The sequence below is a fragment of the Sesamum indicum genome, linkage group LG8 (assembly GCF_026168435.1).
Source record: "Sesamum indicum cultivar Baizhima isolate 11 linkage group LG8, ASM2616843v1, whole genome shotgun sequence".
Taxonomy (NCBI): Eukaryota; Viridiplantae; Streptophyta; class Magnoliopsida; order Lamiales; family Pedaliaceae; genus Sesamum; species Sesamum indicum.
The window spans coordinates 26,014,726-26,156,728 of NC_142664.1; the positions used below are offsets into that span (position 1 = coordinate 26,014,726).

At 35.8% G+C, this 142,003-nt stretch overlaps 15 protein-coding genes and 1 non-coding gene across 30 annotated transcripts in view; 6 read left to right on the forward strand and 10 right to left on the reverse strand.

The window, feature by feature from the left end:
- Nucleotides 1-14,846: 14,846 nt before the first annotated feature.
- Nucleotides 14,847-23,177, forward strand: LOC105168888 (uncharacterized). Of its 2 annotated transcripts, none has more exons than XM_011089081.3 (10): nt 14,847-15,925; nt 16,268-16,639; nt 16,938-17,309; nt 17,397-17,465; nt 18,137-18,628; nt 18,793-18,849; nt 20,853-21,017; nt 21,322-21,538; nt 21,755-22,087; nt 22,564-23,177. In XM_011089081.3, exons 1-10 carry the CDS (start codon nt 15,080-15,082, stop codon nt 22,674-22,676), a joined length of 3,036 nt encoding a protein of 1,011 aa, XP_011087383.1. In that variant the 5' UTR covers nt 14,847-15,079; the 3' UTR covers nt 22,677-23,177. The 2 variants fall into 2 exon arrangements, with proteins under 2 accessions (XP_011087383.1, XP_011087384.1); XM_011089082.3 differs by having other exon boundaries at nt 20,865-21,017.
- A 2,231-nt stretch (nt 23,178-25,408) lies between these two features.
- On the reverse strand, nt 25,409-26,790 carry PRA1.E (prenylated RAB acceptor 1.E). Its single transcript, XM_011089084.3, has one exon. The coding sequence runs from the start codon at nt 26,592-26,594 to the stop codon at nt 26,055-26,057; it is 540 nt and encodes a 179-aa protein (XP_011087386.1). The 5' UTR covers nt 26,595-26,790; the 3' UTR covers nt 25,409-26,054.
- A 1,023-nt stretch (nt 26,791-27,813) lies between these two features.
- On the reverse strand, nt 27,814-39,879 carry TPR10 (ankyrin repeat family protein). 2 transcript variants are annotated; one of them, XM_020696388.2, is made up of 13 exons: nt 39,707-39,879; nt 39,547-39,609; nt 39,228-39,398; nt 38,950-39,081; nt 36,361-36,500; nt 35,380-35,466; nt 34,682-34,807; nt 33,487-33,639; nt 33,103-33,174; nt 31,368-31,469; nt 29,058-29,228; nt 28,853-28,932; nt 27,814-28,044 (listed from the first exon to the last, which is right to left on the reverse strand). In XM_020696388.2, exons 1-13 carry the CDS (start codon nt 39,735-39,737, stop codon nt 27,990-27,992), a joined length of 1,383 nt encoding a protein of 460 aa, XP_020552047.1. In that variant the 5' UTR covers nt 39,738-39,879; the 3' UTR covers nt 27,814-27,989. The 2 variants fall into 2 exon arrangements, with proteins under 2 accessions (XP_020552047.1, XP_020552046.1); XM_020696387.2 differs by having other exon boundaries at nt 31,368-31,475; nt 39,707-39,877.
- Nucleotides 39,880-41,073: 1,194 nt separating this feature from the next.
- LOC110012476 (uncharacterized) lies at nt 41,074-46,971 on the reverse strand (the record flags this gene model as incomplete). The annotated part of the gene is made up of 4 exons (XM_020696389.2): nt 41,074-41,467; nt 42,289-42,850; nt 43,111-43,210; nt 46,250-46,971. Coding segments are annotated over 4 exons (1,506 nt in total), but the record flags the coding sequence as incomplete, so codon positions are not given.
- A 1,676-nt stretch (nt 46,972-48,647) lies between these two features.
- On the reverse strand, nt 48,648-52,173 carry LOC105168891 (uncharacterized). The gene is given in 8 exon segments (XM_011089085.3): nt 48,648-48,914; nt 48,916-49,037; nt 49,258-49,368; nt 49,518-49,589; nt 49,698-49,791; nt 49,916-50,004; nt 50,553-51,030; nt 51,988-52,173. Coding segments are annotated over 7 exon segments (1,005 nt in total). The 5' UTR covers nt 51,027-51,030; nt 51,988-52,173; the 3' UTR covers nt 48,648-48,871.
- Nucleotides 52,174-53,689: 1,516 nt separating this feature from the next.
- LOC105168892 (fanconi anemia group D2 protein) lies at nt 53,690-75,165 on the forward strand. The gene is made up of 31 exons (XM_020695662.2): nt 53,690-54,124; nt 54,367-54,829; nt 54,961-55,215; nt 55,379-55,591; nt 55,695-55,826; nt 55,931-56,060; nt 56,158-56,204; nt 56,298-56,399; nt 56,523-56,630; nt 57,873-58,015; nt 59,987-60,081; nt 60,184-60,262; nt 64,648-64,699; nt 64,772-64,852; nt 65,781-65,876; nt 65,964-66,067; nt 68,346-68,817; nt 71,205-71,243; nt 71,418-71,622; nt 71,699-71,838; nt 71,980-72,160; nt 72,243-72,475; nt 72,585-72,680; nt 72,933-73,025; nt 73,108-73,140; nt 73,235-73,369; nt 73,451-73,511; nt 74,395-74,450; nt 74,529-74,585; nt 74,666-74,786; nt 74,898-75,165. Exons 1-31 carry the CDS (start codon nt 53,763-53,765, stop codon nt 75,038-75,040), a joined length of 4,527 nt encoding a protein of 1,508 aa, XP_020551321.1. The 5' UTR covers nt 53,690-53,762; the 3' UTR covers nt 75,041-75,165.
- Nucleotides 75,166-76,022: 857 nt separating this feature from the next.
- On the reverse strand, nt 76,023-76,096 carry TRNAI-AAU (transfer RNA isoleucine (anticodon AAU)). The gene has a single exon. It is a non-coding gene; the product is annotated as a tRNA-Ile (tRNA).
- Nucleotides 76,097-76,542: 446 nt separating this feature from the next.
- On the forward strand, nt 76,543-78,170 carry LOC105168893 (uncharacterized protein At2g34160). The gene is made up of 5 exons (XM_011089087.3): nt 76,543-76,668; nt 77,037-77,085; nt 77,264-77,326; nt 77,445-77,509; nt 77,801-78,170. The coding sequence occupies exons 1-5, from the start codon at nt 76,543-76,545 to the stop codon at nt 77,879-77,881; spliced, it is 384 nt and encodes a 127-aa protein (XP_011087389.1). The 3' UTR covers nt 77,882-78,170.
- A 1,504-nt stretch (nt 78,171-79,674) lies between these two features.
- Nucleotides 79,675-87,828, reverse strand: LOC105168894 (putative myosin-binding protein 4). 4 transcript variants are annotated; one of them, XM_088884092.1, is made up of 6 exons: nt 87,656-87,828; nt 87,212-87,253; nt 86,871-86,926; nt 85,556-86,737; nt 83,465-85,069; nt 79,675-80,064 (listed from the first exon to the last, which is right to left on the reverse strand). In XM_088884092.1, the coding sequence occupies exons 4-5, from the start codon at nt 86,649-86,651 to the stop codon at nt 83,490-83,492; spliced, it is 2,676 nt and encodes an 891-aa protein (XP_088740218.1). In that variant the 5' UTR covers nt 86,652-86,737; nt 86,871-86,926; nt 87,212-87,253; nt 87,656-87,828; the 3' UTR covers nt 79,675-80,064; nt 83,465-83,489. The 4 variants fall into 4 exon arrangements, with proteins under 4 accessions (XP_088740218.1, XP_011087390.1, XP_088740220.1 ...); XM_011089088.3 differs by lacking the exon at nt 86,871-86,926; XM_088884094.1 differs by lacking the exon at nt 87,656-87,828 and having other exon boundaries at nt 87,212-87,622.
- A 2,090-nt stretch (nt 87,829-89,918) lies between these two features.
- Nucleotides 89,919-93,253, forward strand: LOC105168895 (uncharacterized). The gene is made up of 2 exons (XM_011089090.3): nt 89,919-90,288; nt 90,833-93,253. The coding sequence occupies exon 2, from the start codon at nt 90,845-90,847 to the stop codon at nt 93,038-93,040; it is 2,196 nt and encodes a 731-aa protein (XP_011087392.1). The 5' UTR covers nt 89,919-90,288; nt 90,833-90,844; the 3' UTR covers nt 93,041-93,253.
- Nucleotides 93,254-95,227: 1,974 nt separating this feature from the next.
- On the reverse strand, nt 95,228-104,206 carry FLK (RNA-binding KH domain-containing protein). 2 transcript variants are annotated; one of them, XM_011089091.3, is made up of 7 exons: nt 104,048-104,206; nt 102,821-103,241; nt 99,970-100,222; nt 97,538-97,686; nt 97,163-97,441; nt 96,347-96,541; nt 95,228-95,718 (listed from the first exon to the last, which is right to left on the reverse strand). In XM_011089091.3, exons 2-7 carry the CDS (start codon nt 103,229-103,231, stop codon nt 95,542-95,544), a joined length of 1,464 nt encoding a protein of 487 aa, XP_011087393.1. In that variant the 5' UTR covers nt 103,232-103,241; nt 104,048-104,206; the 3' UTR covers nt 95,228-95,541. The 2 variants fall into 2 exon arrangements, with proteins under 2 accessions (XP_011087393.1, XP_011087394.1); XM_011089092.3 differs by having other exon boundaries at nt 102,821-103,236; nt 104,048-104,193.
- Nucleotides 104,207-105,892: 1,686 nt separating this feature from the next.
- On the reverse strand, nt 105,893-112,534 carry LOC105168898 (uncharacterized). Of its 5 annotated transcripts, none has more exons than XM_020696208.2 (11): nt 112,010-112,534; nt 110,278-110,482; nt 109,753-109,843; nt 109,464-109,609; nt 109,071-109,314; nt 108,642-108,746; nt 108,341-108,523; nt 107,951-108,155; nt 107,098-107,581; nt 106,585-106,667; nt 105,893-106,029 (listed from the first exon to the last, which is right to left on the reverse strand). In XM_020696208.2, exons 1-11 carry the CDS (start codon nt 112,242-112,244, stop codon nt 105,905-105,907), a joined length of 2,106 nt encoding a protein of 701 aa, XP_020551867.1. In that variant the 5' UTR covers nt 112,245-112,534; the 3' UTR covers nt 105,893-105,904. The 5 variants fall into 5 exon arrangements, with proteins under 5 accessions (XP_020551867.1, XP_011087395.1, XP_020551868.1 ...); XM_011089093.3 differs by having other exon boundaries at nt 106,585-106,664; nt 112,010-112,533; XM_020696209.2 differs by lacking the exon at nt 105,893-106,029 and having other exon boundaries at nt 106,424-106,667; nt 112,010-112,531.
- A 1,672-nt stretch (nt 112,535-114,206) lies between these two features.
- On the forward strand, nt 114,207-116,432 carry LOC105168899 (uncharacterized). Of its 2 annotated transcripts, none has more exons than XM_020695659.2 (3): nt 114,207-114,428; nt 114,961-115,293; nt 115,917-116,432. In XM_020695659.2, the coding sequence occupies exons 1-3, from the start codon at nt 114,347-114,349 to the stop codon at nt 116,210-116,212; spliced, it is 711 nt and encodes a 236-aa protein (XP_020551318.1). In that variant the 5' UTR covers nt 114,207-114,346; the 3' UTR covers nt 116,213-116,432. The 2 variants fall into 2 exon arrangements, with proteins under 2 accessions (XP_020551318.1, XP_011087397.2); XM_011089095.3 differs by having other exon boundaries at nt 114,964-115,293.
- A 212-nt stretch (nt 116,433-116,644) lies between these two features.
- On the reverse strand, nt 116,645-125,856 carry LOC105168900 (Mitochondrial inner membrane translocase complex, subunit Tim44-related protein). Of its 4 annotated transcripts, XR_016066986.1 has the most exons (13): nt 125,680-125,856; nt 125,505-125,591; nt 124,867-124,944; nt 123,087-123,169; nt 121,627-121,678; nt 120,647-120,736; nt 120,490-120,558; nt 120,219-120,320; nt 119,471-119,539; nt 118,480-118,658; nt 118,313-118,410; nt 117,659-117,715; nt 116,938-117,019 (listed from the first exon to the last, which is right to left on the reverse strand). XR_016066986.1 is itself a non-coding variant. In XM_011089096.3 (11 exons), the coding sequence occupies exons 1-11, from the start codon at nt 125,698-125,700 to the stop codon at nt 116,933-116,935; spliced, it is 795 nt and encodes a 264-aa protein (XP_011087398.1). In that variant the 5' UTR covers nt 125,701-125,852; the 3' UTR covers nt 116,645-116,932. The 4 variants fall into 4 exon arrangements, 2 of the variants coding, with proteins under 2 accessions (XP_011087398.1, XP_088740326.1); XR_848360.3 differs by lacking the exon at nt 118,480-118,658 and having other exon boundaries at nt 116,947-117,019; nt 125,680-125,854; XM_011089096.3 differs by lacking the exons at nt 118,313-118,410; nt 118,480-118,658 and having other exon boundaries at nt 116,645-117,019; nt 125,680-125,852.
- Nucleotides 125,857-128,665: 2,809 nt separating this feature from the next.
- On the reverse strand, nt 128,666-133,310 carry LOC105168901 (P-loop containing nucleoside triphosphate hydrolases superfamily protein). Its single transcript, XM_011089097.3, has 13 exons — nt 133,153-133,310; nt 132,990-133,055; nt 132,839-132,880; nt 132,418-132,539; nt 132,237-132,336; nt 131,851-132,135; nt 131,470-131,749; nt 130,937-131,098; nt 130,584-130,799; nt 130,452-130,489; nt 130,018-130,181; nt 129,793-129,906; nt 128,666-129,611 (listed from the first exon to the last, which is right to left on the reverse strand). The coding sequence occupies exons 1-13, from the start codon at nt 133,157-133,159 to the stop codon at nt 128,865-128,867; spliced, it is 2,343 nt and encodes a 780-aa protein (XP_011087399.1). The 5' UTR covers nt 133,160-133,310; the 3' UTR covers nt 128,666-128,864.
- Nucleotides 133,311-135,716: 2,406 nt separating this feature from the next.
- The window catches only part of LOC105168903 (DUF1995 domain protein, putative (DUF1995)), a 7,048-nt gene continuing 761 nt past the window's right edge, over nt 135,717-142,003 (forward strand). Inside the window, exons 1-7 of the mRNA XM_011089099.3 lie at nt 135,717-136,027; nt 138,023-138,110; nt 138,588-138,701; nt 139,105-139,187; nt 139,846-139,960; nt 140,939-141,030; nt 141,467-141,532. Coding sequence (XP_011087401.1) covers nt 135,783-136,027; nt 138,023-138,110; nt 138,588-138,701; nt 139,105-139,187; nt 139,846-139,960; nt 140,939-141,030; nt 141,467-141,532 — 803 coding nt within the window. The 5' untranslated portion in view covers nt 135,717-135,782. The remainder of the gene's footprint in view (nt 136,028-138,022; nt 138,111-138,587; nt 138,702-139,104; nt 139,188-139,845; nt 139,961-140,938; nt 141,031-141,466; nt 141,533-142,003) is intronic.

Consider the following 142,003-nt stretch of genomic DNA (forward strand, 5'->3'; position numbering starts at 1 on the left):
ACAATAAACACACACACCCACACAAACACACACAATAAACACACAAACCCACCACACACGTGCACACACACACACCCCACACACACTCATACACACCCACAATAAAGACACACACACCCACCGCACACGCACACACACAATAAATACACACACCCACCGCACACGTACACACACCCCCCCCCCCCCCACATATATATTCCCTACACACATATAATAAACACACACACACCCACCGCACACGCACACACACACCCACACACACGTACACACACACACACCCACACACACGTACACACACACACACACCCCACACACAATAAACACACACACCCACCGCACACACACAAACACACACACACACCCACCGTACACACACAAACACATACACACACCCACACACACACACAATAAATACACACACACCCCACACACATTCATATACACACACACACAATAAACACACAGACCCACCACACACGCACGCACACACACACGCCCCACACACACTCATACACACACACAATAAACACACACATCCACCGCACACGTACACACACAAACACACACACACACACACCCCACATATACATTCCCTACACACACATAATAAACACACACACACCCACACACACGTACACACACACAAAAAAAACGACGTATAGATGAGGAAATGGAAAAGTCGGAATAAGGAGAGTGCATCATTCAACAAAACTTCTCAAGTTTCTGGTCGATAAAATTGAAAAAGAAATGCAGTAGCTAATTAGAACATATAAAAATATATTTCTTGACATCATGATCTCAATAGAAACCTGCTACACCACATCATGATTTTCAGAGACCGCTAATAGCAGGAAGGGAATTAAAATGGCTAAACACACCAAACTCAGGTTTCAAAACTACAATATTTTGTACTGGTCGCTGCGAATCAATTTAAGAATTGGTTAGCAAATCATAACCACCCAAGACATTTATCAGATTATATCAATCATCCACACATATTCTATCTCCTCTAGTAAAGTAAAATAATCCAAGATCACTCTTGCTAGTGAGATATATTGAAAGAGAAAAAGAAGAGGAACAATGCACTCGCTCCTCTCTTATTATTGCTCTTCATTTCAATAAATCTCTTTCATATCAGGTTAACAAAAATGAGAATACACATCTATGCAAGCACACAAAAATGTTGTAAAATACATAAATAGACCACAAAGACACACAATACCCGTAATGAGCATAAAATATTGCGAAACTATGGTGACATCCTGCACGAGAAAAAAGGGTTGTATAGATAGTAAATGAAGACTTAAAAATTAAAGGAGAATGGAAAATGAAACAATATGCAAATGGCATTCGGTGGCGCAGAAGTTAAAAGCAACATCTAACTTCTTCTATGTTTAAAATGGAAGTAAAACATGTTCTACCGTAATACAAACATACACACACGCACACCCGCCCACACATACCCCACACACACACATAATAAACACACACACCCACCGCACACGCACACACACAAACATACACACACCCACACACGCACACCCCACACACACCCCACACACACACCCGCTACGCACACACCCACACACACACACACACACACACACCCCCGCTATGCACACACCCCACACACACAATAAACACACACACCCACACACACACACACAATAAACACACAAACCCACCACACAACCGCACACACACACACACCCCACACACACTCATACACACCCACAATAAAGACACACACACCCACCGCACACGCACACACACAATAAACACACACACCCACCGCACACGTACACACACCCCCCCCCCACATATACATTCCCTACACACATATAATAAACACACACACACCCACCGCACACGCACACACACACCCACACACACGTACACACATACACACCCGCACACACACACCCAGACACACACACACCCACACCCACACACACGTACACACACACACCCACTACGCACACACCCACACACACACACACCCACTACGCACACACCCACACACACACACACACACACCCGCTAAGCACACACTCACACACACACACACACACACACCCCACACACAATAAACACACACACCCACCGCACACACACAAACACACACACACACCCACCGTACACACACAAACACATACACACACAATAAATACACACACACACCCCACACACACTCATATACACACACACACAATAAACACACAGACCCACACACACACACACGCACACACACACGCCCCACACACACTCATACACACCCACAATAAACACACACACCCACCGCACACGCACACACACAATAAACACACACATCCACCGCACACGTACACACACAAACACACACACACACCCCACAGATACATTCCCTATACACACATAATAAACACACACACACCCACACACACGTACACACACAAAAAAAAACGACGTATAGATAAGAAAATGGAAAAGTCGGAATAAGGAGAGGGCATCAATCAACAAAACTTCTCAAGTTTATGGTCGATAAAATTGAAAAAGAAATGCAGTAGCTGATTAGAACATATAAAAATATATTTATTGACATCATGATCTCAATTGAAACCTGCTACACCAGATCATGATTTTCAGAGACCGCTAATAGCAGGAAGGGAATTAAAATGGCTAAACACACCAAACTCAGGTTTCAAAACTACAACATTTTGTACTAGTCGCTGCGAATCAATTTAAGAATTGGTTAGCAAATCATAACCACCCAAGACATTTATCAGATTATATCAATCATCCACACATATTCTATCTCCTCTAGTAAAGTAAAATAATCCAAGATCACTCTTGCTAATGAGATATATTGAAAGGGAAAAAGAAGAGGAACAATGCACTCGCTCCTCTCCTATTATTGCTCTTCATTTCAATAAATCTCTTTCATATCAGGTTAACAAAAATGAGAATACACATCTATGCAAGCACACAAAAATGTTGTAAAGGACATAAATAGACCACAAAGACAAACAATACCCGTAATGAGCACAAAATGTTGCGAAACTATGGTGACATCCTGCACGAGAAAAAGGGTTGTATAGATAGAAATGAAGACTTAAAAATTAAAGGAGAATGGAAAATGGAACAATATGCAGATGGCATTCGGTGGCGCAGAAGATAAAAGCAACATCTCACTTCTTCTATGTTCAAAATGGAAGTAAAACATGTTCTACCATAATACACACATACACACACGCACACCACCCCACACATACCCCACACACACACAATAAACACACACACCCACCGCACACGCATACACACAAACATACACACACCCACACATGCACACACCCACACACACACACACATACACACACACACACACCCACACATACACACACCCACACACACACAATAAACACATACACCCATACACACACAATAAACACACACACCCACCGCACACACACAGCCACCGCACACACACACACACACACCCACACACCCACTACGCACACACCCCCACACACACACACACACACCCGCTAAGCACACACACTCACACACACACACACACACACACACACCCCACACACAATAAACACACACACCCACCGCACACACACAAACACACACACACACCCACCGTACACACACAAACACATACACACACCCACATACACACACAATAAATACACACACACACCCCACACACACTCATATACACACACACACAATAAACACACAGACCCACACACACACGCACGCACACACACACACACAATAAACACAGAGATCCACCGCACACGTACACACACAAACACACACACACCCCACATATACATTCCCTACAGACACATAATAAACACACACACACCCACACACACATACACACACACAAAAAAAACGACGTATAGATAAGAAAATGGAAAAGTCGGAATAAGGAGAGGGCATCAATCAACAAAACTTATCAAGTTTATGGTCGATAAAATTGAAAAAGAAATGCAGTAGCTGATTAGAACATATAAAAATATATTTATTGACATCATGATCTCAATTGAAACCTGCTACACCAGATCATGATTTTCAGAGACCGCTAATAGCAGGAAGGGAATTAAAATCGCTAAACACACCAAACTCAGGTTTCAAAACTACAATATTTTGTACTGGTCGCTGCGAATCAATTTAAGAATTGGTTAGCAAATCATAACCACCCAAGACATTTATCAGATTATATCAATCATCCACACATATTCTATCTCCTCTAGTAAAGTAAAATAATCTAAGATCACTCTTGCTAATGAGATATATTGAAAGGGAAAAAGAAGAATACAATACACTCGCTCCTCTCCTATTATTGCTCTTCATTTCAATAAATATTCTTTCATATCAGGTTAACAAAAATGAGAATACACATCTATGCAAGCACACAAAAATGTTGTAAAGGACATAAATAGACCACAAAGACAAACAATACCCGTAATGAGCACAAAATGTTGCGAAACTATGGTGACATCCTGCACGAGAAAAAGGGTTGTATAGATAGAAATGGAGACTTAAAAATTAAAGGAGAATGGAAAATGGAACAATATGCAGATGGCATTCGGTGGCGCAGAAGATAAAAGCAACATCTCACTTCTTCTATGTTCAAAATGGAAGTAGAACATGTTCTACCGTAATACACACATACACACACGCACACCCCCCCACACATACCCCACACACACACAATAAACACACACACCCACCGCACACGCATAGACACAAACATACACACACCCACACATGCACACACCCATACACACACACACACACACACACACCCACACATACACACACCCGCTATGCACACACACACAATAAACACACACACCCATACACACACAATAAACACACACACCCACCGCACACACACAGCTACCGCACACACACACACACACCCACACCCACACACACGTACACACACACCCCTACTACGCACACACCCATACACACACACACACACACCCGCTAAGCACACACTCACACACACACACACACACACACCCCACACACAATAAACACACACACCCACCGCACACACATAAACACACACACACACCCACCGTACACACACAAACACATACACACACAATAAATACACACACACACACCCCACACACTCATATACACACACACACAATAAACACACAGACCCACACACACACGCACGCACACACACACTCCCCACACACACTCATACACACCCACAATAAACACACACACCCACCGCACACGCACACACACAATAAACACACACATCTACCGCACACGTACACACACAAACACACACACACACCCCACATATACATTCCCTACACACACATAATAAACACACACACACCCACACACACGTACACACACACAAAAAAAAACGACGTATAGATAAGAAAATGGAAAAGTCGGAATAAGGAGAGGGCATCAATCAACAAAACTTATCAAGTTTATGGTCGATAAAATTGAAAAAGAAATGCAGTAGCTGATTAGAACATATAAAAATATATTTATTGACATCATGATCTCAATTGAAACCTGCTACACCAGATCATGATTTTCAGAGACCGCTAATAGCAGGAAGGGAATTAAAATCGCTAAACACACCAAACTCAGGTTTCAAAACTACAACATTTTGTACTGGTCGCTGCGAATCAATTTAAGAATTGGTTAGCAAATCATAACCACCCAAGACATTTATCAGATTATATCAATCATCCACACATATTCTATCTCCTCTAGTAAAGTAAAATAATCCAAGATCACTCTTGCTAATGAGATATATTGAAAGGGAAAAAGAAGAAGAACAATACACTCGCTCCTCTCCTATTATTGCTCTTCATTTCAATAAATATTCTTTCATATCAGGTTAACAAAAATGAGAATACACATCTATGCAAGCACACAAAAATGTTGTAAAGGACATAAATAGACCACAAAGACAAACAATACCCGTAATGAGCACAAAATGTTGCGAAACTATGGTGACATCCTGCACGAGAAAAAGGGTTGTATAGATAGAAATGAAGACTTAAAAATTAAAGGAGAATGGAAAATGGAACAATATGCAGATGGCATTCGGTGGCGCAGAAGATAAAAGCAACATCTCACTTCTTCTATGTTCAAAATTGAAGTAAAACATGTTCTACCGTAATACACACATACACACACACACACACACACACCCCCCCACACATACCCCACACACACACAATAAACACACACACCCACCGCACACGCATACACACAAACATACACACACCCACACATGCACACACCCACACACACACACACACACCCACACACACACACACCCGCTATGCACACACCCACACACACACACCCACCGCACACACACAATAAACACACACAGCCACCGCACACACACACCCACACATACACATAATAAACACACACACACACACACCCCACACACACTCATATACACACACATACACAATAAACACACAAACCCACCACACACGCGCACACACACACACCCCACACACACTCATACACACCCACAATAAACACACACACCCACCGCACACGCACACACATAATAAACACACACACACCCACACACACGTACACACACACAAAAAAAACGACGTATAGATAAGAAAATGGAAAAGTCGGAATAAGGAGAGGGCATCAATCAACAAAACTTCTCAAGTTTATGGTCGATAAAATTGAAAAAGAAATGCAGTAGCTGATTAGAACATATAAAAATATATTTATTGACATCATGATCTCAATTGAAACCTGCTACACCAGATCATGATTTTCAGAGACCGCTAATAGCAGGAAGGGAATTAAAATCGCTAAACACACCAAACTCAGGTTTCAAAACTACAACATTTTGTACTGGTCGTTGCGAATCAATTTAAGAATTGGTTAGCAAATCATAACCACCCAAAACATTTATCAGATTATATCAATCATCCACACATATTCTATCTCCTCTAGTAAAGTAAAATAATCTAAGATCACTCTTGCTAATGAGATATATTGAAAGGGAAAAAGAAGAAGAACAATACACTCGCTCCTCTCCTATTATTGCTCTTCATTTCAATAAATATTCTTTCATATCAGGTTAACAAAAATGAGAATACACATCTATGCAAGCACACAAAAATATTGTAAAGGACATAAATAGACCACAAAGACACACAATACCCGTAATGAGCATAAAATATTGCGAAACTATGGGGACATCGTGCACGAGAAAAAAGGGTTGTTTAGATAGAAATTAAGACTTAAAAATTAAAGGAGAATGGAAAATGGAACAATATGCAGATGGCATTCGGTGGCGCAGAAGATAAAAGCAACATCTCACTTCTTCTATTTTCAAAATTGAAGTAAAACATGTTCTACCGTAATACACACATACACACACGCACACCCCCCCCCCACACATTCCCCACACACACACAATAAACACACACACCCGCTATGCACACACCCACACACACCCACACACACACCCCACACACACAATAAACACACATACACTCATATATACACACACACACACAATAAACACACAAACCCACCACACACGTGCACACACACACACACCCCACACACACTCATACATACCCACAATAAACACACACACACCCACCGCACACGCACACACACAATAAACACACACACCCACCGCACACGTACACACCCCCCCCCCCACATATACATTCCCTACACACATATAATAAACACACACACACCCACCGCACACGCGCACACACAAACACACACACACACCCACACACACACACCCGCTATGCACACACACACACACACACACCCGCTATGCACACACCCACACACACACACACACACACCCCACACACACAATAAACATACACACCCACAATAAACACACACACACCCACACACACAATAAACACACACCCACCGCACACGTACACACACACACACACACCCCCCCCCCACATATACATTCCCTACATACATATAATAAACACACCCACACACACGTACACACGTACACACAGACACACACACGCTACGCACACACCCACACACACACACACACATAATAAACACACACACAAACACACATACACACCCACACACACACACAATAAACACACACACACACACAATAAACACACAAACCCACCACACACGCACACACACACACACACCCCACACACACTCATACACACCCACAATAAACACACACACACACACCGCACACGCACACACACAATAAACACACACACCCACCGCACATGCACACACACAATAAACACACACACGCCCGCACACGCACACACACAAACATATGCACACCCCACACACACACACCCCACACACACTCATACACATACACCCACCGCACACTCACAAACACACACACACCTACACACACACACCCACCGCACACACACAAACACACACACACACACACACTCATATACACACACACACAATAAACACACAGACCCACCGCACACACACACACACATACACACACACACACACCCCACACACTCATACACACACACACAATAAACACACACACCCACCGCACACGTACACACACAAACACACACTCACCCCCCCCCCACATATACATTCCCTACACGCATGCAATAATCACACACACACCCACTGCACATGCACACAGACAAACACACACACACACACCCACACACACACATAAACACACACACTCACCCCACACACACACACACACCCACACACACATACACACACAAAAAAAAAATGACGTATTAGATAAGGAAATGAAAAAGTCGGAATAAGGAGGGAGCATCATTCAACAAAACTTCTCAAGTTTGTGGTATATAAAATTGAAAAAATAATGCAGTAGCTAATTAGAACATATAAAAATATATTTCTTGATATCATGATCTCAATAGAAATCTGCTACACCATATCATGATATTCAGACACCGCTTATAGCAGGAAGGGAATCAAAATGGCTAAACACACCAAACTCAGGTTTCAAAACTACAACATTTTGTAGTGGTCGCTGCCAATCAATTTAAGAATTGGTTAGCAGATCATAACCCCCCAAGACATTTATCAGATTATAGGAATCATCCACACATATTCTATCTCCTCTAGTAAAGTAAATCAATCCAAGACCACTCTTGCTAATGAGATATATTGAATGGGAAAAAGAAGAGGGACAATGCACTCTCTCGTGTCATGTTATTGCTCTTCATTTCAATAAATACTCTTTCATATCAAGTTAACAAAAATGAGAATACACATCTATGCAAGCACACAAAAATATTGTAAAGTACATAAATAGACCACAAAGACATACAATACCCGTAATGAGCATAAAATGTTGCGAAACTATGGTGACATACTGCACGAGAAAATGGGTTGTGTAGATAGAAATGAAGACTTAAAAATTAAAGGAGAATGGAAAATGTAACAAGATGCAGATGGCATTCGGTGGCACAGAAGATAAAAGCAACATCTCACTTCTTTTATGTTCAAAATGGAAGTAAAACATATTCTACCTTGACACACACATACACACACGCACACTCCCCCCCCCCCCACACACACTCATATACACAAACACACACCCACCGCACACGCACACACACACAACCCTACATGCACACACACAAACACACACACAACCCCACACGCACACACACAAACACACACACAACCCAACACGCACACCACACACACACACCCGCTACGCACACCCCCACACACACACATAATAAACACACACACACACCGCACACGCACACACACAAACACACCCCCCCACACACACACATTCCCTACACACACATAATAAACACACACACCCACCGCACACGCACACACACAAACACCCCCCCCACACACACACACACATACCCCCTACGCGCTCACACACCCACACACATATACACACAAAAAAAAAACAACATACAGACACAGAAATGGAAAAGACGGAATAAGGAGGGGGCATTATTCAGCAAAACTTCTCAAGTTTGTGGTCGATAAAATTGAAAAAGAAATGCAGTAGCTGATTAGAACATATAAAAATATATTTCTTGACATCATGATCTCAATAGAAACCTGTTACACCAGATCTTGATTTTCAGAGGTTGATCCAGAAACTAGATAATATTAATCATAAAATCATTGCCCTAATACAATTACATATATAAAACACACAGGAAAATGTTGCACCCTTCTCTGTTCCAATAATAGCACTAGGTTCAAAAGAGTAGCAGTAGTTAAGCTCTTCTTGATGCCCACAGACAGGCTTCCCCCAAAGCATCGAACAACAACCAATAAGTAAAACAGGTTTAAACTCAATAAAATTCAAAGCATTACTGCAATATTTCAACTAACAGGACCAATCACATGTCGGAATCACACATAGAATACTTAGTAAATATCAGAATTTTTACAACCAAAAGAATATAGCAATTACAATGATAAATCACATCAAACTGAAAAACAACGGAAAAATTGCATAAAACCCCTCTATGTTTTAAAAATTTAGCTAAAAACCCCCTGTATTAAAAGAATAGGCAAAAAAGTCCCTATGTTTTCCAAATTGTTGCATACTCTCCCATTCCATTAGATGAACCCTAACGGCGTTAAATTTTTGATAAATTGACCGTTATACCCTTCTTATAACAACCATTGATATTTGAATATAAAAAATAAAAGGTCCAGATCTAAAGTAATTTAAATATATTTTTATTTATATTATTTATATATAAATTATACATATCGTATATATTATACAAACTATTTCTTTTCAATCTTCTCTCTATGATTCCATCGTCGTCGGAAAAGAATTTTCGATCATGGATTATACCATTGGAATCCTCTTCTCAAGACGAACATATCCATACCATCAATTTTAACTTTCATTGATTGGAAAGACTGGGCTTCGAGCACGACCATCAAAGCTTCTTGGCTTTAATTCGTCGTCATCCGACGAATTCCGGCCTGGGATCACCACCAATAGACTCGCCTTGATGTGAAGATTCGAACGAGACCAACCTTGCTCATTTTCATCAAGTTTTTGCTAAAATCCAAAACTTTTAAATTTATTTCTACCGTGATGTTTGTTGCATCGATTTGCCACCGTCTTGACAAATCACGGCCTGAGACTACCACCGTTAGACTCCTCTCGTCGAGACAATTCCAACGAGACCAAGATTGTTAATTTTAATCACCGTCAGCGACTCGTCGGCATTGGAGAAGACGACGGAGAAGAATTAATAAATAAAAATTAATTAATATTCTTTAATTTAACAAAATTTAAAAATAATAAAAAATATTAAATATTTAATTTAAATATATAATAATAATTTAAATATAATATTTTATATACGTTAAAAAAATTGATATAATTTTTAAGTATTTATGTATTTATTTAGTATATTTTATCAACAAATATTAAAATATATTTAAATTAAATAATAATTTAGTAAAGTATCTAATTTAACAAAATTTTAAAATAATAAAAAAAACTAAATGCTTAATTTAAATATATATTAATAGTTTTAATATAATATTTTATATAAGTTAAAAATTGATATAAATTTTAGGTATTTTTATATTTATTTAGTATATTTTATAAATAAATATTAAAATACATTTAAATTAAATAATAGTTTAATTTGAATAATAATATAACATTTTATAAAAGTTTGAAAATCTTATATAATTGTAGGATTGTTATATTGATTTCGTATATCTTATAAATAAATATGAAAAAATATTAAATTAAATTATAATTTAATTTAATTTATAATATATAATTTTTATTTATATTCAAACAAAAGGGACAAATTGAAAATTTGCTCACTTAAAATTCTATTTTTGTAGTATGTTTGTGAGGGGATGTTAAGTTGTATATATAATGAAGGAGAAGGGTATTTTGGACAATTGCACTACCAAAAAAGCTGAAATAGGATAAAAAAAAAAAGTTGTACTCTCATTTCCACCGCGTGTACAGCACCTTCCATCAGTTTTGGACGGAGGGGGTCTTTTTTGCAGGGTTTCAAAATTCACAAGGTCTTTTATGACTATTTATTTAACACAGATAAGTTTTGTGCAATTTTAACATAACACAGGGCGGTATTATGTAATTTTCCCTTTTAAAATTATATTTTTTTCCTCTTAACCCACTACTCTATTTTCTCTCCTATGTTCTCCATATTTTTTGCCCTCACAAACTTCCATAATTTTATATAAACCCTATTATAATTAATTTTTTCTCAATTTATTTTTTCTTACAAACTTTCATACTTTTAATAAATCAACAATTATAATTTTTCTTTCTTCCTTACTTTACCTTGCATTTCTTTTTCCTTAGATTTTTCTTTCTTTTTCATCACCTCACTACGTTTTGTACCTTTTTATAATATATTTTATTTTCATCTCACACTAAAATTTTTTATATGCTTGCGAAAATCACGTACAACAACTAGCATGATTAAATATAAAAAAGTCTTTTTTAAGTTATTTTTACTTTAATATTTTAACTTCTAAATAATTAGACAATATAAGAAAACTTCTCAAGAGAGAGAGAGAAGCATTAATTTTTAAAATATATATATATAAATATGACAAAAAGATCTATATTTTGAAATTTAATAAGTGATCAAAACTCAAAATATTTTTCAAAAATTCCAAAAAAGAAAAACTTATCAAATTATTATAACTTAAAGTACATTCTTTTATACATACATATATTTCATAAGGAAAAAATTAAAGTGCAAAAATTAATTTTCATGAAAAAGTGAAAAATAATTAATCGACTTAATAATTAGTGAATATATGGATCACAAAAATTATGTCAACTTCAAGTAGAAGGCATATAAGGAAATATCATATCATAGATTAATCAATGGGATAATGTACCCCACCTCTACATTATTCCATAATTTGAGATAGTAAAATCAGTAGTATATTAATACCGTGCTTTAATTGATAATGCGAACCAAATTTATAATTATGCATGATAAGCAATCATATCATGTCTAGCGATCATATGAACCAAATGAGGCCTATAATATAACTGAAGTGCACCCTATTAATGTACGTCTTCAATTTTATGGTCTGTCAATATTTTATCTTTTTTTTTCTTTTCTCAAATTTTCATTTCTCTCTTCTCAACTTCCGCATCCCTTTTCCTTCCCTCGTTGTTATTTCAGTATTTTCTCATAAATTCTTTTATATTTTTAACATTTTATTATCTAATTCATATATTTTTAAAATAATAATAATTGTTAAAATTTTAAATTAATTTTGTATACACATTTAAGTGTGCCATATATACTAATACTGTATATTATTGGAGAACATCATTTTAATGTCCTATTTATTTTGGTCTATCATTAATTTATTTTTTAAAAAATTAATTAATTAATTATGCAACTACTCCACTTACCATGTCTTCTATAATTTTTTTCTTATATATATCATATCATATTCTATTATATTGTACTGATAATTGTGATGTTTTTTTATGTACGTGCATAATTTAAAAGTTATGTAATATAAAATGTTTATGTAAATTATAATGTTTAGTTTCCGTAGAGTATTTATAAAAGAAGAAAACACATAAATTGGAGAGATAAAAGAATATTTGTTCTTCTGGTTGTAAAAATTCTGATATTTACTGCGTATTCTATGTGTGATTCCGACATGTGATTGGTTCTGTTAGTTAAAATATTGCAGCAATGCTTTGAATTTTATTGAGTTTAAAGTTGTTTTACTTGTTGGTTGTTATTCGATGCTTTGGGGGAAGCCTGCTTGTGGGCATCAAGAAGAGCTTAACTATTGTTGCTCTTTTGAACCTAGTGCTATTATTGGAGCAAAGAAGGTTGCAGCATTTTCCCAGTGTGTTTTATGTATGTAATTATATTAGGGCAATGATTTAGTGATTAATATTATCTAGTTTCTGGATCAACCTCTCTGAAAATCATGATCTGGTGGCAGATTTCTATTGAGATCATGATGTCAAGGAATATATTTTTATATGTTCTAATCAGCTACTGTATTTCATTTTTAATTTTATCGACCACAAACTTGAGAAGTTTTGCTGAATGATGACCCTCCTTATTCCGGCTTTTCCATTTTCTTGTCTGTGCGTCTTTTTTTTTTAGTGTGTGTGTATGTGTGTGTGGGAGGTGTGTGACAATGGCACCTCAGCCGCAGGACTAAACTCTTCAACCCATTCGCGGATTTGTTCTCTCGTCAATCTTAACCATGCAACCTTCCTTTCTACTCGATTACTAGTGAATAGTTTTTTGTTCCTACGGTACGGATTGTCCGGGGGAGAAACTATCTATGACAATTAAAGTAGCACGCCTTCCTACCATTCTGTAGATAGAATGCACGTGTGTCTTCCATATAAATTGGAATCACACAAGTGGAACTCCATCCAAACATCATTTCATAAGCAGGTAGGTTGTTCACAGTCCACATCAACGTGGCGCGCATTGAGAATGTGTCTTCTTCGCATTGTCGTGCGTTAGTATACCCACATACCACAAATTCTGCAACTCTTTGATCAACTTTTAAAAAATTGAATTATTTGAAATTACTTTTTCGAATTCTTGCTCCTTGGTTGTAGTGTGTAACAATATGATTACGTGTATGCAAATATGTAAAAAAGTAATAACTGAGACGATAATAATAATAAAATATTTTAATAAAAATACATATTTTTGCTCATTATCACAGTTTCAAAAATTGAAAATTGACAATGAATGAAAATCAAACCAAACAAGGTATTAGAATCGAAAAGGGGTTGCTATTATTTTATGAGAAAAAGGACAGCATAGGCATTTGGGTTTGGGGCATGTTGGTGTTGGTGTTATTTACCCTAACAGAATAATGTACACAGTAATGGCGGGTGGATCCTTACGTAGTACTCAAGTGTATCTAACTTCATGGTGGGTGGATCCTTAAGTCCTCCATTGGCCATAGATCCATTTATCGACTGAATGTCCACAATACAGACCTGCTGCTCATAGCATTTTTCCCCGACCCAAGAGACATCTCTCTCCGCGTCCTTCTCCATATGGCGGAGGACGACGACGCTGAGACGTTCGGAGAGTTCGCTTTCGCTTCCTTTCAATCGAATTCTCAATCCAACGCCCCGGATTCGTTGCCCCACGAAGAAGAAGATGATGATGATGAATGGGGCGATTTCGTCAAATCTCCGCAGCAGTCGGAACCCTCCCACCCTTCTCTCAAGGGACATCACCCATCAGAATCACCGCCTTCGTGGGTGAAGCCCAGCGGCGCTTTGCCGCTATCAATTTTTGGGGAAGCTGAGGAGGAGGAAGACAATAGCGCTGTTGCTGGGGATTTTAATCAAGGAAAAAGCAGTGTAGTTGCTGGGCATTTCACTTCCACTTTAGCTGTTAAAGATGTATCGAATTCGCAGAAGTTTAGGTTTGATGATCTGTATAATGGATTTTCACAGATCAAACCCGAAAAGGCCCCTGGTGCCAATGCCACTGGCTGGGTTGATTCAGTTGCGAATGGAGTTTATTCTATCTCAAATCAAGATGCGGCTAGATCAGCCGTTGTTGAGTCGAAAAATGTAGATTTGGATACTATTGTAGGTATTAGTGATCACAGTCAGCTCACAAACCAGAGCGACAATGACGAGTTTAGTTTTAAGTCCTATGTGCCCAATCAAAGTAAGAACATTGATCTTTTTCGTGGCTGGAGTCCGGAACTTAATGGATTTAGCTATAATTTGAACACGATGGCTCCAAATGTTCAAATCTCAAGTTCAGAGTTAGATACGAATGGACAGTTAGATGCTTCTGCTACTGCTGTTGATGATGATGGGGATGATGGGTGGGAATTTAAGGATGCATATTCAGAATCGAGGGCTGAAGAAGTGAATACTAATGTAAGAAAAGATTCTGGTAGTTTCACTGCTATATTAGATTTCAGTTGTAAGGAAGTACTTGTTTAGTTGCCTTGTCATTTGTAGTGGGTTTTGAAATGTCCAAGGTGTCAATGGCTGGAACTCCAGGAGTTGCATGACATGCCAATCTATGGATTTGATCTAAATTCTGAATTGGACTCTAGGCATTAATTGACTGTAGGCTATGTGGAGTTACATTCTAGCTTATTTCAAATTAGAGTATATGATTGCTTGCTCCAGCCCGAAACAAGATTGATACATCTTTAAAGTAATCTGCTTAGTCTTTTCTGTTTTCTTTGCTGAATGTATGAATTTTATCTGAAGGTTGATGTCACGGTGCGTGAAGCTTCTGAAAGAAGTGCATACTCATCTGGGAGTGTAAGTGGCCCAAATGAATCACTTGACTTGTTTGGGACTGCAGATGGTGATTTCAATTCCCTCGCGAAGTCAAATGCATCAGTTGATTATTTGGCTACATCAAGTGGTATTTTGAGCACTTCCCAGGAAGTGGATCTGTTCGGTGTTCAGCCAAGTACAACAACTCTACATGGTTTTACTTCAGAAACAAACTCAAATATCAACCAAAATGACATCAGAGGTCCATCAGACCATAGTCCAGATGTTGGAAACACAGAATTAGGTGAAGGTTTTGGAGGGTTTCCTGGTGCTTCTGCAGAAACTGGACACAAGCATGGGGTAAGTTTCTGTCTGGATATGTTTGGTCCTATTCTCATATAACAAGTTTGTCTCTGGAAAAGTTTCTGTACTGTTTGGAAAAGTATCTAGCAATTATGTACTTTTTCCCTCTGAAGATTGAGATGAAGAGACAAAGCCAAATGAGCATATGTGAAGGAGAGGGAGATTTTGATGGTTTGTGTTGGGAAGGGGAAAGTCTGTCAAAATTGACTTTAAAACACAAGGAGCAGTTTTTCTTTTACAAATCCATCATTCCTTTTTCTTGTGTTTTTGTTGATGTGATGAATTTTATCTGAAGGTTGAAAACGGGGCACATGAAGTTTCTCAAAGAAGCGCATATTCATCAGGGGCTGTAAGTGGCTTAAACAATTCACTTAATTTGTTTGGGACTTCAAACGGATCAATCAATTTCTTTACAATGTCAACTGAATCAGTTGATCATTTTGCTGCGTCAAGTGGTACTTCTAGCTCTTCGCCTGAAGTGGATTTGTTTGGTATTCAGCCAAGTATAGCAACTCTAAATGGTTTTACTCCAAATACAAACTCAAATATCAAACAAAATAATATTAAAGGTCTGCTAGACCATAGTCCAGATGCGGGAATTGCAGAACTTGATGAAGACTTTGGAGAGTTTACTGCTGCTTCTGCAGAAATGGGATCAGAGCCTTTGGTAAGTTGATCTTTTATCCACTTATTTATTGTTACTAAATGTTCACATCACAAGATTGTTTCTGGTAAAGTTTAGTACTTGTTTCAGGAAGTACCCCCTAATGATGTTCTTTCTCCCTCTAAAGATGCAGTATCAGCACCATTCGGTGAACAACAGGTGAAGTAATTCTTGTATAGCACTTGATAAACCTTTCTATTGAATAACTGTTATACTTGGTTGATTAATCAATATCTGAAAGAATGTGCATGCCTGCTTCAAGATATTTAGTTATGTACATTAAAATTTAAGGGTGCATGTGATAAGTATCTCAAAAATGCTCCGTGTTTATATTTTCTTGCTCCTTTACAAAGTGACGTGCTTTTTGTTTTTGCGTTATTGTCTGCATATTCAGTAGGGCCTCCGATTTTCTTCTTTGTGAATATAACCTACTAATTGTTAAAAGAACAACTATATGTGTGTGTATATATATATTTACCTGAGTCTGTATTACTTCTTCCTACCCATCCATCATCTTCACCCAGCATTCTCCTTGGAATTTAATCATGTTTTGTTGGCTATCTTACTTCAATGTCTACTTTTCTGTGTAATTTTCAAAATTTTCCACGTGTATATTTATATATATATATATATATATTTAATTTGGCTCTCCTTGCTTGATGCCTGCTTTATTTGATTTTTTAACTTTGACTTAAGGAAAAAAGTTATCTTTATCCGCCTAGGGAGTTTTGAATTGCATGCTCAAAAATGTTGTGCTCCTTTATTTTGGCTGCCAAACTTTATTTTCTTTCGTGTTGTTATCTTACTGGGTTTCATTTTTTACTTTATAGGGGAAAGATAGAGTGTTAAATTATCACAAAGGCGCAATCCCACTCTCTATTTTTGGAAATGAAGAGCCAGAAAGTGATGGTTCTTCAGATGTTCAAGATGTGTGTACATACCAGTCGACTTCTGAACAAAGGAATAATCATACTTCTACCACAGTTATATCTATCAGTGATCTTATCTCAAACTTATACAGCCAAACTGAGCAGATTTCTTCGATAAGCACTGTCCAAACACCAAGTAAAACTCGGTTGAGCCTCTCCAATGCAGTTTCCAGTCCCAATCGAGTAAATGATGATGATCATCTCGATCATGACTCATGGGATTTTAAGGATGCCTCCCAAACAAGATATGACTCTGAGGTATCTCTGTATAGTGTTGGAAATACACATCTGAGTGTTTCTTCCAGGCGGAAGCTGAACAACCATTTGGATTTCTATTCTAAATTAAAGGAAGAGTTGTGCTTTGTCACTAAATGCCAAATTGAAAGCCTAAAGGTATGTATTTGCAAAGGCAGTTTCTTGCTCTTCTGATTATTATCAAGTTGCTCAAAAGTGTTCTTACCAACGCTTAGTAGCAAAATTTTTACTCACTTGCATTTCATTCTCAGCAATCTATCTGCATCAGTGGTAATTTACTATAATCTGCTCTTTTTTATTAGCAAGCTCGAGGTAATGCTGCTCTTTCTGGTGAAGATGCAGGGAATAGTGAATTCCAGGTGAATCATCTGCTTGTCCGTTTCCATGGATGGTTCTAAGTTTTAGATTTGTTCCCGGGAATTTAAGTTACAAAGAATATCATTTACCTTTATGATTCTAGTTTTATAAATTGTGATCATCACACCTGAAATATCCTTTCTTTTAGTTGGTAAAAAAAATGATTGTACTGTTTCCTTTATTTTGGACAATGATCAGATCTGCTCCAACTTTGTGATTGCTAAACAACTAGTTCCCCTGAAATCTTTTTTAATTTCATAAGTGCTTAATAACTTTTCCTATATTTTATTATCTGAAGTCATCTTGTCAAGTGTGTGCTTAATGCTGCTACCATGTGTGTGTGTGTTTAAAAAAGAAAAAAGGCTGCTACCATGAGGTAATAATTTTGGAAGTACATCCAAAAATTTCTACCTAGTCTTTGTAGATTTGTTTTGAGAAAATGATTGAAGCTTTTAGATCATGGGGTTATGTGTCTGCATAAGATGGAATGTTAGAGGAAAATTTTTGATTGAAAAATCAATGTCATACAGTAACGTTGACCATGCATCATAATTTGACGGTCAATAAGCATCTAATGAAGTACCTTCATGTTGCTGAATAATCCTCAGAAAGATACTGACTGGAGCCCTGCAGTTTATCTCTCCTTCACGAAAGGAAGAAACATCCCTCTGAAATATTTAAAATCATCTTCACCATGGACTTGCTAAACTTGCTTTGGTCTCTTGGTAATTGAAAAATAAAAAACTTCAAATTGAACTTTGTTCTGTTTTCTGTAACTAAAAAGTGAGTATTTGAATTTGGGGTTGGATCTACTGCCATTTCTTTTCTTTAATCTCTTTATTGTTTTGCAGCATGAGGATTGTATTGTAGTAATTTACTTAAAAATGGCATAAAATTAAGCATTTATTATGGTATCAATACCATTGCAAGTGACCATTCCTTGGTGAAGAAGAGAAAAGAAATAGAAAGAGGACAAAGAATTGATGGGTGTTGTTAACTGTTGCCAAAAGACTTTGTTGGAAGCAGGCACAAATTAGAGATGGAAGAATATAGGAAAGAAGAAATTATCCCAACGGTTCCCTATAGATCAAAGAGCTGGATTTGGACCATTTCTTGTTGTTTTGCGTCAAACACTAGAGTTGGAAAACAGGCACTCTCTGGCACTAGCTTTGCTGAACAAGAAATGAATTGACTTAGAAGGTGATCTGGGAATCCATAAAACACTGCGGGGTGTAATTTGGCAAAAAATCATTTTGCAATTGCAGCAAAAATATGCTGTGATGATCATATAAGAGTCTGACGTGTAGAACTGAATGGCTCAAAAGGGGAAAGATAATAGAAACTGGACAGGTGATCTGGAAATGCACCTGCTGAGTATAAACATTTGCTGAAAATTATTTCACATTTGTGAAACAAAATATACTGTGGTGACCAGAATAGGCATCTAAAATATACTCCTGCAGAGCACCAATGTACCTCTTGTTTTCACTTTCAAGTTAAAACCAAAATGTTTTTGGAACATAATTTATTGCTAGTGTGCCCGATTTTTAGCAGAAGAAAACTTAAAGGGTAGAAAGATTCTTTTCAGGTAATACTGCTTAGAAACATCTTTTGCCAGGGAAACTGGGAAAGTAAAATCAATATGAATGATGAATACTGAAGAACTGTCATTTTCATTGCGAAAGCCAAATAATGTTGTTCAATTATGATCTTTCGATTTGAGGCTAATGGTATTGTTGTATTATGTAGTATCGAATGCACTCTATTTGCTTTTACCATTTCTTTTGGATCTTGTATGCTATTAGTTAAAAAAAAAATTGTTAGTCAGCGAGTTGATGATGATCTGTGCATTTCTTGGTGTACAGTTTTGATCTCTTGGTTTAGTATTTAATTAGTGTCTCTTCAAGCTTGCACTTTGCATGAAAAACTTTTATTAGATTGCTTGGTTATGCTCTTGTCCAGTGGGTATGGAACATAATGTCATGATGTCCTCAATCTTTTGTAGTTGGTCTCTCAGGAACTTGAACAAATGGACGTCTTTCTTGAAGAAAGCAATTCAGGGGATGACCCTTCACGAGATAGTTATCTGAAGGAATTTGTTGATGTTTTGCTGGAACCACAGTTTCAAGTACTTGAGTCAGAGTATCACTTATCACAGAAGTTGTTATTGGTACATCTTCTGCCCCTTGATCTGTCACCTAATAGTTATATGCTTTATAGTATTTAAAACTTTAACTGATTCAAATTGATTTATGGATATTACTCCAGGATTTTATTTTGCATATAATACCAGATTATAATTTGCAGTAGAATTTTTTGTTGATATTCAATTTAATGTTTTTTTATGGAACAACTGACTGGAATCTTTCTTTTAATCGTTTTCATTTGATTCTTGCTGGAAATTAGCTCTTGCTTTCTGTGTTGGCATGCTGGTCGTTTTACCGCTTATGATGTTGTATCTTGATGTCCAATAGGCGGAGAAGGATTTGACATCAGCTATGGAACTTTTAAGACATACAACTGCAATGCTTAAGATTTTAAACATAGGAACATTGGAGGAACAAAGGATGTATGTTTCCATGTGGTCTAAGATGATTTCTGTCTGCACACAAGAGTTAAAGCATGGTGCCTCGATTTGGAATCAAGCAGCGGAGAAGCATGTCCAAACTCAGTTTCTATCTGATCCTCAAGGTACTCTATATTAAAGTATTATGTGATCTTGTTGAGAAGAACCACTCCATAATAACATTATCCTCCGTGACAGATATTTAAGGTGAAGAATAGTGGATTGTTATTGGCTATAAATAATTGAACATTAGATGATGAATAGAACACATTTCTTTTTCTCGATATGGCTACCCTGCATTCCATTTTAAATCCTCTCTAAAATCAGAATAATGACAACAGGAAGGAAGTTTGTTTTAGCCCTTGGAGAGATATACAGGGTGGTGGTGATTCTTGGAGCTTCAGCCAAACTTTTCAAGCCTTGGGTTTTATCATGTTCAGTGGACTCACCAACCGTCTGTGCTCTTCCAGAGGAATGCCATGCTTTGTGGTCAACTTCAGGGCTTGAAGAAGCATTTTTAAGTGTATCAGGGCCAACTGCTTCGAATAATACATCATTATTGAGTTCCATCAAACACATCCTTGGTCTTGATGCACTTGTACTTCAAAACCATGTTTTCATGGGAAAGAAATCTTTGTGTCGGCTGTCGATGCTGACTGCAGAAGTGGCACCAGGTAGACAAACCCGAATAATTCAGAACTTCTATTCTCCTTGTTCCATGATCTCTTATTAGTCCATAAAATGCGACTCTGTACTTTGCTACCACATATGGATGAATTCCACTAGTTGACCTGTGTGACTAAATTCTGAAAGTATAGATGTCCTAATTGCAAAATGCATGATATGTGTCATCTTCTGGACATTTTAAGACCAAAAAATTGTCAGTTCCCATATAAGTGGCTGTTGTTAAGTATTGGGAGAAGACACCAAGTCTTAAAAGTTCTATTAGAACTCAAGCTGTCACTTAGATAATACTCAACAGGTGTTAAAAGAGAAGTTATAGGAAGACTATGGCCGTGTTACATTTTTCATCGCAGCTAAACATTAAACTAAGTTGGCTGTATTAGATTATCTACCTTAGATCTTACAAATGTCTTTCAATGATGTTCTCCTCATGGTTTTTCCTCTCCTTTTGACATTTCTGAACCAGGCATGACGATGGTAATGTGGGGAAACAAGGAGTATTTCGTGACTCTTGCAAATCTGTGGGCAAACTTGATAAGCCATAATCCTCCAGAGTTACCACAGTTGAACCTTGTTTAATAAGGAGAAGTAAGTGGAAATCCCATGTCACTAATCTCTTTCTAGAGTGTCTTATTAGATGTGTGCTCGAGCTCTGCCGATCCATACAGGGAACGCCAAGGGAAACTTTACCGGGCTTCCCTTTAATAGCTTCCCTGTGATTACTTTTTCATGATAAGACATGTCACGTTATTGGAGCCAATATGTGCTTTTCTGCCGCATTCACATTGCACCGGGTCAACAAACTGCAGAATGAAGATATGAGTTTCTGAGATGGTTTTGTCCAGAAAAAGAGATTATTTTGTTTCATTACTTTTCTCTTCTGTTTGGTATTCTTTTCCGTAGGTTTTAGAGTATTGTGAATGTAGTGATTTTGTTGTATAAGTGTGTAGTTTCTGTACAAGTTGACTACGGGTGCCATTCGCGCACAATTTTTTCATTATTAGACCTGTCAAGGTTATACCACTAAAGTAGACTACAACATTCATCTTTCTTTTCAATATATATATTTTCAGACTGTCATGCATTAGCATGCCACTAGAACAAAGAAATTTAGGTTACCTTTCGTCTCCAAGCCTCTGTTTCTCTTTCCCACGACTTCTAATCCATCTTTGATGTGAAGAATCTACAAGAATTACCTCTAATGCACCAGCCTTTGGCATAAAATTTACAGGGAATTACCATAAAATGCACAATAGGGAAATGATGAGTTATAAAATCTTTCTTGAAGTAGTTTTTTCTTGAAATAGTTGGGGGAGTGAAGATAAGCGAAGCATTTATTTTCCAAGCCCAAGGATAACATCCAACCTAAAACATTCTATGGAGTTAGGCCCAAATTACGTAACATCTCACTATTAGTTGACTGAAGAATTACCAGCCTAACCTTTGTCCCATTGGTACCGGGGTATCCAAGCTTAATATCAGCAAGTTTAAGATTCATCCAACACGTCAACTTTATTGTACACATCAAATTCCACCTTACCTTGAAAGGGAGCCAGCACGTACACACACGCAAGTGGATCTAGCTGGATGAAGACCACATGTAATCAATTCCTTGATTTTAGTTTATTTTGTTGTTGATCTGACAAGATTTCTTCTTATTGGCGTGGGGGCCAAATGACATGGTCAACAGGGGGATAACCATTATTCCATAAACTAGACATCCCAAGAGATATCTTAACATCCCTGGATTGATCCTTAGATCTCTCACAACCCACTTTTATAAATAGCGGTCCAAATAGGTCAACAAGATAACTAAGCTCGTTTAACAAAGTCCAGTTGAATTCTCTCTATTTTTCTACACTCTTCACACAAATTTCAAAGCTATTCTTCATATTTTCAACATTTCACACTCATATTTACATATTGAACTTACTGAATTTCATGTTTTATCTTGATTTCTTTATTTATTCTATCTTAAATACTTTATAAACTTAAGCATTCGTGTGTTAATTCATGTGAAAACCTACCGCAAATATTTTTCCAATCTTAATGACCAAATTAGGTCCAAGTCCAAGCCGAGAAGCGACGCCCCTCACTCGCTTAGCCTAGCACACCCAAACCTTGCTAGCATAAGCACACTTGACAGACAACAAAGATATCAGACCAACTAGCCAGTTCTCCCACCTTGCTGACTGGGCAATGCCCAAAAATAGGGCCCATAGCAGTAGGCCAATACCGAACAACAGGGCCATCACATCAACGTATTCTACACATCTGAGCCACATAACTTTACACGTCTGATGAGTAGCAAATTATAGTGATAATTAGCTGATATGCGTCTCTAATTTTAAGTGTTTTGACCCCTGTTATTAGTCCTTCGTTACACTTCTCAAGTTTCGAGTTCTATTCCATGCCAACTAAGAATAAGAACTCTGGGCATGATTGCTTGGCATTTTATCTCATCTCAGTTAAAATAAATGAGATGAATTGCATTTAATTGAAACAAAGTTTTTTCTTCTTAATATGCAATTGGATGTAAGATAAAATGTAATGATAATCGTTAATATGATGTATAGAAAGAGTTTAGTAAAAGAATTATGATGATTATATTTAATGAATTATGTTTGAAAAATATTTTGGAAAATTCTCACAAGCAATTACATATCCGATCACAAAATATTTGACGAGATCATTTTTGACACCTTATTTTTATTTTTATTTTTTCATCGAATTAAAAGCATAGAGTGTAGACAAATAGTCAGTTTATTCCTTCATTCATTGTCTAAGAATCATATATGGTCAGAAGGGAGTTGGGAAAGTCATATTTAGAGCTTCTCCAAGTGTAGTTGAAGCCAATGAATTTTTTCACTGCACCTTCAGCCCATTCAAACTGACTTTAATTTCATCATTTTGTGGGCCTGTCTTCAACTTCCACAAGACATTTGCTTCCTGTTTCCGGGGGTTAAGACATCCCACGATGCAGCTGCAGCTGCTACTTGCAAATCTTATTGCCCAAGCACAAACACAAGATCTCAAAGACTGAATGGAGCAAGCATATAAACTCACTGATAAGTACACCGGAATGGATGAGTGAGTTCTGGAGTGCCACAAGCCAACCAAAAGGAAAAGAAAATAAAGAACAAGGCAGATCCCTTCTGAAGTCAATGCAACAATTCACCGTAAAAACGTTCACGTTGTTGCATCATTTCTGTTTTTGAATTCCCCGTGAGCGGAGCTAATCACAAGCAGCTATTTCATGATGATGCAAAAAGAGATAGACCGCAAAATATATACTCGACCATACAACAAGATTCTGGAAAACCAATGTCAGCAAATCGGCATAACAATAAGTCCAATCAAGCCAAGAATTACTACAAAAACCACCAAGTTCGTGACAATCAGGTAACAAGCACCATACATCAAACAACATGGGATCTTAACACAACTTAAGTTGGCCCCAATTAAACAAAAAGCACTATAACATTTTCTGCAAATCAGTGTAAACGAACTTGTCCGTTGGATAGAAGAATCAAAGAAGAAATACAACAAATACACCTTCCAAGTTCGACAGCAAGCATTCTCCTATATAATCCGCTCTGATCTTCCCAAACACTGCAGTAATCTTCACGACAGACTTCACATAAGGTTATCAGAAGATCCAATCATTTTACTAAGGATAAACAAATGCATTCCCCTTTTTACCATCGGAACTGCGATGACTCATCATTTTTTAGCAAACTCGGAAGAAAAGTTTAGATCTTTTTGAACTTACAATAAACCCACAACAAAACCTTCAAAGTCAATGCCAGTTTACTAAATTCATAAATTTCAAAAGGGGAAAGTACCTCAAATTTCAAAAGAATTGTTGAATTATACCTAAAATTCACACATAGATTAGCATCACAATGGACTTAATCCCACTCCAGATCTAGAAACACAAACCCAAAGATCCAATTCTCAACGCACAACCGAGAGCAACCCGCCTTCGGCCGCCTCACTCTCGTCCAAGAACAAATCCTCTGTACCCCTAAACGCAGCGTGAACACCAATCAGAACTACCCCAACAATCAATGCCACAAGGACATTCAATCCAACGTGAGTAAACACCAATGCTACCACAGTAACCAAGCTCAAGACCAGCAAAACAACACGGTCATCGACGATTCTCCCAAAAAGGAGAAGTGGGTCCTCGCGGCTGAAGTAGAGGGAAATCCAGGCGATAGAAACGACCAGGAAAACAATCATGGAGATGGGGTGGTAAACGAGGCTGCAGAAGAGGATGGTGAGCACGATGAGAGCGTAATTGACGCGGAAATGGTTGAAGTTTTGGCGGATTCGTGACATTGCCTCGGCGTAGCTGAAGGGAAGCGAGAAAGCAGAGATGTCGAAGAACAGCCGCCACGGACGGCGGGCGGCGTACAGGGATCGAGCCCGGGAGACTAGCTGCGGCTTCGCGGAGGGCAAGGCGCCGTAAGGGGAGGCTGAGTTCAGAGGCATTGTTTCTGGGGACTCGGAAGCAAAGGGATAGAGAAGTGCAGAAGGGAATTGTAACAACCCCCGGAATGCTAATCAAGAACAGGGCCGCTCATCTCCGATCGTAGCTCAGCCGCTGCGGCGGAGATTTACAACTGAAATGTCAGTGTCTTTAGGTGTTTTGTATATTATTGCAAGATGGGTTTTTCAGACTTGCCTTGAAAATTAAAAATATTACCTCAAAATAAAAATAATTATATAACTTCTGGACGGTGTCATTAAAAACTTTGCTGTTTTTTCTTATGAAAAATATTATAAAAGAATTGAAAAGTGACAAAATAAATAATTCATAAAATATATTAATCTAAAAAAATATTTTAAACAATTTAAAATATATATAAAATTACAATTTATAATTCAAATGATATTTTGACGAATTTTCACTATAAACATTAAATGAAAGTCTATTTGAGACTAACTGAAGTGCACACGGTGAGTTTTAGTAATTTTTCAAAATATCTAACTATTATATATTAAGAAAAAGTATTTTTTTGGTGTATTTTCGACTCCATCTCTTACGCTATGCACATTGATTAATGTTTTTAAATTTCAAATATCATATATTGATAAGGTATTTATTTAATTTTAAAAAAATCAAAACATATATATATGTATATAAATAACTTCCAAAATGACCAAGAGCCTACGACAGAATAAAAGATAATATTTATAGCACCATAAATACAATATGAAATTAAAAATGTTAAAAAAATAGAATATTGTATATAAATATGAAAGTTTATGGGTGCAAAATTTTAGAAAACATAAAAGTTTGGATAAACTTCTAAAAAGTTATATGTAAAGTCTAAAAGCTTTTTTAACTTTTAGAAAGAGTTTTTGAAAGCTTGTCTCCTCACCATTACGATCATCTTTACCATCCATTTGCAGCACCAAATGTATAAATATTGAATTGGAGTTCAATTTTAATAATCAAGTTCAAAAATTAATATTTTCATCAAAATTTTCTCATTACAATCTTTTATTTATTTACGTATAAAAAAATCAATATTGAAAAATTAAAATTATGGATCATGTGCAACACTCATTTATTTTACTAGTAGTTTAAAAAAACCACATTTATCTCAAATTTTCATCAATGCTCACTTGAAGATACACATTCGTTTAGTTGCACAATTGATACAAATACGACATAAAGCTATGCCGAATACTTGAAAATCTCAAGGAAACCAAACAATTCTAATCATGTCCACTGATAAAACTGTGTCCCTGCAACATACTAGATTGAACAATATGAGGAAAAAATAAAATTAAAAGGATTGATTCAGTAACAAAATTAAATGGCAATTGCCCAATGCAATTAGCACGATAATACTACATTGTTCCTGATGTTATTATATATCAAGATTTTGGCTGTTGTGTACCATGAAACTTTCTTCCCGCTTCTACAGCTTCCCTGCAATGATGCAATTGGAGTAATCAGCATCCTATCAATCACATAGATATGGTTGATAGAATAAACCAAGAATTGCATTTATTCTTGACCCCAAGTCGAAGAATTGCAACATTGAACACCATACAAGTCATAAACTGAAAGCTCAATGCATATATTTAAATAGCTTTGCACCAGAACACCCAACTCTTGGTGTTATCTGTTTGACACCGATTTTAAAAAGTTACTTTCTGTCTGATGATTAACCTGAAAGCATTACATTATCAATTGTGCACTCCAGGAAAATATATAGGTGATTGATAGACAATTATATTCTTGTTCTAAAAAAGTGGCCTTTTGATGAGCATTCTATCAATGATGTATGATCTTTTGCATTTCAGTGTTCAAAGGATACATGACGCAAAGATGTGACGTCATTTACCTTAACATAGTTCTAGTTACTCTAATACCATTTTTAACTTATTATTTCAAGGGAGACTTCGTTGTACTCCTCTCAACATCGAAAAGCCTTTGTCTCTCACTAAATCACTCTCCTAAAACTTAACGCATACACCCTGGGATCCAACAGTTTTTTCCTTTCTAGTGAGTCAGAATTCCATAAGTAGTACTGCACATAATTGTTGTAGCCTATAAATGCATTAAGAAACAACAGATGCAATTGTGTCGTTGCCAACTATGCTCTTCGAAAAGAAGTTGAACTAGCAAGTTCTTGTTTGGTTATTTTTCAGGTTCAACTTTAAGAAAACCTTATATATACTATAAAGATTTAGAAAGACAACAAATCTAGATATGAAAAATATGCGACTATAACCTGAAAGCAGTTACAAGCTCCATATTCTCAGGGCTAAGCCTGACACCCTCATAAAAGGCATTGGCTGCCTCCTCGAACTTCTGCAAAATGAAGTATAATAGTTGTTAAAACAAATATGCTGATTCAAACACTCAAAAGAAGAAAAAAAGAGAGAAATCCCAAGATCAGATATTTCATAAGTTGCGTTTAAAGGATGATATATCACCTGCAATAGTCGAAGAGCAGCACCCTCACGATACCAAGCTTTGGGCCAATCTGGCCTAAGAGCCTTACATGCCTTTGCATCAGCTAAAGCATGATCAGCTTGTCCAAGACGAATCCAGCAAAGACTTCTATTAGAAAGCAAAGTAGCATCACTTGGGTCAAAATCAATAGCCTGCAGATTCATCAAAAGAACAAAACCAAGTCAATAACCTAAACCAAAATTTCTACGCAATCCAGCTCAAGGATAAATCTAGAATTATCACATTTTGTTGTTAGGTCCAAAATTCCTTCTGAGATAAACATAATCACAGTACTCTTATTGTTTACCATACAAAATAAATACAACTATGCGAACAAATTAGGAAATATGGACATGAGTAAATAAATACAACTTTGGAAACAAATTTATGAAATGTGGAATAAGTAAATAACCAGACTAACTATAATCAATTAAATTAATGTACAAGAAACCATGAAAAAATTGATGGGTTCTTAAAAATTATATGACTAAATAAACATGGGGAAATGCTTCATCCTACCTTGAATTTTCCATATTCAAGTGAGGTGAAATTTTTAACCCAGCCCAAAATAACAATGAACATGCACACTACAAAAACTTTAAGTGAGTCTAGCAAAGTTGGAATCATATATATTTTTAGTCCCAGACTAGCATAACAATTTGCATGCACATTAGCAATGATATGTTCCTGAAAGTTTCTGCTTTAAAACGCAAGTGTAGCGAATCAACAACACGCTGGACGCAGGGTCAAAATTGTTTCATGTGAATACAGACACAATTGCAGAATTTCCTCTTCGCATTCCATGCATTTAGGTTTTCTAGAGAGAGAGAGATACAATAAATTAACAATCCAACAATGACCCAAATTCCAATTTTAGACCGATAATAAGATGCAATATTATCGAAACCGCTTCTGATAGGCACTTATCTAAGATCTAATGCTAATTATCAATATTATAAATTCAATTTTAGGATTTGACCAATAATGTTCAAGCTGCTGAAATCATATGAACCTTCCCCAACATCATGAATTGTAGGTTTTGAGGTAAGTGGTTCCTTTCACTTCCCTACTTTTACTTTCCTCTTAGAGAATATCTAATTATGCATTTACGAATTTCTAAAGCATTTTTCTTCATAACCAATTTAAGGAGACTTTGTTTATTTTCAGGGAGATGAGCTTTTTCCAAGAAAGAGATAAAAAGCACAACCATCTTACTGATCATATAGTACAACCTCAAGGTTAACTAATTGGTTACTTAGACATCAATTAGTTATATTCCTCTATTCAGCTCTCAGAATTTGACTATGAACTATTGCACAGCTATTGGGGATTCAGTTCAGGCTTTCAATTTTCCTTAGTTGATTTTCTACACAAGCTAGCAGATACAAACCATTGGAGAAAGTTTGTTTGAACATGCCTATCCATTTAGCCGGACTCCTGCCGAACAAGCTGCATTGATCACAGTATCCATTGTTAAGATTAAAAATTTTTCTTTCACATTCTGATTTCAATAAAGTTCTATAAATCATTTGCGAAGTAACTTCTTGATTTGAATTTGTCTCATTTCCATGTATTAATAAGTTTGGACCTGCACTTGATCCATATGGATGGTGTTGGCAATTGCTGATTATGTATAGCAACTTATTTCTTGTTTAATGTTATTTTCTTAATACACTTAATTGACTTTGAAATTGAAGATGTTTGTTCAAATAATTAATCGCAGATAGCCATATGATAGCATGACTTTTTCTAATTCTTCAATTGTCCTAAATATAACTATATATATTTGGTGATTCTGTGGCTCAGGGTCATCATTGTCTCATTCTGCAATATAAATCATACTATATTTCATTAAGGTGAGTGGAATTGACTGCTGGTAGTACAGACCAACACATTTCCACAAACCAAGTACTACACAAAGACAATATGCTATCAGTATGGGGGCATCCTCTTCAACCATAGGACAAAGTGTAGGACCCAATATGAAGGGAAAACAAAGCATGGCAACTTAACCATTTGTACTAATCAGATACCAGTCTTTGCACAGGGTTCACAGCCCAATTTCATGTTCAACTTGGTAGAGAAGCAGTTCACAGTTTGAAAAGGAACTGAGGACTCCATTCAAAACTCCATTAAGAGCCCATAGGAACAATGGCTAAAGAAAGCGAGATGTGGGACCCTTAATACAATAATTTATATACTAAGCCACTTTTAGTAAAGGAAATTAAAAGCATCCAGTGGGGGAAGCAACATAATTATATGCATAACTAGCAAATGGACAAAATATGAACCTGCGTATAAGCATCAACTGCAGCCATAAAATCTTTCCTCCTAAAAGCATCATCTCCCCTTGCCTTTGCTTCAGCTGCTTTCTTCTTGGCTTCAACAGACACCTGGAACTGGAAGGTTCAAATCAATGAATACATCCAGAATGAAAACAGAGTTAGAATATCTGCAGATAAAAACAAGTATCAACAGCTGAAAAACAATCATTTGCATTGCAAGATGATGCCATGAGAATGGTTTACTGATGTAATTTGGTCATTAGGCCCGCATTTAAGATACCAATATTTACATAAAACTTTTCAAAGAATTTTCAGCCACTGAATTTTAGGTGTATATGTAAAAGCTGAGAATCTGTCACATAAGACATACATGTGAAGCATGAAGGCTGTTCTAGTAGTGGCAATAGTGAAGTCAAACCTACAGGAAATGCTAGTACATCATTTTTTGGATCTCAGATGTAACAAGGACACAATATGTTGAACTTCGGAACACATTGACATTAAGTAGGACGAAAAAGACACATGTTGGACATGCCACACCACATGCAAGGATACTTTGGCACAACATACAATTTGATAAAAGGGCAAAAGAAGTTCAACGAATATTAGAAAAAGTTGGTTCTCAGGGAGGAGAAAAAGGGAACAAAATATAAACTGAAAAATAGTAGGAAAGTAATTGCCCAAGGTTCATAGTAGATTTGACAACTTCCATCACCTATAATCAGGTCTCTATTGTACTGAATGAATTTTCTTTTAACACCACTTTTTATTTTCTCATTTTCCATTTAAACATTTCTATGAACATGTATGACCTGCTTACATCTTTTTCCAATAACAAGAATGTGTCTTTCACAAACAGAAAGCACAAAAGTATTGCATTAATATATTTAAAATAGGAACCTTTTTATTGCATATGCCTACATGTTGACGCATCTGTTCCCATAAAATTGGTTCCATCTGTTCTACTGGTATTCACTGACCATGCTGATGCACCCAATTGTGAAATTAGAAACAAGGATTAAAATGTTCCTTCTTCTTCCTAACTGATAATATACATGCCCAAATAACAGAAATTTGGTGCCACTTAAGGAGTCACTAATTAACCCACTGTAAGGATCTTCTGTACTATCCTAATTTACATTTTCGGTAGTGCAGATTCTTGAATTCCATAGAGTTTTCGGTTACATAATGGCCTAAACCATTCAATCATGCAAAAAGCTCTCGGAAAAATAATGGAACTGACATGAATGAGATTGTTACAAAGGAGCTAAGGGCTTTGAAAACTCAAGAAAGAATGATGGGGGCGCGTCTATAATTTGAGCATTATTCTCATGAAATGGGGGAAGGAACATGCAAAAAGAAGCTTAACCTTCCAACGCTAAAAGAAGGTATCTCTTCTTTATTTACTTTTCTTAGAAACTTTATCATCTTCCTCTTGTTCTTGTAGTTCTGCACAATGCTCAATAAAGAATTGAATCCACAAGAGTGGTCAAGTTGAAGGCCCTACCAATTATCTCCCCCCCGCCCCAACCCAAAAAAAAAGACACACAATAATCCATCAATGAGGATGTAAATACAGAGACTAATAGGACTTCAGACAGAAAAGATCACAAGAAAAATGTGCAATTAATACATGAGATAAATCATATGTAGATCAAAGAAATTGCAATAGCAATTTAAAGGACGACACAAAAAAAAAGCATCTTGATCAACAACAGAGATGAGTGCATTCAAGAAAGACCTCAGGCACATCTTGCTTTGGGGATGCAATATCCTTCAGTTGATTCGAGTCCTTTGGTACTTCATTTTCTTCCTGCATTTGTTACATAGCAACCGCATAAAATGTAATGAACACTAACACAAGTAAAACACACAACTAATTGACTCTAGGGCAATTTGTATGGTATACTCTAGACCATGAAACAAAATCAATATCTGTTGATAGAAAAAAATAAAGTAAAGCTCTTTTCGCCAGAAAAGAAAATATCTTACCTTTTGGAATAATTAGTATATATTAGAATAGCCAACGCCTAGAAAGTCGAGCATTTCAACTATGACTTCCCCATAATATATATAACAAAAAATATCACCTCTTCCAAACATAGTAGAGTAATGAACTAGCTACCTCTTTTCTTCCTGTTTCATGTTGCATGTATTGAAGGATTCCATGAACACTCCATTCGGGTATGTCAGCATGTGGCGATGTTACAGGGAAAAGAATCTCAACAGCCACCCTGTTTCCTCTTGCAGCTGCAACCTGTATTGGCTTGAATCCATCCTGCAGAATGAAGAAACTTCTATATAAGATGTACTTCAAAGATTTCAATGGTAACATAGTTCAAGATACCTCATTCTTCCCAAGTGAACTCCTTAAAAAAACGTAAGAACTGGTAAAAATGTACTTGTTGCAGCACTTCTCACCTTATTTCATGTGGCCAAATTCAACTAGACTAAGAAAAATTGCTTTAGTATATATGATAATCTCAGACAATGTAAGAACACTAATTTAGACCTTTAACCAAGTTTTGGAATTTTGATAAAGGTAAACACCATTAATCCAATAGTTTATTTACCTTGACATCTAGAAATATGAATAAGGTCTTAATGTTTCATGGTTGAACAGCTTGAATAGATTTTCTATGAAACTGAAGCCAACTTACAGTAAATATAAGTCCGTCGTACGTGCAAATAAACAATGTGGTACAACTGGTTGTGAATTTCCATTGAGATGCATGCAGCGCCGTTCTACTTCTACATGCCTAGGTTCACTTCTGTGCCTAGATATGTTTTTCAGCCAGAACAGAATAAAACAAACTCATCAAGTAAAAATTTTATGATACCTTCTGTCAGAAATCTGTAAACTTATCCTCTGTACAGCAACTATATAGTGTATAGTTCTTATGATTCATCTTCTCACTTCTCACCTTTTAGATTAGGTGATTCATGACCTAAAGAGATCTGATCCCAGATTCTTGGGAGAGTTCAAACTTTCCAGTTAGGCACACAGTTGTTCATGAATACTAATGATTTACTGCTCATTATGATACATAGAAACAGAATCCTTTTTCTCTACACCTTCTTCATTCACTCTCTATATAGGGAATATGAGATTAGATTAACTACAGATGTGTCCTTTCTATCAACATATGAATCTTGAACGAGCATATACATAAGAGAACCATAAATTGAAGCATGACAGCATTATCTCTTTACATAATCTTCTAAAGGTTAATATTAAAAGAGAACAGATATTTCTATCCACTAATTCATAGCAACAATCAAATGGAAAAACTTAGGCATGTGAAATTTGACAGCTTTACCTCATCGGTGGCATTAGGATCAGCACCAGCTTGTAATAAGCAGTTTATGATTTCTGGGCTGCCACCATCAGCAGCAATGTGTAAAGGTGTCGCTCCACCTGCCGTAACATTCACCGTTGCACCTGCCTATATGAAACGAAAAGGTAGAGCTTACAAATGGAGTTTGATATTATAGAGAATAGATAAAGGGCGAACAATATAAATTTATGACTTCTTGAGTGATATCAAAAGGAAATTTTAATTCATGACCGAAGAGTGCAGGCAAAAAAATATAACAGTACTTCCATGAATAGGAAATTTCTCAGTTCTCAACAGCTTGCACAACTCCTTAACACGGGCCTATTTGTCAATCCCTATTTTCAGAGGGGTTCAAATCTAAAGCAGTATTTCCATCTTAATTGTTATAAGAGAGAGAGATTAACAAGTCAATAATAACTGTTTTCGCAACACTCAACTGCTTGCACTCTAAACTTGATTTCGAGGAAGCAAAAAGAAGAATCAGTTGCAATTGGGCTCATCTGAAAATCTCTTGCAGATATATCACAAACAGATTTTAGCTTATATTAACTGAATTCAAGGCCAAAAGAACCAGCTTGATTATTTCACCAAACACAACCTAACACTCACCCATTTCTGAAATTTGATCTTAATATTTGAAATAGTTTAATAGCCTACAGACAACTGGAAACACAAGTTACCTTAATTAACAACTCCAGACATGCTAATGAACCTGCTGCAACAGCTGATAACAGAGGAGTAATATCATCTTCAGTTTTAACATTTGGCTGCAACAAAAGCAGATAAAAGATCAAAATCCAAACCTATTTTCGGTTAGATAAAAGATAACATCTTGCATGATCAGATAAACTCAAAGTGAAAGAAGGAAAAAATGAAACATTTTATTCCTTGATTTCATATGATAGTCTTAGAAAGGGAAATGAGGAAGTTTACAATGTCTCTAATAGAGTTAGTAATAGAGAACTAAAATCGATGGTCAGAATTATCCATTCATGTTATAACATAGTGAGAGATTCCAGATCATTATGTCTGTCCGGGGAAGTTTTCCGTCATTTTTACAGTAAGGCTTACATATTCAGCAAGCACCAGAGTTTGAGAAAGGCCAGATCATTAAAAGATTTGGTAAAGCATGTCTGGCTGCATTTACTTGGGTGGAAACACATAATGGTAGATTGGTCCTTTCAAGCACATGGAACAGTACCCTGCCTGCCAGTTTCCACGACTATCATGCACTTTTGATCAGAATTAAAAAATTCAAACATTTCAAACTAATGGAGACATTATGCAACTTGTTTTAGGTACGCGATACACTGTTCACAGCAGGTCCATCATACCTAGAAAGACATGTTTGACGTGGAGGTAGATCATGCTATATGAAGTCATACTTGACATGAAATCTTACTTTACATATCAATAACAAGCAGTTTAAAGGACACAAAGTACAAAATTTCATCTTAACTTCACCTTTATTTGTGTCATACAAATCCAGTTAAGACATCTTATCATCTGTCTCTAAGGTGTTACCTTTAAGATACATTTGTGGTAGACACACAGGCTCCTCCTATGATCTTTAAGAAACATGATAGAATAATTAATACACAAAAATACTGAATTCTTTCCCTTCGGGAAACCTTTTCAAGTTAATGCAGCATTTAGCTTACGTCGGCATTATGTTCGAGCAGCACTTTGACAGAATCCTTCTGTGCATGACCAGCAGCCCATATAAGTGGAGTACCGGCATCACTTTGTAAATCAACATTAACACCCTTGGCAAGTAAGACTTTTAGCAACTCAATGTCTCCTGCAAGGGTGAAAAAACCATCAAATTTCTAAGGTTTGACTTAATGAAAAAGAACAATAAAATAAAAGGCAGAGTAAGATCGGTGGTATCGTTGATGAAAATGCCCCCAAGATAAATTCAGACACTTCAACAATAACTATATTAAATACAGCATCTCAGAATAATCGGTCTTCTACATGAACACATTCAAAACTAACAAGGTTGCTAGCTTCTCTGTAAGCATTATAAATCTAATAATTTGGTCTTTGAAACAACTAAATAACATAGGAGAAACAAACTTCACGCAATCTAATCCAAGATTGTAAATGTTACAATCTTTCTGGTGGTAACATTAGCTTTAAAGTGATCTTCCAGCACAGTTTTCTGTTACAACACGGCTGATATGACATTCTGATCTTTTCCCCAACTACTACTGCAAGAGTAATCATTAGAGTGAGAAACTGGAGATTAGCTACTCGACGAAGTGCTTAGACACTAATTACTTGGTTAGACCATGATTAGTTAGGTTGTCTATAATTCAGCTAATTCTGTGTACTTAAAGTTCAATTACCATTAATGAAGCTAATCAACCTCGGTAGTCAAGAATTTCCTGGTAAGCCTAAGTACATTTATCGTATCAATCAGAAAACTACAGTTTGGTAGAAGTTTAGGATGCCAAAATTGGGTGACACTAGGCCCAAAAATGTAAAAAGCCACTTCAGAGGACAAGAGCACAAACTTTGTGGACAGATAATAAAACAGGAAACAAGGAGCAACATAAAACAAAAAGGCTGAAGAAACAGGAAGGAAAGCAATAATTGGAAAAGGTGAAAAGTAAGACGAGAAGACACCGTAGGTTAGAGTGGAAGCCTTCTCAAGGTAGGGATTCTTATTTGTGTTTCTGGTTAAGTTGTTAAACTATGTATACAAATGAACTAGACAGAGAGCTGCCCCTTTTTTTTCAGTCATGACTTCGGCGGTCTCTTTAGCATTTTGCATATTTAATAAGTAGGGAATGTACTCATACGCCAGTAAGATAGTCTTTGTAGTCCTTCACTTATCATCCTTAATTTTTTTCTTTTCATTTCACAATAGATATCGAGTTCATGACCTGCGTGCCGTGACTTGACTGGTCTGAAAAGCATGACCAGCAACAGGAAGTAATGGAGTATTACACCACACCTTTGCAAGTTTTGCTCGAGTATGCTAATGTGAAATTAATTGGTTTGAGTAAAATGTCTTAGCATATTAAAATTTCTGGACATGCACAAGTTTTTGTACTCTCTTACTAGGATTGTAACTCATCCTGTTTCTTATAAGTTCAGAGTTATGAAGTAATGGAGAAAGAACAGGAACAGCTCATGTTCTGAAACTTTTGATATCCCATTTTTGGTTTTTGATATGGAGAAAAAACTACAACTTTTTCACTGTAAAAAGAATAGCAGGCAAACAGTTCTGATTTTCTGGCATCGTCAGTACTGTAGGAGAGAGTATTCAAACAAGATATACTTTGACCATCAATTTTTTACATCTGGGAATAGGCCATATTATACTATATTTTCACCAAACACATCCTAAGTAATGGAGTTCTACAATTATCTGAGATAAAATATGCTATGTATGATGCGGTTCTTGTCATGGGTTCAGTAAAAGGTTTAATTTAGGATTTCTGGAGTAGAATAAATTAAAAGGCTAAAAAGTACCTAAACACTTTATTACATAGAATCTCTAAAATCTTAATGGTCAAAAAGTTGGCAAGCAAATGATGAATAAAAAGATTGTATATGATAAACTTGGGATAAAAGCCATTGAAGTAAAATGGATCCCCCCCCCCCCCCTATAGAAGTAAGACATTTCCTCTTGCCGGAACGCCCCACAGTTCTTCAAAACTTGATTTAACTTGGTCTTACTATACAGCGTCATTCATATACTCAAAAAAGGAATAGATAGGAAGTTTCTTCTCTAGATTCAATGAACCATTTGCTTAATTCTTGAAATAAACGTGAAAATGAATTGCCATAAAAACAGGCAATCTTTCTACAAAATAAGAAACACAAAAAAGATCAAGCAACAAGATTCCAGCATACACAGTAGAATAAAACAATCCACTTATTATGCATTCCTCCTGCTAAGAATAGACCAAAAGTTTCATCTTTTACAATGGTAGACCCCAAATTATCACAAGAAAAATTGTAAAGAAGGATTGTGGACTAAACATAAGAAAACCGCTTTGGACATGAGGGAAATTTTAACTAGGCAAGCAAGTTACTATTGTCCAACCAACCATACATAGACAGACAAAACACAGCAGGAATAAAGAGAGTGACCCAGACAGTCGTAAAGAGGCTGATTATGCAGATTGGGTTTGTAAATGAAAACAAGGAAACACCAAAAGAAAAATAAACACCCATAATTGACAGAGTAGGAATTGAACCCACACAACTTTGCTTCAGAATGGATAACATTTTACCTATTCCAGCCGAATGATGCAGTGCAGTGGTCCCTAATTCACTTGGTATGGAAGGATCAGCACCACGATCTACAAGGTATTTGGCAGTGCCAGTATGTCCTTGCCGAGCAGCATGGGTAAGAGGAGTGTCTCCTGAATATTAACAAAAATTTTGCATTACAAACACTAAGCAGGATATGAAGTATGAAACCACTCAACCTTAACCAAGTGATAGCCTAGTTCTATATATGCCATTTGAACTTTTAGGATGTGCTGTATAGGCCCATAATTCAGTTTACCATCTTCATCCTTTATATTAACATCCATCTTCAACTCCTCCAACAAGTACTTGCAGACCTCAGTCTGACCCTCCCTAGCAGCAAAATGCAGAGCACCTCTCTTGTTAGCATCCTTAATATCTGCTACCGTTTGGGCCAACCCTTTTCCATCATCGAGCAGCTGGGCCAATTCTATTTTTTCGCCAAGGAAAAAGAAAAGATCCAACAACCATAAGAAAAGCAGAAACAAAAACAAAAAAGCTAGAAGTAGAACTCCCTATTAAACAAGAAAATAAACAAAGAATGAAGCAAGTACTAGTTAGAAATTGGCGCTACTTACTCTTGAGGATGTCTAAATTTCCGGTCCGCGCAGCATTTAAGAAATTTTGAACTTTTTCCCTCACTGCAACCAAAAAAAAAGCATCAGAAGAAGGCCAAATTCCATATGGGCGTCGGCCTACTTTTTCAACTAAGAACGAGAAGTAGAACAAATCATAAACCTGCAAGGGCATCAGAAGCATCAGGAGCCATAAGTTATTTATTCTTCCTTTGATGTTTTGATTCTCTGGAAAAGTTATAGGGAGAATAATTGAAGTTTCAGTAGAACAAGGAAGAAGAACTCCTTTGTGTTTGCTAGTAAGAAGAGCAGGGGCTTTGCAGGGTTTTGTACTTCCAGCAAATTCTGGTTGAATTGGAATTCCTCTTCACCCCAAATGTTTTACTTAATTGCAAATCTCATCCCATGATTTTAAATTTTGTAAAAATTGGGCAGCTTTTAATCCGGAATTTCTATTCCAAATTCTGTGTCATATTACATTATAGGTAAATCACGACGAGTTTTCTAAATAATTGTTATAATTATAAATATTTTTTATTTATTTAAAATTATAAATATTCCTAAAATTATGAATATCATAACAAATATTCTATGAATATTAGTATTTTTTATTTTAAAGGGATATTTATATTTTTTAAAAAAATAACAGGTATATATAATTATCGCAAATCTCAAAAAAGACTCTTGTAACTCACCTTTATATTCTATTTACCATATACACAACACGTGTACAAAAATTATTTCTTTTATTATATTTAAGGAAATATTTTATATATATAATACGTACATATTATTTGAAATAAAAAATGCAACATGATTTAGAAGTTTAACCAAATTATTATGTGAAGATGTTGTACAAAATTCAATTTTGAGATTTTGATATTTTTGTTTACTCCATTCAATTTAAATTTCTACTGTATTTTTTTAAATTATTGAAAGGAATATCTTTCTCTGGAATTTTTATTCACGTAATTGACATTGATTTGAAATTTTTAAATCATGATCTTTAACGTAATGAAATTAATATTTGAGAAAATCTTTTTTTAATATATGTGACTTCTTCCATCAATTTTTTTAAGAAGTTGGTAAAATGATTGAAAGTGATCATTTTTTTAAATTATGAGTCGATTTTCAAGAATTCTGTAAATAAAATTAAAAGTATATAGAACCCAAATTATGGAACAAAGAAACACAAAGCTTCCCTATGCAATTCCAACACCAAGCTAGGTACCAACCATCTACCTCCTATCTCCAATTATGTAAAACATGTTCATTTATTATAGAAAAGTTTGAGAGGTATTTTTTAATAAATTCATTAAAAATATTAAAATCAAATTTTTATTGGAAGAATATATACAATGAATTAAAAGCAATAGGGTTCTATTTTATAGATTCATGCACATTGAACCAAGAACCAATCGCATGCTAACTATATTATCTAAGACATCACAAAAGGTCTCATCGGTAGAATCATCATCATCATCAAGCCATGCATGCACGGCTGTCCAAACCGATCGTCATAGAGATGAAGAAACAAATTTAGCACAAAGCCGATCATTTATAATTTTAAAAAAGTCGTATGTGAAAAGAAAGAAAAAACAAACTATCTAACAGCCCGACAACGTTGTCCGGCCTCTATTAGTGAGAGAAGCTCTCATGCAACCTAGAAAAGCAATTTTCTCATCCCTCGCCTTCAAAATTGCCGTACTGAAAGCTGTCGACGGCCTACGCCGTCCCTCACCGCAGAACATGTACATTTTCAAGCCTAATCAAGCAATTTTTTTTTTTCTTTTTCCTAGTTTTCATGTCTCCCTCTCCTTCTCTGTTAAATCCATCTCACCCCTTAAAGCGGATTGCCTCACAGAACATGCAACTGCTTGCGCCCAATGCCTTAGCTTTTTCTTCGCATGTTGAGGGTCATCACCTGCACATTATACAATTAGTTGTGGCAATACTAATTAGTATAGATAATCTTTTATAAGTGATTAATTGACACTAATCATGTGACTTTTTTATGTTAAAATACCAACAAAATCTATGAAATGATTAAAAAGTGAGTTTTTTTTTAAAAAATAATTATGGTATCAGTAATGAGAATTAATGGAACGAAACATGTACCGACCCTGAGCAAAAATACAACTACCACAGTATGTGAATAAGATTCAATAAAATGGTGTAAGAATTTCATGGTAAAAGAGAAATAAGGAACCCGAGTGATTGAGTGATTTATGTGATTCTAACATTCAGACCAGGGTGTAGCTCTTCAAATGAACCACCAACTGAACTACTGTCGGTTTTTGTAAATAGGTCCCATGATAATAAAATATTATAGTATTCTTATTGAAAGAGTTCAAAATATCATTTTGTTTGTTGATTTTCAACATTTGTAGTGTTGTTAGCACTCATGTCGATATTATTTAAAATAAAGAATCCAAGTCTTGCCCCGACTTACATTTGCATATCTTTTTAACAATTAGTGAGGGACAATATTGCTTTAAAGATAAAGAATTCAATTGTTGCCTCACTTTACATTATACACAACTATCGTATATTTTTTCCCAAAAAAGAATACATGGTATGTGCCCATCATTTGAGCTACATAAATTAAGAAATCTCAATCTTCAATTTTCATTAAAAATTATCAAATTAAAAGGGATGAATTCACATGAAATCAGGATACGTAGAGGTAATAGAAAGTGGGAAGCAATAACAATAGGTGAAAGTAATATGGATCTGTATATATACCTGGGCTGACAATCTTCCAAGAATCAGGATCGCTCGTGGGGCTCGGGCTCCCGCTTGAATAGCGGCCTCCGGGACTGAACGCTGAGGAGGCAGCCGGCGATCGTGCAGGGCCAGTACTGGCGGGGCTGGCAATCGGGCTGGTCAAAAACTGTCGGTTCACCGCAAAATAAAGGTCGAGGGCTGGAAGCGTTGGGCATAGCCGTCGTCCCTCCTCTTCATTGAAGCCAAAACCCAGCTCTATGCAGCCCTTAAGCTCTTTCAGATCCTCGTCTGTGAGTGTCAGATGATCATCATCCGCGGCCTCCTGCTGGATGGCAATGCTGTTCTTCCTCCTCTCCTGCTGGAGAATCTGGCGACGGCGCCTCTCCCAAGCTATGTTGCGGGGGACTTCGTTTATGGACAGCTGCTTGGATAGTTTCCTCTTAGTTTTGGGGTTACTCCACCAGCTTTCGTCAAGAATGCATGCACGTGAAAGAGACGTCGATGGTGGTGATGGTTGGATTAATGTTGTGGTTTCTGGTTCTCCCATCTCAACATATATATGTATATGTATACACACTAGCTATGGAATTGAATCAATATTTACACGTTGGGTAATCTGTGAATCAGCCAAGTCACGGGTTTGATGCCGTTTTCTGATGAAAGTAATAAGCAGCAGCCGCGGCGGAGGACAGTGGGAAAACCGCCACGGGCCGCCGTAGAGGTGGTGTTGCTTTAATTTGGCTTTCTTGTTTCTTGCTTTTGTTGGGTGTTTTGTTCAATGGTGTGGAGGCAAACACCGCCACCAGTTTAGCAGTTTTTGCTTTGGAAAACTTAAAAAACAAGTCCCATTAATGGGAGGGGAAGTCCTTGGATTCCGCCCTTTTCTTTCTCAACTCCACCCTTTCTTCCCAACTGTAACAAACTTTTATTTGGCCTATATCTGTTCCATGTCAAATCAACAAATCACATTTTTCTTCTATTTAATTTTTAATTTAATTACTAATAGTGACAGCACGATGCATATATAATCAATAATATTTTATATTTTAAAATATCATATAAATAAAAACAAAAAATTCAGCATTACAGTATTACAAATCGTCCTTCATAAACGGAAAATACATTTCTTTCTTGTATTAATATAGATTACATTTTCATAGTTACAAATTTTATGGCAATGCGAGCTTAGTGGCCTTTTGGAGTGTCAAAAGATGACATGATAGTCGGAAAAAAAGAAAATGGTATTGTGTCGAAATTATACGAGGATCAAACTCAAACTCAAATTCTAAATCAGAGCTTCTTGGATGCAATCAAATAATCTTTTCTTTAGTTTGTATGCCTAGTGAAAAATCAAAAGGTGAAATTCCACATTGAAGAGTTGGGAATTAGACATAAGAATAAACACGAAAGCAGGTTGGTTCTTTGGTGGGTTTGCATAAATTGTCATAGATCTTAAAAGGGCAATTATTGTAATCTGTATGAGAATAGGTAGGTTAATTGATTAAACCAACTTTTTCATATACTGAAAAAGGGTACAAATTCCATTATGATAATTCCCTTCTAATTAAATACACAAATTAAGAGAGAGGGTTTGATAAAAAAAAATACTAGTCAACCGTTGTGGATACATTTTTTCCTTTTTTCTAGACATTCATCATTTATCGTTTTTCTATGAACTATTTACTGTTTTTTTGTTAGTTTAGTTATGTTCCCAACACTTGTCTAATTTAGACCGGCTTAACTAATTAAAGTCGCAAGAATCTAATAATCATATTAGTCTCTGTGGGATTGACATCTCAAGTGCTACACGAGAGACGCCGTGTGCTTGCAGTCCTAACACATCACTCCATACATCTAGGGAGCCTGTCGACATGATCACTCAACCCCTGCATTTCATTTCTGCGGATGCATCAGGTGGAGGCATATGGCTTGCCACCTTTTCCAATTCAGCCCGTGCGACCTTTTCAGGTCCCATCTTGGGGTTTTGTTCAACTCTAGCATCTGGGATAGTCCCCTCTGAATTCATGGAGGTTGGGGCGAAGGGTTAGGTACACTTGGGCGCCCAACGCTTGTCTCCTCATCCTAGGCGCACCTATTGGCTATTATCCAGCAACTGCCTTCCCCATTCCATGGATACTTTTTGCAATTCAATTAATGTCCATCACCTCCTCCTGGGGGTGAGTCAACTGTTGTGGGATCTGGTTTCGTGAGGGTCCTGCCTCAGTTCTTTATTTTTCTGGGTTTTCAGTCATTTCGTTTTTGGACAGTAGTATTGGGTTTTCCATAAACGACGTGAAATGATCTGAGTTTCAACTTTCAACTTTACGTGTGTGTAGGCGTCTCCTAGCTCCAGTTTTAGTTCCAAAATCCCTCAGGTGCACCTGCACTCATAAGCTTGTTGAAAACAACACAAGGAAAGCCCTGGTAAGCTCGGTAAGAACAACACAATAACCCCCCAATGTTGAAGTTAGTAAAATCATTTAGATTTGTGCCCCCCAATGTTGAAGTTAGTAAAATTATTTAGAAGTGAAACCTTGGCGCTTATAAACCTGGCAAGCTCCTTGCCTGCAATTGATGTGCAAAGCTTGCGAGGATCAGTTGCATTTTTCCATTCATTTGTCATCTACATCCCACTAATTTTATTGTCACAACATCTTAAATCAAAGTAATGAAAACAAAGGAGATTGGTTCTTTCCTCTCATCTTTTAGACCTCAAGAGGTTCAATTCAGAAGCATCTTCTTCATTCATTCATATTACAGAAATATATAATATTTTTCTCCATACGCAGTAAAGCAAATTGAATTGTCTTTTCTTGTACATGTCAATCCAATCTATACTTGGCAGCTATTGATCTGCACATTCTTTGCCAAGCAATTAATATGGCCTGATTCCGACCCAAAACAAGAGTATTCCCTGCAAACTCCTATAACTTTGATGAACTTCTAAACAACATTAAAGTCCATGGACCATGATTTTCTCTAGATAGCATACGGAATCAGGCTGGTAGAACACCAAGACATAGAACAAAGAAAAAGTTGCCAAATAGAGAGAGCAATTTCTATACTAGTTAGCTAAACTGGAGCTATTTCAGTTTGGCCGCAAATACAACTTCTGCATATATTCCAGAATGTTTCATCATTAGTGCTTATCAGCACAAAAGATATTGCTCAAGACCGCATAATATTCATTCAATCTATTCAAATTCACCATCTATCTTTCATAGTAACAAGGTGTCGCGATTAGGCCACATGATCCTCCGCAATATTCATTCAATCTATTCGAAAATTCACCATCTATCTTTCATAGTAACAAGGTGCCGCTATTAGGCCACATGATCCTCCCTAATATTCATTCAATCTTTTCGAATTCACCATCTATCTTTCAACAAGGTGTGGCTCTTAGGCCACATGATTCTCCCGACTTCATTCAATTGCTAGACCATGGATATCAGGTGAAATCATCTACCAAACTACCAAGCACATTTTCATACTAACCGTCGAAAGCACGAGAAAAGAAGAAAGAGAAAACATACCTTTATAGCACTTCAAATCTAAAAGTTTTAAGCCTGCACTTGGATGAGAAAGATTCCAAATAAACAACTAAAACTCCAACAGCAATGAATCTCCAAGTTAGTGGTGTGAAACTTAACTAAGGGTGAGATTAGTGCCATGTTAAAATTGCATTTTCCTAATTCCAACTCCATTTAAGTTCAATATTAAGATATCAGAGCAAGAGCAAAGACCAAATCTAGAAGAGAAATATAAGAATTTTCTCATTAATATTGATAAGTTGAAGCAAATCAAGGACATATTCTTGATACAGAGGAAAAATCCCTGTTAAAATCAAATAATACTAACAAACAATACTCATCTCTTAAATCTATTACTAGCAGCTAAGAATTCAAAGAAGATCATCTAAGATCCAAAAATTTCACCTCCCAATTCCTCCCAACAAATCCGAACAATACATAAAACTCACAAGCCCAATTCATCAGCAGCAGCAGATCTCCCCCATGGCTGCAGAACTGAATCTTGAAGCTTAGACGGCAAACCCATCACTCTCCTCTGCCGCCCCTTCGCCACGGAATTCTTCCCCTTCTGCTTCTTCTTGACACTATTTAGCTTCTTTTCATTCTGCTGCCCTTTCTTCTGCTCGAAAAGCTCAGCAAAAATGCAGGAATCAAACTGGAGGGCTCGCCTTCTTCTTCTCCTCCTGATCTTGACGCGGCGCTGGATATAAGGGACTCCGATGACGGACCCAGCAGTAACTTGGTGAATGGCTTTCACGAGCAGATCGAGGCCGTGGCAGCGATGGGCCGTCGTCGCGAGCAAAGAAAACGGGTAAGAACTGGAGGAATCTTGCGATGAAGCTAAGGAAGAATGAGCGGCAGTGATCGATGACGAGGACGATGAAGAAGAGGATGACGAAGATGATGATGGTGAAGATGAAGAAACAGGGTGATCTACTGCAGGAAGTTTTCTTCCACGAATCCTCATGGGAAACAAGAATTGGCTGAAACGGGTTGCTTCTTTGTGAGTGGTTTTGCTGTTCTTGTGTGGAGCTAGATCGGTGCAAGAAGCAGGAGAAGAGCCTGAGTTAGAGAATTTCTTGTACAGTGAATAGAAATTATTTTCTTCCGAGCTCGCCCTCTCTCTCTCCCCTCTCTCCGTATACGCATATATATATGGGAAAGAAAGGGGTCAGTGCGACAGTTAAACGGTAATTACATAAGAATGGTAATAGAAAATTGACTGTTCTTGTTTTGATTGGGCACAGGAACAGAGCAAAGGGGACTATGATCAACGCAACGACTCGAGGTAAAAAATTTGCCAAGAATATCAAACACGGGAGTTAAGGTGTTTGCTGGGCTTGGTGAGGCTGGACCGCTGGAGAAGTGGGCCAATCTTGGAGGCTTAGTGATATAGTTAGATTTTACGTGTTTATATTGTGGAAACTAACTTGAATTTAGTGTCGTTTTGAGTTGATTCATCTGGATTATTATCGTTTTGATCTGTTTCTAATTTTGGAATACTGTTTTTCAAGTTTTCTCAATCTGTAGGCTTGATCAAAGATGCATGAGGCTAAAAGAAGATAAAGTGATAACATCTAGAAGGGTAGAGGTCAACCACAAATAACAAAGTAATAATGCAATTATAAATTTAAATAATTTTGTAGAGTAATATTTCACATAATTTCACGTATGCACTGCATGTGATTTTTTTTTTATATAAAAAAATCAACTGAAAAATAGTCATATATAAGTGAGTGCAAATTTCACAAAATTAAAATGATAAATTAACATAAAAAAAATTTAGATAACAAAGTATAATTTAAATGACAAAATATAATTTATCGTAACTTTTCCCAACTATACACATTCTAATGAATTATACATTGACTTGAAAACTGTTTTAGAGTTTTCTTTAGGAAAACCTTAAAAATGGAAATAAACATTGATTGTCTTTTTTGCATAGTTAAGTTTTTCATTTGTGTATATATTACATGCATCTCACGTATTGATTTCTAATAAAAGAAAATGTCAATGTTGAAAAGGTTTTAAGAAACATAGTCACCATGTGATGAACTTTTAGCAATTTCTCTAATTTGGACAATCTCAAAGAATCTGGTTTGGAATGGTCCGGAACGAATTTTTGTGAACATATAGTTTGAGACAGTATGATTAAAAATAATATTTCACGTTGGGTTCATAAAGCACTTCCTATTTTGAAATGACCCCCTGACACCCTCTCCCAAATTACAACATTCTTTTATATTGTACCTAAAATATCTATCTTTTACTAAATATTTCACATGTTTCTATTTATGGTTCTTATAGAGCTACATTGCAAGAAATATTTTTTTTTCCAGGTCTGAAGCATTGCTTCTATGAGTTTTTATTAAACGACAAATTGAACTTTTCATAAAATATATTAGGATTTTGCAACAACAATTAACTCCAAAAGAGCTACAAATAATGTTGAAAACTTAAGGATTTATATTCAGACTAAAGATTTGAGGAAGTTTATGTAACTATCTTCAAAACAAGGATAAAAATAAAAAATGAAAAATCCATATTTGGAATCCTGTTTTCTCAAAGCATGAGTTTCGGGGCAACTATTATGCATACATATAAGTTCTATTTATATATGTTTTTACTCATATTTAAGTCTTTGACAATTAAGAACATATTTTACTTACTTCGAATCATTAAATATTGAATGTTAATTAACTAAAGTAACATTTAGAAAAAAAGATCTAAAAGCAAGGTGATTGAAAGAGTCCTAATATGTAATTAAAGAAATCACATAAATTACCAAGATATATATACAGCTCATGATTCAGACATCACATTTGACAAGTCAACAGAAAAGAAAACTGTCATGACAACATTTTTAATATCACATATATGAAAACTTAGAAGTTTTTACATACTAAAGTTTCAAAAACTAAAACTACCAAAGGGTGAAAAGACATATATTTCACAACTCAACAACAATATTTGCATTCTCATTCTCCTTCACATGAGAACTTCTTGTTGTCTCTTTCGGATGATGATCCTTCATGATCTTCAAATCTGCTGGTTTCATTCATGTTTTATATTCAATCCTTACCGTTTGGAATAGTGGGGGAGTTTTTACCTTCGGTAAATGCTCACATCGTGACGAGCTGCTCTTTCACAAAGTACCTTGTCCTTTGGATTCTTTACTGCATCACCACAACTATTTCTCCTTGTTAGCTTTGGTGATTTAGCACGAGTGACCGGTAACTGCATACAACCATTGAAAGAATAGTATGATTCTGTACCAAGAGACGGGCAGCACGAAATGAGATGTTTCCTTAAGCTCAAATGATTAAGGTTTTTTATACATTGGCAGAAAAGAAATGACCAACTGTGGAATGTGAACTTGCACATTAGGGAGCATGTTGAGACAATCAAGTATCTACAATGTCATTATCATTCCTCAAAGCCTACGACTTTTAGATACCTTTTTAAGCTCAGGTTTTGGGGGAGGCCCTTCTCGATAAAAATCAGGAACTGGATTTGCTTTGTACACCATGCTCTTCCTCAGCTCCTTAATAGCTGCCGCTTCCTCCTCCTACAAATTAACATGAAGAAATAAGAATGCATATAACCTTTGTAATATTTTTAGAAGAAGGAGATGACGAAGAGGAAATATGGAATTGGAAATTGCACAAAAAATGTTACAAAAATGGAAATTTTCAAGGGCATACGAAAAAGTTGTACCTTGACTTTGGCTTCATGTTCAAGTCTCTCTTTCTCCAAAGCTTTGTGCTTTTCCTCCAACTTTGCATAAAACTAAAAGAGGTGGGCAACAAAAAAAGTAAAAAGTATTTATTGAAAGAAAGGTGAGAGCGTGATAGTAGATTACACATTAACGTCCCTCTTAAAGAAATGAAAAATTACCTCCTTGCGTTTCTCTAAACGGTCCACGCAAGTGAATTTTGGAGCAACCGGAACTGTAACTCTGGATCTAATTGTCCGTTGATACGTTGCATCACTATGAATGTCAAGGCCATATCAAATAGCTAGAGTAGAATAAAAGACAACTATCTCATGAGCAATAGCAAGAAAGAAGAGAAGAAAAACTAAGAAATGAAAAACCAAACTCAGAGTAAGGATACGAGGACGCCATGGAACAATTGTCTTCTTCATGGTAAACATTTTTATAGTGGAGAAGTTGCTGCTTTGTTGACATGGAAGGAGAGTTTGGCTGTAATAAAAATTGGCATAATCAGCATCAAATTACATTTCCATTAAAGCAATGATTATGTGTATCTTAGAGTTGAGTTTTATGCATAACTAAACTTCAGCAACATTTATTCTCGTAAGTTAGTCATCACATACAACACATTAACAAACTTTTAGATGGCGTAGTGCTATGTCAATCAAAACTACATAATCAAAAAATAGTATAAAACTGCAGGAGGACCCCATCATTAGGCGACAATAATACTCTAGATTATAATTTGCTCAAATGATGTCAGTAATAACCTAGACCTGTTTCTTCTTTTATTAAATTCACACCAATTTAAAAGAACAAAAATTATCGATGTAATTTATCAAAAAACTCTAACCACAACTCCACATATAACCATCATAGTAAATTGGGGCTTCACTTAGTATCTAAGCAAATAGATTACTAATTCAAGGTAGACTTACCTGATTATAAATTAAGTGTATTCAAGAATGAATAGGAAGTACATCATAAAACAATAGGGAAAATACAAAATATCATGGTACACGAAGAAAGCAATTTACCTGCTGCTTTTCTGTGTTCTTAGGACTATGTAGATCATTAGACCGTGGTGAAAAATCCGCTCCGGAATCATTGGTCTCAACCCCCTTAGTATACAAAGTCTGTTTCTCATCCTCTGTAGTAGGTGCCGGCTGCTCTAAAGAATTTGCAACTGTTGTGCCATCAACAACAGACCCCGACGATAGCTTTGTTGACCAGCTCAATGTTTTCCCAAATGACTTCCTAGCCTCGGTTTCATTGATTTTCTCTTCAAGCTCACGTTTGATGCTTTTGACACCTGTAACATCTTGCATCTTGTTATATTTATCAGGTATGCCATTCACAGTCTGATCACCAGGTTCATAATCTCTCGTCTCAACTTTTTCTGGTGACACTTTAGGTGAAACATGAATTGCGGCTTCATTGGTGCCATTGGATATCACATTGACCATGCTGGGCTTCTTGTCAATGCGTAAGCCTGTAACGTCCCTTCCCATTTGCCTCCATGAAGATAAAGTCGAACCATCAAAAAACATCCATTTTTATGATGTTTGAAATTTTGTTTCATGTGATGATAATAAAGTAACTCACTAGTGGAAGAAATCAATATGGCTCACATCATTGAAGCAACTTGTACATAGAATCGGAAAAATGTTACTCCATTGTGCATCTTAATGCAGCCCCACGAGATATTTTATTCTTTTTTTTTTAAAAAAGAAAAGAGCAACTTGAGAGCTAAAATACCACCAAAGTACAATATAATTATTGTATAGTCCAGTCGCCTTTCCACATTAAAATAAAACACAAAAAGCATAAATATATCTTCTAATTCTCTCCCTTCTTCGTATTCTTTACGTACATTTGTGACCCAAAACTTTTTCAGATGAAATAGAAATGGAACAATATGAAACCATCAATTTTATCAGTGGAAAAAGAGAAAATTCTCTTTTACAATGGGCCGGAGAAACAAGCATAATCCTCCCACCAAAAACTTTAGATGCAATGGAAAATCAAAATTGAAGCAGAGCAAATACACCTCTTTGGTAAAAGTTCAAACTCAAAATGAATATTAATACTCAAATAAGTAAAAATGAATAAAAGACAAACGCACAACGTTTTCTCAGTGCAATATTCATCCAAAATATTCCTCATCCTCAATTCCACACCAAATTACCATCAACGAATGAAACGGAAAGAATAGCAATAAAAAAGCTGCGCACATCAAAGCTCAATGCTCCCTCTCTTCTCCAGCTTCACGTGACAAGATTATATGTAAACAAAAGCTCTCAAAAACAAACACACAAATTCAAATATTGAGAGAAATGACAACATTTAGTTAACATGCAAATTAAACCAACGAATGCCAGAAAAATGCATGAAATGGTTGGCAGAAAGGGTATGATTAAAGCAACAAAAACAAGAAGAAAATAAACGAAAAAGAAAAAAAAAAATCCTTACAAATAGGTTTTTCCTTTCTTCTTCCCTCTCCTTCCAATCTGCGTTGTAAAATATCCAAGAAACACCAACAATCACAACAGCCAGCACCTACAACAAACAAACAAACGTGATCTCAACTTCCTCTCTCTCTCCCTCACCTCCCCTCCCCTCCCCTTCCCTGATGTTTATTTCATGCTTTTTGTATTACTATTCTTCCTTCTCTTCTTTGTTTTAGTCCTCTAGTTAGTCTCCATTGTTCAAACCATTTTTCTCGGCCTACTGCTAATTTATTTACGGCTTATAATTATTTTATTTTCTTTCTTCTTCTTATTTTTGTTAATAATTGAGATATGAAAATAATATTAATTATTTTTTTAATGAAATAATATCTACGTATACTGTTATAAAAGAAAATCTTTTGTTCGTATCAATCTTTTAATACCCTAATCTACCCTTTAACAAAATTTGGTTAAATTAGTAATTTCAATTTTTTTTAATAATCTCACAATTATATTTTTTATTTCTCTTAACTACCCACTCTCTACAATTCTGTCTCAACTTACTTCTCTATATTTATTATAATTTATAATTGTAGTTAAAATTAATTACATATCTCATTTGAAAATGCGAAATTACACTTTATTAAAAAAAATTATGAAATTACACGTGCACCTTCTTTGAAAATTACTGCTTTCACCTGATCCCATCTCGTTAAACTTTAGACAGAAAATATTAACATTTTATTAACATCACTCCATACACATATATATATATATATTATCATGATAGTTTGGAATCTTGTCATTTTATAAAACACCTAGGGCATTGTTTGGATTTATGTTTTTGCATTTATATGTGTGTTTTTTTTTTTTTAACTTTTTATATATAACATATATATATTTTTTATGTATATAATATAAAATAGACATAATTTGTCAATAAACAGTGATTTTTGTCTAAAAAAATATAACATGAAACATAAAATATTGATATATATACATATTTATATATAAAAATATATAATTTTGACAATAAACAGTGTTTTTTGTCTCTCAAATACCAACATCAAACATACACCACTTATTTTAAAATATTTTAATTACCCCAAATCCAAACATATCATCTTTTTTCAACACACACTTACTTATCTCTGATTTTTTTTCTCTATCTTCAAAACACAAAACAAGACATTTAAAACACAAATCCAAACATAAGGCTAGTTTCATGTGAAAGATTTTAAAAATATTTTGAATTGTATGGGGATTTTAAAAGAATAATGTTATGAACAACGATTTTAAAAGAATACATATTTATATATATATATAATATAAAAGAGATGATTTGACAATAAACAATAATTTTTGTCTAAAAAAATTACGACATTAAACACACAATATTTATATATAAAAAATATATAAAAGAAATATGATTTGACAATGAACAGAGAAATTTGTCTCTCAAATACTAACATCGAACCTACACCATTTATTTTAAAATATTTTAAATTATCTCAAAAAATAAATTCAAACATACCGTTTATTTTAAACACACTTATTTACTTATATCGCTATGTCGTTTTTAAACGATGGTGCGAGCGTGTTAATAGCACGAGGATAAAAAGAAAAAAAAAAAAACAAAAGAAAATTCCATTTCAGAACACATGAAAGTTGAAACCATTGCAAATATTTGTGGCGCCTCTTTCCCTCCAAAACCAATACAGACCACTGTAGTCTCAGTCTGTATACTCACTCCTCCATCAACCCCCAAATCCCCCTCAGAAAAGTCAGAATCACACAATGCTGTCCCGAAGAAGGCCTGCTAAATCCAACAACCCCTTCGTTCCTCCATTCGCTCAGCCCAACAATCTCACTGCCAACGGAGCGGCCGCCGCTCAATGTGAACCAGCTTCTTCTAATGTTTCACCGGAAGCCGGAGAGGCGACGCTTTCTCCAAGCCCAACTCCACTTGAAAAAATGGTATCAGTATTGGCGGACGCGGGGTGCACATTAATCAACGCCGCCGGGCCGCCGTCCCTACCCTCCAATATCTATAATTTCCGCCAACGTCTTGACGGGGTGCTCGCCGTAGATTCCTCCCTCCGGTCCCAGTTTCTGAAGGGCTTCTCCCACTATATTTCTTCCACCAGTAATTTGCGCCGGTTAGCGACCCTCACCCCATTTATTCAATTGATTGTCTTTTGATTTTTAGTGTTAACTGAAACTATAAAATTGTAGTGAAGTTCAGTAGGACTCGTAGTTTTTTTCACCACTTGATTTGTAACCTTAAGTTGTTTGTAGTTTTCGAACATTTTCTTTCAACATCCTATTATATGTTCTTAGTTCCATTTTTTTCTGCTCTTATTTTCACAAGTAGATCACTTTGTAGCTTTCGTAAATACAGGATCCTGTTACCTTGTGATCATGATGGCTTTGGCTCAGTACAAAGGCAGAGCCTGGTTCAACTACTGTTATTGGTTAAATCCATCCAGCAAGACCTCCTGGACATGTTACTAGAGAAACTTCCTGAATACTTTGACATGGAGCCTCTTGATGGTGGTTGTGGACTCTCATCCTCGATGCCCTTTGATGAGGATATAGCAAGGCTCATACTGAACCAATTCCGATGGCTTGACTTCCTTGTAGATTCTGAGGCCTTTGCTGAGAAATTGCTACAAATCTTATCTATTTCCCCCCATCATTTGAAGAAAGAGATCATAGGATCGTTGGCTGAGATGATAGGAGACCATAATAATAAATCTCTATTCAATTCACTTGAGCAGATGCTCCAAGAGGACTCTTCCATTATTGTTCCTGTGCTTGATTCATTTTCCAACCTCAATTTGGATGATCTGTTGCAAGACCAGGTGGTTATATTATTGTAGCTGGATATGTGCTGGTAACTGTGGTTACAGCAAGTTTCTTCCTTATTTTCTAAAATCTTGCTGTTTGTGGTGGTTCTTTTCTTACTTCTTTTTATTCTTAAAATCCTATGTAGGTTATTATGATTGCTTTATCCTGCATAAGGACAATTGAAATCGGGCACATGCCCTACCTTCTTAGATTCCTGCTCCTTTCTGCGAAGGAATCAAATGCAAGACGAATAATCTCACAGATACGTGAACAGCTGAAATTTTTTGGAGCATCTCAAGCACGAACCTCGCAGCATAATAAACTGAAAGGAAAATCTGTTATAGACAATACAGAAGCTTCAATTCTTGATGCCCTGAGATCTAGTTTGCGTTTCAAAAATGTTGGTTTGATATCACATTTGTGTAGTTTCCATTTTTCTTCCTCAAAAGTGCATAAAAATATATATATTATATATAATGTGCGTGTGTATTGAACTGCGTATGTTATATATATGTAACGTGTGTGTAATTGAACTGCTTGTGTTGATGTCTTGTTCTATTTAGATGCTTTGCCTGGAGTTACTAAAAGAACTCAAAAGCTTGGAGGAACCCCGTGATCATAAAGTGATCGACATATGGCTGCTTGCACTCGTATTCATGAGCTGCGAATCTTTACAAAAGAGTGTCGAAAAATTATTCAAGAAAAAAATTCTTGAAGGTTGTATTCAAGATCATATGTTTGAGAATTGCATTCACGGTATTAAAGATTTGCCGAAGGTAATGGAGCTCTTCTAAACAATTTATGTTGGAGATTTTGGTGTTTCTTCAATTATGCCACTCAATGCAAGTTTACTCTGTTTTTTTTGTTGATATAAACTAGGATTATCTTCCCACATTTCTGTCATTATCTGCATACTTGTTGGCTTGCAAAGAACAAAGAGCTCAGGAATTTGGCATCCACATGTATACATGTCTTTTTGAAGAATTTTCTGATGCTTATTCAAGACAAGAAGTGAGTTGTCTTCTCGACAACATCATTGGCTATTTAAATATATTGTCTGAAAGCATAAGGTTGTCTTCATGTTCAGAGACCTAATTACTGGCAGTGTTCTGAAGGTTTTAGGAGCATTACTAACTCATGTGGGCTCTGGCATCTGCTATGAAGTAACTGCTGCTTTAGATGCCATGGTTAATCTGTCCTCCAAGAAGTCCCAGGAGATGATTTCACTTTCTTCTCACATAACTGGTGGCTCAACCTTCTCTCGTTTATCAGAATTCAAACATATATGATTTGCCCGAACTATTTATGTCATTTCTTGAGCCACTTTTCTTCCTGTTTACAGGCATCTTGGATTATTTGGAGAGATTTAGCATTGAGAGCCTCCACAAGGTTGCTTTCATAATTTTATTACGCTTTTTGCTTACAGGATGAGTTAATCCTTCTTGTTGGTCGATTCTTTAATCAACACGTTTCATGTTGTAGGTGTATGAAGTTTTCATCCGTCTTGCAGTTTCTGCTCAATCTAGCTCACAACCTTGTGGATTTTCCATCGCAAATGAACTTCTAATGATTTTGAGAAAACAGGCAAATTAGTAACATTATCCTCCTTTGATTCTCTGTGTTGATTATGATATTTTAGACATGAATCTGTTTTGTTTGTATTTTTATTCATTATGAGTTGCCTCAAATACTTCTCCAATTTTACAGATCAATAACTCTGATCTGATGTACAAGAAGATGGGCCTAATTGGAACATTTAAGATAGTTTCCCACATTGCAGATACAAATAACAATTCCCTTCCACCTTTATCACAGGTAGTATGCCTCTTACCTTGTAAATTTCTGTTTCTAAGCATAGGATATACTCAAGGGATTGGGGTAATTTTAATCCCATTTCCATAACATGGTTCGGGTGTTTGAGCAAGTTGATGAGAAGAAAAACAAAAATATCTTTGATAATGCTCGTCTGCTTTTACTCTGTTAAGAAATCTTTTAGTTTTATCAAGATATTTCCTCATAAAGTTGCCTGCTTTTACTTTGTTTAGCTATAGAAGATTTGAAGCTTTCTGCATATTGTTTTGTAGTATGCTGTTAAGCTTAAAAAACCTACCATTTTAAATATCTTTCTTGCATGTTCTGCTTTCGTATTATTTCTTAATTTCTCTGTGATGGGTTCTTTGAAAAGTGTCATCATTTTGTACATTTTCTCCAAGTAAAAAGAAAAATATAATAAGTTGCATACTTTAATTTGTTAATTACTGGAATACTTGCATGGGCAGCTCTTCATGTAGCATGGGACAGATTGTTCCCCTAGGTCCTATTTACTTCGAAGATTGTATTAAATGAATTATAGGACTATCATTCATTAAATGAATGGTAAAAAACTCCTGTATAATTAGTCACGTGTTTACTTATATGTATTATCGAAACAGGATAAATTCTTCAAGTGCATACTTCGAAGTATCCACATGCTTTTAATAGGAAAATTACTTTTGAGCTTTTGTTTACAAAATTTAATAGACAATAAAATATAATTATTGTTATTGTTATTTTATTACTGTTATTATTATTATTATTGTTGTTGTTGTTGTTATTATTATTTTATTATCATCATTATTATTATTATTGTTGTTGTTGTTGTTATTACTATTATTATTATTATTATTATTATTATTTTTCTTATTATTATTCAGTCAAATTTCAAGGGTACAATGGTCATTCTCATTTGGTGCAACATTGAGACTAATTTTATACACCTCGCAAGGTGGTATTAGTTATTTAGGTGCAACAATAATTAGTATATGGTTTTAGTTTTATACCAGGCCCCCATACAATAAAGTAAACTCTGTATTAACCTATACTAATTTTCTTATACAGGGTTATACATCAAAGTAAATGGGGCTTTAGTTTAGTGTTAAGCATCGGCTATCTCCATCTATCTTTTCTGTGTTTTTAGTTCTGTTATTTCTGATTGATTTTATCCATTCCTCTTCAAATATTTTGGTATGTTGAAAACATTCTGATATATGGCATAACATCCTGATAAATTCTTTGCAGAGGTCAAATTACGAGGAAGCTGTGGAGCTCTTGAAAGTATCTTTGGACTCTTGCAAACAGCTTCCTTTACCATTGATCTTGTTTTATGAAGAACTGATTTCAACTTTGCGAAGCAAAACACTTCACCCAAGTATTATTGAATGGTGCGTGGCATTTTAGAGGCTGTGTTTTTGAACCCAAGTTATAATTAAATATATTAATACTTCTTTTGCACTTAGTTTGGGTTAGTTTTTCATGTTTTCTCTTTTGTTTCTTAAGCTGCCACTATAATGGTGGGTTAAGTATAATCGCGCATTATAAGTATATTAAATTAAGACAATGGATTTAGTAGAGGAACAACAGACAGTGCTTCAATTACTGAAACCATGGTTCTTCTTCTATTGGACCTCTTTGTGGTACAAGTTTCTTTAATAAATTTAAGATTATCCTGGAATAACAGCAGTTGGCATCACCTTGAAGTCCCCATCTGTCTGTCTTCTATGGAAATGACTCTATAGATTCTCCGGAACTGATGAAACCTGAGGTAGACATGCTCTTCCCTTCTGTTCTCCCATGCTCTGAGTTGTGGCATTAGGTTTTGATGAGTTGAGTCATCTCATTTAAATTGTTAACTGATCTTAATTAATAGACATTAGACTATTACATTATTCCACGGATTTCTGTTCCTCCGATGTTGTGAAAGCAGAGACTTATTCTGTGAGAGGAACTTACTCTTAGATTGACCTAACCGAGCCTCAATCTGACATTAAAGGTGCCTATCTTGATGTGGAGTCTCTCTCAGTAGTGGTATATGTAACTTAAGGGCTTCGAGATAGTGAAATCAGACATAACGACGCATCCAGTTTCAAAGATGCAGCTTGCTGCTGCACCTGTGGTAACAGCACATCTGCTGTTTTGAGTTTCAGATCAAACCATCAACAAGGAAAATGTCAGTACATTGGTATTTCTGTGGGCTTAGCACCGTTGTAAATAGCTGACCTTTGCCTTCAAACCAAATAAATTTGAATACATTTTCTCAGACGAATTGTGCACATCCAGATGCCATCTTTTTTATGCGGACTTGAAAAGAATCATCCATTTCTGTTTCTTAATTGCTTCACCAAGTACCCTCTTATATCAGATACCATCAAAATCCATAGGTTCCTACCTTTTACTATTGTGGAGGTATTGCAGTTTGGCTGTACACATGCTGACCAAAGTGAGTGGCCAAAACCTTTTGATAGTGTAGAAGGACCGGAATGTTTATAGCCTGCTGGAACTACCAAATTTTCTATTACCATACCTGTTAGCAGAATTGACCACTTTTATGACTTATTCGTGTCACCATCATCTGCTACTATGATAGCTACAAACGGATGCCCCTTGTGTTCCTCTGTTTATCTAGATGGGACTTTGATTGGAAGGTGTTAAAGAAACTAGGTTATAAGCTTCAACAGGGTCAGGTTTTTTCCCTCTATTTACTCTTGTCGCATTCAGTACTGCACTTCTAGCATGAGCTGCATTATTAACTGCCACATCACATCACACAACTCCACACTGATTGACCTTTTCTTTTCTGACCTAGAACTTTCCCACCATTGCAACCTGGATCTTGACAAACCTTTACCTTCTTTTTCCTTTTTCATTATTTTATTTTTTCAAACTGACATGAATCATTCCTCTTAAGACATTAAAACTTACTCAGACTAAAGACCATCCTTCACAAGATAGGGAGGAAGGGATGGCCAAGGCGATTATGAATCTGAAAAGGCAAAGTTGTGCAAGACATGTTCAGATTTCCTGAAGTTGGAAAATAATTCAAACCAACAAACATATGCGTTTTCTTGAAGATCAAATTGGGAAGTTCACACACAGACTTGTGGATAACTGGAAATGAAGGATATAAAAGATAGAAGAGAAGGCACTGAGGAATTCAGATGCTTATCCTATTCCAGTGATACTGCTAGAGGAAATTCATTTGGTGTGACATTTGGTAGCACTTCAACTGTTCTGATTTGAAATAATCTCATCCGAAAGCTCTTCTTTAGTTTCAACTAGAACTTAAGCCTGGAAGATAGCTTCATTGTTATTGTCCATGTTGCATTAATAAGATTTATTATTGCTTTATGTTGCAGGGTCAGCAAACAAGTAGGAGAGTTCGAGTCAATATATTTATCAGACCTTGATAATGGGAATTTAATTGGTCAAGATTTGTCTTATGGATTAGAAGGTTAGAGATATCTATTAGATAGTTGAAAAATGCTAAGTTATGATCTAAATGTTATTTAGTTATATTAATACCATATTGGAATATTCGTATTTCTTGTTGCAGGAAAATTGTGGATGAATCTTGATGGTGATATATCTCCTATATGCTTAAATATTTTGCCTCTTGTTTCTCCGTCATCTAGGTAATGTACTCTTCATTTTTCACTAATATATCCTAATAACTTTCGTTGAAACTCCTTTAGAAAATGTTTGAAGACATTGGATATTATTTATCACCTCTAACAATTTAAGATTCTAAATGAGGTGGTTATTAAAATTTTTGTGGGCATACTAATGGGTATTTGTCCTAGTTTCAAGGTTTCCCCATCCCTTTGTAGAAGAGTTCCGCATGCTAGACCCCTTGATAAGAATCTTACTGCATTTCAAGGAAACTCTAGATACCGTTACGTAAAATGTTTCTCCACTAACATTTAAACTTTTAGAATTTGGTAATCATTCAATAAATATTAATTTATTTAATTTGTTCAAAATGCTCATCTACAAATAGAATTGAAAAACACTAGAGAAAGTTGATGACATTTCATTGGGATTGAAGCTTTTTGCACCTATCTTAAGAAAATGGAAAGAAGTCAAAAAGACAGGAAGACTTGGAAAAAGTTTTGGATTTTATGGCTGTTTGTTTGAACTGGCAAAAGAAGGTATTGATTGGGGGGGTAGGTGGAAGGTTTGAAGGTAATAGTTTGACACTTCGAAGAACTTCTCCTATGTCTTTGGACTTCTTGAGAACTCTTGTGGATGTTTTGGAGTTACTTCTCTCTAGTTACACTGATGGAAGGCCCAATTCACTTTACCACTATTGGCCTGTCCTGATTGTATTTCTCTGGTCTGTTTAAGTTTTTTTAGTGGTTGACTTTGTTGATCAGATCTTGATTGCTATAATTTAATTATTGTGGAAATGTTGGTAAGTGTATGCAGTATTTTGGTCAAACCCATTAGTTTATCATCAAAGTGACGTACCCGTAACAGGGATCCTATGTAGAAAGACTTGTGCTCGTCCTAATGTGTTGCAATGAAATAATATCACTCAAAGTTATGTCGCTTATCTTTCAAAGTTTATCCTCTCTCTTGTTCTATTTATCAGGTGGGAAAACTATGGAAACAGACTATTCCTAAAAACTGTTTGCTTTATCCTATTCTCAAATCCAAAAATTTTGTCTGAGATGCTAAGCTACAAATCATGTTTACAGTTTCTGCTTCTGTGTGTATCACTTCCTCGAAAGGGTTGTGGAAAGGGTATATAATTATCGAACAAAATTATGCTTGTCTCTTCTGATTGGTCATTTTTCTAATAATGATATCGAGCTATGAGTAAATAAAGGTTTCTTCATGCAGGCTCAAAATGTCCAAAGTTTGATGGTTTTTTGTGCTTCAAATTATTTGATCGGGCAGTCTAGTTCAACAATATTGGTACATACATGATTTTCTCTTGTATGGCTATGAACTTGTTCCACTAGCATGTGTCTATAGATACGCATGATGTTTTGTGGAGCCTAGTTAGCTGAAAATAATATTGCTTAAGTAGATTTACATTAGCAACATGAGAGTGAAAATTTATCATATTTAAGCCCATCAATGGAATGTAATTTTTGAGAATCGTAGGTAACAAACATGCTAAAACCTCCAAGAGCTGAAATTTTCATGTAGTTATGTCTTGATGTGCCATTCAAAGGATCGGACAGCATACCATTAAGTAACTTTAAAAAGATTCATTTGCTTGAATCAAATCACATAAAGTATTACTATTAGATGTTGCACACTTGATTTGCGAGTGCTTACACCCCCTCTAAAAAGCACACTTTCCCCCCAAAAGTTTCGAAATTATGCTTACACCCTCTCCAAAAATTCTATGTTTATAACTAACATTTTTCTGTTAGGATTTGGATGAATGCTGATGTTTGAGTGAAAAAATTACATAAAGTTCCAATAACCCCTAATTCAACATTGTCTTAGTAATATTTTTATATTTATCAAGGGGTAAATGTAATATATAAAAAGTAAAAAGATTTAACTATAATAAAATATTGTTCCTCAATTATAGCCATCGGATGCAAAGTAGTGAATGAAAAATTAGTTACCTTTGGTGCTTTTTTTATATATTGTAGATGGGGTGAGGTCAATATCATTGTTCATCTATTTCTAAAAGTGTTTTGTTTAACTAACAATGTCTTGTTCAAGTACTTCATCCAGTGCTTCAAGAAATAGATGCAACAATGGTGCACACCTCACCACATATATAGGAAGTAAAAGATGTACAGAATAAATAACGAGTTTTTCATTCATAAATGACTACTTTGAGAATAATTCTATTATAATTACATCCTTTTGATTTTATATATATTATATTTACCCCTCACAAGTATAAAAATATTACTATTGGGAATGCTAAATGAGGGGTAAAATTGGAAGGGAATGTAATTTTTTTGGTGACTTCAACATTTTCCATATTAGGCTCTAGCTTCAATTAGGTTTTGACTGAACACCAAACGCTCAACACATAAATGGAGAATTCTCAGAGCGGTTGTAAAAATGTTGAGAAACTACTTCTTTTGAAATACTTTGATCCCTCAACTCTTATACTGTTATGGCTGCAATTATATGAAAAAACTGTTTCCATTTGAATGTTCTACAAAATTTTTGCTTTTAGTATCAGAGCAAGTGGAAGTAAATGTTGCAATACATAATATTCTTAGGAAGTTTATATATACATATTTGATTCTAAGAAAGAGTCCAAGGTATCTTTATATTAGATTGATGTGATGAGGCATTCTTCTGGAGTTTTTTCCTTATTTTAAAGTGGAAGAAAGTTGTTCAAATGAGCTCGATAAAAGGTTAAGTTGCATTAGATACCGATGGAAGCAATATTTAATGTGAACCAAATTAGGGGGAATGCCATGCCTAGGGAAATTGAATATAAATATATGATGTAATTCGAAATTAGTTTCATTATTTGGGAACTTCGAGACAATAGTTAAAACTGGTTAAATGATGTGTCCTAATTCTTGAGGCCATTTGTGGTTTTTAAGTTCAAGCAATTCAACTCATGGGAGTGCAACTTTCTCTTTTATTCTTTTTCTACTTTGTTCTTCTCGTGTTATTATCTATCCCAGTTGTATATTGTGGGTTTAATACCTTCTGTGATATTACAAATGAACCTCTATGATAAAAAATAGCAATATACATCCTTGGTACTTTTTAAAATGAAGCAATTTACCTCCTTGTTTAACGAGGTAATTGTTTCACTTTAAAAAACACAGGGGGGTAAATTACTGTATTTTGAAAAATACAGGGAGGTCAATTGCTATTTGTTTTTTGATAGGGGGTAATTTGCTAATTTACAATATCACAGAGGGGTTACTTGCATTTTCCCCTATTCTTTTATGTTCTGGATTTTGTTTTTCTTTTATCTAGAGTGGTTTTTTGCTTGTCGCATTCGTTATTAAAGAAATATATGCACCTGAGCTTGCTCTTTGCACAAAGGATATATATTTGACTGTAATCATATTGCAGCATATAAAAGACATGGCCTCACCTCGGATAGGTGCTCATGCATCAGGATGAGTAACAATCAAGAGCAAGAAGTAACACTAAGATAAAAAATGAAGTTGGGAATTAGCAAATGTTATAAGTTAATAATTAAGGAGAGAAAAAATACAAGGAAGCTGAAAAATGAAGTTGGCTTTCAGGTAAGTGTGGGTGTAAAGATGATTTACGCCAAGTGGTGCTCTGGGGGTCTTGTTATATAAGGATTCAGTTAAAACTTGAAGAGGTCAAAGGTTCTTAATAAACTAAGGCCCTCAGGAAAGTGGATTATATGTACAATGTTTGGTAGTTTGTGTGTAATGCCATGCCTTAGGTATAGTGCGTCGCTTGGGTATTATAATTCATGGAAACATGCTGGTGCTTTGATGACTGGAGCTTGAATCATCACTGTACTGTGGTAAACCTGCACTATTGCTTGTTAAGTCGTGTTTCTACACCCTCTCTCCTCTCCTACAGTTTGCCTAGCTGATCGTGGGAAAGATGATTAAGTTTGGCCTCTGTGATAAAGAGTAATTAGCAAACACAGAGAGGCAAAGGCTGACAATCCTCCCTTAAAGTAGTAATATATGTGGACTTACAATTAAGTTTTTGTCTTTTAGAACAAATGGAATAATCCCTTCTCTTTGTTTGCATTGAACAAATCCTTGTCCAACTCTTCCATATTAGAGAGATAGGAGATTGGATGTGATGAGGGGTTCTCTCACCCCTCCTCTTCCCTTCCCTCATCATCTTTGTGCTTGTGGATAATTAATTGTCCATATCAGACAGAACGTCTGCTTTCTACTATTATAGACTTGTCAAAATCATTGACGTAATATTTTTACAAACATCCATCCCATAATAATCACTTAAAGTTGTTCATAGGTTGCCAGTTCATTAGACAAACTTCTGTTGAAGTCTTTGTTCCTTTGATCTTGTAGAGTCTTAAATAGACAGGCCTGAACTTTATAATTCCCTTTTCTTGCAGATCCTCTTCAGCATTGCAAGTTCTGCCCATAAAGTTTGTTTTACTTTCTGTAGTAAGTGCACAATCTAATCTGAACAGTTAGATTAAATTGAAGGATAAATATGATTCTTTCATGCCAATTCAGGTTGAGAGATTGACCAACCAAGGATCTTTGGGAGGCATCGATGCGCTTCTTGGTTGCCCTATTCACCTCCCTTCCTCCAAGGTTGGGTGAAATCTGATGCTATTAGACCTTTTTTGATGAGCAAAAGCTGGTATATATATTTTTAATTTGTCTGTGGCCTCATAAAGTGGGATACCTTTTCTGATGCTTCATCTTGGCAATTCCTTGAAAGCTTTAGAAGTTGCTCTATAACAACATTTTGTTATCCTCATTTCCTGAATTACTTCAACAGCCGCAGGTGATTGGTGACGTGGTGCATGAGTTTAGGCCATTGTACCATCATGCTCTAGTGCAACTATTGCAGACCATCCAATAACATGCTACTTTTTTTCATTTTGTTGACTCCTGCGAGACATTTTTTTTTATCTAGTGACAATATGAAGAAATTAAGAAGATTACGAACTCCAGTTACAGTGGCACCATAAGCATGGCTGAAATTGAATAAATGCATCAGGAGTCTTAAAAGTGGCTGTCAGCGTCTACAATTATGATCTTAACATAAATGCCTTGAAATGCTGTGGAGCTTCTTGAAATGCTCTAAAGAGATTCTGAAGATCTACCAGAATCTCATAAAGTAGCCCACATTGAAAACATGATGCTACTCATATGGAAAGGTTTCTGAGCTAAGGTTATAAAGATACAGTAATCAACCAAGGGGCCATTTGGATCTATGGATCTGATGAGTAAGACTGATAACTGAATGGGGTCTGTTCCTTTGATGTCTTTTAGCTTAATCATCCTCTATTTGGACTATAGGTTTGAATATTGCCGTATGTCAACTTTATAAACAATCTCTTGCTCTGTAGGACATACAAACTTTTTTAGTAGCAAATTGCTTAACTACCTTTATAGTGTGAATATCTCTTTCTAAAATATCCCAACTGCGTCATATCTATGTATTTGCCATTGCTGTTCTCTGTGTCCATGTAACCCTTGATATGCTGACTTTTGTTTATCTTGTCCGTGGCAGCTGTTCTCTCAACACTCCTGGCAATTTTTGACGGTGAAGCAAAAGCAGATTGCCATTCTCTCTCTTCATTACGCTGCTAACTGGATGCGGGAGCTGGTAAATTGATCCATTAGCTTTGTTGTGCCTGACATGTATATCTATTTTAAGTTGGACTGAGTTTCTTGCTAATTTCATACCGTACAGCTAAATGCCTTCTCCACTCAAGTTGTCGAGGGATCAGACACCATAAGCCAAGCAACAAAGGGAGACATAATATTTAAGCTATTAAAGCGCTTGAGGAACCTCGTGTATGTACTCAAACCTTTTAAAAGCAGATTCCATGAAAAATTTAACCAGAATTTTGTTATATAAAATTACATTCAAGGAATTGCAGCATGAATTATGCTTTGTGGAGATTATAGTAATCTTTGTTTTCTCATACTATTTTTAGAGCTGTATTTCGCTACTCTATTGTTATAGAACAATAACTGACTCTTGTAACTCCTTTTTGTTAGATCTGTCTCCATAATAATGTCACTTGCTCGAATTTGGTATGACATTGCTTAATCCTTGTATTTTTTCACAACCAAACCGCAATACTGAACATGTGTGTCTGTTCGATATATAATCCTCGCTTGAACTCTTCCAAAAAATTGCAGATTACTCCACATCTAGCTATGTAATAATGGACAAGCTCTGCAGCCTTTGGTAGGACGTTCTTGGCCTTGATTACTCTGCTTAAAAGATTCATCATGGAAAGAGCAAATAGAGGTTATATTGTTGTATTTTGGAACTTCTAGATAGTGAAGTAAATTAAAGCTTGTCGGCCTCAGCTTAAGTCTGGGTAGTATGGAAGGAGAGAGAGCTTGACGTCTGACGTAATCAGCCATGCTCGAACACATATAGGACCGCTCAGAACTTGAGCCTGGTAGAAAATTTGGCTTGTTAATTATCTTCAAAATAATGTATAATCATCAAGAATTTTCTCTCTGCCTCTGTTCAGGGTGATTTATATGAAATCTGCCTAAAGAAAAAGAAGAAATCAGCAAGCAAACTAGAGCTCTGTCTAAAGCTACACAGGAAAAATGATCAAGCTTCCCAAAATCTCAGCATGACTTGAAGTATTTTACATCCCTAATTTGGTTTTGTATGAGATGTTATTTTTATAACATGTAAGAATTTGCTTTTTGCATTATGTAGTCAGTCAGATGTAAGCTTTTATGTGGAAACCGCTATGAAGGAGGTGATGATAACTGTTCCTGAACATTGTTAACATAGTCGCTAATGAGTCATTTTTGTGGTATTTTAAAGTATTTGAGTTGACCATTGGAATGCTTATCTGCACTCTACGTGGATTATCAAACCCAACATTCCAAGCTGCAGCCTAGCTCAACTAAAATGCTTGAACAAGAATACTTTTCGTTGTTGCATTACATTTTTTATAATTGGGGTTTGCATATTGCCTAAAGTATGTTTTATTCTGAATGCATTTTTTTTTCTTTTCCATGACTTTTATTAACCAGAAAATCTGTTTCTTGTTTTTCTGGTACAATCACTTTTCATTATTGATCTTTAGTGGACAACAATAACAATTTGAATCTCACAACTTATTATGCTGTGTCTAGTTCAAATTATTACTAGCCGTCCACATTGGTTGTTGGAGAATAGTGTATGGCTAATTTATGAGACCAAGTGCTTCCTGCTTGTGAAGATTGGCTTTAGCATGTTGGCCTACTTGGCCAGTTCTCACTAAGTTGGCAACAGTAGGATTTTGATCTGGTTTCTTACACATGATATCAGTCCTTTGTGATGTATCTGTCATCTATTAGATGGGCCATAACTTTTGGAGTGGGTGATGGGCAATGGATTGGATGTGACAAGAACTTTTTCATGGTAGCTAGTTTGTAACACGCCATCCTCAGCAGTTTGTTGGAGAATATTACGACTAATTTATAAGGCATGAATTAGTTCCTATTTGTCAACCTAAACCAATCATTTGGTCTAGTTGATTAATGGTCTCCTGAGTTGAATAATATGTCGAAGCACCCGTTTGCTGGTACGCTACTGTTGTTCTATTGGTTAGTTTTACTCTAAGGCATAAGAATAATCGGTCATGATCTTTGGATCGAAGTTGAGGCAATAAATTAGGAGAAGAAGCCATCTTAGAGAGAGGTAAAAAATATATCTTGTCAACATATTTTTCCAATAGAAGTGGAGTGTAGTGAGGAAATTGCTAGACCGCAGAAATCACCACTTAATTGTTACTGGTTAGCTGTACGTACTGGCTATGTTGGAGGAAACCTGTCTCTCTATCGATGCCTTTCTCACTTGAAACCCACGGATCCAAAAGCTGGAATAGGAATGATGGTAGAATTGTCGGCTGAATGCCAAATGCATTCTAGGCTGTGTACAATATTTGTTACTGTAATCAGGCTGACTAGGATGCGACCTCTTATTTGTATATAGTCTAGATTACTTATGAACTTTAGTACAATGAATCAACGTTGATTTTGCTATTTACCTTATGCAGTGGTATTGTTGTTGACAGCATGTATTGCAATGTTTAACTATATCTCAATGATGCAGATTTGTTGAGTGTTTATTGGACAATTGTCTCAAACAACATCCGGTAATTCTCCCTGAGCTATATCCACATTTGGAGCAGTCACGAATTATTGAGCTAGATTGTATGGGAGATCTGGAAAAGATGAGTCAGCATCCTAAAGCAATTGAAAGTATATTGCAAAAGAAAAAGAGAAAAAGACAAAAGTTCATATCACCATCAGCTAATACAAATATTGAGGAAAAACTCCGGCAGCCAACAATAGTTGACATTTGGAAAAAGGCAGGCGCTATACCCAGCCAAGAAGCTTCCAGAGATGATTTGTCTACTGTATCCTCAAGGGCCATACAATCTGAATCAGCAGGATATCATCTTGATAACTCTGATGTACCACAAACTATTGAAACTTCTGCACCTGCAAAGTGTTTAGAAGCACAAAGGAGCAAGTTCAGGCCTCTTCTAGTTGATTGCCTCTCCATACTTGCATGTTTAAAGGTACGTTTATATCTTGCTTTGCAGTTACTCTTATGCATACATATTCGAAGTATTTGGTTGTATTTAAGTATCTTACGAAGTGTGTATGGAGTCAATCAAATTGAAAGAGTATTGCTTTTTGATTGTTTGCAAATAAAAAATTCATCTGTTTGCATCATTAGGAAGCTGAAAAGAACCAAAGGTGGGATCTCCCTTGATATAGGTGTTACGTTTTTTCTTTACTAGGGACTCTAGAATTGCATGACATAAATAGCATGTCATGTGGGAAAGAAAATCTTATCTTACATCCTTGTCAACTTATATACTTACTCAGTTCATCTTGTAAACAAATTTTTTTTGATAAGTTAGCAGCATTAACTTCTAAGAGTAACACTAGAAGTAAAGATTTATATGGTGGCCGCTGCTCAAAAGAGCCACCTGAGTTGCTCCCAGGAGAAGTCAAACTTTATAGACTATTGTTTGAAATTCTCAACAAGCAAATGCATGAGTGTTGCTACGAGATGTAACAGCTTTGATAGATTAATTCCTTCTTCCTCTTTTCTTAAGTCACTTATTTCATTCCTAACCCCTTCCAGATCGCAAGCTTGTAATGCTAGACTTAGACAATATGCCAGCTGGCTGGTTAGTCTGAAGTTTCTTGCTCCAGTTCCTTTCAATCATTGAACTACCTCAAAGATTTGTGCCTTCAGATTATGTCCATATTTACTTCAAGTTAAAGCTTGAAAATACTTTCTGAAGCTTCTAAAGACTTGTGTGCTTGTAAGAAAACTAATTTAACCCTCTTCGGAGATCAGATATAACGCTTTGCTATCATTACTTCAATGGTTAAGGATGTCTAGAATACTTGGTGAGCCTTCAATGACTTGTGTGCTTGTAACATGCCAAAATTAAACCATACTCGGTGATCAGGTCTGATGCTTCGCAATTCATAAAAAGCTGTGGATAAAAACACAGGTATAAAGAATTCATAGTTCTTACCATTTTATGCTACAGTCAAATATCTCACAATGACCAGCTGATGGCAAAAGAAGAGAAACAGGAAACAGAAGGAAAAGCGGGACAGCAACTCTTCTAGTCAAATGCACTTTTATTAGTGAAGGATAAGATAAAAAAAACATGAATGCCTAACACTTGTGAAATGCTTTACATCTGTCAGTGGCAAATAATTAGAGTAGGATAATTATAATTGGTGATAACTCACTCAATAAAAGTCTTTACAAAAAGATCTAGTCAAGAAAATGTACACTATAAAAGGACCAGAGGAGCTGAATGGCAGTTAATACTTGCTGTTGTATTAATGTTGGTTTGTTCGATTTCAGATAGGTGGGTTGTTGAATGTTGGTTTGCTCAAAATCAGTCACTGTATTATTCTCTCAAAGTTAAGTTAGTGTTTTCCTTTTCTCATCTGTTGGCTGGTACCAATTTAAAACCCTGGGTTCCGGCAAGTTTCCCTAAATGAAATTCCTTTGCCATTTGTTGCCAGCTCCAGGGTTTTCTGTAGTTTGAACATATATTGGGGCATTTCTTTGCCAGTCCTGCACTATGTCTGTTATTGACAAAGTCAGAGTCCCTGTAATTTTGTGTTGAGATTTGTTTTATCTTGTTTTCCTTTTTTTTGTGGTCTTATTTTAAAACCCAACTTTTAAGTAAATATTACATTAGGTCCCTTTTATTTTCACTCAATGGAAAAAACATTTGCCCAACTTTGACTCTTTGCTTTGAGTTTCCCGTAGCAGTTATAATGCATAAACATGATATGACATTGGACATCGTAACGTATGTTTTTTTTTTAAACATTATTACACAACATGGCTTGGGCATGGCTGTCCTATAAATTTCATGTACAAAAAATATAAGTGTATGGACGACGCACCCACACATACATATATAAATACATGTATGTAATTGGTCAATGATCTAAAGAAAAATAGACAGCCAAGATACGTGTTCATTTGGGTTATAGTATTGGACGCATGTGAATATGATTTGTATATTATGATAAAAAGAGTAAACTTTAAAGAAAAGGAAATGTAAAGAGAAAATGAGATAGCATGAACTTAAATTCAATTTATAAAATATATTAAACTTTGCTATTTCAAAAACATGACGGACATGCTATCAGCGTGTCACTGCTGGGTCAGAAACTTTTCTTTTTTCTTTAATTTCTAAAATGATTTTTCGAAGTGCCAGTTGATTATAGCTTAACAGTCATTTTTCCTAAAATAAAGGATGATATTAGTGCATGCAAAAGTTCCATACTACTGAATGGAATGTAAGATATTTTCTATCCATGTGTACAGAAATTACTTTGATGCTTGGCATTGGCAGTTTGTCATCAACAGGATATCTATTCTTCTAATATTTCCCCCCTTTCCTTTTGTACGCAGAATAATCAAGGTTCTTGTTGTGCGGACCCATCTGCTGAGGTCTCTCTCTCTCTCTCTCTCTCCTTATCTGTATTCATACAGAAGCACTCACTGAACTGGTTAACTTGCATAAAGAGCCCAACCTGCAGAATATGAATGTTTAATCTGTATGTAAATGCTCAGATAAAAACCTGTCTTGCATAGGTCTACATTTAACTTTTGGTTTTCTACCAGTTACCTATTTATCTGTATCTCCTGCGCGATCTTCACAAAAAGCTGGACCACTTAAGCCCCACAAGAAAACAAAATTTAGCAAGAGGCTCAAATGTTCCAGCAGGATTTATGGGGATGAAAGTAAATGACTTCTTAAGGAAGTTACGGCCTTTGTTTCCATATCTTCGGAAAAACTTTGATCGTGCAGTACGCATTCTTTCAGAAGGTTAGTGAGACGAACTTATTCGGTAAGAGGCGGAATCTGTGGTTTTCTTATCTTGGCTGACATAACTTGGCTGTAGGTGCTGAAACTTGTCAAGAACACTGGATATATCAGTCTAATTTGGCTGCAAATCCAGAGATTATCAACACAAGTATTTCTGCATCTCCAGCTCTCACTTCTACTGCAATTTTTAAAGAGACACTTCTTTGCTTTGGCAAGGTGATCCACACTTACTCATATCCACTTTTGTTAGATCTCTTCGTATTTGTTCCTTGGTGCTATTTGTCTGCAGCTAATACCTGTATTAGTCTTTCCAAGTATTGATCATTGTTGTGCTCTTCTACTCTGTTTCCGATATAGATGCTCAATCTGCCTGATCTTCTGAAGGAAAAAACTATTCTATCAGACCTTCTCCAGGCCTTCCAGCCATTGGAGATGTCTGGTTGCTTTTTCCAAGAAATGCGGCTGATTCCTTCACCGGGGAATATGGACTATTTGTATTCTGGTGCTTACATTTTCCTAGGAGGTGTCTTTGACGTGGGTATGTTTTTCCATTTCTAACTTTTGGATAATTCAAGCAGACAAATTTTTGAGTTTGAATGCTTGATTATTCTTTTTGGCAGCCACAAACTTCTCATTTACACTGGCTTCAGAAGTCTTGCTGACTTTAGAGGTCATGGTTACATCCATCCGTGTGTTCCTGAATAGATCTCCATGTGAAAATGGAAAGGATACTTGCGCTGGATTTAGCAAGGAAATCATTCCTTTTCTCTGTAATAAGCTGGGGGCTTATGCTCAAAAGCTTTTGATGCACAAGTGTGATAAGGATGATGTTGACAGTAGTTTGAAAATTAAAGTGAGTTTAGTATCTTATATTTCATAAATGATGGATTTGGTTGATAGAAGTCATTGCATTCCCACTATATCAAAAGGTGAAATAAAAACTATTCTTCTCATCATTACAGGGGGAAATGGTTCAGAAAATACTGCGTATTTACTTGGGAAATTGCCCGTCAACATTGGATTCACTAAATGAGCTTGCATGCTCTGTTTTACCTCAGGTGCACTAATTTCCTGGAAAATTTTTGTAGAGTTGACTGCACAATAACATACATAAACCTATGTATATGTGCCAGCCTTTAACACATGTCGGCTTCTCAAGCTCTTTAACCTTCTTTAAGATTCATGAATAAGGTGACAGTTAGCTTATTCATACTCTTCTATGACATTTTTCTTAAAGCATGGGACAGCCGTTTCAATTAGATCCAAATGGCTGTATAGGCCCCACATCACGCCTCTTTAATTTGTATTAGGTATATTCCGCTGAAACTTCAACAGAGGATGATAATTATCGGACTTTTCCTACCCTATGCCCTGCAACAATGACTGTCTGGTATCGAGTAATGGTGAGCTAGAAACCTATTAGTTTATTGGCTGAGAACTTATATTTTGTAATGGAGATGTTGATAGTAACTCATTCTTGTGCAGCATGAAGAGAACATTTCTGCACTCAACAATTTGGTAAGTTGGTTATATGTGTATCCATCAATAAAAGGACTTGGTAACTCATTTTGTGTAACTTGGAAATTACCTGTAGTTTGTGTTTCCTGCTTAGGTTAAGGAAATTTCTCTTATGGAGAAGCCAAGAGGTGGAGCTAAAGTGGAAACTGTATGGAGGCTCCTGAACAAAATTTTGCAGTCTGTAAACGTGGTTGTATTCCTAATTAACATGTGCAGGAATAATGACAAGGTGGTTTTTCCTTTCTCTTTGTTTTAACATTTTTGAAGTGTAAAGTAAATGAAGTGTTGACATTTTAGTTTGGTGGACTAGGTGACAATTCATGCAATGGCTGTCAAGTACGGCGGAAAGTTCATTGATTCCTTCCTTAGAGGTATATTTAATTTGTCTTTGGATATCATCCAAACAATGGATAAATAGAAATCAGTATGTTCCATTTAATGCTCATCCATTGATGAAGCCATTATCTGCCTGTGTGGCATGTCATTCTGTGCTTTGGAATGTTAGGCCAACCATCTCTTGCACATTTCTCTTCATCCGCATTTTGCTTCTGGATCTGTTTTTCTACTGCTTTTTTCTTGTCTTATTGGCCGGTGATGATGTGGTAAAGGTATTCAGAATTGACTCATCAATATGAAGGCACAAGTGATCTAATACCAAAGTTGAAATTATGTAACTAAACAAAAACAAGAGGTAGCACCTAAACTGTTTCCTCTTCCGGACCAAATAATAGTCACACCAGTATATATGCCTCACAAAGCTATGATAAACTAAACTTAAACTTGAAAACACCCATATGTATTTACTAATTTATGTTAAAATGCATACCAACCTGTGAAACAAATAACCATGTAGAAACACTCTAAACATTTATGATGAATTTCTCAGATTTTTTAACCAAAACGCGACCAAGATTTCAAGCTCGAGAGAGGAGTTGTTAACATAGGATTTTGCAGTATAAAGAATTGGGAATAACATTGGGGATTCAAATCATTTCCAAGTACAATCTGCGGAATTGCATTGTTTTACATCAAACGTGAACATGAAATTGTGTAAAGATGATATTTTTGTTCAGTTGTTTGAACTATTCGTGAGGCTAGCTCATGTTTGCATCATGATTTAACTCTTCTGTCAAGATGCTCTTGATAGCGGCATTCTTTTTCGTTAGTGCCATGTCAAATCTCAAGGGAGGTTGTTCTAATAATCACTATCAAATAATTTTCTTGAATTGCTGAAACGGTTCTTTTTCTCTCCAGTTTTTGATTTCTTGCAGATCCAGTTTTCGGTGCACAAGGACCTCATACTTCAAATGGTGAGACTGTTGGAATAGATTTATTTACCGTAACGGTCATTGAATATTTGTTCTAATGAGTTTCCTTAATCGACTTAGATTAAAGAGCTTCAGAAAGCAACAAGAACCATACAGACACTATGTTCGGAAGCAAAGGTCAGCTCTTTAAATCCATATTCCTTTTCCGTCTATGCAGCATCAAGGACTTCTTAACAAAAATTGCTGCTTCATTGAAGGGCTCAAAACAAACAGCTATAACTCGCAAAATTCCTGCCACAAAAAGATCTTTGGAACGATTTTTATTTCATGTCAAGGCTCTTCTTTACACAACACCAAGTGGATGCTCGTTCTGGATGGGTAAACATATTTGAATCATTGAATTTCGTTTCAACGAGTATATGCTGTGCTACAACTTCTAAGTGTAGAGATTCTTGTGCTATTTCTGATCCCCAACTTGAAATTTGTCAGGCAATCTAAAGCATAAAGACTTGATGGGACAAGTTGTTAGCTCTCAAGCATACTTGGATGATGAGGATGATGGGATTCAAGATGATGATCCTGCAGATGCCATTGTTGACCACCAACCCACCAATGGTTCTACTCCACAATGATCTCTAATCTAATTTCCTCTCTCTAGTAGTATACAGCACTTTTTAGTACCGATTATAGGGATGTTGTGCAAGCAAAATACTTTAAAAATAATATTATTTTACCAGTATTTTTCAGAAGTTAAAAACACCATTCTTTTATATTTTTCAAAATGACATCGACACTAAATTTAAAAAGAAATGTTGTTCATCTGCAATTAAATATGTTGAGCCATAACTTATAGCTGTGTATTCCGTAACTAATAAAAAAAGGGTAAAATTATAAAACAGTGAAGTAAATATGTCAATGATATATTAGTTTGCAAAAAAATGTGTAACTGAACAAAAAATTATGCATGAAAAGTCAAATTCATGTTAGAAAATTATGACATATTTTCAACAATAGTTTTATGTTCCTTAATATTTTTATGAAGATCAAAATTTGTTGTATAAGAAATTATTAAAGTATCAAATATGTATGGTTACTGTAGTCATCATTTAACACTTGAAAGAATTTGAATTGGAAAAAAAAAATCATAAGCAAAAATTAATTAAAGTTATAAATTCTACTTGCATCAAAGAAAATTGAAAAATATAATGAACTATGCAATTAAATGGATTCTCATAGCTTTTATTATTTTAATATAATTTTATTTACACACCTATTTATGTTATATGTATTTTAAAAATACTTAAAAATCAAACTCCATTTAAAAATATATACTTTTACATAAATTCTGAACAAGCATTTTGGCAAAATGCCCATTTATATATCCTACAAAAAAAAAATTATTAGGGTATGATAAATTATTTAATAATCATAAATTGATATTTTTAAAAGTAGAAATTGGTGGAAATAAATCTAAAAAGGGTGACAGGTTATAATACAGCAGAAGAATTGGAAAAATAGAGGAAGCGATGCTATCGAATAGTAGAAGGTACAAATTCTGAAACATAATGTATGAGCCAATTTCGCATTACCTGAAAAGATACAAAAAGGAAAACCTGGCCCATGCAGGTCTCGAACCTGCGACCTTCGCGTTATTAGCACGACGCTCTAACCAACTGAGCTAATAGGCCTATGCGTTGGTGCTTCATACTAAGTAGTTTGAGATACTTAGTAAACAATATAAAAGAAGGAAATGGATGGGATTAGAATATGGTTGATTTGGGTATGGTTAAAGTGTCCATAAGGAAATGAGACAAAAAAAATACAATATTCCTCCTACATATAATCAAAGAGAAGTAAGTATATTGACATTAATCCATCTGAATTGAGGTCCTACTCCTACTATTAAGCAAGACTTTGATTTTCTTAATAATTCCCATATCCTTAATCCTTTAACAACCACACTTCTTGACTGTGAATAGATAGATATATGTTTACATGGTGAAAATGAAAGGGTTGATTGTGTCAAAATGCTATACAACAGCTGCACCACCAATTTTTCCTGCAAACATACCTTCCCAATTACTTAACAAACACAAAAGGCATTAGAGAGTGCATATTTTGTTAGAGACAAAAAATGACAATGGCATCATCATCACCTGCCTCTCCTATCAAACAAACAAACAACGAAAATCTCAAGAAGAATAGAATTCAAGTCTCCAATACAAAGAAGCCACTCTTCTTCTATGTCAATCTTGCAAAGGTAAATTACATAATACTCTCTCTCTCTCTTTCTCACATATTTATATAGCACATGGAAATTCATATTCACGTCGGTCTCTCCAAACCAATCACATGCTAAATGTACTGCTCTCCTCCTGGGATTGCTTCTATTTGACGAAACACCAGCCCGCCTGTATGATCGACCTGATTTGAATTAAATATTCGTTCGACAATGTAAATTAATGGGATTGAGATTTATCGTCCCACAATTTCTTAACTTTTTTACTTATTTATTTGTACTTACTTGCATATAATATGCTACATATAGTACTTTAGTTTTATTTTAATTTGTTTAAGTGGAACTGAACAGTGATAATGGGTTATTTTTTTCTTTTCTTTCTTATGCAGAGGTACTTACAACAACATAAAGAGATTGAACTTTCTGCTTTGGGCATGGGTAACAATCTTCATCCTTGTCTTTTTTAATTCTTTTTTTTTTATCTGTTTCAAGGTTAGGGTCATGCGTTGTTTATTTAAGAAAAAATCAACTAATTCCAAATATTTAGAGCATTATTTGGTGCATCTCGAATAATTATTTGATTATGTTGATGATAATTTTGTATTATTCATTGCAGCCATCACTACCGTTGTAACAATAGCTGAGATTCTGAAAAATAATGGATTTGTGACCGAGAAGAGTAAGTGATTTATTTGAATAAATAAAGTAGAATATGTCCTAAGTACTCTAAGAAATTGAGGGAAATTAAATGATATATAGTTCATATGAAATATTAATGTTCTTAAAATGAATTGCAGGTATTGTCACCTCCACTGTTGGAATGAAAGATGTAGCTAAGGGCCGTGTAATTCACAAAGCTAGGGTGAGTCTCTAATTTACCCACATATATATATATATATATATATTATTTAATTTGTACTAATTCTTACATATACATATTATTGAGAACATTTTTGATACAATTTACCATCCTATGATATTGCAAATGAATAAATTACCTTTTCTATGAAAAAGTAACAACAATTTACCCCCTGGATAAATTGCTACATTTCTAAAAATATAAGGGGATAATTTGCTCATTTGCAATATTACAAGGGGTTGGTTACTTGCATTTTTTTCTATCGAAAACTTATATTGTTGTTATACCATTTAGATCGAAATTGTGCTGGAGAAGTCCGAGAAATTCGATACGCTAATAGCTGCAACTGCAAACGGCAAAGTTGAAAAGAAGTAGTAGGTACTATGAAGAAGATATATGACCCCTCTTGGCTTCCCAAATATGATCATAGCAATTCTTGTATTGTATGGCAGTTTAGATACGAGAATAGCTAATACTTGGAATTCATATTTTAATAGTTATTACAACGTTAGGTTTTCTTAGGAAGCAAAGTGAATCCCCAGTCCCATGTTGTATAGAAGAGATGTGGCTCCAAATTAATTGTATATATTTGCTTCCTTTATTTTGTAACTTTTTCCTACAATTTCTGTGCAATCTTTTTTCTTATTAAGATACTGCAAGTATTTATGGAACTATTCAATATTAAGAGTGGAATTTCTTTGTGTTGTCGTTTGCATGTTTGGTATTATATTTTGAAAGATCGGCCGACTTATAAACCTTAATAATTTTCTTGAATATTTCATCCACACAAATGCCTAAGATTTGTTGCCTAGCAAATTGCTAATAAACATTATTTTTCATCAAATGCGACTTGTACAAGAAAAACTATGATCAAGATTATCATCATGCATGTATGTTGGAACAATTGTAGATATATGTAAAATATTAATGTACAAAGTCCAATTAATTTATCAATTGCTAAACAATGTTATTAACATTTGAATCTTGAAATAAGTCATTGTATTAGTGAAATGTAACATTAGGAAATAAAATGAAAATATATGTCTGTGTCTTACAACGTATTTAGACTATATACATAATGGCAAGCTAAAATTCTCTAACAACACGGATTTTGCACGGATGAATTCCCATATTTTAGGACATCGTGAGTTTCATGTCTTTTTTCAATCCTTTTATATGGAGTTATGATTCATTTATCACTTCATCATATTAGATAGAAACATAAGAACCTACATTTTATGCTACCATTTACTTTTTTTTTTTTTACACACATGTTTTGATTCTTTAAGATAGCAAAAGGAGAATACTGGTGTCTAGTTTAGACATATGCAAAGGTTTGTGGGTACCATAAAGAAGCACCATTCATCATAAATGTTTTATATTTTTCAAAGGGTAAATTACATTGACACATTTTAAGATTAGGACATTATCTATCTTATATAAAATTATAGATATATTCTTTGAGTTTATAGTTGTAACCACAACTACAGCTCCCTATTCAAAGGCAAAATTTACTCAAACACTTGATGAAAAACATTGCACTAACACTCTTGGGGGTGTAGCTGTAATTTTACAAAAAAAAAAATAGATGGCATGTTTGTGTATTTTGAACCAATTTCAAAAACTGTCAATATAATTTACCCCTTTCCTAAATTCGATGACTTAGGAAACTATAGGCCGGGGTGGGACTATTCCAATTCAACAATTAAGTCAAGACTTAAAGTGAATGCATAGACATTAAACTATTGGAGTTTCAATTTTTATTGAGTTAATTGTCAATTTGGTCCCATACTAAAGGGTCTTTTGCAAAAATAGTCCAAATATTAACTGCGCCACTAAAACTTCAACAAACATTTAATATATGGGTTTGCCTAATAAAAATTGTGTTTACTACCTAAAGTTACATTTTTCCTCTACTTGCTCACAATAGTTTACCTACTACTGCTTTTCTTTTCAATTGCAAAAGAACTCCCCTTGCTTTATGCACATGATGTTGGAACCATGTAGAAGCCATTTCAAATTTATTCAAAGAATGTTTGGATCATGTCTGGTTTGCATTTTCTTAAGTAGATTGGATTATAAATCCAGAAAAATATATTATTTCATGCATTTTCATATAAAAATTATTACAAAATAGTATTTTTTTTTCGTATGACAAACCATCAAAATACATATTAATCCAAACGCATTTTCATTCTATGAGAACTTGTCACAAAACATATTGATCCAAATGTATTTTCATTTTTTGCACAAGACCAGATACATAACTAAAAACACACTTGAAATACTGAGACTCAAACATTGAGAATGAAAACAAAACCAAACAAGGCTGTCGTCGTTTCCTTAGTTTTATTATGATGAATCCCAAGTATAACTGTACACAACTAGTTCATCAATCCCACACGCAGCTTTATAGCATACTTCTCTTCCGTTTCCAAAGAGTTAATCAATTTCTATCATTAGGCATCTGGAAAACATATTAACATAGAGACTTGGTCACTGAGATACACCCAACAGAATACTGCATTGGAAAAAATTGTCTGCACGTCATAAGGTTCCTGCATAAAACAAGCATGTATATTTACCTTTCTGAGATTAGATAAAAAAAGATACATAGTTCAGACAATTCGAATACATTGCAACAAGAAACAATGCTGCTACATGTCAGAAAAATTTCACGTCTTTGATTGTGCATGTAGCTTTTTAATTGCTAGGTTTCTACGACCGCCCGGCACCTCATACAAACCGTGGCTAGCATTGAAGATCACATGTTATTTCTCAAGAAGGTAACTGTCACAAGTAACACAAGAAACTAAAAAGATCCAACTACCAGCATTCTTTAGTTCTGATGGGCAATTCTACCAAATTCCTTTCCAAGACCCAGTAACTTAAGCAAGGGCTAACTTGCTGAGATCGATTCTCACAGCTGATGAACAAAAATCATAATCTCACAAGACGTTTCTATTGTGAACGGGAAATGCCACGTAATTGTTGACTGATTCTATTGGAGGTTCTCCCCAGGTCTTCTCCAATTCTATTGCATCTCTTGGTCAAGGGGTCTATAGCAATCTTGCGGAGAATAGAGCTCACAGTGTATCTTTTAGCACTCGAACCCATTATACAAACAGCATAATTCACATACTGGTACTGCCAAATCAAATTTAACAGACAGCATCTCATATTGTTTACATGCAATTTTGGTTGAGCGCAGAATTTCAGAGTGCCAAACAGAATTTAACAGACAATGTGTCTCAGATCGTTCTGATTTTCAATTCCCATAGAAAACATAAAAGTACAACTATTTAACAAAAGCCTTCTTTTCTGGAGACGTGCAATGTAGTAGCTGGAAAAAGTTAGAGATCAAGTAACCTATGTTCCACTTGCACTAAAGCTTCACCAGAAATGAGACAAGGTGCAATCATTCTTGAATTTCTATAACATTCATGCGCTCAAAGAGTAGGCAACTAATAATCTTGTTTATCCATAAAACTAGGGAAAGTTATTAATCCTTAGCAACTGTACATTGTTATGCCACAGGAACTAAATCTCATAACTCAAGTTAATGAAATGGCATCTGCTCCAGGTTTTACAAAAGAATAATTAATCTCTCCGAGTATTCGGAATCTGGATACGGGCCACCAACGCTTGATCTTGTCTAAAGTCAAAAACTATCAGATCAGAGTTTCGTAGATAAGTGAAATATAGAACATGAGAGACATGAAACAAGAGAACTTTAGGCAGGCATGGCACTAATGCCGAGTAGCATGGCAATAACTAAGCTGAACCTGGAATACTGGAAGATTGTAGAATCGCAAGCAGTTTGATCAAATAGAATCATAAAACATAGAAATGTATAATAGATATGAAAAGAACCACTCCCTAAATGTCCAGCTCCAACTTTCTTCCATTGTCCAAAAATCGTGGAGGAAAGGAGTTCATTATAATATGTTATATCATAAATTCATTGCAAAGCAGGAGAAACCATTTGACAAGAATATTAGTCCTTAAGGAGAGATAAGAAGAGTTAAGAAATGTTTCACACAAGGAAGACACGTTAAGTATATACTGAGAAAAACTGGGTTTTGGTGGTCAGAGGAATTTCTGAATTTCAAATGTGTCAGCAGTTCAGACAAACTTATATTTTATATGCCTATTGCACGCTGAGGACCAAATCCATTTCTGCAACAAAATTATTGGACAGAAATTTACACATTATGTTGTGGTAGCTGCCAGAATAGTCAACAGCATATATGAAAAACTAAGATGTTTTTTTGCCAGTAGTCAATTGAATGAGATATAAAACATAAAAAGAACGTATATTTCAAATCACAAGGGCCAAAGTCATATAAGCAATCTATATGTTATTTCATGATGATGAATTCCTTTGCATAAACAAGGTCATATAACCTCCAGGAGGCTTTAATGCGTACATGAGAATCAAAAAAAAAAAAAAAAAGAAACAAGAAATAAATAAATAAACGATTGAAATTGGTATGTGGTGGAGAAGGAAACTTGCAGATTGAATAAGTAACATTCCGACTAATCCTCAAAGGGATTTCTTTTTACAAGGGCAAGATAGTAAAAAATGATCATCAGATGGTCAAAGCATCCTATTCCTTTGGCGACCAACAGGATGTCAGTGGTTTTATCATGTCCAAAATCATGGCCATGTTTCCTTCATTTCCGTTTTGTGAAGAGAGTTTGAAGGATGCTTTTTATTTATTAGAAGAGTAAGTAGAAGTTCTATTTTTGTTTTCGTTAGATGAGATCTTTCTTCTGAGTTTCTAGGGATCCAAGAAAGCAAAAAGACTAGAATGTTGTAGGAAGTAAACTGTTTTCTGCTATGGCTTTATGTTTGGTTGAACTGGATGCACACATCATTACGGATTACAACACAACTGAAATCACAGATGTCCTCTCTTTGGTGCAAAGCCCCATGTTTGCTTAGAGCTCTGCCTTTGGAGGACCTTCAAAGAGAGTGGCAAAACTTTGGTGCTTATGATTACTTCTTGCCCTCCTCTTTTTCATCTATCTATTTTCTCAGTGGAATTTATTTTTAGTTCAGAAAACATAAAAAACAGCTTGTTTTTACAAATTACTCCTTGGAATAACCATATTTAACTTTCGTATTTGATAACCTACAACCACATCCTCCATCTTTTCATTTCTTGCTTGATCTGTTCCCAATTTCATTTTCTATCAAGTACAAGAGCATAAACAAAACAGATGGTGACAGAGAGAGAGAAGAGAAGAGGAGAGAGGAATTTTAGAATAAAACTGCTCAAGGATGACTGAATGACGAAGGCAGTAATCCTTTCCTATTGCTGTCTACTTTCTAAGTGTCTTTATCCTATTATCGTTCATTGACGTGTTCACACTAGTGAAAAGTTCCATGAGGCCTATAATCAACAAAATGTGGCAGTTGTCAACAGTGCTGCAATATTCTGTAATTCACTGCAATGCACCCTGCAATCTTATGTTTTTCTTAGAATACACCATAATTTCCAGCTTCCCTTTTGATAGTGATCTAACGAACCTAACCCAGTAAGGAAATTTTAATGGTCACCATCCATATTCATAAATAGTATTACATCAAGATTTTCCTTCTCATTCACAATGTTAAAACTTCTTATGTACTAGACTAAAGCTTCAGAGTTGACATAACCAAATATGTGAAAGCTACATTAGATACTCATGCAGAAGCAGGCTCACCAGGATCTACCTTTTCACAACTATTAATTGAATACACAAGATTTGCCTCATCTGTGGTAGCACTTTGACATATTATTCACTTATTTTTCTACACTAGACAAAGATTAAATATGGCTCCATTATAAACAACTCCGATCTTATGCATACATACAGCGACAGAGAAAGAGTGTAACTGCAGTGTGTTAAAAAAAGGGTAAGAACCGATGAAAACTAGATCTCCATGTTAAAGTAGTATTTAGAGCTTACCATAAAAGTATTGAGACCCGAAGTTTCATGTTAAATCTTCACTTCGTGTTCTAATGTGAACCGAATGTAACTCTTGTAGCCAAACAGCTATTTCTCGGATTAATTCAAATCCTTCACTTCCCTTCTCAAGTGAGTTAATCGAACACTCAATAACGTTTTTCTCTGCTTCCAGCGCTTCCAGTCTGTTGTTCATAACAGAAAGCTCATGTCTAAGTGCATCTAACTCAGCATCTTTGTTGGCATGTTGGCCAGACTTGAATTCACCATATCCTTCACTTTCATCCTCATTTCCACATAGATCCTTAGATGGAGTTTCCTTGTGCACGACTCCATCCGTTGGTAGATTATTGTTTTTTTTTCTGCCATTTTCTTGAGAAACCCCCACAGAATCAAGCTGTTCAGGAGCACTTGCCTTGAGTACCTTCCCTGTTGAAGAAGCGTCATCTATCATGTCAGAATAGATATCATGTTTGGCAAACATATATAGCTTTTCTTCCAGCTTTCTCAAACATTGTAAAATGAATCCCTTTTCATCTTCAAACTGTGGCAAGGAGATCCGTTCACTAGCCATTTCCCTATCTAATGTCTTTGATGCTCCATCAATTTTGTTACTAATATCAGGTTTGTCATTATCTGAGTTGCTGAATGCAGTCATATTACTTTCACAATTTGCTTCTATTTTGTGCACCTTCAATACACCTGCATCAGATTCAGGCCTTGGCTTGACGCAGGTATTGGGCAAAGATATATCTCCAAATTGGTTCTTGTACAACTCAAGCTCATACTCAAGATCTTGAATCTGTTTCTCCTTATCTGTAAGCAGGTCGTTAGCTTGCTGCAGTGCTTCATCATCATGCTCAGCTTGTTCATCCATCATTCTTAGGCACTGAAGGGCTTCCATATGGAGGGCCGCTTTCTCTTCTTGCAATCTAGTAATCATGGCCATTGATTGATTAGCAGCAATTGCAGATGCATTTCTCTCTTCTTCTAATTCTTTATACAAAGTAGACATTATTTTCTTGTCATGCTCCACCTGTCGTCTCAAACGATCTTCCACACTTTCACCTTCAATTTCACTAATAGTGCTCCCATCAAGAGATAAGGTGGAATCATTTCTCTCAAGCGAGATCCTTCTTTGAATTATTTGAATCCCTGTGGCAATAGAAGCATCCATAGCTTTAAAATCTTCACTATTTGCAGACACCCTGGGACTCATATCATTTAATGGTACTTCAATTCCTCGAGAAGATATTTGTGATAGCAAGAGCTTCAAATCTTCACTTGCTCTCAGAGACTCCTTCATAGACCGTTGTTGTTCTAAGAGTCTTCCAGACAACTGTCTTCCCCTAATTCCAAGAGCTAATTTATAGGCAGCACCAAGATCCAAAGACTCAGAGATTTGTAAACTATCATTTTTATTAGGTCTCAAATCCATTTGAATTTCATCTGCTGGAATAAGCTCTCTTCCAATTCTAAGAGTGCCTTCATGTTCTGTAGCCACTTCTTTCCATAGCTCAGCTGTGCCAGCAGAGTCACTTGCCAGATTAGAAGCTTCCCCGCATTCAGCATGGACTACTTTCTCCATCTGAGTGGGGCTTGTATCATCTAAAATAAATAACAAAGAGGTAATTAGATAAGGCAAAACAATTAAACCCAAAGGTTTCAGATTCAAAAGAAAAATGATTAGAAGAAAAGGAAGTGTCCAACTATTGTTCGTAATCAACTCATGTATTCAAAAGGTATCAGGTCTAAAAAAGCCAACAGATCAACCACAATTGCAAGTCAACAAATTCGTGGAACTTGTTATAATTGATTTTATGAGTCAAATATATGTTTATGATACAAATAATTGAATATGTTCAGTAATTAATTGCAGGAACAATATGCTGAATGGCAAAAGGCATCCATGTACATACTCTTCTGTTTTCTCCATGTTTGCTTACCAGGAGGCTTGACTTCTCATGAAAGCATGAATGCATTTTAGAAAATAGATACTTTGGGACCACCAAACTGTCACCAATGCTTGAATGTAAAAGAAATCCAATATATGGTCATGGACACAGTGAAAAATGTAATACAAATTTGACTTACTGGTCTCTTTTGATTCATAATAATGAGTCCCACTAATATTGGGAGATGGTAGTGCTTCCGAAGAAGATATGAGTTCAGATGGTTCACTGACACCATTCTTATGGTCAAGCTGCCTCCGGTTAAGTTCCTCTAACCCATGCCCAACTGGTGCCTCAGGTTCTACATTATGTCTGGAATTAGTAGGGTCCCCTGACTCAGTAAGTGAAAACTCAGTTGGTTGAACTGGATCTATTGACTTCTCTGAAGCTGGACAATCAGCAAAAGCAATAATTTGAGGTTCCACAGATACATAATCATCTGGTGAATCTTCCGCTGAAATCTCCGTTTCACAAATAAGTGCATTCTCATTTTCATTTTCATTATCCCAAAAAGGACCTTCTGATTCCGTATCAGAAGTGACCTTGACCTTTGTATATTCTACGTGTGGCAGCAGGTCAGCATCCTTGTTCCACTTTTGCCCTAATTGATATGATCTTTCCGTTATCTCCTGCACCTCATCCACATTATATTTAGACATAACACATGGATCAAGCTCAGCTCCCTCACTGTCAATTGATTTGCTCTGGAACAAGTTTTCAGTATATGTTCTGGAAACCCATTGCTCATTGCAACATGCACATATTCTTGTGCCAGAAGAACCATTGTTATGTTCATCAGATGTAGCACCTTCAGCTAGGCCACAGTAAGGCTCAGCCCCCAGTTTGCCAACTAATAATCTGTAAGTTTCAGCATTTGACTTGTTTACTGTGGCGAATGAGAACAAGCAACTTTCACAGGTCCCATGAACATCAACAAGGTTATCATGGAGTTTACAAAGAACTAAAGAAGAGATCTTTAACTTGTGCCTGTGGCAGATTAAATCCCAGTAAAAGCCAGATCTTTCACTGCCCAGGACATGATCTAGTCTTGAGCATAGCAAACATGGAATTTGCAATTGGCAATAACGAGCAAACCTTGTAACCAAGTAGGAGAAATTAGCATCAATAAAAAGCAAAAAAATCAGCATCCATTCGAGAACTGCTGAAACTAAAAGTGAGGCAATACTGAGAGAAACTCTTTGCCCAGATTCATTGGCTGGACTCTGCTTTGAATCCATTTGACCTGAAACTCCAGGGCGAGAGGTTGATCACTCCAATGAAACAGGCATGCAATATCCCCGATGGTACAAAGGATAATCCAGTACTGTAACCACAGAAATAAAAAACGCATGTTAGAAAAAATTCAGACTACCAGATTTCTCCAGCAGCATAACACAGGAAAGATAACATAAATCGATTGAAGCACATTTTTAAGCATAAAACGAGTAACTGCATACATGATTCTACTTGAACTATGAATCTCATGGTGTCAAACACCAGAATTCTCCGCAAACTGAAAACATAAAGAATAGGCATTCATTACATCCTCAGGAAATAGCCAACAAGCATCTGATTAACGCACAACGAGAAAGCAATGACGCAAACAATGAGTCAACCTTAACAAAATAGTCATGCCATCACAGAATTATTGCATTCAAATTACCAACACTCGTCCATACGTTACTCTTATTGCAATCCAAATACACATGAAAGTATGAACAAACCATCAATATCCAAAAAGAATCAAAAGTTCCGAACAATGAAAAGAAAAAAACGGGAGAACAGCATAGAATCAAACCTGATCTCCAAGAAAATCAGCAGCTTCACCGAACATGGATCGCTGACAAAATAGAGCAAAATAAAGACACCAAAATGAGCAGGATTCAAACCAAGAAAAGAAAGACAAGAAACCCAGATATATTCCTGTCCCCACTCTATATATACAAATACATATAAGTGTATGTTATGGTGATGGTGATGTAACAGTTAAGTCTTTGAAAAATTCCAACAGAGATGTATCAGGGACGAGATTGGTTGGAAAATGATTAAGATAATGGGAAAAAGACAAGTTGGAGAGGAGAAGCCGACAGTATGACCAAAGAGAGTCTGCTGACTGATGACTCTGGAAATGTGACAAAGTTGGCATTATAGAGCCGAAAGGTGGCCACCCGCCACCCCACCCCCTTCCCCTCAAAAAGCAAAAGCCTTTCAGCAAATCGGATCATAGGTTTGTTCTTTTTACCTGTAGTTTTCGGATGAACACTTGAATCACCCGAGGAAGCCACCTTCAGTTTTTACCTTTTATCGCTGGTATTGTAAGAAATGATCCCCAGGGGGAAAGGGTGAAAGGATAATAGAAATAGAACTCTATAACACAAAAAATTAGGGCACAAAAATAGGAAATTGAGAAATGAATAGCAAAGAACAATTTGGTACCTGAGAGCTAACAAACGTTTTTAAATGGCTCAATTAGCATTAATTGTGGAGGGAAACTCGTGGTGAAAAACTCCATACGTCTGCTTCAATTATAATTTTTTTTAATATTATTAATCTATTTATTTTAATTTATTCTATCGCATAAGACCAACAAAAAATAAAATTTAAAATTTGAATATACAATCTGTATTAAAAAAAAAAAAAAGCTGAAAAGAGAAACCAATAAAATATAAAATTTTGATCTTTTTAACATGTTCCGCCAAATACGTATAAATTTTCAATTTAGGGGGACTATATGCATAACCTAAACTATTTCAAAATCGCGATGACTATCATAGGGAAAGCATTTTACAAAAGTTGAGATATACTCAGATTGGATCAATTAAAATATCATGGAGCAAAATTTCCTACCTCTAAAAGGCCTTCGTATGTAACTCTATAATTTATTTCAAAATTTATTATATAATAAAAATAAAAAATAACTATCTTTTACAGAATATTTCTATCCAGCTGGTCAATAACATTTAATTATTGTAAGATTTATACAAACATGGCACGTGCCATTAAACCACGAGGGTTTTGGCCTAACAACTGCAGATTTCATAACTCATATAGGGTGTTTCGATGAGTTTTTAAACTTTCCCAAATATCTTAAAAAGTATTTGAAAATTTATATAATGTTATAAAGTGGTTGGTATATGTATATATATATATTTTTTTGAAAAATTTATAAAATTTTAAAATAAAATAGTCAAGATCTATAAATTATTTAAAAGAAAATTAAGCTGAACCCATCTTCTTTTATATGATTTAAAATTATCATTTCATTTTAAAGTATATGATTTAAAATTCTAATAGTTTTATGATTTTTTTCAATGGTTATTATAATATGAAGAATTTATTGTATTAAATATTATAACATTTTATAAGCAATTTTTTAAGTAAATAGCAATAAATTACTATTACAAACATCAATATTTAACAAATACCAATAATAATAATAAGAATCAAATACTATTCATCAATATCATATATTATATTTAATCAACACATATTAAAGTATAACTAGACCAACTTGAATATCCTACACATTGGTGGGGTTTAAACCCACAATTTAGAATTATGGAGTCTCAACTTCGCCAAATGAGTTAGGCCTCATCGGCAACATCTTATAAGCTTTGACTTCTTAATTATCTAAACACTTTAAGGTCTCGTTTGATTGGTGTGGTCAGACATAATAAAATTATTTATTATTATGCCTAATCACACGTTTGTTTCAGAGTATTAGAACTAAATATTAATATCTGGCCCGATCTTAGCAATTCTAATTTATGGGTAATGTGTCCCACCTGAGAGGTGGAATACATTATTCTATCGGTTAATTTAAGATAGAATTAAAAGATTTCTTCATTTCAACTTGCTTTACTTTTTTCACAAAATAAGATGAAAACCATATTTTTCAATTTGATTTTGTTTTTACTTATAAAATATATGCATGCTTAAATGAATGTACGTCAAACTATAATAATTTAATAACAATATATATAATAAAAAATATTACTTCGTTCTTTTATATTTTTGTAAAATATTTGAGTTTTGATTAGTTATTAATTTCAAAAAGTAAAATTTTTACCATATTTTTATAACTTTTTTTTTAAAAAATATACATTTGCTTTATTTTTTTTAATTTATGGAATGTATATTTTAACCTTCTCTTACATATAAATGCAGAAAAGAAAAGGAACTATTCCACAAGAATTAATATTGTAAAAATAATATTTCAATAATTATTGAGAGGTCTTTTTAACTTTTGTAATTATTCACAAGTTACAATATTAATATATAAATAACTTAAAAATGGTCATTTTAAAAGTAATCATACTTTGTAATTCATTCAATTAAATATGATATTATATTATGCAGGTATACAAATATACATGTATATATGTACGTATAATAAGGCGGAAAAAGAAAAATGAAAAAGAAAAAAGGAAAAAAGGAGGAGGAATAATGAAAAAGGGGTAATAGGGTAAAGTACAAAATTGCAAGAAAAAAAGATCGGACAAGTTTTGACCTAAATACCCATCTCCCACAGCATTGGTAGCGGCTCCCAGCCTTCGCAACACCCTCTTCTGCCCTTCCTTCTACCTTCTCTCTTTTCCCCAATTTCCCATTTCTCTCCTTCCTCTATCCCTTTACCCGCCACTTTCAAATTATTGTTATTATACACCCCTGGGACGAAGCGTGATTTGTTTTCTTTTCATTGACGCTTCTGAATTTTGGTTGTTTCTGTATGTAATCTGTGGCGGATCGTTTGTTGGGTTTGTCAGATTCTTGTACTGGGAGTGTTCTGGCAGCTGGGTTTTGGCACTGCTCTATGAAAGACTCTAGCTTGATGTCATAAAATTGGCTTTTTCTTGCTTCGTGTTGTTTGTTCAGGTACTGTTTCAGTTTTATTCTTTAGTTACTTATACTGGGATTTTAATCCATCCCTTTTGTTTTCTGGTTCTCTGGATGAAATTCTGATGAGTTTTTTGTTTCAATTTTAGCTGGTTTCTCCTTTTGTTGTGAGTTTGAGTGGGAGGTTTGTGATGGAACGGATTTATCTGGATGGAGGACATCTGCTTTATTTACTATTTGGTGCTTACAGTAGTAGAATGTGTGTGTGTGTGTGGGGGGGGGGGGGGTTATTGTTGCATGGAATATTTTTTGTGTTTGTGATTTTGTCGTGATTCTGGCTGGATTTTTGGCTTCACAATATCCCGAGGAGTAATCGGATGCTGTATTGTTATATGTTCATATTTTGCCATGAAATTCTATTGAATTTTGGTAGCTGGACTTGTGTAGTTGGCTGAAGCAAATGAAATATAACTGGTCACTTTAATGTTTGACTTACCCTGTTAGATGTGTTACTAATTGCTTGGAATATAATTTTTTAAATTATTTCCTAAAACTTGATAGTGAAATATCATGAATAATGCAGGCCTAAGGAAAAATGGCAAACCATGATGTGCTGCTTGGACAAAATAATAGTGGAGCTCTTGGTCATAGCCAGCCTGTAGTGCTAAACCGTAATCATAGCATGGCTATTGCTCAAACCCACGGGTTGGAAATGGGACAGCCTCATGAGCAAGAAGCCAGATTGGGGCAGGGTCACGACAACCAGGGCGATGATGATCATGAATATGAACAGGGGAATAGGTTAACGATGGAGGAGAAACCTGAGCACGAAGTCCAAGATGTGCATTTACATGGAGGGAGCAGTGAGTTAGATATGTCTGATCACAATGAATTGGCAGTCTCTGAGACCCAAGAACTTGATGAGAATATGGAATTAGCGGTGATCCAGCACGAGGACATGGGTATAGACTCAGTGCATGATATGAGTCTTCACCAGGCTCTTATAGTTACTCCCTCTCATGTCCTCCAGCAGCGAACTCTTGCTATAAGCCCTAACTATGAGCTTCATGTGGGGCAAGAATTCCCTGATGTCAAAGCTTGTAGGAGGGCTTTGAGGGATACAGCTATTGCCCTGCACTTTGAAATGCAGACCATAAAATCAGATAAAACTCGCTTTACTGCGAAATGTGCCAGTGAGGGGTGCCCGTGGCGTATTCATGCTGCAAAGCTTCCTGGTGTACCCACTTTCACAATCAGGACCATCAATGATAACCATACATGTGGTGGAATTGCCCATCTTGGGCATCAGCAGGCCTCAGTGCAGTGGGTTGCCAATTCCGTAGAGCAACGGCTCCGGGAGAACCCTAATTACAAGCCGAAAGAGATACTGGAAGAAATTCATAGAGTTCATGGTATCACATTATCCTACAAGCAGGCTTGGCGTGGAAAGGAAAGGATCATGGCTGCCATGCGAGGATCCTTTGAAGAAGGCTATCGTCTCCTCCCACAGTACTGCGAGCAAGTAAAACGGACTAACCCAGGAAGTATTGCATCTGTCTATGGAAATCCTGCAGACAACTGCTTTCAGCGTCTCTTCATTTCATTCCAGGCATCAATATATGGTTTCCTAAATGCCTGCCGTCCTCTTCTTGGGCTTGACAGGACATTCTTGAAGAGTAAATATTTAGGTACATTGCTTCTGGCTACTGGTTTTGATGGGGACGGCGGCCTTTTCCCTTTGGCCTTTGGTGTTGTTGATGAGGAGAATGATGATAACTGGATGTGGTTTCTCTCGGAGCTTCATAACCTTCTTGAGGTCAATACTGAGAACATGCCAAGGCTTACAATACTGTCAGATAGGCAAAAGGGCATTGTGGATGGTGTGGAAGCCAATTTCCCCACTGCTTTCCATGGTTTTTGCATGCGTCATTTGAGTGAAAGCTTTCGCAAAGAATTTAACAATACAATGCTCGTTAACCTTTTGTGGGACGCTGCCCATGCTCTTACAGTTATTGAATTTGAAGCCAAAATTCTCGAGATTGAGGAGATATCTCAAGATGCCGCATACTGGATTCGCCGGATTCCGCCTCGTTTATGGGCTACAGCTTATTTTGAGGGAACAAGATTTGGACACTTGACGGCTAATATAGTGGAATCTTTAAATACTTGGATTTTGGAGGCCTCAGGTCTTCCAATAATTCAAATGATGGAATGCATCCGGAGGCAGCTCATGACTTGGTTCAATGAACGTCGAGAAACTAGTATGCAGTGGACATCCATTCTTGTACCTACTGCAGAGAGGCGAGTTGCCGAGGCTCTTGAGCGTGCACGTACATACCAGGTTCTTCGTGCTAATGAAGCTGAATTTGAGGTAATATCTCACGAGGGGACAAACATTGTTGATATCCGGAATCGCTGCTGTCTTTGTCGGGGATGGCAGCTGTATGGTCTACCCTGCGCGCATGCTGTTGCTGCTCTACTCTCATGCAGGCAGAATGTCCATAGATTCACCGAGAGCTGCTTTACTGTTGCTACTTATCGTAAGACATACTCGCAGACTATACATCCTATTCCCGATAAAACGCTGTGGAAGGAGTTATCTGATGGAGATCCCAGTGTCAGCAAAGCTGTCGAAATGGTTATTAATCCACCTAAGTCACTGCGTCCTCCTGGCCGACCAAGGAAAAAGCGTGTTAGAGCAGAAGATCGTGGTCGTGTGAAGAGAGTTGTACATTGTAGCCGTTGCAATCAGACAGGACACTTCAGAACAACATGTGCAGCACCAATATGAGAGCTCATTCTGGATAGTTATTCAATGAAATAAAGTTAAGCTAAGACCTCTCTAGAGATTTTTCTTAGACCTGTTTATTGTTAAAGGATTTATTATTAGTTCAGGTTGCAAATTGTTGTCCTTGATGCCAGATAAGATCACTATGTTTCTTATGTATCGTGTTCAGTATTTGATTTTAGTGCCATGTAAATGAAGGGATGCGACCTTATGGTATTCTCTTGGCAGTCTCTAATGATTTTGCAGATTATTTTATTTCTTATTAGTTCCTGAACTGTTACCATCATCATTATTGAATGTTTGGATATTATGAGTTTTGGGGTTTCTTGTGCTAGATTGAAGTTGTGAGATCAAGGGAGCTATTTCACCAAGCCATTTAGGGGGGCAGGTGACTCTGTGAAGACTTGGCAACGATGATTTTTCACACTTATGAGATGAGCTTCCATTACAAGGTAAGTATAAGCAATCTTGTAATATAATTAGTTGTGTGAATTGAATTCCTCACCTGCACAGGGAAATTTTGCACGCTCTATATGCAGCTGACTGTAGAGGCTGGCCAACCCCCAACTGCAATCAGTGATGGGGAATCAGTACGGTATAACTCGTTCACTGGTTTGGACATGGATATACAAGCCGGGTCATGTAGAGGCCTTGTTCAATTGCAGAAGTGCATATTGGCTCATCACTTTGCTGCCTTTGGTTTCTCAGCAGCTATAGAATGCAGGTTCTTGAGATTTACTTGGGAAAATTGCTGTATTCTAGTCTTGCCACTTAGTGCTGACAGATGCATGGCCAACCCCCAACTGCAATCAGTGATGGGGAATCAGTACGATATAACTCATTCACTGGTTTGGACATGGATATACAAGCCAGGTCATGTAGAGGCCTTGTTCAATTGCAGAAGTGCATATTGGCTCGTCACTTCGCTGCCTTTGGTTTCTCAGCAACTATAGAATGCAGGTTCTTGAGATTTACTTGGGAAAATTGCTGTATTCTAATCTTGCCACTCAGTGCTGACAGATGCATGGCCAACCTCCAACTGCAATCAGTGATGGGAATCAGTACGATATAACTCGTTCACTGGTTTGGACATGGATATACAAGCCAGGTCATGTAGAGGCCTTGTTCAATTGCAGAAGTGCATATTGGCTCGTCACTTCACCGCCTTTGGTTTCTCAGCAACTATAGAATGCTGGTTCTTGAGATTTACTTGGGAAAATTGCTGTATTCTAATCTTGCCACTTAGTGCTGACAGATGCGTAAGATTCGCACTGACGATTCTTGATAGATTAACAATCTCTAGTCTGTAGGCTATTCTTGAGTACACGTTCCAGCAGATAAGGGGTGCGATTGTTGGATGGACCTGGTGCACTGAGAGCCAATGGATCAAATGGGGGCGGTTAAGTGTTGTACCAAAACCAGTGTGGGCAGGGATCTATTAAAAGAGCAAGCGACTGTACTGTCGTGTAGCCGAGGAGGCTAGAGGTAAGGTGAGGGCAATTAGACCTTTTATATGAGGATAGCTATGAGGTAACAGGTAAGGTGCAAGACACTTCAAGGGATAATCTCTTCAGACCAGAAAAATTTATGCCATCCACTTGAGCAACACCAAATCGAACCAAGTTCCTGATCAATATGCTCATGCTGTATCTCCCGGCTTCTTACTTCACTTTAGAACTAGTAATGGAGTGCTTTTGATTAGCGCTTGTGTGGTTCTTTGTGTTTATTTAGTTCCTCTTCTCTTTGGGTAAAGCCAACAGGAACTTTCAACAGCTGAAACTGGGATTAAAGATTGATGGTGACTTTAGATTTCAATAGAAAATAGAAAAATAATTTCAGTTACTTAAGCAGAAGCTCGGTTTTTACTACCTCTCCAGGAGCACTTCCAGTAACAGGCAGCTTTAAGTGAAATCTGTGTTGGAAGCGCTAAAAGACTACGCAATCTTGCATCCAAGGTAGGAAAATTAGTTTGTACGTACGTCTGTAGGCTCAGTCAAAAGTCAGTAAAGCTAACATTTCCTATATATATCTTCAGAAGACGAATCCATTTTCAGGGATTTTTCAACCAAATTTTCAAAGCCTCTACTGCACCCTATTTTCAAACATAATTGTCAATAACACTCTTCATCATTCTTTCCAAAGATCTTATTCAAAAAGTCCACATATTTGCTCAGAACTGGGGCAGTATACTAGAATAAGCAAAGACTCCTAATAAGAAATGTAACAAAGACAACAAATACAACATGAAATACAGAATTCTTGAGTATCAAAGCGGACATATATGTGAGTGCATGGAGATAGTTTCTACCACTAAGAAAGAAAGGCTTCACGATGGGTAAACAGCAACGGTATATGCTTGCCCGCTCTCACCCTGGCACCTACAAGATGTTTATCTTTCTATGTCTTTTCAAATCCCTTGGGAAAAGAAGTGCGTTGCTGCCAATTGACATACATTTTAGCTGTCTAGACAAGCTAGTACTGCAACAAATAACATGGTACATAACTCAATAACCATAACTGCTGCCGTAAACTGAGCCATAGCCACCGGTTTGTCCAGCATGATTAGGATTTGAAGGAGGAGATGTGTACAAGGAGCCATGAGCTCCGTAAGAGTTGTATCCTTGATCAGCTGATGCGGCGTGCTGTGACTGAGGTGGGCCTCCAGCTTCAGCCATGAAATTCTGCCAAAAGGAAAGACATTTGCATAATACCATAATCAGTTATTTTACCATGACCACATCAAAGCTGTTCGGCAAAATGATGATACATCAAAAGAACAAAGAAAGTGATGTGGCAAAGTTGTAGCCGGACTGTGTTTACTTGAAATACTCAGGCAAGGCTCACCATGATAAAAAGACCCCCTTTTCTCATAGGACATATGTGACCACCAAAGGATGGGAAGAATACAGAAGACAACATTGTACAACTCCAACTCGTTTTGTTCTAGGTTCAGCAACAGTTGAGGATTTTGGCATTTTGGCACAACTTAACGAGTCACACAAATTTAAATACATGTTCATGAAGTAGTTGTCTAGACAAAACAAAAAATGCACCGTTGAACGATTGCCCTGAAATACTAGATATTTCAATTTAGAAATAATTTAAAAAAAGAAAAAGAGAAAAAAGAGAAAACACACACACAGAGACAAAGAGAGAGATACGAATCCATAGACTTATAGATTATCAATGTGAAAGACATACAAACTAGGAGAATAACATGTCCATCAATTTGTATATAAATATAAAATACGTGAGAAAGACATTAAAGGTTTACATAATCAACCACAACTTCAGGGTTCACAATGTTACCTGAATCAGTTGCTGAGCAGTTTGGACTTGAGAAGCAGTTCCACTAATCTCAACTGTCATCTCACCAGGTACTCCTCTTGTTTCTTGTATGGTAACTGTAGCACCACTAACCCGTCGAATGTAGCTTATACTTGCACCTTGTGTACCAATTACAGCATCAGCATAAGATAGCGGAATTTGCATTTGCTGCGTCACCTAAAAATATACAAGCACAAATTATAATATCAATATACACATATGATAGTAACTTCCTAGACTTTTGTCCATAACCAAATCATGTATCTTTCCAACAACAGAACCATCTGAAAAGAGCTAGGGATGTCTCTGTACATTAATGATTTAAACTTAAGACAACCAACCAAGCTAAACTGGGATGAGAAGACAAAATCTAATTGGAAGAAGTCCAAACACAAAGTATCAATACATAATGACTGATTAGTTGGAGACAAAGCTCTCTCAAGCAATAGGCAGCAACGCAAGAAAGACCTCATATAGAATTTTTCAGCTCGCCTGCTCTGACCCTAACAACAAGCTCAGTTACAGCCAAAAGAAAAGAGTAAGTCACTTTAGATTTCACATTATGGAACAATATGATTGAGGCTTTTATCAGGAAAAACGAGCTCCATAGATAAATGAGTCCAACTTCGGCATTGAGTTAGGGAAAAGTCAATTATATTTTGCTAAAACAATGATTAGACAGGACCCAAAAAGCAAAAAACACAAAGAATCATATTTTTGGGCAAGGTCCCATGTTCCACTCTTCAAGTTCTAATTCACAAAACAGATAAACACGAAATTCAAGAAGAAACAAATAACCTGAGTGATTACTGAAGGGGCTGCTTGACTGGATGATGAATGCACAGGCATTGGTGCTTCCCTTCCATAGGCAGATATACCTTGGTGAGGTTGTTTTTCTTGTGGTGGCGGCATGTCAGCAGGAGGATAATAACTGTCGAACTGCCTAGAAGGAGGCATGAAACGCGGGCTAGCTCCATAACCAGGACCTGCATGTGCATTTGGTGGAAACGACTGGGGAGGTGGGCCCCAGTGCTGGGTGGGAGGCATGTGTTCCATCTGTGAATTAGGCATTTGCATCTGACAAACAGTGTCAATGAGTATGCTCTAGAAAGTATAATCAAACGACAATAGAAAATTCACCAACAAATAGGTTTATAAGAAAAGCAAGCTTACTTGCATTTCAATTATTGATATTATGCTCCGATCAACTAAAAATTTTCTCAGATGGGAAGCAATTAATTCAATAGCTTTATGTATGCCTGCAGCCTCCCCTACTACCTCCACAACTCTATCATCTTGAAGGGCAAAAACTGGTAGGTCTTCTGCAATGATTAGCCCAACAATTGATTATATGAGACTACTGATACAACTAGGACACGAGCATCCATCACATTTACAACATATTGCATAAAGACCCACTCTACTGATCTCAGATAAAATTACATCTATTAGTGCATATCTGTCAAGTGTCAACCAGCAAAAGCAGCAGCTACCCTTCTACATCTGTTAAAGTGTCGTCTTCAGGGGCAATAAAAGGTAGGTCTATTGCAATGATCCAACATTTTAGTATAAAGCATGTGATACATCATGAACATGCATTAAGGCATTATTGTAACAATCCAAACATTTTACATAGTGTATTTCTGCCAATTAACAAAATGCACTAGAAATTGAGAAACTTATGATACACGTGAAAGATAAGGACTATGACTAGCTTCATGATTTTTCAATTGGAAAGTTAAAGATGGAAAACAGTTAATGAAAAACGGTGGATCATTCATAAATAGCCAGGTAACAATCAAGGCATCAAAATAAGTCTAGGTTAACTGCATTGATATTCAAAAAGTTAATGATATTGCTCAAGCATAAAGGTCAACTAAGTTTGCTAACAGGAACTTCAAGAGCTGGAATTCTCAAACTTTGAAACCATGGTTGAACCAAATTATATCATAAATAAAAATTAGTATATACATAGATTAAAGTTAATATAAAACAAAAAATACGTATAAAACTTGCAAGTTATAGTATGTTCTAAAATTATGCCAAGCAACCAACAAAATCAACAAAGAAGTTAAAGATACCACCTCTAATGTTTGAGTAATTAAGCTTAAAGTGCTCCACTAGTAATGTTGCATTACACTGCCCCACTAGTAGTGTCAGTCTAACTATTCAAACACTCAGGTGGTTTCTGTAGAATGGCAATTCTGTGAGAGGTGTAATTGTAATTATCCCTTAAAGATAATTAAGGTTATGAGACAAGAAAATAGTGAGTTAGTCATTGTTAAAACAAGTCATATCTAATTCTTATTGTGAGCAAAAGGTGATACTGAATTTGAGGAGTTAACTGATCACAATTTATGAAAAAGACAGTCAATGAGAAAAAGAATATAGTGAAAACAGAAAATTAGGAAGTTTGCTTTATGTATTGCTACAAATTCAAACAAATATCAGAAAATTTGGGCATTGCTCTACTGGTATCTCTCTTGATCTTGTGTGCAGACTTTGAGTCCAATCTGAACTAGCCAAATTTCTGAACGTTATTAACAAACTCAAGAACTGGCTGGTTTCCATGATCAAGCACCTGGTCAATCAGTTCACTGATTGATCTGGTGGTTATGGTTTACAGGTTTCACAAAAAATGATTGCCTCCTCCAGCTTTGTCGTATAGCCAGGCCATTTTATGGACCAGTTCGCATATTATCCCATACCACAGTTCTGAATAATGCCACCAAAATCCCCAATAACTAAAAACTCTTACCTCATCCATATCGAAGGACCTATAATTAATAGTACATGTTAAGTTTTGGATGCCTTTATCCAATTTAACAGTATGCCAAGTTCAACCAAACGAATGTGCTCAAGACTTTGAACAAGATATAAACATGCCATCCAATTTCCTCTTTTGGAGAAGAGGATTGCATTCTGCAGATTGAGATTCTTTTAAAATATGCAATAGGACAGCATGTATCCCATATGGATAAATAATTCTGGGGCCCCACACTCAGGTATGCTAGTCAAGTTCGACCATGTCCTTAGCAGTTGGATTCCACAAACCTCTAAAATATGGCCCAGAGCTGAAATTCTATTTAGCTTGTTTTCTTTTTTCCACTACATGCGTTAGATTAGAATTGAGTTTTAATAGTGTGAATCACTTAAAGGAGATGATAAATTTAAAGTATTTTATCATTGAAGGATGATATTTGTCCATGAGTTAGCTGTTCAACACATTCAGATTTAACTTATAATATAGTGACAGAGTAGCCATCATGATTAAGATCACCATTTGAACACAAAATCTTGTGTTTCTATGTCCAATCAGATGATAAAAATAAACGTACATAGACAGATCTGGTTCCTTCCAAGTTCAAGAAGATGCAATGTATTCAAAAGATACATAAATGCAATATTTATTTAAAACAAGAAACAAAAAAGAGAAAATGTGATTCGGCAAACCAGACCCAGCATCCATGAAAAATCTTATGAAAAAACCAACTTGGCACTAACAGATAACAAAGATAAGTAATTTAGCAAGAGAAACTGAGAAACATAGAGATAATCTCGTATCCCAAACACAATACAGGTGATGGTGGTGCAAAGAGAAGAACCTGATCCAAGAACTCTAACAATGCAATTAGACTCTTCTTGAATGGATTTGACAGTTGTGCCCTGTTTCCCAATCAAACTTCCTGCTTGGGCAGCTGGTACAAGCAATCTTGTCGAGACCTTTCCTCCTAAACCCGATGGAGGATGAGAAGAATCATTCTCCAGTCCATCCACAACACGTTTGTGAACCCTGAGAAGACCATCTACAGCAGGAGGAAGAGGAGCATCAGGCTCTTCCTTGGCTGATACCATAACCTGTCCGAAAAAGTTTAACATCAGCAACAAACTTGAAGTGATAATGTCTTAGACAGTAAACTTCCAATCTATTTTCTAAAAAGAAAAAGTGCATGGTATTCTAAGCACTCAACAACAAATGGCTGAAGCTGAACAGTATCCAGACTACCAAAAAGAAATCCAAACAAACGGTTTCTACACCAAAACAATGTACAAATTTGTCTCACCATAACGAAAAGGGACAGAGATGAAAGAAATCCATTTGAACTACCATTATCCAAGTATGGGTGTTATTACGGTAATGGGCCTAGTGGCTATAGTAATGGTGAAGATAAATTCTTCCACAAATTGAATTTGAAATGGAGAACCTTGTAACAAATCTTGGGGTTATGGTAGTTCACAGAATATTAAGCTCTTGTACCATAGTGGAATAGAATGAATTGTCTTGAAAAACATAGGTTATACTCCATCGCATAGGCAGCTAAGCAGCAACTCAACAGGCCAATCCTCAGTGAACTGGCAGCAGAGAAATATCTGGATATTTCATTTAATTAATTATGGAGTTCAGTACATTTTATCTTCCAAATGTAACTATGTTCTTCAACTGAGTTTTCGTCAATTAATGTTTCTCAGCCTGGTTCAGGACTGAGGAGAAATAAAATACTACACTATTCCCTGGATAAAGTGGTTAGTTTGATGAAGAGGAGCATAAGTAAAGCTAATACCGAACTGCAAGAGTTTGGACAAACATGTGCTTCAGCATGTAGAGTGACCAACCAGAGTTCTCTTTATTCACTTATTGCAACTCAAATTAAAATTTTGGGCTAGCAAACATCCATTTTAGAACACATGTTACATTAATGTATAGGAGATGAAGAAGGGCATGAACCTCATTCTGCTTGTTAGTCCTAATTTTCGCAAATTTTACATCCATGATGAGTTCACCTGTTATGCCGTAGATCTGAAACTTTATAGCAGATACTTCAAAGAATTTCTAATGCCAGCTAATATAACCTATACAACATTCTCAGAGAAGGGCTATTTAATCCTACTGAATCACCAAAGCACTGCCTCCAAATTCAGAGAGATACAACATTGGCCCATGGTAATCATTATGGGCCTCATTTTCCTCTAAATTTATGTCGTTATAAAGAAAATCTTCTTTTGACTGCCTGCATATATAAAGGCAAATCCTGTTACTGTGCTATGGATGCCAAGACAAATATCGTCTTATAAAGGAATGACATCATGAGCGCTCAACGTGCCGCAAAAGAAGGGATACAAATCGATCTTATAAAGTCTCACTTATTACGTGCTGCACAAGCATCCCATTGCAGGAATTATTTTAGCAAAGGGTGATGCTATTATAGGACTAGCCTCAGGCAGAAATTTTACAATTATGAGAAATTCTACATTGTCTCATGTTCAAAATATTTTTAAGGCGGTCCAGATAGAAGTGTCTTAAAAAGAGAAGTAAAGGTATGGCTCACTTCACATCATAAATTTCAGCAGTAGCATTTCAAACAACTATAAACCCCTCCATGGACAATCTCTTTTAGACTCCTTTTTATAAATGCATAACATCTTTGAATATTTAAGTATATTACCATACGCCTAAGTAAATAGGTTTCAAAGTTTCCAAGCAATCGATTCTTCAATGTCTATTTGTTCAATATTTTACATTAGCAGCCGTTCTACTTGTATTTCCATGATCTAGAAATATGCACCTTATTCCTACATGAGGCAGTTAGTATCAATTATCTAAGCATACTACATAGCTGCAACATAACTGGGTAAAGTTTCAGTCAAGGACTTAACGAATATCACCAGGTCTGAGAGATTCTTGCTTCTTTAAGTGCCCAAACTGCTCATGCGTCTAAAACTCTAAGCTACCTCAGTCTGTTACCAGGTCATGTCTGACACAGTCTTCCTAAAACACTTGAGCAGGACTTCCCTACATGATTCAATTATTCAATAGACAAACAAGCATGCATTCAACAATACCCTGCGCAGCTGTGCTCCCTCAAAATATGAAATAAGACGCAAGAAAGGTCACAGACCAATCCTTGTCCCTCGTAAGTGTCAAAATAAAGGCACCCTGAATTAAAGAAAAATCCATACATGCGTAATATATCACAGTGCAATTTGCAAGACACTCAAAAGGATTCTCTTAATATTAATTTCCATAGATAAGTATACCAGGTTCGTTTCATTGTAGTTAGGCAATGCGTGACTAATAACACATAGTATGCGCTTCTAACTAAAACTTACAAGAACATAAACAAAAAGCATTAAAATAAATAATCTCCATAAACCCCACAAAGGGAACATCAGTGAAGACTGAAGAAGCAAGAGGTCTGCAAGTTTCTTCTATATACTCTAAATCTTATAAAGTTATGATGTACTTATAACAAATTTGACATTATCACAGATTTCCTTCAGGGAAAAGGCATGCTGAAAACTAGTCGCTCTCTTCCAAAGGGGAAAAACATGCTAAAAAGTCCTCGCACTTTTCCCTAAAAAAAAACATGCTGAAAAACTTGTTGCCAGATCAAACCATAATAATCTGTATAGACATGTGATACCAAGAGGCCAAACCATGTCAAGAAATTTACTTACTGCTCTTTCTCTTGTTCCAGGAGGACCATCAAGAATCTTAATCCGAGCTCTAGTCTCTTCACATGTTTTCTTTATATACTCTCCTTTACGTCCTATTATACTACCAACCTTCTGTGCAGGCACCAACATCCTGAAAATACTTTCACCAGGCCAACCTGGCCATTTTTCACCACCGCCAGCAACTGGTTCATCTCCATGGGCCTGTTTTTCATCAGGATGTGAGTTCTCTGGTATTCCATCTTCTGGTTCATTGTGTTCCTCATGTTCATTTACATGTTCAAGTTCATGTTCATGCACAAGATCATTTTCAAGTTCATGTTCATGATCATGTTCGTGTTCAGGTTCAGGTTCAGGTTGGTATTCATGTTCATGAGCTTGTTCAATTTCATATTTCTGATCAAGTTCGGCCATGAGATCTGCACTGGAAAGTATAAAATTGAAAAAACATAAACAACCATGGGATAAAGTAACAATCCAAAAGCTGCAAATTTTATCCGATCCTTTAGCATTTTTCAGGCAAGAGTATTCATAACGTGATATCCATTAGTCCAAATACTGATCCAAGAAACAAAAAGTAGCAGTAATTAATTTGAAGACTGATAAGAACCAAAATTTCCTTCTCAATTTTGAATCATTTCACATAAAGCATGCACCATGAATATTATAGTAAAAGTAAAGGAAAGGTAGCTACTCTCCAAGAAGTAATTGCAGGAGGATTGTTAAATAGACCATTAATTCAGTAGCATAATGGTCGGCAGACATGTAGTATTGCCCGCAGACGTACATAAAGAATGAGCAAAGTTGTGTGTGCACATCAAGAAAATTTACAGAAATCATGTTTTTCAGTAGCCTATAAGAAACAGTTAAACTAAGGTCATAGCTTCTAGCATCAATCTTCCATTTCCTTTTTCGGCTCCAACCAATCCAATAAAGCAAAACCCAATTTACCAACCCCCACCCCACCCCCCGACCAAACAAAAACATAAAGCATAAAACCCCATTGAATCTGAATTGCACACCGCCTCAGAACTACAGCAAGAAAAACGCTCAAGTAACGAAGTAAACAAGAGAAAGCGATTCAACCAACCCAGAGACGATAAATTCAAAGAGAATAAGAAATTGAACTCGAGATTCAGCGCCCAATAAGCAGAGACACAACATTCCTAATGCCTTTACCAAATTAAACAGAAAATCATACAGTAGTGCAGAAAGAAAACGGGTACTTACATGAATGACGAAGAGATACGGAGAGCGAGCAGTATTGGGAGATTTTAGAGTAAAATGAATGTAGGGTTTTATCATGACAGGCGCTCCAGGACGTACAAGGAAATATTACAAAGAAATGACAGAGTTGCTAATGAAACGTACGAGTTAAAGAGGTGCTGACACGATTTTATCAACAATCGTTTCGCTTTCTGGACAGCCTGAGGAGACAGAAGGTTTAAGCCTTTTAAGGGCCTCATTGCACGTGAGTTTTCTTCCAATCCTACTTTTCTGGACATAATAAATAATTTTTTTTATGTTTATAAATATATTATAAATAAAAATAAATAAATAAAATACATTATATTTTAAGAAGAAAATTAATTTTAAAAATATTATTGATATAAAAAAAATATTAATATCGTAGTATCATAAATTATTGTTTGTGATCGGAATATATCCTTTTTTTTTTATATTAGTATGGATCTAAATTAACAATTTAGCAATATTGTGATTATTTTTTTAAAATAAAGAATATAAATATTTATTACGTTTATTTAATTATAAAATGAAGTCCTTTTAAACATCTAATACATTTTTTAAGTTTATGACAGGTGAGAAAAATAGGTTATATGAAAATATTTTTTAGATAAAAAAAAGGAGTAAATGAGAGGAAAGAACAAAAGAGGGAAAGAAGTTATAATTTGGTATTCTCTTTTTAAATAGGGTTATCTCAAAAAATATATAAAAAAAATAACAAAACAAAAAATCTTCGATGTTTTATTAATAGTATATAGGTATCGATATCTAGAATCAACTCTTTTTATAGGTATCGATGTTTGAAAAATCTTACATTATTTGCCCACAAAGTACAATAAAACCTTCATATGTTTCTGGCAAAAATAAAAATAGGAAATAATAATTAACAAAAAGATAAAAATACCCTTTCATATTTACATAAAATATCACGAGTAAATCATATTTACATTTTTCTGAAGTTTGTCATAATTACAAATAGATTTATGTTAGACTAAAAATTACAATTAACCTAGTAGGATTTACCGTGTCTTATATAGGTTTTGGGTGCATTATTGAAAAATCCATGTTCCTTACATCTCTTTTTTTGATATTTCAACCTGTATTCACTTTAAATGTATATTTAACACATTTTCAACGGCCATAAATGGTAAAAAAAAGGGCTTGTTTAGCGAAAAATAAATTAAAACATAATATTTTACTACAAAGTACAATAAATCATAATATATAACTCGCTCAATTTTTTGAAATTTGGTCCAAAAAATTGGTCAAATTATAGTTTATTAAGAGGTATTTTTGAAATATCACATATTAGATTCGCTAGAACCTGTTGTAATTGGCATATTAATGTTGCTAATTTGTAACAACTATTAGTCTAAAATGTGAATGCCAATACATAATAGAATGCACAGATTAGATTGAGTTGAAAAAGGAGAAGTCATTTTAGGATGGCTTTAATGTGTATATGGGGGTGAGTGTTTTTACACTCATTCTAGTCCCACATTGAAAGTACAATACAAACTTCTAGTTCAACGTCTAAGATATATTTGAAGTGTACTAGAATGAATACAATGTTGCCTCACATGCACGCGGCCGCCACCCACCCGACCCAACTTTGACTTTAATTTTAGACGCGAGAGAATGTCTCGATATTCATAAGATTTTAAATGAACAACAGTGTCATGAGATCAGTACTCAAACCTTGAAAAAATAAATGAACAAGCAAACCAATTTAAAAATTTCATGGAAAACAAAAAAATAAAATAAAGTTGTAAGACAAAAATTTTGGACCCTTTTGGCCAAATTAGGAAGCAGTTGAGAACGCTTGTCCTGATGTTTACATTGTCAACATAACTGGATTTGTGGAGGGCCTCTTGCCATTCTGCTATTCTGGAAATGGTTTAACAGAAAAGAGCTGACCCATCTTGGGAACAGAGATGCTGGTGATCTTGACAACTTCGTCCTTTTAACTTTTATATTGTTTTTCCGAGGAAGAAAGAAGAAACATAGACAGAAATTAAATGAAAAATCAGCACATTTTATAGGAAAAATAAAAAAGAAAAACAAACTTATCATATGTTCCTCCTTTTTAACTGCTGGTAAATGTATATTCACATTGGGGATAAATTAAATTGTTGTTGTTAAGGGGGTGTCGTCGTAATTTTATCTCAAAGTGTATATGTAAAATTTTATCCCTGAATAAAGGGCGTACTTGTAATTACAAATACGTCTTCTTATAATTTTGTAAAAAGCTAGCGCTTATGTAATTAGAACTATTCTCAACAAGTGTCGATATAATTTACACTAATCACTTAGCTGGTATAGGCAACAAATCATCCCCACTCCCAAATATTTGAATGGTGATTTTGAGTTAATTTCTTCTCTTTTTATTCAATCAATTTTTGCACTGGTCATGACAATATACCATCATCAGGCGAAGCTACACAAAATATTAAGGATATGTTTGTTTACTATTTGAACTATACTACCCTTCAACTACACCAGTTCTCAATCTAAAAGTTTACCTTGAAAATACAAACCAACAAACAGAAAAACCATGACAATCGGTACATAGGCCGCCCTGCGTACACCGGCTGATACTGACCTGCTGGAAGCAATAAGATGCTTTAAGAAACGTTCGTAACAAGTGAAATTGTTAGACAAAGTCGTCGCTTATATAGATTTGTAAGTTACAATAGTAGAAAAGATTCCCTGTACCGGTGTTCGTCTGCAGTTAAGAGGATGTTTGGATGAGCTTATAAGCTTTCTAAAATATCTCACAGCATGTTTGAGAGTTTATAAGTACAAAAGTTTTAAGATCGAGCTTATAAAAACTTTTAAAAGAAGTTTATGACTTATTTTTAAGATTTCATGTGGTGTCACTCAAGGGAAGTGTGAATATCAGGAGTTGGAAGATGGAAACAAAATAATTCACTTTTCATGAAAATAAGATATTTCATGGATATGGCAGCTAAGCAGGACTGTAGGTAGAACACACACACGCACATATATATGTAGAAGTGTGCTGCAGCTTTTACCTTGCAACCATTGTCTTGGTTGTGAGTCCAAACCCAAAAGGGAAAAGTGGATCATAATGTGAATCCCCGACATTCATTGGGAGTTGATTGACGGTTTTGAACCAAGTCCTCGGTAGTTTCCCCGTAAAACCATAATCGCCAAAGAGCACATCAGTCACTCCTAGACCTTCAGTGCCAGGCAACCACGCTGCTACAAGAGCATCAATTGTTGACATATATGGTTCCATCACAACTGGTCGACCAGATATCATGATAACGACGCATTTCACAGCTCCGCAGACATTGTTGATGACGTCTGGTCCAGGATCAACCATTGTGAGAGTTTGGCTGTCGCCTGCAGTCTCTGTGTAAGGGGGCTCTCCGACTACTACAATAGCATAACTGAAGTCGTTGGATTTGACATATTCACTGTCAGGGTTCTCAAGGTATACCACATCAGTGTCCTTATCAACTGTTGAATTAATAGCACCAAGAATGGTTGTTCCTGTAATGAAACAGCTCACTCGTAAAATAATTCCTAGAACGAGTACCTTAAAGCTATCAGTCATATGGGGTGGATCTAATTGGAATAGATACTAAGAGTAATTTATCGATGTCCTCTGTACTTTAATGTTCTTGACCACGCCGACATTGGCCTTCTACTATAGGGAGAGCTTTCTTCAGAACTTGTGAAGTAAGCTCATCACAATTTGATTCAAAGGCCAAATTCAACTTAAAATGTAAGAGAAGAAAAAATAACAATTCATGAAACAACTGTGGGTGTTGATAGGGGTAAGAAACAGACTCCAATATCAATACAGAGCATCAGTTTGATACGAACTGAAATTATAAACACAATTAGAGCAGAACATACCACTTGTATCGTTATTTCCACTAAATCCCTGCCAAGCTATAGTCCATCCACCACACTGATACCCCAAGTTATCTGCATGAGTACCAGCAACTAGAATTTTGGATGCTTTCTTTGGCAATGGTAGCAATGAATCGTTTGCAGTTTTCCCATTTTTCAGCAGAACAAGTGATTTCCTTACAGCTTCCCTAGCCAAATCTCTGTGCGCCTGTTAACGTTCCAAGATCTCAAGAACATTTTTTACCATGGCTCTAAGTACAAGATTGGCGTGTTAAACAATCTCCATTTAGTCTGGTGTACGGTATTCAAGAGATGACACAATAATGAACTCACAGAGCACATGTAATATTAGTATGAAACAACCTGGTTCTAAGAAGGAAAGTGTTGACCTACCTGGCTTCCAACCTCATTGACCAGACTAAGGTCAGCAAGAGGATTTTCAAAGAGACCCAAGTTGAACTTGACAAGCAAAATTCTCTGAACAGCATCATCAATGCGATCCATTGAGATAAATCTGTTCTTCACCAGATAAGTGAGGTCATTGATGAACTCAGTGAAGTTGTACGGTACCATAATCTGTCACAAACCATAGCGGTTCCACCTGAGATAAGATTGAACTGGACACAAGTGCTAAACCAACTATAGTGGTGTGGGTAAATGTTTATCGTCAAAAAAAAAAAAAAAAATACAACACCATGTCGATTCCAGCTAGAACACCAGCTAAAACAGAGTACGTATAGTTGGAATGCGGTGGAGAAGTGATCCGGTCAAGTCCCTGCCAGTCTGAGATTACAAAGCCCTGATTGTTCATTTTGTATTGGTTAGATGTCATATCAAGAATTAATGTTGTTCAATTTTCAAGTTAAAGAAAAACAGAATCAATATACAGGAAGATTTATCAAGTGGATGCATACTACTGTAATGCAATCCATGCTACGGCAACCAGAACCTTTTAATAGATAGCTGCACAACACTATTTACTGCAATAATGCAACAGCATACATCATATTCTTTTGTAATTTATCATGTAATTATACAAAACTTAAACACAAGTTACTGAGGCACCTGAGTCGAATACCAACCACGACAACTAAGCCAGCAATTAATCCGTTCGCAATCATACCTTAAACTTAAGTGTACCCTTCAGAAATCCAGTGATCAACTCACGGTTTGCATGCATCTTTTGACCATTCCAGCTGGAGTAGGAAACCATGACTGTGGAGACACCCTTAATGATAGAATCATAGTAAGCAGGCATGTGAATGCTAAGCAAGCCATGCATGCTAGTGAGGGTGTTGTTCTCGTTGATGCCCTTTGTTGTCCCACCATCACCAACAAAGTGTTTCGCGCAAGCTGCTACCTTGTTCCTGAGAGGAAGGGGTAAAGTAGTTGTCAGCAACTAAACACCACTCTTTCTAAGAGCATTCAAGCAAGTTAATGAAAAATTGGTATCTGAATCCTATATTAAGATCAATTGAACATGACAGGCAAGTACTTTGATGCACTTCATACATACTTCCCAGCAACATAAGGAACACCCTTCCGCAGACCATTTGGAATTTCACCTTGTAACCCAAGTATAATGTCTGTCATCTCTCGAACTACCTTGGGATCCTCACTGTAACTTTCATAGCATCGTCCCCACCTAGGATCTCTGCAGACCTACATGAATATAACAAACTGTAAGAATATTCATTCAGAAATGAAAGTTGCAATCAGGTCATGTGTTAAGCACATAACAACTAAAAGAAAGTTGTATTTCAAACTGTAACAAGGGGGATAAGGAGTATCATGTAGTGACTTACTGCAATGCAAGGAGCAAATACATAAGGGATTCCAGTAGCTCTTACTTCAGCAGCAGTTGCATCACCAATCCTTTGCAAAAGTTCCGGGTCCCTGTAGTAAAGGATAGTATCAATTAACAGGCTCTTCCATGCCATCATTATTTCTAACATTGTTGTTTCTGAAAAGTAGAACTTCCGACCAAGATAATGAAACTCAACAATGATGCATGTAGAGTTCCTTGCAAAGTGGTTTTTCTTAGTTAAACAATTGAGCAGACATGGGGGTAAAGTACCCAAAGGGATTTGGTGGAGTTCGATATACAGTTGGAAAGACAGCACTTTAAAATGTGGAACATGTAACACTATCAAAGCAGGCATGCAATGACACCATCATCAACCAATAAAGTGGAAATGGGATCTTCTGGTATCATTTATGGTGTAAGAAATGTATCTTCATGGGAATTACACAATGGAGCATGTGTTTGACACCCCACAGCATAGGAAAGACTTCTATTTTGAGATGATATCACACATATATGAACTTACCTAGTAGCACCAAGGCCAATGTTGTGAGGAAATATGGTGGCATTATACACATTATTGTGTCCATGAACAGCATCAATCCCATAGATCATTGGAATCCCAAGACGTGTGGATAAAGAACCATTCTGAAAGTCATTCACCATATTAACCCAATCAGCAGCAGTAGCTCGTGGAAGTGGTGTACTTCCACCACCACTTAATAGGCTCCCTGCATCAGGAAGAAGGTTTGTTTTTACCTACATGTGTTGCATTGTAAATGTAATAATCTCCTTCCTCTCAATAAGCACTACCAGAAGATGACTGCACTAGACCCCAAGCTGTCAACAAAGGCATGATCTTCCTAGTAGTCAAAATAAGTTAAGCATTACATTTTCTTGATTAACTAAAACCATGATTTAGTACTGCATATACTCAAACTCATAATAATTACCTTTCCCCACTCAAATATGACAAAATTCCAAATCAAGAATGGGTTTCAATACACTTCCATTTGCCATGTAAATGTGCAACTCATGCAATCCAGGACTGACATGATTCTCCAATTTTACATTGTAATACTTTGGCAATGTTACCACAAGATAAGTACTTCATGAAGGTTTGCTCAAGTTGCTTGTATGTAAAGTCATGAGGTGTCAGTGGAAAACACAAGCAAAGTGGATAGCAAAATAACAATAGACAATAGAAATAAATCAAAAGCTCCCTTCGCAGTCATGAAAAATAATTCAGACATAAGAAAAAGAAGTCTTCATATATTTTGAACTTCTGTATAAAACAAAAAATTAAGAAATCCCTAAAGGATGTGCCTTGTTGACATATAATGTCTAGCAAACTTCAAGTAATGCCAAACTTCTCAAAAGGACAGAAAAAGACCATTAGAATCACCTTGTAGTTATAATTCGTTGTCTTAATGCTTATTAAGACTAACAGCAACTTTTACTCCAAAAATACATAAAACATTTCCATGAGTGTTTGTCACCATCTGAAAATTGTGCACCCACTAAATGGCACCCTGGAATGCTCTATGTTGTACCTCAGCAAGTGCATGGTTGTACATTGCCAGCCAGGCTGAAAAGCTCACCAGCCTTTTCTTTCCAGAATCGTCATTGTAGTTAAACCTCTTAATAATGGAAAGTATTTACTCATCAAATTACTAAAAGAAAGTTATGTGTTCCTGAAAAAAGAAATTATTTTGGTTTAAGCAAGGATCTTTTTTGGCAGCTTCATCACCTGATCAACTTAAGAGTTCCTGAAGATTGGAAAATCCTATGTCTCTAATGATCTGGAAAAGTTCAAATTTACAGTTTTCTGATAATACAAAACCACTTATGACAGTCCTAGTTTGGAATCTGACGACATAACTGAAGTGTCCGTAATCCAAGAAAACTACACAGCAGAAAACAACCAAATCCAACATTTTCAAGCCTAAAATCTAAATATAGCAACTCCCACACAACGACATGCTTGCCGCTTCTTACTAATTGGAATGGAACCCCATCAAGAATGGAAAATCAAAAGAAAAAGGGAATCTTTATCCCCACTTCTTAAGCAACACAGCATGATTAAAAAGAAAAAAAACAAACAAAAATTACACACATTTCGCAGCAGCCAACAAACCAATATATCCCTGTAACGTACAAAAAACACACACAAGCACATCAGCAAGAAGTAAATCCGTATAAACCAAGAAATTCACTCAAACACACAATCCCACATTAAAATCTGACCAAATCATTACCAATGTAGTAATCCTTCATTATATCAGGGCTGGCAGCAATCCTATCAATCTGAACCATCTGCCCAATCTTTTCCTCTAAACTCATTCTACCAAGAAGATCTTTTACTCTCACCCCAACCGGCTGCTTCGGGTCCTTGTACTTCATGTACTCTTCCTTTCCTACTGCCCCTCTACGGCTGCATAGTACCACAGCAATCCACACCCACAGTATCCAAACCCTTCCGACCCACTTCATATTTCAGCTTCTCCACACAGCCAGTGGCAGTATGCTGCTAAGAATTGCAACTTGCTTTGATCTGTGCCCGTAAGGCTGCTGCTCAATGAATATGGTGAAAATGGATTGACTAATACCGCAGTTACTTTAGCGTGGGGTGTGTAGTGGACAATGTGGGTGAAATGCTAGTGGAGAAGTGGAGATAGATTCTCCACAGGAACGTGGTTGGATGATGCTCTCAATTTACACAGGTCGCCGCATTATACGGGAAAATGATAAATTCTTGAGCCCACGTGGTTTGGTCGAACCAAAATATAGCTACTAACACCACCAAGAAAATATCACTACTCTTTTAATAGTTGAAGACCGAAAATTTTTAATATCTTTTCGTGAAGTTAGTCAATCAATTCGTCAACACTCTTTTGCTGTCTTCAACAGTTAATATTTTGTCATGAAGTTCAGCCTGCTCTCTTTTGCCGTCTTAACAACGAAAAATTTTAATATTTTCTCGTGAAAATTCGTCAGCACTCTTTTGGTGTATTTATCCGATTATTTAGTTTTATTTTTCCCTTTATGCATGAAAAATCAATCAAATAAACACGTCCAACAAAAGATGTTTAATTATTCATATTTTGCACATATATTAAGCGTCTTATATGCTACTCGTCTTTTTAAATAATAATTACATTGTAATGTGCCATTCGCTAAAAGTAAAAGAGGAATCTTTCTATCCAAGAATTAATAATTAATTTGATTTCTTATTCTGTGCATTTAAAATATATGCACACTTTGAGAGTGTGCAACTAGTTACTTATTACTATGTTTTATTTTTAATTGTTTTTTATTTGTAAAAATCTTGAATAATAAAAGTTATATGAATATTTTGTTTTAAGTGATTTTAGAAAATTATGCTCATTCATATAAACCAAATTTGGTTTTTTATGAAAAATTAGCCGTTGTTGTACGCCGATTTTGTTTGAATATAATAAATATTTTTTTATGTTTTAAAATATATTATAAATATTTAAGAGTAAAATATACACATCACTAGAAAGAGTTTGTTGCCAGCGTGCCACATGAAGAAGAGTTGTGGCTAACTACAACAAGCGAACAGAAGAAGGGCCAATTTTTTGGGATGGGTTTCGAGACCCATTCTATATTCACCGTCCTTAGGGATATTAACTGTAATTGTAGGTGTTGACTTTGAGTCTGTGCACATTCACAGGTAGGTTTATGAGTTTCATCACCTCATCAACCAATAATGCATCACATGGTATCTCACAGCTCGTAGCCACCACTCCAGCACCACCATCGAGCCGCCAACAGCAGTCTTGATGGACGAAACGTCAGCTGACATAGCGGTTAAGGATCCAGATACGCCTCTTAATGACGATCAAGAAGCCACATGCTACATTATGATTATTTTTATATTTTTTCTTTAAATTATACGTTTTTAAAAATATTACTTAATTTCTAATATGTTAATTAATAACAATTCAATTATTTTTGCAATCTGAATTTAATACACTGCTTGCCATTTATAATTTTTTTCTTAAATGTAAGTGATGAAATATTATTTGGAATAAATCGATTACAATCATCAATATTAAATATATTAGAAAGAAATTGAAAGGATATATATAAAGGACGCCCTATATATGTCGTCGCAAAAGGGTGACACATATAATTAAAAAAGAAATTTATAATTTTTACAAGACTAAAATTATAATTTTTATATTTATCATTTTTACCACAAGTCTTGTCGTTGACAAGAATCTGCAAAAAAATGAAAATAAAAAAAGAAGAGCAATGAGTGAGGGGAGGGGAGGGGAGGGCAGCCGTCACAATTGAATGGAAGCGTAGGGAGTCAATTAACAAACAAGTTGTTGACAAGAGAAGAGATACTTCTTACATCCTTATCAACAAATGAAACCACAGTTCCCCAACCAACAAACTTAGAATAATCCCATGCATAAGAAAACACACCCCACCTCACTCATCCTAAGACCCCCACCAATTCTTCATATGTATTTATACTATAAATCTTGCTGCTGCATATTTGCCCATTACATTTTTAATTTGCTTAATTTGGACATATAGATCGATATATTAATTAATTAGAAATGTCAGTGTTTGAAGATTTCAAGCCCATGTCTGAATGGCTACAAGACCATCAATCTCATTTCCTCATTATTCATCTTCCTGGTATTATGGTTCTTTTTCTGCTTATTTTTGCATGTATTAATTTGTTATTTAGAAGAGTATATCATCATATTTTTCTGCTTTATGTTATTAAAATTCCCATTTTTTTTATTTTCCTTTCCTTTTTCTTTTTTGATTTAGAGAATTAAATAAATATAATTAAGACACCGTTTAACAATCCCAGAACAAGCTCATCTTTTCAACAAAAATACTTGGAAAAACCAAGATTCTTGATTATTATATATAACTTTTCTGTTGGTTATATTGTAAGAAATATGGTTTTTTGTCACGAATAATTGCACTGATTTAAAATAAAAAAAAATGGTAGCAACTAAATACTAATTAATTTTGATTGCACATTAATGATCAACCGTGTTTATGTGAACGAACTCAAAACATTAGTTATAACTAAAATTCATAATTCAATACAAGGGAATTATCGAACTTAACTCTTTAATAAATTACGCAACTAAATTACACAACGTGAACATGAGAGCTAAAAGGCCATCCATATATATACCTATGCATGTTTTAGCAGGTTTTGTGAAGGAGCAAATCAGGGTTTCAGCAGAAGGAAGGAATGTCATTAGGGCTCGTGGGGAACGTCCGGTGGCCGGCAACAAATGGAGCCGCTTCCAGGCGGCTTTTCAGGTACCCGAAGACGGTGAAATGAGCTCGATTCGTGCAAGGTTCCATGGACAAAAGCTCACCATTACGGTTCCAAAAAGTAGTGTTAAGAAACCTCAGGAGGCTCCTGATGATCCTCAAAGAACTACTAAGGTTGATACTCGAGAGCAGCCCATCCCTCAGAAGGGCCTGCAGGGCAATGATCCTCAGGCAGCAGGTTGTGCAAGCCAATTAGCCACAGGTGAGAAAAGCTTGGAATCTCAAAAAGGTCTTTTTCTTGGGCGAATGAAACAACACGGCTACGAAAGATGACATTAGTGACAAAATATAAGTAATAATTTTTTAAATTATTATCGAAAATATGTATTAAGTGACAATAATTTTGATTCAGTTACGATTTAGTTATTAATTATAGCAATCGTATATAAAGTAATAATTATAGACAATAGCGACACACATACAATGACAACATAATAAAAACGAAACATATATATAGTGCCAATAATATTCTTTGTCATCAGATCATCACTATGCATAAATCATATTAACCGCATTTTACCCCTTTTCGGAGTTACAATATCTCTTAAACAAGATAAAGAACAAAATAAAAAGATAAAAAAAAGACAACTCGACTCCTGAACTTTTATATAAAGGAAGTCACCACCTGTCTTATCACGAGACCATGTTGCCCTTGTGTCTTTTTTCTAGGTACTTTTTCATGGAGAGATTTGTTGCGTTTAACCCTGTTTACAAATTGTCTGTATAGTGGCAATTGTTTTGTCACTTACTATTACTTGTAACAATTTTTATACAAAATAGTACTGTCATTTATATTTTTTATCGCAATATTCTGTTTTCGTGTAGTGCAAGGGGCGGGCGATGCCTCAAGCGAGAGAACGAGCATTCCAACGCTCAAAGAAGATGCTAATGCAGTAGCACACGATAAGCTAACAAGGAAGAACATGGAGAGAAGTAAAGAATTACTTGAGACGGATTGTGGATCTTCCGTCATTGATAACTATAAGAAAGCAGTAAAGGGGGTTTTTGAGCTGAATGAGGAAAGGCAGTTGCTAGTGAATATGGGGGCAGCTGTGCTTGTTGTTGTGGCGCTAGGTGCTTATGTGGCCTACAAGTTTGCATCAAAGAAAGATAAAGATTAGGCCCCAAAGTGGAAATTTTAGTTCAAATCGAGTCAGGTCAATACCTAAATTAGTTGTACAATAAATTTGATATCATTATTATGTGACTGGTGTAAAATTTTTCAAATTAACATTATATTTTTCAAATTCCGTTGAAACAAATAGAATAACGCCATTTTATTTTCTTTGACTGTTTAATAATGATTACGCAGATAATTTTATAAAATATACTATTGATGTATGAATTTAGGTACCTTCCACCGATATGGCTGATCAACATTTTGTTGATCATTGTTTTTATTAAATGTATCATTCACATAGAATTTTAAGTTTTAGGATACTTATGCATGGACAGATTTCTCAACACACGCACATCCATTCAGAGATAAGCACAATATTGATCCATGTTGATAAACATATAAGCTACAATGAAACCAAAGAGCGCAAAATGAATGATGTTAGCTGAAAGAAACATCAAAAGCCAAGCTACTGCAATTTCAAAGATACACACAACTTCCCTGCAATCCATTTGCTTCTCTGAACAAAGAGAGCAATGCAGATGCATCTTCCAGGTAAAATGATTTGATTGAAAAGAAAGGAAATGAGATCCAAACTGTAACTTCTAAAAGATCAATGGTAAATGACCAAATATCCCGAAAAAAAGAGGGACGCTTGTTTATTGATACAAATCTAAGCATCTTACAAAATTGAGAAGCAGATCACCTGCTCGGGAATGGACAGCTAAACTTTGATTCTTCCACAAAGACGCCAGTATGCGCCTTGATGGAAAAGGGATTTCTCGAAAACCCATATATCGCGTACAAGAACCTGGAGGTACATAATGGAAGTATTAAATATATATCAGAGAAACGAATAAGATGCACAGTCACGACCTTCAAATAACTTCATGAAAAACGTAATTGACTAGATGAACTTGAGCAGTTAAAGTCTAAATATCAGGCATGGGCCTAGAAGTCTTGTTAAGTAGTGGTGTCTGGCTCAAATGGTTGTTGGAAGCAAAGATATTTTCATGACAACTTATATCAATTCTCCCTATCAGGACTTAGCATCCCCTTTTTAAATATGGAAATGCAGTAGGCATGGATTTTGGCCGGCCATTGGGGTGAATGTTCAGCTAAGATAAGGGATGCATTCATCAATTATTTATTGCAAGCTTGAGAAAAAGGGAAGTGAATTCTGGACAAAGTTTTGATGCAGGGATTCTAGTTGGATCTTGGAAGAAAACTGTTTCTGATCCGCTGCATGTACTTTTATTGGATATGGTATGGATCCAGTTTCTGGACCAACTTAGGGGATGTGCTGGGGACCTAGGATTCATGATTTGGTGTGTGCGGTTTAGAGCCTGTTTACAGGCCTACACTAGAACCAAGCATGTTCCCTAAGTTATCAACTGACTGAGGGGAGAACACACAAGATTATCATGCAAGATTTTAGTATATAGCCTACCTCCTTGCTTTTGTCACCAGCCACAACAGATCCACTTGAGTCATATGCCTCAAACTTCTGCAGAGACATAAAAGAGCATTTAGGCACCTAACAACAAAAAGTACTAGACTGATAAACATCCATGATTAGATTATCCTCGCCAGGTAGACAGTTCATCATACCAGCCACAGTCCCCTTTCTTTTTGACCCCAACAAGAACAACCAGCAAAAACAAAAACATCAAAGAGAACATCAACCGCATAACAAAAGTAGTAGTTTACATGAAATAATTGTCACATTCGAACCATGAGCTACACAATGAAACTTTTGACAAAATGGAGTCCAAAACAAATATGCAGTAAGATAGCACATATAAGTATCAAATTGCTGGCAAGGAAACAAAAACCTATGATTCTCTTCCACAATACAATGCGGTTTCCCTATGATCAAAACTTACAAAGATTATTCCATCTGTAGTTTCCTAGGGGAATCTGATGCACATAAAAAGTTTGTGGTGGTTGATGTAACAGAAGATTGAATTCCAGCTGGAGCAAAGTCTATTTAGCTACAGAAAAGGGGAACTGAACCTACAGGGGGTTTTAGTTTATGTAGCAGGGGAAAGGTGTCGTTTTAGAGGGATATGATGCTGTATGGACGGAAGATATTGGTCCACACCTTCACCTGGTTGGAGTCTGCAGGTAGCAGTAGAAGTCCGGGGGTCTGCAGTTATAGCTGGGGGTGAGATTTATTCAGGATTTGTTCTGGAGATCGGTCTACAAGAAAACAAATGATTCAGGAGAAGAGACAGAAAGTCACCCAGGCAACAGTATTGTCAAAATAACCTGCAATCCAGCATCATCAACTTTATAGGTTAGACAGCAAAAAGGTTCTCTCTCAGAAACAGTTTGCTGGGTGGATACACGAGAAAGTTCACTCTGGAATCTGGCTCCTTTGACAGTTACAGAAAGCAAATGCCGGACAAGAATTCCAAGGGCTTTGAGGTTAGCAGTCCAACACACAACTGGAGTTCCAGGATATCAAGAGTAACAAATGAACAGTCAGTAGGCAAGAAATATTCAGCGCACTTTCTTACTCAAAAGATATCTGCTAGCATCGAGAAGCAGACAAGTTTCTCCAGTCACAGGAACATTTTGGATTTCAAGCATCTTGTGTCTGTGTTTGCAATAATGGACCATGAGTAGTATTTAATTGAGGGCAGGCTTAACAAATTCACAGAGAGAGATTGCAATACTCTAGCAACTCCATTGATGTGCAAAAGTTTGGTAAGTGACTTGAAGAGGATGGGGATGGCTCCTAGTCAGTGAAGAAGTGGGGCTAAGGAAATAGAGTGACAAAGTGAGACCGAGGCCATAGATTGAAGGAAGCGAGTTCACTTGAGCACGAAAAAGGCTTGGGAAAACTATCATAAGAAAGAAATTAATTAGCAGAAGAATTTGGATTGGATAACATATTCTTCTTCAAATTAAATTAATTAGCACCAAACAAATTACTCTTGCAGTTATACCCATTGAAACAACTTGACCTTCTACAATTTATCAATTGATCGACAATATATTCAGCATTTGGGAATTAGTTACAGAGACAAGTCAATGTAATGCAGTTAGAAAAGCACAATTATCAGTGTGAACATAGCATTCAACAGCAGAAACCGATAGAGACTGAACAAGCAAGTCAGAGAGCAGTATGAACATATTATTCGACTCAAGAAAATTGATTAGACGCTGAAAATCATCGAGCATATTTGAGATTGATATAACTTGAATTGACAAAACAAAACAAGCAACAAAGAAATCCCAAAATCTAAATTTTTACCTGTTTGCTAAGAAATTCAAGCGTGAGTTGTACAAACACTTTATTGAGGTCATTTCGATCTACACCAATCTGCAAAAGATATTATCATGAACAAATGAAGGATTAGTTATCAAGTAAACTTGACCATACAACTCAACCAAAGTCATGAACTAATTCTTACGTTCGAACAGAAAATTAACCCATTGGAAAGTTGGAATGAAAATGACCAACTATGGCACTTAAGACAGCCAACAAACACAAACTTTAATCAAATGCGAAAATACTGGATAAAAACCTAACACATTTCCCACCCCCAAGTCGACTGGCAAGGCAGTAGGAAAAGGGATAGCTCATTGGCACTAATCCAGCTGCAAATCCACATTGAGAAAATTAAATCCCCAGCTTCCACGACGCATCCCCAAAAACATAGACACACAAACAACTAACTTATTGCCAACTTAAAATCTGAAAAGAAACAGTAAACAGAAATTAACAAGCACATATTAAGAAAAGAAATAAAACATAATTAGAAATCATTATCTGACAGAAATTGAAGATGCAAAAAGCAGACATCAACCAGTGAACTTAATTTCGAAAGACCTCACAAGAAACCAGCCTAAGAGTGGTAATCAGATGGAGTTTCTGGCCTAACTTAAACAACAAAGATGCATGCAACTACATTCCCAGAGGACAAATCTCAGCCTTTTGGAACAGAATACATAAACAAGGAGTCAAAAACTTGTTTCATTCATGTTTTACAGATACTTGCCAGTCGAGCTCGCAGAGTTCGCATTTTAATAATTGGCATCATCAGTTCCCAGTAAACATGACTCCAAACTCTCTCTCTCTGCTTGATTTCATTCTTGAGGGCCTGTTTTGAAGATTGGAGTAAGTTAACAGATAAAAAGAGCAGTGTTAGGCTGCTTATAAATGAAACCAAAAAGTGCAGAAGATTTTTGCGGACAGCTAGACTATAACTCAAGCAAAATGTGTTCAACAGAAGGCAGTTATAGGAAGTACTAAAGCAGGTGAAACCCTACAGAATACATGTTCTCTGTAACTGATTTCCTCAATAATCCTTTGTCTCCAATGGCCATTTGGGTATTTATCTGGTAGACACTGAGAGAACAAATGAGTAATGGGAAAGCTGAAATAGATGAGACTTAATTGTGATGTAATTCAAAGTGAGAAGAGGACCTCTTTGTATAAATCAACAGCTTCTTTATAGAACTTCTGCTTTGAATAGCCAGATTTTCTCAATTTCGCAATGGCGTAAGCACTTTTTAGCTGCAAATAAAAAGCCATACCACTGGACAGTTAATAGACAAATATATGTTAGGCCTTTATTTGCGGAACTAAATAGGATAAAGCAGGTATTGGTATTTGTTCCACTCTTCCAGCACCTTTCAGATGGTTTAGGGATTTTATTACATACTTTCCATGAAAGGGGTACTTTTTAAAATGAGAATTTATGGTGGGTCTTAAGGGAGTAAATGCCACTTAGCAACCTCAGTTGGATAAAACATGTTGAGGATATAACAGAAAACACTGACGGAATAACATTATACAGCATGCTAACTACACCATGTGCTCTGATAAAATCCCACCCTTTTCGCCACCTCATGCCGCTGCCCTGCCACAGTCGACTCATATAGGCATTTGTTTGCCTAAAAAGGGTTACATTCAATTCCATACTTCTGAAGGATCATGTATAGGTTTGTTCTACACCAGAAGGTCCTTTGCTCCATAGGTGAGATAGGATCTGAACTGGCGATTTTCATAGGAAGACAAAGTGGTGGAGCTTTCCAAGATTGGTGAGCATATGATGGGGTATGCTGCTGCAATGCATATGATGAAAACTGAAAGTATCATAAGACCTAAAAACAACTTTTTGGTATTTCTAGAAAAGGGGAAATCTGGAAAGGTTTCCTCGAAAATCAAAAAGAAAATTGCAGATGAACTTTCAATCACATTCCCGACACTGGTGAACGCAAAAAAAAAGATAAGATTTTTGAAATTACATTCTCTGAAATTGCAACCCAACATCACCAGAGTTCCAAGTAGGACAAAAATGAAAATTAGTGAATTACTACAAAAACAGAACATAATCATCAGTTTTGCAGCCCACTCTCATAGTTAATTTAATGATAAAAAATAAAGATGTGCATGTTAAATACCTCCATAATAATATCTTCTTTTGTTCTTTTCCAACCAGGTCTAGTAAACCATCTGGTACCAAGATAGTAAGTTAGCAACGGGCAAGACTGCCAGACATTCAGCCTCAAAAAGAGAATTAATACATACGCACATCAGTTTACAAGTGACAACCATCCATTGAATGAATCAGAAGAAAGACAGCAACATGTGCATTTTATATAAATGTAAGTAAACTTCAAGAATCATGTTTATCTGTTTGAGCAGACTTGATGTTGACTTATTTATATGCCCATGGGTATTAGCCTGCCCCCACACTCACCCCCCAAAGTAAAGGAATAAAAAAGAGCAATACAAGATAATAGAGTTGGATAGAAGAAAAGGCTAAATTTATATTGGAAAAATTAGCAGGTTACATGGTTCCTTAATCTGTACAGCTTTTAAATGCAAAAAAGTTCACTTCCAGAGGAACAAGCAAGGATCAAATAACAGCAAAAGGGACTGCAAGACTGAAGCTATTATCTGAGGATGCAAAAGAGATTAGCAACGGGCTCGGTGTGGCAGAGAACTGGTAAACTTTGAACAACAGATGTACCAATCAGAAAATCAATCAAGGGAGATATAAACATCAACTGCATCTCCTCCCCAACAATGAGAAATCCAATAAGATGGAATACTTCCAATTATTATTTTTTGGTTAGACGTGTATGGTTTATCACAGATAGAGCGCAAGGGGCAAAAAAGAAAGAATAGCACCCTCCCTTCTTTCATAATACAAGTTTTCCCAATTTATCTCCTAATCATCTTAGACCTAAAAGAATAACAAATTGATGAAACTAGAGCGAGCCTTCACATGTTACAAAGCTAAAGAAAGATAAAATGCCAAAAATCAGAAATTTGGAAACCCAGAGTTTTGTGAACCAACACCTTCATACTCTAATATGAACTCATACTCATAAACATGGTGGTTAGGTCAAATGAGGGTATTGCCCTTGACTACCCACCAAATCTGCCAAACAGGTCCAGTTTTGCAATTTCTGTTTCTGATTTCAAGTTGCTCAATTCTGGAACTTAATGCTTAGCCATCAAGGATTTTCTTTACATGAATGTTATGAATGTGTGGTTTATGTAGGTCAAAGGGGTTATATTTTCTTGTTAACACCAATTTCTGATTTCATTAATAATGTATGTGTATGTACGCAAAGCTGAGAGGATTCATGGCAATTCCTCCAAAGACCCATCCAATCTAAATATAAACCGTTGTGTTATATCATAATTATTAAAAGGGTAAATCATAGTTATAAATGGCGCTTTCCAGGGCACATCCCGTAAAAGGCGAGAGACTAGTGCCATTTGCCAGGACTAAGGCATAGGAATATGAACATATTATAGATGAATAGATTGTTAAATTATTTTATGATCCTCAATAAGGACATGGCACAATATTCCAGATCAAACCACAATATTAAATAATCCTACTCACCTATACCAAAACGAGATTGGCTCCCGGGGTGAATATGGCTCATACACAAATCCAGGACTTGTCATTGAGACTTTAAGAGCCCCCTGCACACACAGTTTAAGAATGTGGGGATTTATTATGTAATATATATATTAATCTAACAGAATTGATAGACATTATACGGGAAATACATGAAAGAAAGACGACTGTTGAGTCATGCTCAAACATATAATAGCTAAGGAAACTTGGGTTCCTGGATTGATGAATTTGGATTCAGCGAAGGATTTGGAGAAGGATTTCAAATGAGTCCATATTAAATGAATATGAGATTATCAATATTCCACAAAATGACAAAATATAGTTCAAAATAAGAGTTAAAGAATTTGAAATCCTTTGTAATGTGGCATTATCCAAACAAAATTAAAGGAGTTGTTGTTAGGAATATGAAATTCCTAACTTCAAATTTCTCACTCCAAATGAAAATTAAATTATGAAAACCAGAGTTGTAAAATATGTTAAACACTTATACCATACAATTTACTATTTAAGATTCTAATTATTGCATTCTTAGGTTTTCGATTTATTAAAAGTGTTTCCTGTTACGTACCCTTTGTTTTTTCTAGCTTATGCATTATAAGGCAGTACAATGTGCAACCCCACCAAATATAACACCTGTCCCAGAATGAACAACAAATTGTTCAAATAGCCAGCCCCACTAAACCCCAAATATACTTCAGAAGCTCCTGGAGCAAACAAGAGGGCGAAGTGGAAGCCTGGGCCCTTGCTTGAAGGTGAATATGTCATTGAAAACTTAGAACCATGTTCTTATTATGTTGTTTTTCATCAAGCCTATCAGTTAGGGGTATTTTAGTATTGCATGATATAAACCAGACCTGGTTCTTGAATCCAAAGTTAGATTTAATGAAGAACTCTTGTTGTTAGACTCGTATCTTGTTTGCACAAAGGCAAAGCTTGAGTGCACCTTGTCCCCTGGAAAAAGGTTGAAACGCACAGGCAAACGGACGCACATTGGTTTGAAAAGGCACCAGTCACTTGGCCTGGCATGTGAGCGGCACACCTTGCATGCTGGTGATAACTTTGACTGCTGTAGGTTTCTGTCACAGGAAATGTTTTCCTATTGTATCTTTGAGAGAATGAAAATATTCAATTTGCAAGCTCTGGTCTCAAGTCCCCCGGCCCCCCACCAATCTCTTTTATTTAAAGGAAACCAAATCCCAGTCGAGTAATACCAACCATAAGAAGTAACTTGCCAAGCCATCCACAATCTCTGGTGGGGAGACTAATGTTTTGAGGAGCTGAGGATACTAGTCGAATCCAGGTGTCTGATAAGATTTAGGTTAGTTTCAATAATCATTCCGTCCATGGAATGAAATATTAATTAGGAGAGTGGAAATTCTTGAATAATTAAAATATTGCTTTGAGTTTCGTTAGATGGATGAAGTTGTTATTCTTCTTTCTGATTCTTCATCTATTCTTCTAAATTCCAGATTCTTTTCATCTTTCTGTTCAGTCTTCTTGTGCTCACCAGAATCATATCTGGCCAATTGAATATCTCTTCCACGTACATGAAGTTGCATATCATAAAGACCTCCAACAACAGAGGACCGTCATGGGGGCTTCAAATTTTTGCTTCTGATTGAGATGATTTTTCCTCATACAACGTCACTACCCCTTTCAAAGACCTCAGTTATGACACCTTATACAAAAAAGTTAACTCCCTCCCATCCTATGAGAAAGCACTTGAACTAACAAGGACAGAATTTGGAGAGTAATACCATACCATTTGTCGGGCTTGAGCAGGGGGACTTGCTTGCACACTAAACAACCTGACACAGGTGATGTTTGGTGAATTAGCCTCCTGCAGACCAACAACAGGCGTGTAAAGATAAGGAAAGTAACTAGAAGCAAACATGAAAAAGAAAAAGAATATGAAGGAACAAAGGTCCCCTAGTTCAATCATAAAAAGAAAGAATTTGGAGATCACGATGCATGAGACCAAGCATAAACAGAACACAACTATCACCTAGTTGATATGTACTCAGTAGTTTCAACATCTTTAATACAGCAAAGAGGAAATAGGCGCCTTCCTTGGCACTTTATCTGCTTCAACAGAGATATCCTCTACAGATGTGAAAGAAATTATGAAAGGAATCCATGAAACTGAACACCGAGATAGGAACAACTCCAGGCATAGCGTTTGATGCTTGTTACGTAAAACAGTAGGTCATTAACATGGTCGAATGTTAAGGACAGAAAGTGACTTCCGTTGAAATTGGGTTGCAATGGCAATCCAGCATTCCCCCTTTCCTCCCCCACCCCCCAAAACCAAACACAGACCAGCTCCTCTATAAAAATGCACAACCCATTTTCACGTTAATTTACTTTCGATTTCAGGGAAGTGAATCAGCAGAGTTGTACCAATTTCAGCAGCCAGGAAGTAGGCTCCAAGGGTTGCTCAAGCCACAGACGGGAAGGCATCAGAAACGGCAGAACCCGGCGCCGAGACTGAAAAAACAAGATCAATATAGAAAGAAAAAAACAAAAAGAATTGCAGGAAAGAAAGATGAAGGAAGTGCATCGAAGATTTAAGTACCTGTGCCAGAGCTTTCGCCATTGAAACGGAAAGGTTTTCCCAGGGTTCTTGAGAATTAGGAGGGGTTTTGGAGTATGGTGTTGTCAGTCTTCACTCTCAACTTCAGTTCTGAGGGTCGATTTCATTTGAGGGCTCTTATTATTCTTGTGGTTTATACCTTGCAAAGTTTACAAAGTTTTTCAATTATTCTGCAACATTTGGAATCATAATGCTACGTTTCAATTGATTATTCAAAACTAGTCATTGTTGCACTAATACTCACATACATATAATTAAATAAATACTACGTAATTTTTAAAATTAAAATTAATATATAATTAAAAGCATAGCAATCGATTAATATTTGTGAAATATGGGGATAAACATAATTATATAATAGTTGTTAAAAAATGCCGTTACTTTAAAATTTGATATTATTGTGCCACGATCCATCAATTATGAGTCAGAAGTGATTTTTTTTTTCATTGGTATAAATTATGAATTTTAAACACATGTTATTAATTTTTTAAAATTATTTTGGATAATTCTAAGTTTTAAAATTTCACAATTCTTTAAAACTGAATTTGAACTATATTTTATTACACGTTCTTTTAATGAATCATTTGATTTTTTTTCAAATACTTCCATTATATATCGTATCAATAAAATTGTTTATTTATATCGGCAGATTTGTTAATTATTTTATCAATGTATTTATAGATAATGAATTAATACGGAGAAAATTATTATGCGGACAAATAAGATTTTTGAGCTTTCCTTAATTTCCCGTTTGTTTGTGTTTTTATTTTTAATTTTTATTTTCTGAAACAGTGATTAAAGGTGAAAATATGTATATTTATATGTATTTTTATTAGAATTATGTTAATTTAACATTACAATTCAATGCAAAATATAATTTTCATCTCTTTCGTAAACATTATCTAAAAAATTGAATAAAATTTACACTTGATATCAATCAAAAGGATCTTTAATATTTTTCAATTATGATAATTATGTTCCATTTGTGACTTTTACAAAAAAGAAATATAAACGTATTTTTCCGACCAAATTTAGACTAAAATTGAGAATTTTTCAGTTTTACGGGACCAAATTAAAACCCTAGTAACTTACAGGACTAAAACGAGAATGACCTATAGTTAGGGGACAAAAATTGTCTTTAACCCTTATTTTTAAATGAAGTCATTTAAAATTCTTTCAAATTCAAATATACCAACTTCTGTGCCAAAGCATTGTGAAATGCTCCAAAGCATGAATATGAATAAAATGCATTAACGTTAATCGACGATTGTATTCTAATAACAACCATATAACTTACGCTTTATTTTAAATAAACACCGTAAAGATTTTTATATAACATCGGATCGACATAATTTATTATATAATTTTATTCAAAAATATCATAGCATTAATTTCATAGAGCCTAATCATTATTTTATATTTTACGATATTATATATCACAACTAATTTGTAAATTAAACTTCACGATATCAACAATAGCAATGACAAAAATGGTTAGGGGGCTTGCGATTGAAAACTTTGCAAAAGCCTCCTTTACTGCACTTCTCTTTGCATAGACTGTCGCACCTTTGGTCATCTTGTCCGGGCACGCAGCTGCCGATATGGTTGTCATAGCAACATGTCAATGCTCCCTCTACCAATACCACATTAGAATCTGCAGAGAAATATCAAGATATAAATTTTTGTATTGTGTTAGAACTTAGACATGCATGCAAGTTTATTACACACATACAAGAAACACATATATAGCTTGCTAAAGCAGTATGAATCTCCTATCACACTTTTGTATCACACATATCGATGAGATTACATGTGCCCATTTCAAATTACAAATATGTACACACGTAGTGATATCAATATGTAACACAAACGTGTGATAGAAGATCTTTTACGCCAATGTTCTGCACAAACATCGCAATATTTTTTGCTAATCTTGAGTATTGGAGGGTAGATGCATGTAATCAGAATTGCAAAATAAAGACTGTTGAATAGAGATAGGAAAATTGTGTATATACCTTTTGGCAAAATGAAAAGTAAAATGAGGGTAAAAAATAGAGAAAACTTTGAGATGGCCATGCTGAATTTTCTGTGCGAGTACAATTACATATTGCACATGTGATTAAGGGCTGGTGTTTATATAGCCAAAAAAAAATTGTATATGCATGTGCTAATTATGGTGACTAAATCAATTTAATTTGAGAATATCGTTAGCATTCCGGAGAAATATAGGAAAATCCGTAGTATTGATCTTTTCATTTTGAATTAAGATGTGAGATATCTTTGAATTATGATTCATATGGTTTTTGTATATAATTAAATGGAATGAAATCAGAATATATTTGTAATATATAATACAGGTGAAAATTTATTTCAATTACCATTATTCTCTACACATGCATAATGTTTTATTCTTAATTTATTGATATGTGTACTAAATATATAAAATCTGCACTTTATGGGATGATTTAAACCTTCATAGATAATTATAATTGTCAGGCGTAGATGACGATTTTGAGTATCCCGCCTACATAAATAGCATGCTTATGTAACAAAACGAGCAAAAATTATGTAAATTTCTGAACAATAATGTAAAAATTATAATGATCGTAAAATTTCAGAATTTTTAAAGATTTTATACTCATTATTTAATCATAAATTTTTGGTTGTCTTTATTTTAAATCAAAATTTTATAATAATTTAAATCATATTTTATGGGAATCATTGTAATAGACATTTTTAGGGGTGTGAATAATAAAGGCATCTTCCTTATTAAAAAAAAATTGGTGCATGTCATGAGGGGGCATTTTGTGACATTTTATAGTTTAGGGGGATAAATGCATTTCATTTTCCCTTTTTCTTTTTCCCTGCTGGTACAAATACACTCTTTTTCCCGGCTGATCAACTCTTCAGGTTTCTATGATGAACATTCTTTGCAGTGACTATTTTAAATAGAGAGTTTTGACCCAGATTGCAAGAATTTGTTCAACATTTATGCCAAAATGCTAAAAGAATAGCATGTGCATAAGTACTTTGTAAATTGCCCAACTGTTGATCATCAGAAAGGTCTAATATCAGTAAGCAAGAAGCATACACCAACAAATCCGGTAAGAAATTAAGATATCTAAGAGAAAGTATACAATTCTGAAATCTGTTGTGCAAGTGGAGAATTATGACTTCCAGTTGTTACTTTTCACGCCTCTCATCTTCAGAGGACTCCAGACCAAGTGTTTCTTGTGTAGTGCTACGACCGTTGGATGCTTGGGCCTCCATGAACCTGCCTGTGAAGGAGGACTTACTTTAAATTTACTACTCCTTTGGCCAACAGGCGTTGCCTCTATTGTTGCACTTGACAGCTCCCTCGACTGTGGCAATGGGGAGGATACTCTTGATGTTCTCCATACTCTTTGTGGATCCCACACAAAAGACTGTCGGCCCACCGCACGGTCATTCCTTGATCTAATAGAGCTGCGAAGTGGAGTTGCCAAGTTTGTATTGGATTCTGGGCCAATAGTTGCAATGGAAGCCCTTCGTTTGGGTTGAAGGACCTGACTTGATGCAGGAGGATTTGGTCTTACAGCAATTGAGCCTCGTCTTGGTTTCAAAGTCGGCCTTGCCTTGGTGTCTTTCTTTAGTGTACTCGATATATTCTCTTTATCTTCATCCACAACTGGTAGAACAGACATCCTAGTTTGGTTTGCTGGAACAGGAGATGGGATGGGTGCAAAATTCGTAATTCTTCTTAGCGGTAACCTCAATTTTGATGGAGCAAGGGGTGGCTTTCTATCTGTTGAGGTCCTCTGTGCTTGGTTTGACGTTGGTAAAGCTGACTGAGTAGAAATTGAGGCCAACACTCTGTTTTCCTGTTTCAATCTTGCTTTCCTTTCCTCTGCTAATTGGTTTTCAAGATCTCTGACCTGTAGAGTATTTCAAGCAATCTCAGAAACAGTTTGCAGTTCAGACTGTAACATAGGTCACATAGACAACAATTTAAACACTTTAAAGAAGAGAAGGTTACACTTTGCTACGTTAACTAATCTACACTTCATCAGTTTATTTCCAGTGAAACTTTTCAGTTTTGACCACTTGCATTCCTACCTTTTCTTGAAGATTTCTGCAAATGTGTTCTCTAGCAGCTAGCCTTAATTGCAAAGACTGCAAACTTTCCTGCAACTTTTTGGTTTCCTTCTCATCTTGTTTTGCTTTTTCTGCCTGTTCATACATAAAATTGAAACAAAAAAAGAAAAGAAAGATTAGTTGGAAAACGTTTTTAGTCAATCTGGCAAAAAGCAAGGATTCTCAGACTGGATTTGTGCTTCATACAAGCTGCTTGTATTTTAACAGCTCAGTGTGATCTGTCTGTCTCCGAGCAGGCCCATGTTCAACACCTCGAACGCGGCTTGCGAAATTCAAGGAACAAAGGGTTTCTCCTAAGTCGGCCACATTTGGGCTAATTTGAACAAACATCAAAGTCTTACAATCTCCTCCTGCATAAAAGTTCCCTGAGTGTTACTAATATTCAAAAAGCTTGTTGAAGAAACCACTTCTTCTTCATTACAGAATATTCAATCAAGATTGCATTTCTATAGTATCATAACCATAAAAATATTAAAAACCATTTCAATGTTTCTCACTGTTTATCAAAATCCTTATCTAGAAAATGCATAGTAATAGTACACAATATCCTGACAGAAGAAAGGGTGTCTCACAAGTAAATAAGTATTGAGCTAACCAATAGAAACACTCAAGTAACTCACCTAGAGAACTTTGCAGAATATGTGTGAGTTTTGAATTCCTGCTTGTCAGAGAAATAAACTAATTAGGAAGTCACATTGGAATATAGTATATAGCCACAAAGGTAGCACACAAAGAAGGAAAGGAACAAATGCCTGTATGGAACATGAGATGTTTTGGAGGCAAGAGCAGAGATAACATCCCCCAGCGCTGATAAGGACTTATTTATGAACTGGGATTCCTTCAACCTATCACCATCAACTTCAATCCTACCGACGCGCTCGCTTCCAGCCAGATCAACCAGCCACAATTGGCTTCTTGTCCTTTGCCCACTTACTAAATTCTCTCCCATGACAGTCACACGCAACAAGCTGCAATTGTAAATTAAAAATGATATTTATTAATTCTATTAACTGAGAATACACATTTGAACCAATAATCAGAGATCTGAATCAGATGAAGAAACCAAGAAAAAGCAATGTAAATAGCAGAAGATGCTCATAATTACCAGTGAGAACGGCTACTTTGCTCATTAGCATTGGTTGATCCAACAGATCTTACTCGACTTCCTAATGAGAGTAGGCCCCACACCTCATCTGTACCATAAACACGAGCCTCAACAAGTCCAGGGACTTCCTGTGTACCCTCAGCTGACTGCTTTATCTCCAACCTGCATTTGCTGATAATTAACCATTTGGCATAAAAAGTGACTGATTTTCAAATAAGTTATCATTCATATTCAGAGTCCTGTCCTGCATACCAAGATTTAAATGGAATAAAAAACTGCCTCAACCTTGAGAGGTTCTCTGCCGAATATGTACAATTTTAGACATCTTTTATTGCAACAAAATGAGAAAAAAGATTCCAACTCTAACAGCTTTTCAACAAAATCTTCTCTTCCAGATGCGACTTCATTTAAATACTTCTTTACTCTCTAGCTACATTTCTACATATTTTATGCATGAGATCTCCCAGAGGTCTAGAAACAATGATCGCAAATCAAAAGAAAAGGCAAGTTGGCCAAGATTGATGGAGACTTACTTCTTCACTGGTTGGTTCGAGTTCTCAACCAGGAGATCCCTTATCTTTTCATTGTAAACCTCTAACATGCTTACAAATAATTCGTATCTCATAATGCTGCTCCTCTCATTGGATATTCTAAAAAGCTCATCCAACGTCCTGTAGTTTACCCCCCTATTTTCTGGTGTTCCTTCCATTGTGTATGTCTTGCCTGTACCTGTCTGTCCGTAGGCAAATATGCAGACGTTGTAGCCATCCAAGACAGAGGTCACTATAGGCAGAGTTTGCGCAAAGATAGCCTCTGTACTTCAGAAATATCATGAGTTCAATATGTAGGTAGTGCAAGAATAGTGAAAAGATGATGGCAGCAGCTTAGAAGAAAATGTCTTCTTTGACAATTACCTTGGTTGTCCTCTGGTCTGAATACATGATCAAACTTGAATAGCTTCCTGGAAGAATCAGAGCAAGTGACCTGTAGCTCGTTTTCCTGAGATGAGTCAAACTCGACGACTGAAGTGCTTTCATCTTGTTTCAGTGGCCTACACCGACAAAAGACTCTAATATTTCCTTTGAGTTCAATCACCTCATTGTAAAGCTTCTTTCTTTCTGAGCATTCTTCAAGATACTTCTTTTTCAGTAATTCACACTCTTCATGGTACTTCTTTTTCAAAAGTTCATGTTCCATGCCTAAAATTGAATGAAATGCATCACACAGACTGTCAATTATAGACCGAAACTCCTTCGGAAATCTCAACGAGCAAAAAGATAATTCATAACAGTTGACTCACTAATATTCTGAAGAGCAGAGAAAGCTTCGGTGCCAAGTAAAGAATCAGCAGTTATGCCCTTTACTTCATTGCACAAAACTGCATGTTCCTTCCTAATAATCTGAAAGTAAAGTAAAACTAGGGTTCAAATACAGAAAAAGGAGCTTCCGGTTAAAAATGTGTCCCTAATAAACTATTGTACCTGTACTTTGTTGCTGAGATCTTCAATTTTCTGAAATATTGGAAGAGTCTGCCCCTGAATTTCTTGGGTGTCATTAGAGGCATCACTCATATCCACTACATGACTATTTACTCCAAATTGTGCTGCTCATAATTCCCAAAAAGAAGAAAAAAAATGTTTAATAATAACAATAATCAAATTTCCCAAAATTCAACTAACTATTATTTTAAATTTTCTCTAAAAAAATTTCAATTTTCTGTAATCCAACTGATGTCACTGGACTGAATTTCAACCCCATGAAATCATTAGCTTGGGTTTCTCTTGGGCGCAAAATAATAGATAAGAACACAAAAAAGACTCCGGTCAACAATTATCTTGACGAACCCAAGATTCCGTAATTTCTGAAATTCATAATAATTAACAAAAGAAGAAGAGAACGAACCCGCGTCTTGTCTCGGTGTCTCTACCGTTTCACATGCATCAACTATAATCAGAAAAAAAGAATTGAAAACCGGATCAACATTCGGTCACTGTAACCAAATATTACAAAAAAAAAAAAAAAAGTTCAAAGAACTGGACAAATGAACCCGAACCATTACTCCGACCGGAAAGAGTCACAGCCTGATCGAATTCCGAACACAGTGTATCTAGAGTTTGATCTGCAAAAGTTTAAACAAACAACACGAGAAACGTTACTATGCGAGTGTGTCTATCTCTCAGTGTGTACAAGTGTAAAAGAGAGAGAAAGAGAAATACCATCCATTGTTACGGCGAAAACCAGGTGCTCCTCTCTTGATTCAGAGATCGACGAAGTAAACTCAGAGCTCACGAGAGAGAGAGAGAGAGAGAGAGAGAGAGAGAGATTTTGAAAGAAATGGTGAACGGTAAGGGAACGGAAGGACCAAAAAGGACCAAAGTTTGAAATATAACTAAATCAGAAAAAGAAAGCGGAGTTTGAAATTGGAGCAATCTCAGCCGTCAATTTTATAACGGCTATAAATTGATCACTCTTGATACTAAGCTGGAGCGTCTAGCTTTAGGCCCGTTTGGAATTAAATTTTAAGTTATATAATCATATTAACATTAACTAAATTAGTTCTCATTCTATTAATCTCCTTAGACACCTAAATCACCCTTTCTCCAAACAACTACCTAAGTTGCACTCTCTATATGTATGTGCATATTTTAAAATATACATTATTAGATTAATATATTGATGTAAATTTTATTTAATTTTCATGAATTGTAAATTAAAGATTAGCTCAAACAACTATCATGTTTTAGATAGTAGAAGAAGATAATTAGATTTAAAAATTAAAAAAAAAAATTGTAAGTAAGAAATAAGACTGGTTACATTGTTAATTCTCGAGTGAGAAACCAAGTGATTACAGTAGTAAATGATTCGAATCGAATCGAACACATCATTAATATGTATGATAGGTTCCTAACGTCGACACCCGATGCCCCTGCATGTGCATGCCATCTCATTATTTCTTGTAATGCCTCAGGCTACGACATAGATGTTTGACTAGCAATTTTCAAGTACAATCAAATCATGCACAGTCACGAATATTCTGAAAGGTTAACATCATCCATGTGAGCGTGCCATATGCTACCAAGCACCCAATGTTATGGCACCAACACCTTAACCCATCACTATATCGTATCGTGCTAGCGCTTGATGTCAAGTTTGACACACAAGCTTGTACAACGTCTTAAGGGGCTAACATATTATCCCCGCCAGAATAAAATGATGCCCTCATCATAGTAAGGATAACTTTCTTAAACATCTTATTGGTGAACATACTTGCTTCCAGTCACAATTACTCTTCGTATCGAACTTTAATTTTTTTTTTTTTGGCAAAACCCACTTTATTGGACTCATGTTAAAATAATGATGTAAGACCTGCGACACTCGCACCTAAATGACCCGCATGCCATGCTATCGCACGATTACTGACAAGAGATGTCAAAATATTGATACGTGGCCCATTGTCATAATTTTTCTTTCTATGTTTTTGATCTAGGTTATTTATGACTCAAAAGTGTACCAAACAGCTAACACAGCAACAAATGATTGGTCATGTGTTTGAGTCTTAGTATTTTCGGCTATCTTACACTATGCAAGAATCTTGCATTGTCACACACATTATTGTTACTCGTTCTCCAAGATTATCTGGAGTTACTTTTTACTCCTCTTTATTTGTTGAAATAACCATATATATTTATATATATTATGGACAATTACACTTATCATATGTAACTTTTTGTAATTTTGAAAATTAGATCTAGTACAGCTGAGGTTTGCATCAATCTAATAAATAGGTCTTTTATATTAGTCAAAATTTACTAAACTTTTTGATATTATCAAAAAAATTGATATTTATCCTCTATTAACTTATTGCAAGTCAAACAAAATTTTTATGACTAAACCGCTTTTATAACTTTAAAGTTGTACCTCCCCGTATGCATTAATGTGTAAAGATATATAAGGATAACTTGATTATAAAAAAATTTATTTAACCTGCAATAAATCAGTAATAAATCGATCGAGAATAAATATAAATATTTATCTATTTTTTTTATTAATTAAGCAAAATTTGTGAATTTTTTATTCACGGATGAACTTATTTGTTAGACGAAATCAATTAAAACTAAATGTAATTTTTTAAATCATATTGAGTTTATGTGTAATTATACTAACTCTCATAGAAGGAGAGTGTAATTATATCTATATATTATCTTCACCCATTCTCCAAAATATCTATAAATCATATGGAGTTTATGTGTAATTATACCAAATTTATCATAGCATGCATACTAGGATGCATACAGTCAAATTGTGTGAGTGGGGGAATAAACTTGACAGTATATTGACGGTTAAAAGATAATGTATAATATTTAAATTTTAAATAATTATATTCTTATAAATATTTAAGGATATAATTAATATTTTAAAACTTGATGTTGCGATGCCACAAATCGCAATGAAAATATGACTCTTTTTATATTAGTAATAATTGTTTTTGTGTACATATAATAAATAATTATTTATATTTTAAAATATATTATAAATTAAAAATAAAATATATTAATTCAACAGTTTGATTAATATAAAATTAAAAAAAAAGTAATTAATTATTTTATCAATTGAAGCACGTCTCTGAAATCAATAACAATTGGTGCGAGAGTGCTAAACATCTTTTCTTTTATAATAGATTAAACTGATATATAATCTATGTTCGTTTTGGTGAATATATACGTGGAAGGACGTGATTGGTTGGTCGGACAGTTACCTCGAGACAGCATGGCACACTCGATTATTCAATTCTATCTATCTCGTTCAGCGGTTGAGGGGAGTGTGTGGAAGGACGGACTAAGGGGAGATGGCCTCTGCAACATACTCGAGCCTGGCTGGTTCCATCGCCTCAATTCGCAGACGACCCGCCACCTCCCAATCCTTGTATACCTCCCTCCCTTGTCACCTCAATGGAATTTCACGCCTTAGACTCATCTCCAGCTCAAGAACGCAAGCCAAGTTTGAGAAATTCCAAGGCCAGGAAAATCCGGAAGAAGACGACGCACAAGAGCCACCAGTTGAGCAAGTCGAAGAAACTGAAGAGGATGACAGGTCCGGTTTTATTTTGGTGTTAATGCTACTATTTCATTCACTTGAACTCCGTGTTCTGTTGTTGTGAATGTGTTGTTTGTCCTTGGAAATAATTAGCTGCTTCCTTTATTGAAGTGTTAGTATGTTCGTGTAGATGCTTTGTTTTGTTTGTTTTCTTTTGATTTTCAAAGAATAAACTGTTTGTCGTCAGGTGGGATTTTGGTTTGCTCATGTATTGTTATATTTAAGACTAAGCAGAGTTTGGGTGTGTTTTAGTAGGACCTCTCTCCAGATACATTGCATGAGACGGAGGAGAATTCTAAGGAAGGTACTAGTTGTAGAAAACTGGTAATACCTGGACGAATAGGGACTACCCCGAACACATGACAAATTGTGAAGCAAGAGAGACAAATCAAGTAAACGTTGAACAACTTTGCTATATTTTGAATGTCATCCGAGAATGTTTTTCTCGGGGTAGATATGAGATGTGTGCACAAAGTATTGATTAGACCACAAAGCTTTGGCACAAAGTGGAATGAACTCCATGAAACTAGTTTTATCTTATGTTTGAGGTGTTCAACTTTTTGTGAGTAAAGGGCAGTTCCAAGAATTAGCTTTGGTTTTGAAGGCATTTAGAGGAAGATTTTGGATTTTTAGTTAAAGTTTCGGAGAATTTTAGGCTCCTTCCTCATGATTGGTGGATTTGAAGCAACGATTTTGTCACTAGTATTAGTAGTGTAACATATTTATAATTGAGTAACTGCAACAGTTTGTCGTGGATGTTTATGGGAATTGGGGCTAAGGAGCTCATAAACTTATTACCTACTGCTACTGTTCACTGTCCACAGAAACAAAAACTTTACCATCCCTTATTAGCTCATTCAGAGGTAGAGATATCTGTGTCAGTCAATTGAAAGTGGCAGAACTGGATTATCATATTTGAAGCTTTCTACTTCCACATGTGGGTGTTTGCTTCTGAAATCCTTAAATGCTTTATCTCTTATGGACTTAAGGTCTATGAACTTCTTGCTTGACAAACATTTGCTGGGTGTATTTCATAGAATGAATGTTTTGAAAAGGAAAATAAGACAAGTATTCTTACTAATGGGTCTATTATTTTGTTGTACTACTCGACAAGACACGGAAAGAATAATACTTATTGAACTGAATCTTTTCTTATCGACTATAGAATCATTGACTTAATTTCCATTCCATTTATGCCTCTGCCTTGTATTCATGCTTAGTACAGAAAAATACAGTAGACCAGCACAGCAATCACACTTACTAATAGATGATATAAGTGCTTTAGCATCATTCAATAATATGTTTTCAGTATTCTATCAAACATGCTCTTTTGTATAATTTAGAATGTTGCTTTTTCTCCAAAGAATATGTTTAGCAAGTTTACATGCTTTGTGTCAATACAACAATGAGCTGAATATTTCAAAGTGGAAACACTTCATTTCCCCATAAGTTTCAGATTAAGCACACACTTCAGTCAATTTGTTTCTTTCATTAGATATTTGCCACAAAAGGATAATTTGAACTAGTCACCAGCCTCTCTGGCTTTTCTAGCTTAAGTGTTGACCCTGAGATCATTTTCCTGGCCCATATTTCCTTTCTGGAATAATTATAAGTCAATTAGAGTTGATAAGCTACTCCGTTTCTCCGTCTCTGCTATTTTGATGACAGTTGCAGACACCTTAATTCCTTAATGGTTTCTGATGCAATATAACTCCCGTACTTGCGATCCATAATTTGAGGGAAAGGTATCATTTTGTACACGCAATAGAAAGTAGAATGTATCTCCATAGTCCATTGAATGGTTACTCTATTTTTTCATACTAGTTTTTCTTTTTGACTAATAACAAGTTTTATCCATCCCAATATGCCTCTCCATGACATTAGGCACCAGAAAAATGTATTTAGATAGTTCAAATTATTTCCAGATCCCTGGATAGTGGATGCAATAAATTTACATAAGTGTGCCTTAATTTCATATGATTTGTGTTTCAGTTGCTTGCCTTCTGATTTGGAGGGTGCAGTTCGTCAATCAGGCCAAGCAAGTGCGGAGTTTGTTTCTTCAGGAGGAATGAGAGCCATAGTATGTACTTGCAGATTTGTCAATACTGTTTCAGTTGGCTAGCTGAAATGACAGACAAGGACATTCTGCAACTATTTAGTGATTGCAAGTTCAAAATCTTTCACTTGTAACAACTTGAAAGTTGAAGCAAATTGTTGTGTTACACCTTTTGTTTCTAAAACCTGGAGCATCCAATGCTCCAACCATGGAGGATTTGGACTCAATTGTAGCATTTTTTCTCCAATTGAAGCATGATTCGGGTTTTTCTTCTTCTTAAACAATTAAACTGGGTGATGAGTTCAGTTAATAACAACTCTTTTCTGGGGAAAGAAGAAGGGATAAAGAAAAGAACAACCCTACTCATGAAAGATGAATAATTTATGCTGTTTCATTTTATACTTAGTGTTAATCTGGTAGTTTTAATTGCAGGATGTCCATCATTGTAGTATATTTTTTCTGTTCCAATTTTCTCTCTTTTTTCTTTTCTTCTTTCTGTAGGTGGAGCTATTAATTCCACAACTGCAGTTTCTTGATGATGAAGGGGCACAAATTGAGCTTTGGGAACTGTCCAAAATATTCTTGGATACGCTTATTGAAGAAACAGGGTGCCAGGTTGGTTTGTGATATATCTGGGATTGTAGTAATAGCATTGGGACTCACATGGTAATGCATTACAACTTTATTTATGAATGTATATATGTGTTTGTTATATACATATATATATGCACAAACTGGACAGGAGGTAGGTTGTAACTGATCAGTACAGAGATTGAAGAAGCTTAGCATCTGTCATCTCATATATCTATGTACCAGAATATCTTTATTTTTCACTTTCTTTATCAACCTCTGAAAACAATGGTTGCTATTACAACTATATGAGTTAGGGTAACCAATTTTTTTCTAGTCAAGCAATGCATCTTTTATTTATTTAGCTCGATATGGGCATCCAACATCTCTCCTAATTTTTCCTGAGTTGATTAAAAATATTGAGATGTACATGCGTTTTGACTTGTAGAGAATTAAAGCCATATTTCCTGATGCTGGTGCTGCTGCACTATTGAAGTATCAATGGAAAGATGCTGCATTTGGTTTCGCCAGGTAAACCATTTATATGCATTTATCTTTTATCATCAGTTGTAAATATAACTGATTTTGATCCAGTCCTTCAATCAATCTATTTGCAACTCCCGCGGTCATTAATTAGCTAGCACAAGATTGTCACATGTTACGGATATTCTTTTCACTGTCGTTGCTACTCTGCTTTTTTTTTTTTTAGCAAATAGACATTAAAACCTTTTTATATACATATAAGTATTTGAATTTTCAAAATAAAAAACATCTCAATAATATTAATGAAATCAGATAATTATGTTGGATTTCATCACGTGTCTTTCAAGTTGGAGCAACAGGGTAGCATTTCCTATTGTCTTGTTTTCTTTTCCGCAATGGGGATTTAGGGATTGTTTCTATTGCATGACTTCGACATGTAAAAGTAAGTATTGATTCTCAGATGAAGTTCTTGGAGAAAAAAGATCTTCAGATGAGTGTGTGCAGAATCTCTTCATTTGGAAAGAATTTTCTTTCTCTGAGTACTTACATATTCACAATCCTTAAAGTAAGGGTCATTAGCGTCTGTGTTTGAAGAAAGTAGAGATGGGAGTGGCGAAGCTAAATATAAAGTACTAAATTGCAGCACTCTAACTGCTTCTTGTCCGTATGCTTTTTTATGTAATACTAGTTCATCTTATTTGTCCAGTCTAGGTGACCGAAAGCCTGTGAATAGTGAAGACGAGATTGTTGTGATGGTGGTTCCAGATTATCAGATGTTGGAATATGTCCAGAAAATTGCATCTGACCTCTCAAATGATCCAGTAATGATGCGTCCTCCTTTGTCTCTGTATTTGCATGTGGAATTATGTAGCACATAGAACAAATTCAATGGGAAACTTAAAGGAACCTTTGGCATGTGGTATTTTTCCTTTTATTCTGATTTTTCGGTCGGGTTTCAGGTGGCTGGTTTTTTCATTTCAGACCAAAGTATCATGGAATCTCAAACTTATTTACAAAGGCCATATTCTACTTAATTTATTCACCAATAACCCGTTTTACTATCTCATGGTATTCTTAAATAAACTCAAAAACAAAAAGAATAAAAATAGATAGACATTCAATATTAGGTTGCTCCAAATTCACCTTTTGAATTCCATGGAAGCTATATGTAAATTACCAAAAGACCATTCTATGAGCCCATAAATTGTTCCCTAACTCAACATTACTTCGAAAGCTTTTAGACTTCCATTAATATGTGGCATCCAGAAGCTCATATGCCCAACCATAGCTGCGGTAGTGATAAATTATCATCTGATAAATGTGTTTAGGTGAATAAAACATAAAAATTATAGATATTGTTAGGTAAAAGAAGATAGTAGGTAGATGATGACAGTAAATAATCTAGTGATTTTCACCACTTCAATAATATCTTTTTTTCTGTCTGTCATAATACTTTAGATTTTTTAAGGAGCATGCTTATGATTGGCAAGCTAAAATAAGAAAATGTCTGTTAGGCAATGTTGTTTATTGCCAAAAGTCAAATCCTAATATAATGAATGACATAAAAATTTGCATTCTTTCCTCTTCTCTCCTAATCATGTGATTGTTACTGTGGTGAAATGGGATCCCAAAGGTTTATTTGTTGTTTACGAACATATACTTGCAATTTTCAAAAGGCATCTGTTACATGCAACAGTCATCTAAGACAGAGAAGCATTGTGTGGTGTCCAGTAGCAAACTATTATCAAATATAATCAGCTAAGAGCATTCCTCACAATAATTTTAAATGATATGGTTAGCCTAGGCCTCTTATTATGTGGAACCCACGCCTTGTTAGTGAAGATGTTGGAGTCGGCATCAATGTTCGACGATTGCGACGGAATTTTCTGAGGTATTGTAAGTTATTTGTGATTGTTCAATCTTTATCATTTCAAACCAGGGGTTTGTGGGTTTGCTTCAGGAACAATCTCTGTTTTACCTCTTCCTTTAAAAAAATGTTTTCTCTAATGTGTTATGGAACTACATCTCTGTCCCTGCAGTTCATGTTTCAAACTGCCGTTTTATTTGAAGTGGTTTAAGTGGGAATACCACATGAAAAATAGTTGATTATGGAAAGAGATGGTGTCTCTTTCTATTTTTCCTTTTCATTCATCTACTTATGTATGTTATTTGCTTGCTTACTTTTTCTTTTCCTTTTCTGTGTGGGGAGGGGTTGTTTTCCTGATACTTTTACATGAAACTACATGTCATGTTTCAATAAACTTGCATTTTGCTTTATCTTGAAACAAGTTACTTAAGCCTTGTGCTCACACATTATCACTTTGTAGCACTTTTACAGCTGTCTACTCGATGAAGCCTCTCCCTTCTGGTGCTGTGTTTAGATGTTACCCTGGGTAAGTTTTCTTTAACAATTTCACTTTATTTTCCATGTAGCCAATATTTGTGAATTGTATCAAATCCCTTGCTAATGTATTCATATAATCTGACGGACAATTAAGAGACTTCAAAGTAAACATAGCACTACGTAGTAGTTCAAAAACACCCAAATTCTGAAAGTTACTTTCCATGTTACACTAGAACTGGAAGTTTTGGTTACTGTGTACTGTTAAATTTTCTTCTTACATCTTACGTTTTCATAATTTCCATGCTCACTAGTCAAGAAAATTTTATACTAGTCTCCTCTTGTGCAAATTTTAGGCAGCTCATGTCATTACTCCTTGCTTAATAAAACTAAAGTTCCTTTCTGAGTTATACTAGAATCAACTCTATACAAATTCAGACATGTAAAACCACCTGAATACTATTAACATATCTCATGTCATTACTCCTTGCTTAATAAAACTAAAGTTCCTTTCTGAGTTATA

What these genes read in the sequence shown, in the direction of transcription:
- LOC105168894 (XM_011089088.3), bottom strand. Translation starts at nt 86,651, where the DNA reads ATGGATTCAAAGCAGAGTCCAGCCAATGAATCTGGGCAAAGAGTTTCT. An exon ending in TTATGAATCAAAAGAGACCA is followed by an intron (nt 85,070 to 85,555) that starts GTAAGTCAAATT and finishes TATTTATTTTAG; the next exon opens with ATGATACAAGCCCCACTCAG.
- LOC105168899 (XM_020695659.2), top strand. Translation starts at nt 114,347, where the DNA reads ATGTCAGTGTTTGAAGATTTCAAGCCCATGTCTGAATGGCTACAAGAC. An exon ending in CCTCATTATTCATCTTCCTG is followed by an intron (nt 114,429 to 114,960) that starts GTATTATGGTTC and finishes TGCATGTTTTAG; the next exon opens with CAGGTTTTGTGAAGGAGCAA. An exon ending in TGCAAGCCAATTAGCCACAG is followed by an intron (nt 115,294 to 115,916) that starts GTGAGAAAAGCT and finishes GTTTTCGTGTAG; the next exon opens with TGCAAGGGGCGGGCGATGCC.
- FLK (XM_011089091.3), bottom strand. Translation starts at nt 103,231, where the DNA reads ATGGCCGAACTTGATCAGAAATATGAAATTGAACAAGCTCATGAACAT. An exon ending in TGTTAGAGTTCTTGGATCAG is followed by an intron (nt 97,687 to 99,969) that starts GTTCTTCTCTTT and finishes TAATCATTGCAG; the next exon opens with AAGACCTACCAGTTTTTGCC. An exon ending in TATCAATAATTGAAATGCAA is followed by an intron (nt 97,442 to 97,537) that starts GTAAGCTTGCTT and finishes ACTGTTTGTCAG; the next exon opens with ATGCAAATGCCTAATTCACA.
- LOC105168895 (XM_011089090.3), top strand. Translation starts at nt 90,845, where the DNA reads ATGGCAAACCATGATGTGCTGCTTGGACAAAATAATAGTGGAGCTCTT.
- LOC105168893 (XM_011089087.3), top strand. Translation starts at nt 76,543, where the DNA reads ATGACAATGGCATCATCATCACCTGCCTCTCCTATCAAACAAACAAAC. An exon ending in TCTATGTCAATCTTGCAAAG is followed by an intron (nt 76,669 to 77,036) that starts GTAAATTACATA and finishes TTTCTTATGCAG; the next exon opens with AGGTACTTACAACAACATAA. An exon ending in TGGATTTGTGACCGAGAAGA is followed by an intron (nt 77,327 to 77,444) that starts GTAAGTGATTTA and finishes AATGAATTGCAG; the next exon opens with GTATTGTCACCTCCACTGTT.
- LOC105168888 (XM_011089081.3), top strand. Translation starts at nt 15,080, where the DNA reads ATGGCGGAGGACGACGACGCTGAGACGTTCGGAGAGTTCGCTTTCGCT. An exon ending in CTGAAGAAGTGAATACTAAT is followed by an intron (nt 15,926 to 16,267) that starts GTAAGAAAAGAT and finishes TTTTATCTGAAG; the next exon opens with GTTGATGTCACGGTGCGTGA. An exon ending in GTTTCTATCTGATCCTCAAG is followed by an intron (nt 21,539 to 21,754) that starts GTACTCTATATT and finishes TAATGACAACAG; the next exon opens with GAAGGAAGTTTGTTTTAGCC.
- TPR10 (XM_020696387.2), bottom strand. Translation starts at nt 39,737, where the DNA reads ATGGCTCCTGATGCTTCTGATGCCCTTGCAG. An exon ending in TGCTTCTGATGCCCTTGCAG is followed by an intron (nt 39,610 to 39,706) that starts GTTTATGATTTG and finishes TTTTGGTTGCAG; the next exon opens with TGAGGGAAAAAGTTCAAAAT. An exon ending in ATGAAACAGGAAGAAAAGAG is followed by an intron (nt 33,175 to 33,486) that starts GTAGCTAGTTCA and finishes TAACAAATGCAG; the next exon opens with GAAGAAAATGAAGTACCAAA.
- LOC105168901 (XM_011089097.3), bottom strand. An exon ending in ACATCTCATGTTCCATACAG is followed by an intron (nt 130,490 to 130,583) that starts GCATTTGTTCCT and finishes TCTGACAAGCAG; the next exon opens with GAATTCAAAACTCACACATA. An exon ending in TATTCTGCAAAGTTCTCTAG is followed by an intron (nt 130,182 to 130,451) that starts GTGAGTTACTTG and finishes ACTTTTATGCAG; the next exon opens with GAGGAGATTGTAAGACTTTG.
- LOC105168898 (XM_020696208.2), bottom strand. Translation starts at nt 112,244, where the DNA reads ATGAAGTGGGTCGGAAGGGTTTGGATACTGTGGGTGTGGATTGCTGTG. An exon ending in TGGAAATAACGATACAAGTG is followed by an intron (nt 107,582 to 107,950) that starts GTATGTTCTGCT and finishes GTTTCATTACAG; the next exon opens with GAACAACCATTCTTGGTGCT. An exon ending in ACCAAGACAATGGTTGCAAG is followed by an intron (nt 106,668 to 107,097) that starts GTAAAAGCTGCA and finishes TATTGCTTCCAG; the next exon opens with CAGGTCAGTATCAGCCGGTG.
- PRA1.E (XM_011089084.3), bottom strand. Translation starts at nt 26,594, where the DNA reads ATGCCTCTGAACTCAGCCTCCCCTTACGGCGCCTTGCCCTCCGCGAAG.
- LOC105168900 (XM_011089096.3), bottom strand. Translation starts at nt 125,700, where the DNA reads ATGGCGAAAGCTCTGGCACAG. An exon ending in CTTCCTGGCTGCTGAAATTG is followed by an intron (nt 124,945 to 125,504) that starts GTACAACTCTGC and finishes GTTGGTCTGCAG; the next exon opens with GAGGCTAATTCACCAAACAT. An exon ending in AAGAAGATATTATTATGGAG is followed by an intron (nt 120,737 to 121,626) that starts GTATTTAACATG and finishes TTTTATTTGCAG; the next exon opens with CTAAAAAGTGCTTACGCCAT.
- LOC105168892 (XM_020695662.2), top strand. Translation starts at nt 53,763, where the DNA reads ATGCTGTCCCGAAGAAGGCCTGCTAAATCCAACAACCCCTTCGTTCCT. An exon ending in TTTGTCTTATGGATTAGAAG is followed by an intron (nt 60,082 to 60,183) that starts GTTAGAGATATC and finishes TTCTTGTTGCAG; the next exon opens with GAAAATTGTGGATGAATCTT. An exon ending in CCATACTTGCATGTTTAAAG is followed by an intron (nt 68,818 to 71,204) that starts GTACGTTTATAT and finishes TTTTGTACGCAG; the next exon opens with AATAATCAAGGTTCTTGTTG.